Consider the following 144,179-nt stretch of genomic DNA (forward strand, 5'->3'; position numbering starts at 1 on the left):
AACATCTGGCATTAGCCCCATGTCTGCAATCGGTGCAAAACAGCATTTATTGTCTAAGGATTATTCCCAACTTGATGCACATAAAGCAAACAGTTATGTTGTTGTTGTTGCTCTTTTTTATCTTTCTTGAGTGTATACCATGAACATTTATGTTGGTCTGGTTTTACGAATGAATATACTGTATTGTTGATTATTTATAATAGCTTAAGTAACCATTGTTTTTTTATACTACTAATTGAACTGCAACAATGCCACGTTTAACTGATGTGCTCCTTGCTTGTTTGCTTTTAGATGCACAAGAGACAACATCACTCACAGTACTGCCAGACAGAAGGCCCGTGCATGACATGACATGTGACCACACAACACCGACACCTCATCAGCTTGTGAAACTAAGTGCAACTGCCAACTGACAGCTTCAAGATGGACCCAAAAAAGGTTGCTTCCAATTAAATAGCCAGTTGGGAGGACAAGAAGCTGATTTCCACCACTGGTGTGCCAACCAGGACCTTTTTCGGCAATCGTGTGCCTGCTGCACCGGCCTCCAAAGACAAAGCTGGGAGCAGCAGCCCCACATCAGTGGACCCACCCCAAACTAGGCCCAAACCCATGTCTGACATAGAGGCAGCCAGTCTAAGCACAGCAATGCCGACAAGGAGTGACATTGAAATGGACTAGTAGTAATGGAATGTAGTACCCAATCGTTGCAGGAAACTCAGATAAGTAGACAACAACAGCCTCAGCCAGCATTAGTAGTTCCTCCAGAAGTAGGAGCAGTTCAGGAGATTGAGTTTCATGCTGAGGAAATAACAGAAGCTGCTCTTGCAGAAGATCCATTATCTTCCAGATCTCCAGCAAGAAAAGGAGGGTAAGTTCACCATCTTCTTCTCCAAACCCCTCTTCTGATCATCAGGACTCCACTTGGATCATACTTCAGTCTGAGAGTGAGACATGCCAGGAAATGCTAGATAAAGGAAGGTTCCTGAGGGCCTTATAGTTATGAATGTAGAAGAGTAGGAGATGATGAGCCAGTCATCATGGATGTTTGCCCAGTCTCAGTGGAGCTTGACGTTACCCCATCTCAACCTGTGCTCAGGGATGTGGCACAGATACCACCACCACTACCGCCAGCTGCCATATTTGCATGGCCCTGGCAGCGACCTCCAACCACAACCACCTCAGTAGAGGTAGGCACTGCAGAAAGGCAATTGTCAAATTGTCCACCTACCACCAGTTCATCCGGAATTGTCAGTTACACCAGCATAAGAAAGTGGACCTACACAGTTTGGTACTTCTTTACGGTTAACAAAAAGGTGACAAACATTGCCATATGCTCCATTTATGAAGCAAGTGTTAGGCGGGTGAAGCCTGGTACAAACTATGGTACTGGAGGCCAAATAGCCCATTTGAGAAAACACCACACAATCGAATGGCAGGAGCACCTTAGTGGCCCAAAAACTGCAAGTGTTTTGGTGAAGCTGGTGAAAGGCTGAGCGGGGATTCCAATCTGATCACAGTGGAAACTGAAGAAGAGGAAGACATTTTTGTTACACAAAGCAGCCCTGTCACAAGCAGTGCAGTAGTATTGCCCACACCAGAAATGGCACAAGACTCAAGTTGAGACACCACGGCAAGAGCATAAAGTGACTGCCCCGCTGAGATACACATTGAACCTACCACCGTCAGCTCTCAAGAAGTCACCTGCATCAGTGACACCTGAAAAAAGAAAAAAATCCAGGCTAATTTTCCTGGAATGTTTAGGCAAGAGGGGCAGTACGAATGCAATCACCCAACAAACACATTTATACAATGTGAAGCTGGCTAATGTGTTAGCGGTGGACCCCCTCACTTTTTCTTTTATGGAAGGGGTGGGTTTTATGGAGTTTGTGGCAGCCATCTGCCAGAAATGGAAGGTTCCCAGCCAGTTCTATTTTGAGAGAAACTGCTGTTCCAGTGCTACATCACGATGTGCTGGAATTGCCTGGACAAGCTTTGCAGTAGGGTGCTGTTCACACTATCCATCTGACGACAGAGATCTGGACCAGTTGCCAAGCGACTGATAACATGTGCACACTAGTTCTCTTTTGTGGGGTTTAGAAAAATTATATCGCAGGTATTGTTAGAAAAATGCTATCTGCTGGTATTGACACTGCTGAGTGATATCTGCAGGTATTGACACTGCTGAGATGGCACTCGGAAGTATGCAACAGTAGCCATGTTCACCATGGAGAAATCCAATTCTGCTGCAAACATCTTGAAAGACTTTAACACCAAGGTCTTTGAATGGCTGAGACCAAGAAGGGTTAACATTGTATTTTTTGCCACTGACAAAGGCAGTAATATGGTTGAGGCCATGGCAGATGGTGGCTATTTAAGGGTCTTGTGTTTGGTGTACTACATCAACATCATTGTGCAAGACTTTCTCGAAAAAGAAGACAGAGTGAGCAACTTACTGTCCACCAGCTAAAAATCTGCAATCATTTCAGACATTCTTTTAAAGCCCAGAAGCAGTGGAGGGTCATTCAGCTTGAAAATAGAATGCCTTTTAAAGCACTCATACAGGAGGTACCAACACATTGGAATTCGACTTATTACATGTTACAACGTATGTTTGAGCAGTACAGACCAATAAATGAATATGTCATGCAAAAAGGGGATGCAACTATGAAAGGCATGATCATTGAGATGGACCAATGAGACCTAATTAAATGCCTGACAGAGATGCTGCTTCCTTTTGAGGTTTTCAGACGGGAAGTCAGCAAGGAGGGCAGTACCATGGGCCAAGCTATCCTGTTGTTGCATATGCTAGAGGAACAGCTAAAGGAGGTGTCTGCAATGTCCACAACTGTGGATGGAAAAATAGATGTGCATGAGTTGATGTAGAGCTTAATCCTTTGCTTATCTGTTAATACAAAGGTGCAAAGACACATTGTGTCATCCAATCATTACATCTGTTCCACATTTCTTGATCCACAGTACAAACCATTACTGGCCACATTTTGTCCATTTCAGACCAGATGTTTAAAATTACAAGATACGGATTGCCGAGCAAGCCAGTGACCTAGAAAAAGAATAGCTGGGAATTAGAGGCCTACTGCTCAAGGGCAAACGTTCTGCAGTGCATCCTTCAACTTGAGAGCCTGAGGAGAGTGATGTTGGCTCACAGCAGCCAAAGCCAACAACAAAAACACCAGCAACAACAGGAACAGGAGCATCAACCCCAAAATCTGCATATGATTGGTTTCTAAAGGCAGGGCTTAAGTCTAGTGCAGAGGCAAAGGCACAAAAGGTAAGCAAGGTGGAGAACCAATGATAATTGAGAGGATGGTCCAGACATATCTGAATTACCCAACCTAGGTCTATATTGATCAAAACCCATTGGTGTATTTGTATGGGAAGAGGCACCAATTGCCAGTGCTCAGCATGCTGGCAATAAACAATTGGTCTTGCCCAGTAACCAGTGTGTCACCTGAGCATGTGTTCAGTGCAGCTGGTGCAGTTGTCATAGTGAGAAGGGTCTGTCTCTTGCCACAAAACATGGAGAGATTAACCATGATGAAAATTAATCAGCACTTTATACCACTGCAATGCACGATACCTGAAATATGACAGGATGAGGGTGATTGGTTAGGCTCAGGTCATGGTTGCAATATGTTGTCTGACCTACTTCTGGTTGAACCACTTGAGTTTGATGATCGACTCTACTTCCTTGAATACTAGGCCTGGGCCACCAACCATAGAACTTTCTATTTCTATCACCGAACTGCTTTGATGACAAAAATATATAGCATGGGGAACATTATTTTGTTTTGTTTGTTTGTGTCTGATTGTCTAATGCATTTTAGATACATTTTATTGCTGGATTGGAGTTGGACCAGTGCGCAGTGAAGAAGCCTCCTCCCCAATTCCACTCAAGAGCATTGTAGAGACAAATGTAGGCCTTCCTCTATCCCATGCCTATCTATTCTTTATTAATTCCTTTTGCAGACTGCACCACATTATTTGATTTAAAAGATTGATCAATGTGTGTTTTGTGAAACAATGGATCTGCAATATACTACCGTCACTGTGCCTGAATTAGAACATGTAAATGGCATACATGCACCAATGGTTGATATTTATTAAGAGTGATTGCTTTGTGTGAGTGTGTCAAGATGGTTCATGTGGTGGCTGGCAGTGAGACTGGGTGTTTATTGTTTAACTACAACTATTAAGCTTGATTGTGCTTGTGATTATATTTTACAATGTTGGTGGCCTAATGACAGGTGATAATTTTTTCCTGAAGTTGATTTTTCTCCTTCCCCTTTGACACTTAGCAAGATTTGTTTGCTGGGTCCACACTGCTTGTTTTCTGCTTCACATTCCTCAAAGACCCGACCAAAACCTGTCACTTTCACTAACAAACACAAAGATATTCTACTCCAAAATTGAGTCAATGTTTCACTTGTTCATCAACAGCAGTGCACTACATGCATATCTATCACATTTGAGTCAGGACTCAGTCGGTACCGAGTTGAACATGTTAGTTATTCTGAGTCAGGAGGATGATGGAAGGACTTACAGCGTGACCACTTAAACAACTGCCACCAGAAGAAGGAAATTATCAACTTCACAGAAAACAACATTTGTTGATCACTCTAAGAGGCCTACCCAACTCTGTGGAATGGTGGTGAGAGTTGCATTGATTTTACTTGATTTGGGAATTGCAATGTTTTTGAGTGTGTGTGCTGGCTTGCTCTAATTTGAAACTATGGGGTGGCTGGATAGGGGGCCTGTTGTAGGTAACTGGAGACACACACATGTGGTGATCATCGCATTATCCATGGGCTAGGCTACATATTAATATCATTGTGATGATGATCATGACAGTTGCTAATTTGATCAACATGATACATGCAGCTACTTGTCTGTGATTGTTTGTTGTTGTAATTGCTCTCACCTAATTGATTGCACATCAGTCATAAAATAAATGATTGCAAAAAGGACTATTCTTCTCTCTTGCTTTGCTTCCGAGGCTTCTTGGAGCACTCCTTATGAAGTTTAACTTCTTTCCTTTTCCTTGATTCTAAAATATAATTTTTGTTTTAACATTCGCATGCCTTCTATTCTCCTGCACAAAAAGGCAAAAGCACCATAACACTTACTCTTACCTTACCGGACCGCATCAGCCAGGCAGGCACCCAAAATTGACGGACAATCCAAGAATAATGCAGATGCACCTCCCATGCTCATCCCATTTTGGCAATACAGTATCATTTTTCATTTAATAATGCTTTTTTAGAACTGTGTGTTGTTCGTCTCACTCCTACATCATTTGTATTTACTATTTTTCAAACCTAGGTGACAGAACATTTTGATATATAATCATATAATTTGAGTCTCACTGGGGGGATGGACTGTTTGCATTGCACTGCATTTAAGTTAACTGTCTCATTATCATTCCTTTGTTTCCTTTTCCTCTCACAACAGATTGATGATGGTTGGCTGCTCATTGCCCAGAAGAATATTGTCCTATTGTAGCGTTTGCTTGTGTAAAACCTCTTCCCAAAATCCCCTTTCCCATCCATTCATCAAACCCCTAACCCTCTTTCCCCGGGCTGTGTGTTTTATTGAGGTGTGACTATATAATTTACACCATTAATTGGTCACACACTTGGTGGGTAGATGTGGTGAAAACAACACATGGTCAGTGCAGGATCTTCAGTTCTACTTTGAATTGTCCACACTGGCCCCATTTACTCAACCAAGCATAAAAGGGAACATCATTCATCAGTATCATCATTCAGGCATTGTGTTGCAGAAACGCTTAACCTTGTTCCTTTCACAATTAGAGTATTTGCTACGTTAGTTTTAATTTAAATACGGGCTCACCATTGCTCTGAATAATTTAGTGCTGCATGTTATATTTTCACTATCATATATTCCTTGTTGCATACTGCATAGTACTCTGGTCTCAATTGTTTGTAAAGCTATGATATAATAATATATATAATCCATTAACTTGTATTTAAATTTAGTTGCTTATAATTAATAATCCTTCCGATTAATCCTAAAGTTGGAGTTCACCTAGGTGGGAGTGGGACCTCGCTTCTCCTTCACTGCACTAGCCACTACCACCACCATGGCACCTTGGGAAACCATGCAGCCTTTGCTTCACCTATTTAGGTAAGACAACTATGGAGTGTTATTTTTGTAGGCAATATAGGCAATGGAAAGTGGGAAGTTGGAAACCGCCCTTCCACCTCCACTTATTGGTCAATATAGTTGCAGACTGAAGAGACTTGGAGAGTAGTAGTAGGACAAGAGTATTACATAATTAATTGCCATATGCTATATGCTATCAGCTGATTTTAAAAACAGACTGCTGATGAAGCTAAAAGGCAGCAGTGCAAAGAAAAAACCTGAAAAGAGATTTGATGTATAAATAATGATAATTATTACCCTAGCAATAATATTATATAAACCCACCCCTTCAACCCTAAACTGGCCGATGCCTCTCCCCAAACGATTGCCCCAGTCCCCAACCAATGTCCAAAATGTCCATAAAAAGTCAAACCAAAATCCAAGCTGTCCTGGTCCCAACTCCCATCTCACCCACAACAAGTCCCGCACACCAAAACAAAGGTTAAAAAAGGGGCAGAAGAGGGCCCTAACAGAGGGCTAGTAGCTTTTTAAGGTGCCTCTCCATCTTAATTTGCCTGGCTCCCATACGGTCCAGCATGAGCATAATGTAGTGGAAGTTGCGGTCAGAAATTGGGGGAGGAACAGCAGTGATGGAACGCCTGTGGGTGGGCATCAGCATACTGCGGTGCTGGTGTTGAGAGACTGGTGGCGCTTGTGGCTGGCTGGGGTCCAGGGCAGGGGACTCCTCCTGCTCATGGGCCGCAATTGGTACACGTTATGTATCACCTCTAGCTTCTGCTGCTGCAGCCGGGCTGCTATATCCTGCTGAATTGGATGGCACCTGACTGCAGAAGTAGCTAGGAAAAAAAGATAAACTATAAACAATCCTATGTGCAAAACACTTGTTTAAAATTATGTAGTGGGTGGCACAGTAGTAATACATGTATAGGGTCATTCGATGTGATGTGATTAGAGTCACAGCCATTACCCACACAAGCCTGATATAAAACTAAATCCAAATGTCAAATGCACTAACCCAGTCACATTTCAAGGACTTCCTAGTTAAAGAAAACTAAACTGGCACTTTCTGTGGAAAAATAAAAATCAATTACCTCTCATTAATAATGAGTAAGGCATTATCAACTATGGAGTACAAGTATTCCCTATCTTGTTCTGCTAAATTAATAGAGACATGCTACCTCAGTTGGCACCCTAATTGTATTCATTACTAGTTATACTTTGCTACTCTCTGCAGTCTACATCTGGGGCAACTGTAATAGACACTCATCATATTCCAATGGCCCTTCTCTTCTCCAAAATGCCTTTTAATCTTAAGCTCACTGCAAGACAAATGAGTATTGAAACATATCACATATCAATCATGCAAACATCCTGCTGCCATAAGTAGACAGTGGGAAAAGTGATGCACTACAGTACAGGGAAAGGATTAAGGAAAGGTATATAGATTGAATTTGACACATTAGTCACAGACTATCCCATCCGCAAAAGTCAAGGCAGTTACTTAGTCCCACTTTACTCCCTGACCTCACCCTCCGCCACACTTTATAATTAATTTTTCCAACAAATACATCTGTTTGGCACTAAGGAAAGGAAATTTACATTACCCTACTTCAGGGTAAGTTAGACAGATTAGGCCGGGTAAGTAGATGTTCTACTGATCATCATCATGTGCCTCCGCTTTGGCTACTGAGTCACTTTGATTGAAAATAATGTTGAAAGGGAAGAATTTTACCAGGTGTTAATCTGTTTTAGCCCAAGTGAGCGCCAACAAGTAGGATTAGGTAGCACAGCCGAGCACCTGTCTACACTGTGATCACATAATGTTTGGGACCTCCTTGACTAAATGGTGGGAAGGGAGGAAGACCCTTTTCTTATTATAGCTCTCATTGACTCTAATAGTGACATGCTTCATCATCGGGCTCCCCCCCCCCCCGACTCCTCAAGGTCAGGGTGGGCTCAACCGTGTTTCAGGGAGCACTTATGAAGATATTGTGTATGGGGGCGTAACATTAAGATAAAATTCCTCTTGCGCATCTAAAGAATCCTTTATTAGTGGAGAGGGAGGGAAGGTTAAAATTTGACTATAGTAGGGTGGGAGGAGATGATGGTCCTATGACCCTAAACTAAAAACCAACATGATTCAGCCCTCGCTATTGCCCTATTTACCCGTCCTGGACGTTAGTCAGAGTGGGATGCGATGAGGTTACTTCCCCCAAAGACATGAGTGGGGAGTGGTCATACAATTAAAATGTATCACACTAGAAAGCTTCTTATGGGACAAGTCTAATACCTGCAACTGTTTTCTTAGAAGAATTACCTGAAAAAGAAAAGAGACAAAACTAACACATAAGTATAAATGTTTTGTATCATATGTGCAGTAAAGCCAGAGAGAGCCAAATTGTTGCAATGAAGCTTCACTGTTGTTGTCCCCTAGACAACATGCTGTGAGAGTGCCTGGTACAATGTGGGGGGCGCCAGAAAGTGATTGGATCTGGTGTTCACAGAACAGGTTTTATACCAGTGAATCACAGCCATGGGTGGTCAATCAATCATATATTATATGGGTAGAACATGCAAGCAAATCTGATTTAATTCGTGCCTTTGCAATTAATGTTACTATTCAGTGTCACACATACATGCAGAGTGGTACCCGTCTTGTCAATGTCTATATTTCAATGGCGGTGTAATTGGGCACTCACCCCCTCAACGTCAAGTTGGCGACCACGAGCAAGCAAAATGACATCCCAGTGAGACTTTTTCCTCATTCGCGATCAGCAACATCAAGTTGCCGATCGCAAACTTGGAAAATAAACCTCCCGGCGAGCTTCTCAACGCGGGGAGGTCAGGTTTCTCATTGCAGACTGATCACGTATGCTCGCGACCACTCGCGATGAGAAACTACCAGTCCGTGTTGAGAAAGCTGCCGCTCGAGTAGAAATCTACTCGAGCGGCAGAAAACGACCGCTTGCACTGTCCAAGATGCAGTTTGCACTGATTATACAGTGTGGACAAGCATCCGGCACTGTGCAATCAGTGCGAACAGCATCTTGTACAGTGAACTACGCAGTTCGCGAAGCTATGCGTAGCTCGCGTAGTGCGAAGTGGACTTCTCGTAGCTACGCGTAGCGCCACTTTGCAAACTACGCCCAGGGTTAGAATTAAATAAAAATAAGGGGTAGATAATTTTCTGGGGTTAGGATTAAGTAAATCAAGAGGGATTCAAAAAGCAGGCCCCAGCACCATAAACAGAGTAGAAAACTAGATGGCTGCGCCCATGCGAACCACGTGGTGGTGTTTGCGTGTGATTTCCGGCACAAGAATGCATTTCACATTGCGTATATCACAAGAATGGGCACCGCGAGCAACTCCGTCTGCTGGCGGAACTCGACGTGGCCCTGTGGAGTGCTTTTGACACTTCGCAGAGTTCTGCGTAGAGAGATTACGCAAACTCCACCTGTGCCTACTGAAAATAAAGTATTTACTCAAGGACCTAACGCAGGCAGAGGGTTCTGCGCCAGAAAAAAACATCATGTTACAGCCCCAGGTGTTCAATACATCACACTAATTTTTTATTTTATTGATTGAAAATAAAAAAATTATATATATATCTATATATATTTGGCACACTAATATAGACATGGTAGTATCCATTAAGGATGGTCTTCTCTTTTGAATGCCTACTGACTATCAACATCATGTGGACTCTACCCACTTGGGTATTATTTGCACAAATTGCTCAATTTGCACAATTTTGTCCAATGTTGCACATACAGGTGTTCATTATTATAACATGAATGACTCTTGACCTGTTTTCGCCTTTTGGTTTTACCTTAAAATTAGATTGCACTTATTATATGTGTTTTCTTTGCTTTTAAGGATTTTTTAACCAATTGTAAATACGTGCTTGTTGTACTGATGTTGATTCTTCACCCATTTATGAATTTCATCGTCTGTAGACTCAAAATGTAAATATGTATATATTTTTTCCATGTCTATTGTGCTATCTATGCGCTAGCCAATCGTGTCACATTTCTTATTTGCACTAGCACTTTAAAATCAAACCTGCTTAGCCTCGGCGTCATGTGATCAAGGCCTCCCGTAGGCTGAAACGCGTCATGCAGGCATTGCTGTGAGCTAAATAAAAAACTACTCACTCGCTTCCTGGGTCAGTGTTCGTCTGTTCCTGCTCTCCTCGTGATTGCTGGTTGGCAGGAGTGTTTCTGGCGAAGTCCTTCGTTATATATATATTCATATATATATTTTTATGTAGCATGTAATTAAAATAGTCAATAACTGACGCTGTTCTGGGTATGGAATTGATTGAAGTGCACATAGTACGAGAAATAAGGCAGTTGCGAAATTATAGAAACTGAAATAGAAAATGCGAAGGAGGTGTCAAGGCCTGTTTTTGATTGCTTGCGTTGGAAGCACCCACCGTAGCTTTTGTTTAATTAGCCCTAAAGTCTCTTATCTGGCAGAACCAGAAGTCATTTCAAAACAATAGTGACATAGCTGAAGCTCCTTATCAGTCAGGAAAGGACATTCAAGTACAGTTACGAATAGAGGCCTGGGTTTCCGTCTCTTGCACGCTCTTTGTGTTGCTCTGATTCCGATAGTTTGGTATAAGGCACATCCTATGGATGTTTGAATACAAAACAGCTGTGAAACAACAGGACTCAGGTAAGACCTCTAACAATAGCAATGCTCCAAGGACAGAGAAAGGGTAAGACGAGAATGCCCTTTCCCTCTTCTGCAACTGAAGAAGGTCTAGTAGCGATGAATGCAAAAATGCAAACAATGAGATTTCAAACAACTCTTTCGGTGTGTAGTGCATATATTGTGCATATATTGTGGCATATGTGTAAATGACTGACTAAACAATTTCAGGTGAAGAAGGTACATGCATGGATATTGTGAATACATCTGCTGCAGAGCTACAACTGTCTCAACAGAAATCTATTTATATCAAGTAGAAGAGGACTTAAAATGGCCGTGATTCATCTCTGTACCAGGAGTTTAGGATTGTGGGCATTTCTGATAAAGTACTCTGTGAGACAAACAGAAAGGGGCTGCAAGGTGTTTACTTGAACCTCTCATTAAAATGATGCTGGGATGCCATCTGCTATGTAGACTGTGCCAGCTAGACCCCGGTGCCTGAAGGAAAGTTGTGGAACACCCATGCTCCTCTTTGGAGGTTCCATTTATTAACAATGGAATGGAGAAAACACATCTGCTGGTTAATCTGTCACGTATCCAGAGGTTTCATTGGCAAACACCCCGATTTCAACAACATAAAAAAATCATTCAGGAAGCTTAGAAACTGAAGAAAAAGTGTAAATTTACAAATCCAAGTCAGATTTATTCACCCTGCTGGTGCTGCTTCAGAGTAGCCTTCTAGATCTCAGAAAAACACGTACAATGCACGTTCTCTGATGCAACCTCTCTGCATGAAGCCTTTATCAACGAGAAACAGAAAGCCGGCCAACGTGCTGTCAGACAGAGAGGCCTTGCCAAAACACATACTTAAGATAGCATGGCATGCTGTGATAGCATATTACCATTTCATGAGTGGTTTATTTTTGTTCTCGATCTTTTTGTATTTTCCCTTGCTTGTGTTGCAGATTTTGAGTACCAGACAAAGATGTTTACATAATTAATTAACACATATGTATATTACACTTACGTGTGTGTGTGTGTATATATATATATATATATATATATATATATATATATATACAGTAACACCCATTGCTCGGCCCCTTTCACACAAAGTGATGTGTGTAAAGTGGCTTCTTTACAAGGCGATGTTAAGACATTAAGCCACAAAAAGTGGCTTAACACCCCTTTGTAAATATGGAGTAGGGAATATATATATATATATATATATATATATATATATATATTCACTGAAAAAACCATAGGTTTCAGGGACGTTATAGTTAGAAATTAGCATTTAAAAACCATTGAAATTCACGGAGAAAACCACAGGTTTCAGAGACGTTATAGTTTGTTGGACATTTCACTCGTACAAAACCAGAGAAATTCGATCATTATAGTTAGTTCAGCTAACTAGAACTCACGCCCCACAATGCACTTCTGACGACGTCACATATCACATCATTCATGACATGCTCAGTGACATCACTGATGACATCACTGATGACATCTCAAATGACATCACTGATGACATCAGTGATGACATCATCCACGTGAATATCTAATGCACCTCCTCACACCCTAATTTAACCTTTGATGCAGCCACTCTAAAATACAGACTACCATTTTCGAAACCATAGACACGTCAATACCCGTTACTACATACCCACTCACTGATTCCTAGGTCTACACACACATCCACTCATTCACCCATACAGTCACTCATACATGCAGTCACTCATCAATACAATACCATCATATGCACTCGTACACCTATACACTCACACATCACCACTCATCCAGAGTTACTCACACACCTAGTCAGTTATGCAAAGAATCAATCACACTTCCATTTACTCATCTATACAGTTGTCGTGTGTCTCTCGAATGCTTAAGGCACTTTGTTTGATTTATATTACTACACGGCGGCCTGGCAGTGGAGAGAGCACAATCGCTTGCTGAGAAAAGGATGGCTTTCAGCAATACGAAGCTTGCTTCCAAACAATTTGGGATGATTTCAAGCACAGGACTCTTTGTGAAAACAACATGCCTAACTGCAAACACAGCCTACTGAAGGTAATTGAAGACCATGCAATATAGAAGTGAAAACTTTCAACCTTACTATAAGGGGATATTTAAACGTGCACCAAATGAAAGGACCACAAGTCCCAGCAAACCTGTGATTGACGTCGCACTGAGCACACGCCTTCTGGGGGGCTTGATTAAATGAAAGGCCAGTTAAACAATTGGTGCAATTACGAGAGTTTTTCCTGCATCCCATGAGGAAGGGGGTGGTTCCCTGAAACGCGTCAGGTTTTCTGAAAGATTGTAGAGTGGAAAGGCATGCTGAGTGAGAAGCCCGGAGGGCAGAGAACTGTCGTGTGCCTCTCGAATGCTTAAGGCACTTTGTTTGATTCATCTATACAGTTATACACACACCATCTCACTTACTTAATCTCTAATATAATCACTGATACAAGTACACACTAATCCATACAGCCTCTCTCACAATCACTCACTCTCACGTATAGTCATTTATATACTCCAACTCTCACATACACTGCCTTTTACATATGTAGTTACTCGGACATGTACCACTGAGACATCCATTTACTCACCAACACACCCATACACACACTCACTCACCCATACAGCTGTTTCCCCCTGCACTCTTCCACCCATACACCCAGTGAATCAACCAGTCACATATCTAAGCACAGAGTCACGCACCTCCCACCCACCCACACAGACACTCGGGCACCCATACATATATTCAGATAACCAATCAATAACCCATATACATACTCATGTAGCTACTCACCAACCAATGCAGCCACTTACACTCCAACTGACAGACTGATACCGACATTTACACAGTTTAGTCACTAACCCATGCACTCAGTAAGACACATTTAATCACTCACTTATACAGTCAGTCACGTACCTACTAAATCATATATTCAGGCACTTATACACCCACTCATTCTTCAATACACCTTGGTGTGTGTGTGTATATATATATATTCACTGAAAAAACCATAGGTTTCAGGGGTGTTATAGTTAGCTGGACTTTTCACTTGTACAAAACCATTGAAATTCCCCCGTTATAGTTAGTTCAGCTAACTATAACTCGCGCGCCCGCAATGCACTGCTGATGACGTCACATATTACATCACTCATGACATGGTCAGTGACATCACTCATGACATCACTGATGACATCATCCAGTGAATGTGTGTTATTCTGAAAATTAAATATGTTTTATATATGTATATCTCAAGGTCGATGGAAGAATAAATGGGTATATAAGTGTCTAAATGGATGATTTGTTTTTGAAAAATTGATTGTGTAACTGACTGATTAAGTGTATCATAGTGAATACATGGCTTAGTGAGTAATGTTTAAATATGTAAATATCTGTATCAGTCTCTCACTTTGTGTATAAGTGGCTGCATGGGTTGGTGAGTAGCTACATGGGTGTCTATATAGGTTATTAGTTGGTTTTTTGAGTATCAGTCTGAGTGTCTGCATGGTTCGGTGGGGGGTATTACGTAGTGCATAGGTGCATGAATGAGTGACTCACTGTTTGTATGTGTTGAACACAGTATGTGTGCAGGACTGTATGGGTGGATGAGTGTGTGTATGGGTGTGTTAGTGAGTGAATGACTGTCTCAATAGTGTCTTTATGAGTAACTACATATGTTTTAAACTAGTATATGTGACTATTGGTGTATATATGTGAGTATATGTGAGAGTGAGAGATTGAAAGAGTTCCTGTATGAATAAGTATGTGTTTCTATAAGTGATTGTTTAAAAGACTAAGTATGTGTAAGTTTCCGTAGAAGTAAGTGTGGTGGTGTGTGTATAACTGTATATGCAAGTAAATGTATGTTTGATTCTTTATTAGCATGAGTGACTATGTGTGTGAGTAACTCTATGGATGAGTGGCATTGTGTAACAGGATGTATAGGTGTATGAGTACATATGATGAGTGAGTACATGTATGAGTGACTGTATTGGACTGTTGGTGAATGAGTGGATGTGTATGTGGATCTTAGAATTACTGAAGAGGTTGTTGTAACTGGTATTGGTATGTCCATTGTTTTGGAAATTTTAGTCTCTATTTTTGAATGTGTGTATCAAAGGTTATATTAGGGTGAGAGGAGGTCTGCCACTCTATCACAAGGATGATGTCATCAGTGATGTCATCAGTGATGTCATTTGAGATGTCATCAGTGATGTCATGAGTGATGTCACTGACCATGTCATGAGTGATGTAATATGTGACGTCATCAGCAGTGCATTGCGGGCGCGCGAGTTATAGTTAGCTGAACTAACTATAACGGGGGAATTTCAATGGTTTTGTACAAGTGAAAAGTCCAGCTAACTATAACACCCCTGAAACCTATGGTTTTTTCAGTGAATTTCTGAGGTTTTTTAAATGCTAATTCCTAACTATAACGTGCCTGAAACCTATGGTTTTTTCTGTTATTTTCAAAGGTTTTTTAAATGCTAATTTCTAACTATGCCTACAGAGATAGGACATGTGAAGAAAGAAGAAAAAATGCACAGAAAGAAACAAAAGAAGTGCAGAAAGAAGCAACAGAAGTCCTCAAATACGAAGATAAGTGCAGGAAGAAGGATAACGTGCAGAAAGAACAAAAAGAAGAGCAGAAAGAAGCCTTGTTGCAAAATCATCCTGTACCCTCAACTTTTTCAGACGGATACTGGTGGTAACTGAGTCTGACTAACCAGTCCTAGAGCCAGTGCTATGTTAAAAGACACTTAGAATACAGCGAAAACACCTACATACACTAGGGAACATTATGCGTTGTGGTCCCCCTGTGATTAGCCTTACCTCCTCTATAAGCCCCTAGTATATAATAGGGCATGGGGATTAAAACTACCTCTTAAAACAGGCCACGGGGCGTTTTTGCACACGTTAACTCAGGCCCCGTCCCCTCCTTTCACCATTGTGTAAACACGCCCTGTGTCCGTTTTTAGTTGGGAGATTAAGTTCATTTGAATCCTGAGGGTCCCTAGGGTCCAACTAGCCCACTAGGTACCTCCAGTAAGTGCCACAGAGCTGCGTTGCAGAGAGGTGTAAAGAGTGGCACAGCCTGGACCACCTCTCTGCAATGCAGCTCAGTGGCGCTTACTGGAAGCACTTGGTGGGCTAGTTAGCCCCCAGGGGCCCTCAGTATTGAAGGGAAATTATATCCCCAATTTAAAACGTGCCATGGTGCGTGTTTGCACACGTCACCTCAGGCCCCGTCCCCTCCCTTCACCACTGTGTAAACGCGCCCTGTGGCTGTTCTAAGTTGAGAGATTAAGTCCCCTTGAATCCTAAGGGTCCCTAGGGTCACACTAGACCACTAGGTACCTCCAGTAAGCGCCACAGAGCTGCGTTGCAGAGAGGTGTAAAAAGGGTCTTGGCCTCAGAACACCTGTCTGCAGTGCAGCTCCCTGGCGCATACTGGAGATGCCTGTTGGGGGCGCGTTTGCAGAGGAGGGGGCATGGCCTCCGGCACAATGCCAGTCTTTTATTTATTTTATTTTTTTAAGAAGGGGGGCTGTGTGGTTCCCCTTCTTATTCTAATTTATTGGCCCTGATGACCCCATCCCCCAGGGCCTGTCTCCTAATTATATTTTTTTGACCCCAATCCCCAGGGCCGGCCACTGTTTTTTATTATTTTTAAAAAATATATATTTATAGACACACCTAGGACATGCTGGACAAACCGTACGTACCTATCACCATGACGATTTGCGTGATATTCATTAAAAGGCGACTATGCATGCAATTAATCCACGTGGAATGTATTTACACCACTAGTGAAGCTCTGACATGTCTGATGCTCTACCGTGCCTAATCCCGGTAGACACCCTTGTCGTTTATTTATACAAACATGGGTAGCTATTGACGGGCACATTTAATACACATGCACACCAAGCCATTCAAAGGGGATTCGACAACAATTCGACCAAAACTATGCAAGAAACCCCCCTCACGGTTAATAAAACAGACATCCACTGCCGGATGTGTAATACTTTTTATTTTACTCTCTGGAAAGGGGACGAACATCACTTGCGAGTCACAGCGCGCTCCTGACAGAGCCCAATGCTGTGTTACACCCACCATTGCCTGCCGAGTGCCACACACCTCTGTGTTGTATTCCACTAGCTAGTGCATATGCTATGACACTCTCTAGCCCATGTGCACTGTAACACCACCCCGTGAATATGTCAGGCCACACTTGTCTTCGCACGGGTTATATTGCCCCATCAAACGTGCCTTCCTCGATGCCTATGTTATAACGCACAGTGCTATGCCATACATATTACAATTTGGGATCCATATCTTTGTCACAGTGCATGTGCAACGTTACACTCCCCAGCACATATTTTATATTACAACTTTAGAGACTAGTTAGGTTACACAACACTGCCCTGTGCATATTACACTCCAAGGCGCATATCGCATAGCACGCGCTAGTGCCTGTGCTATCTCGCGCTCTCCAATGAATCTGTCACTGCGCACAATGTATTGCATATTATATTTCACGCCTGGTTCATCTTATATCACACTTTTTGGTGCATAGTTTATACCATACACTATATCTAGTTTTCATTTTCAATCGTGCTCTCAGGACTATGTTCTATATAACACTGTGTTCACCTACCCTTTTCAAGGGCATTACATTTTGCGATAGGGGGTGGAGGGTCAGGGGGTGTTTTTGCCAAGTGAGCCCGGAGTCACAGTCACTAACGTCTTCTTCTTCCTGAATAAAAGTGAGATTATGCTGCATACTTGTTCATATTTTAAGTAGTTTGCACAGACAAAATGTTTTAAAAACAATAACGTTTCTAATACCCGCCTTCTCTGAACAGTTAGCTTGCTGCCCCATCCCCCTCCTCCCTATCCTCTGTTGTGTGAATCCATGGACTAGCCTCCTCCCTCCTGCCATGCATGGTCTGATGTGCTGCCACTGCCCTCAATTTAGTATGATGTACCAGTCCACTCCTCCTGCCCTCCATTGCCCAATTCTATGCCCCATCATTGACCTCCTGCTTAAACTCTGTGCTTAGCTTGCTGCCCCTATTCTCCTTCCCCCTGCCCTCCGATGTCTTTGTGCATGCCCCTGCTCCATCCTTTTTGCCCACCATGTCCCATGGACCTGCCACTCCTATCTACTCTGAGTGTTCTGTTGAGCTGCCACTCCCCTCCCACCTGCCTAGCATTGTCAGATGACTGTAACCTGTCCCTGCCACCTCCACCCTGCCTGTCCACATGCCATGCCTCTATCCTCTTCCTCCTGTCCTACATGGTCCATTGTACTGCCACACCCTTCTGCCCTCCCTGGTCTGTTGTGCTGCAACTGCTCCTCCTGCCTGCCCCGTGTGGTCTGTTGTGAGGCCCCTTCCCCTGAACTTTCTTGTCTGTGCACAGGTCCTAACCCTCCCTTCTATCCTCCATCGTCCTTTGTGCATGCCCCTGCACCCTCCTCCTTGCCCATCATAGCCATTGTGCTGCCACTAACCCTCCCACTTGCCATGCATGGTCTTCTGTGCTGCCATGGCCCCTCCCACCTTCCCTGTGTGGTCAGTTAGCTGCCCCTGACCCCCTCCCACCTTCCCTCCATGGTCTGTGTGTATGCCATCACAGTCTCACTGTTGCTCTTCATGTTGTGTCTTGCTTCTAGTGCCCATCCTGCCTGACCTCCATGGCTATCTTGCTGCTCCTGCCCTGCCCCCTTGCCCCCAGCCCTCTGTTTACATGTGCAGACCCCTACTCCCTCCCTCCTGGCTTGTCTGTTCCATTGTAATGCCCCTGATCCGTCCCTCCTGCCCTTTATGGTCTGTTATCCTGCAGCCTTCTCTCCTGTCTGTCCATTATGGTCAGCTAGCTACCATTGCCTCTTGCCCCTCTGTTCTCTGTTGTCCATGTGCATGGTCCTGTCCCCTCCCTCTTGCTTTCTATGGATTGTTGTGCTGCACTCCCGTCCTGCATGCCCTGTGTGGTGTATTGTGCTGCTGCAAACCCTGATGCCTGCCCTGCAGGGTCAGTTTGGTGCACCTCTCCATGTCTCTCCTGTCCTCTGTTATCCAAGTCCATGTCCCTATCCCATTTCCTTCCATGATCCAATGTACCATACTTGCGAACATTTTGAACTTGGTAAGAGGGAGATTTTGAAAAAAAACTGGGGTATTGATTTTCCCCTTTGAGTTACATTGAAAAAGAGGATATTGTAGACAGGAGACAGATCAAATAAAGCCCATTTGAGCTTAAAAACATTGGACATTTCCTGGCTGAATCGGGTCTGTTGGCATGTATGGTTGTACTACCATTGCCTCTTCCTTCTGCCCACAATGGTCTATTACATTGCCACAGCCTTGAAGGAGGGTAGATTTTGTATCACAGGGGGCCCCTGGCCCGTTCTGTCCACACCTGAAGTATGAGACCCTTGTCCTTGCCCTGCCAGCCGCATTTGTAGGCCGTATTAAATTGACCAGCGGGTCCTGTGTTGCTATATAATTATCCTGAGACATCCTTACCACTCAGCCAGCATAAAACCCCTGTGTAGGCCCTTCTGTTCAATATGTAGGCCTCTTTGTTAAATTGACCATAGCTCTGCAATTTTAGTGTATAGCAGTCTGAAGGCAGGTCTGCGAGGCCTTCTGCTCCAAACTAGTAGCCCCCACCCTACCCGAGTGCTCCGTGCTCGGTATCAAAGTTCAACATCCCCCTGAAGCTGTCGACATACAGTAGGCTGCATCCTGGACTGGTACTTGCTTCCTGGGCAGGTTTCCCGCTTTTAAGGAAGTGGCAACTGCAGAGCATCAAGTTAGGAGAACTGAGGAGATTTTATACATGAATATATTGAATTCCTGTACAATACCCAATATTTTCTGCTTGCTCTATGGAACTTACGATAAGCGATTTGCCTGAGAGACTGACCTTTTCACCCAGTCCATTGTCAGCATTAAGTGGGTAAATGACGAAATGTCTGGTAAAATCTGCAGACGAAGCTTTTGGGTAGCATACGTAGGTAGATGTAGCGTGCAAAGGAGCCCACAAAATGATATAAAAAGGGAGCACCCACAGATATCAACGGACAACCTCGCCGTCTGTATGTAGGTTAACAGGCTGTGCAGGTTTTCCCCAAGAACTGGGAGCTCTTGTCTTCCTTTGCTTAAAATGTCTTGCTCTGCTTTGCTTGAAGTATCTTATTCTATTTTACCTATATGAAATGTCATGTTATGTTTAACCATTGTTCTCTTTACTTTTGCATTTAAAAGATGTTGTATTGTAATTGCAGGAATGCTTGCTCTAAGAGTAAATGTGAGTGTTCCTAGGTAACATTTTCCTTGGTGTAACTTGTTTCTCATGATGCATTTATAGATGTGTTTTCTCTCTCTCTCTGTCAGTCCATTAATTGAGATACAGAGAACATCATGACAGCTGTATGATTATCTGGATTCTGTATTTTGTACTTTATGTCTCTATTCTGCGGTTTCTTTGAAGTTGCATCTTCTCATTAAACTGCCATTGTATTCTGCCTCCAATTCCATGTCTCATATGTCTGTTTTCTTCATTTTTGGAGCAAGCGTTCCTAGGCACCCCGGCTCAAATTAAGGTGCCCCTTTTGTCCCTGACTCACTCTCCTGCTCAGTTCTGTGGTGGCTCCCGGGGCTCTGGGGACCGCCCCTAGCTTCCTTGACCCGTAATAGATCTTCCCTCCAACAGCCTCTCTTGCAAGTCCTGTATTGTTGGTTTGTTGCCCCTGCCCCCCTTTCCACTGCCCTCCATAGTCTGTTGTGCTTCCACGGCCCTTCCTGCCTGCTCAGTGTGGTTAAATTGTTGCCTTTGCACCCTCCTACCTGGCTTCAATTTTCAGAGTCCGTGCCCCTGGCCTCTGCCTCTCAACAGTATCCTAATGAACAACTAGATTGCTAACATTCTATATTTATTACAAAAGTGTGGAACGCCTGACATCATCTTGATGTAATCAAAACTGTAATACCTAGAGCATTCCTTTAGAAATTACATATATGAGAGGGTCTTATTGGCATCAAAATTATGGTTAGTGCTCTAAAAGACTAAAATAAGGACATATTTTCTGAGTTTTCAAATAGCGACAAAGCACTTTTAAATTATTTGTTATCTTTATGTTTTTTTATCTAGTTGACAACTTGATTAAATGTTGCACTTAGGGGAGAGGATGTGGTGTTACTTCCAGAACTGCAGACTTTGCAACTGGGGAACCAGGTTGAAGTTTCTGCTTCAGCTCGACATTCTGTGATTCTGGTCAAATCACTTAGTCTCCCCATGTCTACAACCAAAATGAATTTGTTCTTGTGTGATGTAACCAATGCTCATGTAAAGCACTCCAATACCTGACAAGTCTGCACTATATAACACTGCAAAAACACAAAATAATAAGTGTTTTGCACACTTCTGTCATTGGGCTATATTTGGGCTATATCTGGGTGATTTTGGGCTACATTTGGGCTCTTTTGTCTCCGGTGGCCATCTTGGGAGATTTATTTGTTATGAAGTTTCCTAATTTCCTCATGTACTGCAGTCTCCTCAGTCGGAAATGCTTTCAGTTTTTTACTTTGATTCCATCATGAAGGTATTCAGATATGTCACACATTTGCCATAAATTCTGAATGTTAGCACTCTAGTTGCTCATTAGATCACTGTAGTAAAACTACTGTTCACCATGGAAGTCTGCTCCTGGTATTAAAAGTGCATGTTTCAGTCTGCATGTCAGAATTTTTTAATGAAATAGAAGAGGATTTGAGAAGTCACTCAAAATGTGCCCTCATTTTCTTTCTTCAGCATTAATCATAATTTCTATGGCAAAATGAACCCCCTCATTGTGTTCCTTTTTAAATTAAATGTTTTAAGTGTTACCAGTTTATTCCAATCAAGATGGTTTCAGGTGTGCCATACTTTTGTCATAATGAAGACAGTAAGTGCTCTAGTTGTTTTTAAGAACATTCTTGGACATTCTGTCATTGGGCTATACTTGGGCTACATCTGGGTGATATTTGGGCTACATTTGGGCTCTTTTGTCTCTGGTGGCCATCTTGGGAGACTTATTTGTTATGAAGTTTCCTAATTTCCTCATTTACTGCAGTCTCCTCAGTAGGAAATACTTTCAGTTTTTTACTTTGATTCCATCAAGAAGGCATTCAAATGTGTCACACATTTGCCATAAAATCAGAATGTTAGCACTCTTTTTGCTCATTAGATCACTGTAGTAAAGCTACTGCTCACCAGGGAAAACTGCTGCTGGTATTGAAAGTGCATGTTTCAGTCTGCATGTCAGAATTTTTTAATGAAATAGAAGAGGATTTGAGAAGTCACTCAAAATGTGCCCTAATTTTTCTTTCTGCAGCACTAATCATACTTTTTATGGAAAAATGAACCCCCTCATTTTGTTCCTTTTTAAATTAAATGTTTTAAGAGTTACCACTTTAATCCAAGCAAGATGGCTTCAGGTGTGCCATACATTTATCATAAGTAGGACGGTTAGCGCTCTAGTAGTTCTTTGGAACACTCTGGAAAGCTGCAGTAGAACACAAAGCAATCAACTGACAGTCTCTGCCCTTGTTGGATGTACATGTTTTACTGAGAATGTCAGACTTCATTCTCACATGACTGAGAAAGATAATGTGAATTTACAGAAAATAAGCTCTCAGTTTAGCTTATAGATCACCTTCCAAACCTCTGTGGTAAAAGCATGAGAAAATATTTTTCTCTCAATCATGATATCCCAGCAGAAGGCTTTTTCACATGGTGAAATCACCTTAGAACATACCACAATTCCTAAAATGAGTATGGTACCATCAACAAATGATTTATAATGTAACTAAAGTCTTAAAACCTTCTATTAACTGCAATGCTTTTTAATGAGGTGCTATCATGTATATTGGTCCCAAGATGGCTGCCAACACTTCTTGGATGAAGTGCTTACAGCCAATCAGATCTCAGGATGAGATGTGTGGTTAGGCTCCGCCCACATATATATATTGATTTAAATGCTATTTTCTCAGGAACTACTGAACAGATTTACACCAGACCTACAAAAGGCACTTTCTCTGCCAAATTTCAAGTAACTCTGTTCAGCCGTTCGGGCTGTAGCTGTGTCTAAAGGTCCTATGGAAAAATGCATGGGAAAAACGCGTTTTGGGACCCCCCTTTTTTCTCAGCCCCCGCTTGACGAATCCCCCCGAGACTTTCAGGGTAGGAGCGGAGCGTAGCGCCCCACCTATTTTGAAAATTTCGCGAGGATTCATCGACGGGCGCCAAAGTTATTCCAAATAGAATGTTGCGGATTTCCTATGGAAACAGGGTCCTAACTATAACTATCTACTGGCGACCGCCAGTAGATAATATATATATATATATATATATATATATATATATATATTCACTGAAAAAACCATAGGTTTCACACATGTTATAGTTAGCGGAAATTTTACTGATAAAAAACCAATGAAATTCCCCCGTTATAGTTAGTGCAGGCAACTATAACTCACGCGACCGCAATCCTCTGCTGATGCTAATACTGTATTTAGACACTTATTTGCCCATGTCTTCTTCCATACATTTTTAGCTATACATATTTTACAAATATTTTTTTTTCATAAAGACACATATGTCATCAGCAGAAGATTGCGGTCGCGTGAGTTATAGTTGCCTGCACTAACTATAACGGGGGAATTTCATTGGTTTTTTATCAGTAAAATTTCCGCTAACTATAACATGTGTGAAACCTATGGTTTTTTCAGTGAATTTGCAAGGTTTTTTAAATGCTAATTCCTAACTATAACGTGTGTGAAACCTATGGTTTTTTCAGTGAATTTGTACGTTTTTTTAAATGCTAAGTTACTTTACGCCATTCGTGGCGTGCGCGCCCACTTAACGCAGTTCATTCCGTGCGCGCACGGTGCGCTTCGCGCACCGTGCGCGCACAGTGAGCACGCGGTGCGCTTTGCGCACCGCGCGCCCACTTTACGCAGTTAGTGCCGTGCACGCACGGTGGGCACGCGGTACGATGACAAAGCAAGAAAGCACGTCAACAAATCTGTTTCTGCTTTCCTCCGTGACTATGGTATGGGTGCCATTTACCACAACAACTTGCGTTATGACATGCAAGACATTTATAGAGGAGATGGTGTGCACTTCAATGATGAAGGGAACAGAGTCTTCCTCTTGAACCTTAGACTCTGCATCAGTACTTACTTGTAGGTACCACTAAAAAATCATTTCATAAACACAACGGCTCTTTTTGGAGCCCCCTAATATCTAAACACTTAAATCTGATTTTCATTTTTTTTTTTTTTTTTTTTCTACCGTACGCTTACCGTAAGCTTACCGTACGCGTACCCCGTGATTTTTTTTAAAATCAATAAATGTTTTCTTTGTACTTTACAGTCCTTCTTTGACCCCCTCACAAATGTAAGGGGGTCTGTAACTCTCCTCATTGCCCCCTTTTCTTGTTTTCACTCTTTTTTTTCTGAGTGAAATACACAAAATGGCGGCCGCCGCTTCCTGGTTTCGGCCGATTCGAATGTTTACTAAGATCTAAGAGCCAATCAGAATCGCGCTCGCGCACGCCACCGTACGCTTACGGTAAGCGTACGGTAAGCGTACCGTAAGCGGGCTCAGATATATATATTGATTTAAAGGCTATTTTCTCAGAATCTACTGAACAGATTTACACCAAACCTACAAAAGGCACTTCCTTGACCTAGGGACTACCTCTCTGCCAAATTTCGAGTAATTCTGTTCAGCCGTTCGGGCTGTAGCTCGTTCTAAAGGTCCTATGGAAAAATGCATGGGGAAAACGCGTTTTGGGACCCCCCTTTTATCTCAGCCCCCGCTTGATGGATCCCCCCGAGACTTTCAGGGTAGGAGCGGAGCGTAGCGCCCCACCTATTTTGAGAAATTCGCGAGGATTCATCGACCGGCGCCAAAGTTATTCAAAATAGAATGTTGAGGTTTTCCTATGGAAAAGGGGTCCTAACTATAACTACCTACTGGCGACCGCCAGTAGGTAATATATATATATATATATATATTATATATATATATATATTATCTACTGGTGGTTGCCAGTAGATAGTTATAGTTACAACCTAGTTTCCATAGGAAATCTCCAAATTCTATTTTGAATAACTTTGGCGTCGGTTGACAAATCCTCGCGAAATTTTCAAAACAAATGGGGCGCTCCGTTCAGGTCCTACTCTGAAAGTCTCGGGGTGATTCGTCAAGCGGGGGCCGAGAAAAAGGGGGGGTCCCAAAACACGTTTTCCCCATGCATTTTTCCATAGGACCTTTAGTCGAAGGTACAGCCCGAACGGCTGAACAGAATTACGTGAAATTTGGCAAAGAGGTAGCCATAAGGTCAAGGAAGTGCCTTTTGAAGGTCTCGTGTAAATCTGTTCAGTATTTCCTGAGAAAATAGCATTTTAAACCATATCCATATCTATATGCGCGCAACGTGCATGCACGGTGCGCGCACCCTGCCGTGCGCGAGCGCAATTCTGATTGGTTGTTAGATGTCGGTAAACATTCGAATCGTTCGAAACCAGGAAGTGTCGGCCGCCATTTTGTCTCTCACAGTCTGAGGGGGTGAAAAACAAAGGTGGAGAACGTGAAAAGGGGGATTTTTTTTAAATCGTGGGGTGCGCGCACCGTGCGCGCACGGCACGCTCTGTGTACCGTGGGTGCTCGGTGCGTGAAGCGCACAAATTCGTACAAATTCACTGAAAAAAACATAGGTTTCACACATGTTATAGTTAACTGGACATTTCACTCGTAAAAAACCAATGAAATTCCCCCGTTAAAGTTAGTGCAGGCAACTATAACTCACGCGACCACAATCCTCTGCTGATGACATCAGATATTACATCACTGATGACATATGTGTCTTTCTGAAAAATAAATATTTGTAATATATGTATAGCTAAAGATTAATGGAAGAAGACATGGGTAAATAAGTGTCTAAATACAGTGATGTAATATCTGACGTCATCAGCAGAGGATTGCAGTCGCGTGAGTTATAGTTGCCTGCACTAACTATAACGGGGGAATTTCATTAGTTTTTTACGAGTGAAATGTCCAGCTAACTATAACATGTGTGAAACCTATGGTTTTTTAAGTGAATTTGCAAGGTTTTTTAAATGCTAATTCGTAACTATAACGTGTGTGAAACCTATGTTTTTTTCAGTGAATATATATATATATATATATATATATATTCACTGAAAGTTAGTTAGGAATTAGCATTTAAAAAACCTTAGACATTCACTGAAAAAACAATAGGTTTTAGGGGTGTTATAGTTAGCTGGACATTTCACTCAAACAAAACCATTGAAATTCCTCCGATATAGTTAGTTGTACTAACTACATCTCGCACGCCCGCAATCCACTGCTGATGATGTCACATATTCTTCAATGCAAATTGCTATATATATATATATAATACATATTTAAATAATGAACCAAACCACATTCACTGGATGATGTCATCAGTGATGTCATTTGAGATGTCATCAGTGATGTCACTGACAATGTCATGAATGATGTAATATGTGACATCATCAGCAGTGGATTGCGGGGCGCGAGATGTAGTTAGTACAACTAACTATATCTGAGGAATTTCAATGGTTTTGTTCGAGTGAAATGTCCAGCTAACTATAACACCCCTAAAACCTATTGTTTTTTCATTGAATTTCTAAGGTTTTTTAAATGCAAATTCCTAACTATATCAGGCCTGAAACCTATGTTTTTTTCAGTGAATTTCAAAGGTTTTTTAAACGCTAATTCCTAACTATGTCAGGCTTGAAACCTATTGTTTTTTCAGTGAATTTTAAAGGTTTTGTAAATGACAATTTCTTATCTATTCATTGAGATACTGATTTTTTTGATACCGATTTACTACATTTTTTAAACTATTTATTTTTAGATTTATTTATTTATTACATTATAGTTACATTATGCATTACAATACAAAATATACTTTCTCAGAATGATTTACTTTAGTTTAAATACTTTGCAAATAGGACATAGATTTTTAAGTACAGTAGTTACAGTTGTTGCAATGGGCAGCACAATTTCAAACACAATGCAACATTGAGCTCAATGTGAATTTCGAGTCAAATGCAATTAGTTACTTTATAGATTACTTTTCTAACCACAGGACTGGATCCTAGATTCAGGTCCTTGGACATCTCCTGTAAACACTTGAGTAAAAGCGTTTTGGTTACAGTATTGATTTTTAAGGAATATAATTGTATTTTAAAACATGACAGAATTTTTTTTCACATAGAATAACCAATGTTATCCTATGGCAGAATATTCACTTAGCAGGTAAGTATTGTTATCGTTACTTTTTCTTACTCAGTGGTCGATCCTGGATCCAGCACTGGTGAATCTCCTGTAAACAGTTAAAAGAATGTGCTTAAGTCATACAGATGATTTTTTAGGAATATTTTTAGTTTGTGAAAATAGACACTTAGAAACTTTTATGCTGAAAACCACACAATGGATTCGTATGGAAGGAAATACAAGTTACTGGTAAGTACACTTAGAATTACTTTTCAGGGTCAGTGCTGGGCTAAAAGATGCAGCCCCGGGTTCTCTCCTGATAACAGGTGAGTAAATCGGAATTCGTAATTCGGCTGATTTTAGAGGAATATTTGTACGTTTCAAAAATGGACACTTAGAAACTTTTCTGCTGAAAACCACACAATGGATTCCTATGAAAAGAAATACAAGTTACTGGTAAGTATGCTTAGAAATACTTTTCAGGGTCAGTGCTGGTCTAAAAGATGCAGCAATGGGTTCTCTCCTGAGAACAGTTGAGTAAATCGGAATTCGTAGTTCGGCTGACTTTAGAGGAATAGTTGTACGTTTCAAAAATGGACACTTAGAAACTTTTCTGCTGAAAACCACACAATGGATTCCTATGGAAGGAAATACAAGTTACTGGTAAGTACGCTTAGAATTACTCTCCAGGGTCAGTGCTGGGCTAAAAGATGCAGCCCTGGGTTCTCTTCTGATAACAGGTGAGTAAATCGGAATTCGTGGTTCGGCTGATTTTAGAAGAATATTTGTACGTTTCAAAAATGGACACAGAAATTTTTCTGGTGAAAACCACACAATGGATTCCTATGGAAGGAAATACAAGTTACTGGTAAGTGCGCTTAGAATTACTTTCCAGGGTCAGTGCTAGGCTAAAAGATGCAGCCCTGAGTTCTCTCCTGATAACAGGTGAGTAAATCGGAATTCGTGGTTCGGCTGATTTTAGAGGAATATTTGTACGTTTCAAAAATGGACACAGAAATTTTTCTGGTGAAAACCACACAATGGATTCCTAGGGAAGGAAATACAAGTTACTGGTAAGTACGCTTAGAATTACTTTCCAGGGTCAGTGCTGGGCTAAAAGATGCAGCCCTGGGTTCTCTCCTGATAACAGGTGAGTAAATCGGAATTCGTGGTTCGGCTGATTTTAGAGGAATATTTGAGATGTCATCAGTGATGTCACTGACAATGTCATGAATGATGTAATATGTGACATCATCAGCAGTGGATTGCGGGCGCGCGAGATGTAGTTAGTACAACTAACTATATCTGAGGAATTTCAATGGTTTTGTTCGAGTGAAATGTCCAGCTAACTATAACACCCCTAAAACCTATTGTTTTTTCATTGAATTTCTAAGGCTTTTTAAATGCAAATTCCTAACTATATCAGGCCTGAAACCTATGGTTTTTTCAGTGAATTTCAAAGGTTTTTTAAATGCTAATTCCTAACTATGTCAGGCTTGAAACCTATTGATTTTTCAGTGAATTTTAAAGGTTTTGTAAATGACAATTTCTTATGTATTCATTGAGATACTGATTTTTTTGATACCGATTTACTACATTTTTTAAACTATTTATTTTTAGATTTATTTTTTTATTACATTATAGTTACATTATGCATTACAATACAAAATATACTTTCTCAGAATGATTTACTTTAGTTTAAATACTTTGCAAATAGGAAATAGATTTTTAAGTACAGTAGTTACAGTTGTTGCAATGGGCAGCACAATTTCAAACACAATGCAACATTGAGCTCAATGTGAATTTCTAGTCAAATGCAATTAGTTACTTTATAGATTACTTTTCTAACCACAGGACTGGATCCTAGATTCAGGTCCTTGGACATCTCCTGTAAACACTTGAGTAAAAGCGTTTTGGTTACAGTATTGATTTTTAAGGAATATTATTGTATTTTAAAACATGACAGAATTTTTTTTTCACATAGAATAACCAATGTTATCCTATGGCAGAATATTCACTTAGCAGGTAAGTATTGTTATCGTTACTTTTTCTTACTCAGTGGTCGATCCTGGATCCAGCACTGGTGAATCTCCTGTAAACAGTTAAAAGAATGTGCTTAAGTCATACATATGATTTTTTAGGAATATTTTTAGTTTGTGAAAATAGACACTTAGAAACTTTTATGCTGAAAACCACACAATGGATTCCTATGGAAGGAAATACAAGTTACTGGTAAGTACACTTAGAATTACTTTTCAGGGTCAGTGCTGGGCTAAAAGATGCAGCCCCGGGTTCTCTCCTGATAACAGGTGAGTAAATCGGAATTCGTAATTCGGCTGATTTTAGAGGAATATTTGTACGTTTCAAAAATGGACACTTAGAAACTTTTCTGCTGAAAACCACACAATGGATTCCTATGGAAAGAAATACAAGTTACTGGTAAGTATGCTTAGAAATACTTTTCAGGGTCAGTGCTGGTCTAAAAGATGCAGCACTGGGTTCTCTCCTGAGAACAGTTGAGTAAATCGGAATTCGTAGTTCGGCTGACTTTAGAGGAATAGTTGTACGTTTCAAAAATGGACACTTAGAAACTTTTCTGCTGAAAACCACACAATGGATTCCTATGGAAGGAAATACAAGTTACTGGTAAGTACGCTTAGAATTACTCTCCAGGGTCAGTGCTGGGCTAAAAGATGCAGCCCTGGGTTCTCTCCTGATAACAGGTGAGTAAATCGGAATTCGTGGTTCGGCTGATTTTAGAAGAATATTTGTACGTTTCAAAAATGGACACAGAAATTTTTCAGGTGAAAACCACACAATGGATTTCTATGAAAGGAAATACAAGTTACTGGTAAGTGCGCTTAGAATTACTTTCCAGGGTCAGTGCTGGGCTAAAAGATGCAGCCCTGAGTTCTCTCCTGATAACAGGTGAGTAAATCGGAATTCGTGGTTCGGCTGATTTTAGAGGAATATTTGTACGTTTCAAAAATGGACACAGAAATTTTTCTGGTGAAAACCACACAATGGATTCCTAAGGAAGGAAATACAAGTTACTGGTAAAAACGCTTAGAATTACTTTCCAGGGTCAGTGCTGGGCTAAAAGATGCAGCCCTGGGTTCTCTCCTGATAACAGGTGAGTAAATCGGAATTCGTGGTTCGGCTGATTTTAGAGGAATATTTGTACGTTTCAAAAATGGACACTTTAGAAACTTTTCTGGTGAAAACCACACAATGGATTCCTATTAAAGGAAAAACAAGTTACCGGTAAGTACCCTAAGAATTACTTTCCAGGTTCAGTGCTGGGCTAAAAGATGCAGCACTAGGTTCTCTCCTGATAACAAGTGAGTAAATCGTAATTCGTAGTTCGACTGATTTTAGAGGAATATTTGTACGTTTCAAAAATGGACACTTAGAAACTTTTCTGGTGTAAACCACACAATGGATTCCTATGGAAGGAAATACAAGTTACTGGTAAGTACGCTAAGAATTACTTTCCAAGGTCAGTGCTGGGCTGAAAGATGCAGCCCTGGGTTCTCTCCTGATAACAGGTGAGTAAATCGGAATTCGTGGTTCGGCTGATTTTAGAGGAATATTTGTACGTTTCAAAATGGACACTTAGAAACTTTTCTGGTGAAAACCACACAATGGATTCCTATGGAAGGAAATACAAGTTACTGGTAAGTACCCTTAGAATTACTTTCCAGGGTCAACCCTGGGCTAAAAGATGCAGCACTGGGTTCTCTCCTGGTAACAGGTGAGTAAATCGGAATTCGTAGTTCGACTGATTCTAGGGGAATATTTGTACGTTTCAAAAATGGGCACTTAGAAACTTTTCTGGTGAAAACAACACAATGGATTCCTATGGAAGAAAATACAAGTTACTGGTAAGTACCCTTAGAATTACTTTCCAGGGTCAGTGCTGGGCTAAAAGATGCAGCACTGGGTCCTCTCATGATAACAGGTGAGTAAATCGGAATTCGTAGTTCAGCTGATTTTAGAGGAATAATTGTACAATGGTGAAGGAAGGGGCGGGGCCTAAGGTGACATGTGCAAACATGCCCTGTGGCGCGTTTTAAGTTGGGGAATTAATTCCTGTTCAAACCTGCGTTCCCCTCGGGGCCAACTAGCCCACCAGGTACCTCCAGTATGCGCCAGGGAGCTGCGTTGCAGAGAAGTGTAATGAGGCCACACCCCTTTTTACAACACTCTGCAACGCAGCTCCATGGCGCCTACTGGCTGGAGGTACTTGGTGGGCTAGTTGGCCCCTAGGGGACCTCTGGCTTGAAGAGGAATTAATTCCCCAACCTAAAACGCGCCACAGGGCGTGTTTGTACACATATCACCTCAGGCCCCACCCCCTACCTTCACCACGGTAAAAACACGCCCCGTGGCTTGTTTTAAGTTGGGGGATTAAGTCCCTTGAATCCTGAGGTCCCCTGGCAGCCAACTATCCCATGGGGACCTCCAGTATGCGCCAGGGAGCTGCGTTGCAGAGAGGTGTTCAGAGGCCACACCCCTTTTTTACAACACTCTGCAATGCAGCTCCGTGGTGCTTAGTGGCGGTACCTGGTGGGCTAGTTGGACCCTAGTGGACCTCTGGATTGAAGAGGAATGAATTCCCCAACTTAAAACGTGCCACAGGGCGTGTTTGCACACATATCACCTCAGGCCCCACCCCCTACCTTCACCACTGTGCAAACGTGCCCGTGGCGCATTTTAAGTTGGGGGATTAAGTCCCCTTAAATCCTGAGGTCCCCTGGCGGCCAACTTGCCCACCAGGTACCTCCAGTAAGCGCCACGGAGCTGCATTGCAGAGAGGTGTAAAAAGGGGCATGGCCTCTGAACACCTCTCTGCAACTCAGCCCCCCTGGTGCATCCTGGAGGTTCCTGGTGGGCTAGTTGGCCCCCAGGGACCCCCAGTATTCAAGGGGAATTAGTTCCCTCTCTGCAAACACGCCAGGGGGCGCGTTTGCAAAGTGGTGCAAGGAGGGGGCGTGGCCTCCGGCCCAATCCCATCTTTTTTTTTTTTTTTTTTAGAAGTGGGACTGTGTAGCCACCAATTCTTTTTCTAATTTATTGGCTGTTAGAAGGCGACCTCAGAGGGGCCCGGAGGGGGCCCTGACTGTCCTGAGACCACCCCTTGAGGTATCGTAGCCGGGCACTGGCGGGAGACTCCTCAGGGGAGGAATCTAGGATCGTACACTCGGCACCACACGACAAAGAGACACCACACCGAGAGTTCTTAAGAGCAAATCTTTATCAGATCGGAGTGGTAAGATCTTTATACTCAGCAAGGCAATATATATACAAGTAGAGCGCGGGCTCACAAAGTCTTGGAGGGGGGTTAGGAGGTAGCGGGACAGTCTTTGGGGGAACGGACCAAATGCAGGAGCGTATCCGGCGCACAGCTCACAATCCTCGAGCTGGGGGTTACGCTTGTCGTCGTGGGGTCCGGCGGGACCAAGGGAGTCTGGGGGCGCTGCGAGATACTCAGCAGGCTCGAGCACAAGTTCGGAGGTCTTACGATCTTCAGGGAGCCGCGAGTCACTCAGCAGGGCTCAAGCACAAGTTCGGAGGTCTTACGATCTTCAGGGAGCCGCGAGTCACTCAGCAGGGCTCAGGTGTTTCCAAGGCGAATCTGCCGGACAGTCCCAGGGCACCCCTTGTTATAGGGCGACTCCTCTTTGATGTCCGGAGTCTGTGCAGGCAGGGGTCTTGTCACCTGGGGGTCGCTTGTTGGGGGTTTCCTGCCATTGTCCTTTGATCCTTTCAGGGCCGGGTTGGGAGGAGCCCCAGACACCCAGCAGGCGTGGAGCCAGCCCTCGGGGAGGCCGGCGGGTCGATCGAAACCCACCTTCCCAGGGAAGCGCAGAGGTGTGATGAAAACTGCTCCTCCCTCTCTCATCCCAAGGGGAGCGCGATGTCCTCCAGCCGGAGTGGCGCCTGTAGTCTAGGGTCGCGCTGGGGCCGGGCGGCCATCTTGGTGCATGAAGTGGGCACGCGGGCCCGGGGTGGCCGAAGGAGGAAGGCCTATGGACGGGGGAAGTCCGGGTCGGGTGTGTGTGTTCTGGTGGGAAGGATCGGTCAGGCCAGGGGCTCGGGGCTGGTGTGAGGTGCAGGGGTCAGGTCTGACTATGTTACGAGGGCTGGGTCTAACACGTGTCCCCCCCAGCTGAAAGCCGGAGAGAACTACCCATCTTCTTGGGGGTTCTCTTAGCTGAGGCGGAAGAATCGGGAGAGGCCATCGGCGTTGGCGTGGTCCGTACCAGGGCGATGTTCCACAGTGAAATCCATCCCCTGGAGGGAGATTGACCACCGCAGAAGCTTGGGGTTTTCTCCTCGCATCTGCATGAGCCATCGCAAGGGGCGATGGTCAGTCTGGACCCTGAAATGGGTGCCGAACAGGTAAGGGCGTAGTTTCTTGAGGGCCCAGACTACTGCAAACGCCTCGCGCTCGATGGTACTCCATCTCTGTTCCCGGGGCAACAGCCTTCGGCTGAGGAAGGCCACGGGCTGGTCCAGACCCTGGTCATTTACTTGGGAGAGGACGGCCCCGATGCCATGCTCGGAGGCATCAGTTTGTACCACAAACTCTTTGGAGTAGTCGGGGGCCTGGAGGACGGGGGCCGTACACATGGCCGTTTTCAGGGCATTGAACGCCTCTTGGCAGGCAGGGGACCATTGTACCTTCTTGGGCTGCTTCTTGGACGTGAGCCCCGTGAGGGGACCGACCAGGCTGCCGTAATTCCGGATGAATCTCCGATAGTAGCCCGTGAGGCCCAGAAAGGCTCGGACCTCTGTTTGGGTAGTGGGAGGTTCCCAGGCGAGGATGGTGTCGATTTTGGGCTGTAGAGGGGCGACCTGCCCGCTTCCGACCTGGTGCCCTAGGTAGGTTACCGAACCTTGCCCAATCTGGCATTTGCTGGCTTTCACGGTGAGGCCCGCCTGGCGTAGGGCGGTTAGCACCCTCCGGATGTGTTGGAGGTGCTCGCTCCATTCGGAACTAAAAACTGCGATATCGTCGAGATATGCAGCGCTGAATTTTTCCAGCCCGGCCAGGACTTTATTTACCAGTCGCTGGAAGGTGGCCGGGGCATTTTTCATCCCGAAGGGCATTACGCGAAAGCGATAGTGCCCATCCGGGGTGGAGAAGGCGGACCGCTCCTTGGCTCACTCTGTGAGCGCAATTTGCCAGTAGCCGCATGTGAGATCGAAGGTGCTGTGGAACCGTGCAGCTCCGAGCCGGTCAATGAGCTCGTCGGCTCGTGGAATGGGGTGGGCATCGGCTCGGGTGACCTCATTGAGTCCACGCAAAAGCGGAGTTCCGGGGCGACCCCGGGGGCGGCTGCTTTTGGGACCAGGACCACGGGGCTGGCCCAGGGGCTGTCTGAGGGTTCGATCACGCCTAGGGTCAACATTTTCGAGACTTCGGCTTGGATACAGGACCGGACCCGATGGGGGACTCGGTAGGCTCGGTGTCTCACTGGTGGGCTGTCCCCGGTATCCACATCATGGACACACCAGTCGTTGACCTTGGGGACCAGGGAGAAAAGGTCCGGAAACTGCCCTAGGAGCTGGCGGCAATCCTCACGTTGCTGGGGAGTGAGAGACGGGGAGAGGTTCACTCCTTCTACGGAGCCGTCCTTCTCCTTGGTGCATAGAAGATCGGGGAGAGGATCTGACTCTTCTTCGGACCCGTCGTCAGTGGCCAGTAGGAGGCTCAGCTCTGTCCGCACAAAGTGGGGCTTGAGGCGGTTCACGTGGAGGACCCGGAGGGGGTCCCGGGGTGACTGGACGTCTACCAAGTACGTGACCGGGCTCTTTCGCTCAACTACTTTGAAGGGCCCGGTCCATTTATCCTGGAGAGCGCAGGGTTTCACGGGGCCATGACCCACACCAGCTGGCCCGGCTGAAACTCGACTAGCGCGGCATTCTGGTCGTACCAGCGCTTCAACTCCTCCTGACTCGCCTCCAGATTGGCCTCTGCCATTTCCCGGAACCTCCTAGTCTGATTGCGGAGGGTCAGGACGTAACGGAACACGTCTCGGGGGGTGCCTCGGGGCGCCGCCTCCCACTCTTCTTTGACTAGGCTGAGGGGCCCCCTGACGGGGTGCCCGTAGAGTAGCTCGAAGGGGCTGAAACCCAAGGATTTCTGGGGAACTTCTCGGTATGCGAATAGGAGGCAGGGGAGCAGGAGGTCCCACTTACGCCGGAGGGGCTCTTCCAGGCCCGCGATCATCCCCTTCAGAGTCCGGTTAAACCGCTCTACCAGGCCGTTTCCTTGGGGGTGGTATGGGGTGGTGAACTTGTAGGACACCCCGCACTGTTGCCATAAGGACCTCATGTATCGGGAGATAAAGTTGGTACCGCGATTGCTCACGACCTCGCGGGGAAAACCCATGAGGGAGAAGATCCCCATCAGCGCCCGGCCCACCACGGGGGCCGTGACGGTGCGCAGGGGGATGGCCTCAGGGTAACGAGTGGCATGGTCCACCAGGACGAGGATGAACCGGTGCCCCTGGGAAGTTGGGGGGTCCAGAGGTCCTACAATGTCGATCCCGACCCGCTCAAAAGGGGTACTGATTACAGGGAAGGGCTGGAGGGGAGCCTTGCGCTTCCCTCCACTCTTCCCACTGGCCTGGCACGTGGGACAGGACTTGCTGTGGGCTTCTACATCCACTTTCATTCTGGGCCAGTAGAAGTGAGTCACAAGGCGACTGTATGTTTTGTCCTGACCCAAGTGGCCTGCGAGGGGGACGTCATGGGCCAAGCCCAGGAGGAGGTCTCGGAAGCGTGGGGGTACCACCAGCACTCGGCCGGACCCTAGCTCCACCGACTTCTGTTCGCTGTACAGAAGGTCATTCTCCCAATAGACCCGGTGCGTCCCCGTCTGGTCGCCTGCGACCTGGGCCTCTGCCTGTTGCCGGGGCCCGACCAGGGAGGGACAGGTAGCCTGCTCTCGGCAGAACTCCTCTCGGGAGGGGCCCCCTTCGTGGCGCCACTGTGCTAATTCGGGCAGATCGCCTAACTCGGTGTCTGGGGTGGAGTCGGAAGGCGGTGGTTCGTCACTGGCGAGCGACTCTTCTGGTGGGGGGATGTGGGCCATCCCATCTTCAGGGGTCGGGGCGTCGTCGACGTCCCTCAGGGGGGTCATTCGAGCCGCCATGGATCGAGTGGTGGCGCACACCCACTCAGGGAGGCCCATCATCCCTAGGTGGGTCTTGCGCTCAACTTGCCCCCAGGGGGAACTTTCCAGGTCGTTCCCCAGGAGACAGTCGACGGGCTGGGATGTTCTCACTGCGACCTTCAGTTTACCGACCACCCCTCCCCACTCGAAAGGCACCAGGGCTACCTTACATAGGCTTTCTGTGTTGTCGGCTGAAATGACAGGGCAAAATATGTTGGGGAGGACCTTGTCCTCGTGGACTAAATGGCTGAGGACACCGGTGATACTGGCCCCGGTGTCACGGAGGGCTTCTACTTGGTGGCCATTGATCGTGACGAGCTGCCCATATTTCTTTGTGTTAGAGGGCAGGAGGCTCCCAGGGACCATCTCTCTATCTCCTAAGGACACTAGGGCCATAGCGGCGGGTTCCCACTCCTCGGCCTCCTCAACCTCCTCCCCCAGGGCTACATTGGCAATCTGTCTAGCGGGGGGTGCTGCCTGGTTGGTGCGTGGGGCCATGGGGCATTCAGGGTCGTTGGCGTAATGCCCGGGCTTCTGGCAACGGAAACAAGTGATGGTTACCCGGTGCCCCCGTCTCAGGGGGGGGCCGGATACAGCTGGTGGGGGTGCCGGGAAAGGCGGAGGTTGGGACTTCGGGGGGCTAGTCTGGGGCTCTCTCTGCCCTCCCTGGTTTCCCCCCCCCTCTCTGGCGGGGTGGTCCCTGACTGGCTCGGGGGTACTCTCCTACAGGGCCCCGGGAGACCCGGGTGTTGGTCCAGCGATCCGCCTCGACAGCCAGCTTTCTCGGGTCCGTGAGCTTGCTGTCGAGCAGATGCTGGCGTAGTTCCACAAAGCAGTTGGCAGCCAGGTGTTCCCACAACATAAGGTCAGTTAGTTCTTCCAGGGTGGTTACCTTGCTGCCCTTGATCCACCCATCGAAGGCACGGCTGAAGAAATTCACATATTCTACCCAGGTGGTACCCGGGATCTTCCGGCAGTCCCGGAACCGCTGGCGGTACATCTCCGGGGTGAGGCCGTACCTTGTGAGGAGGGCCGCTTTCATGTGTTCATATGAGGTCTGCATGGAGGTGGGTAGGTCGAGCAGGGTGTCTCTTCCTTCGCTCAGGAACCGTCCCCATAACCCAGCCCCCCAATCCTTTTGCGGGACCCGGTGGGAGGTCATGGCGACCTCGTAGGCCCGAAACCATTGCTGAATGTCATCACTCTTGTAATATTCCTTGACCACATCCTTGGGGATGTGGACCTTCTGTTCCGTCGGGGCGGCCGCCTCCCGGTTCCCCGGGGGCCGCGCTTCTACACTTCTTGCTTTCAGTTCTATTTCCTTCAAACTGCGTTCATGTTCTAGTTGAAGTCTCCTTCCCTCGTGTTCTCGTTGGAGTTTCTTCTCTTCCAGTTCTCCTTGCACTCGCAACTGTTCTACTGCTAGCTTTTTCTCGGCTAATTTCAACTCGCCCTCAATTTTGAGTTTGGCTAATTCGAGCTCGTGATGGCGACTTTTTTCTCTGTCTGCGAGTTCCTCCGGGGATAGGCCCCCGTCTGGTACGAAGCCTCGCACCTGGTTGCTGCTGCGTTCTCCTTGGGAGGGTCCTGCTTTGTCGTGGGGCTCCACCGCTCCTTCTGGGCGGGGGGCTCCCGAATCCACCCAAGCTTTCAGTGCCTTTTGCATATCTTCTTTGGTGTTGAGAGCAGTGGTAGCGATTCTGAGTTCCTTACAGAATTGCTTTAGTTCCCTGTGAGTGTACTCTTCCAGCTGTTCCACCTGGAACACGGTACTGGCGTCGTCTTCTACGAGAACCACGGTGTTTCCTTCTGCCATCTTTGTCGGTAGTGCGTCAGCCGTTCACGGTACGATCTCTAGATTATGGGCCCGAATCCCGTCGCTTGCCACCAATGTTAGAAGGCGACCTCAGAGGGGCCCGGAGGGGACCCTGACTGTCCTGAGACCACCCCTCGAGGTATCGTAGCCGGGCACTGGCGGGAGACTCCTCAGGGGAGGAATCTCGTATCTAGGATCGTACACTCGGCACCACACGACAAAGAGACCCAACACCGAGAGGTCTTAAGAGCAAATCTTTATCAGATCGGAGTGGTAAGATCTTTATACTCAGCAAGGCAATATATATACAAGTAGAGCGCGGGCTCACAAAGTCTTGGAGGGGGGTTAGGAGGTAGCGGGACAGTCTTTGGGGGAACGGACCAAATGCAGGAGCGTATCCGGCGCACAGCTCACAATCCTCGAGCTGGGGGTTACGCTTGTCGTCGTGGGGTCCGGCGGGACCAAGGAAGTCTGGGGGCGCTGCGAGATACTCAGCAGGCTCGAGTACAAGTTCGGAGGTCTTACGATCTTCAGGGAGCCGCGAGTCACTCAGCAGGGCTCAAGCACAAGTTCGGAGGTCTTACGATCTTCAGGGAGCCGCGAGTCACTCAGCAGGGCTCAAGCACAAGTTCGGAGGTCTTACGATCTTCAGGGAGCCGCGAGTCACTCAGCAGGGCTCAAGCACAAGTTCGGAGGTCTTACGATCTTCAGGGAGCCGCGAGTCACTCAGCAGGGCTCAGGTGTTTCCAAGGCGAATCTGCCGGACAGTCCCAGGGCACCCCTTGTTATAGGGCGACTCCTCTTTGATGTCCGGAGTCTGTGCAGGCAGGGGTCTTGTCACCTGGGGGTCGCTTGTTGGGGGTTTCCTGCCATTTTCCTTTGATCCTTTCAGGGCCGGGTCGGGAGGAGCCCCAGACACCCAGCAGGCGTGGAGCCAGCCCTCGGGGAGGCCGGCGGGTCGATCGAAACCCACCTTCCCAGGGAAGCGCAGAGGTGTGATGAAAACTGCTCCTCCCTCTCTCATCCCAAGGGGAGCGCGATGTCCTCCAGCCGGAGTGGCGCCTGTAGGCTAGGGTCGCGCTGGGGCCGGGCGGCCATCTTGGTGCATGAAGTGGGCACGCGGGCCCGGGGTGGCCGAAGGAGGAAGGCCTACGGACGGGGGAAGTCCGGGTCAGGTGTGTGTGTTCTGGTGGGAAGGATCGGTCAGGCCAGGGGCTCGGGGCTGGTGTGAGGTGCAGGGGTCAGGTCTGACTATGTTACGAGGGCCGGGTCTAACATTGGCCTTGGGGACCTCATCCCCCAGGGCCTGCCCCCAATTAGTTAGAAAAAAAAAATGGGAAGGGGGCCGCGTGGCCCCCCTCCTGTGGCCAATTCCGTGCCCCGGGGACCCCATCTGCCAGGGCATGGCCAATTATTTTTAATATTTTTCTATTTTGTAGGGGGGCTGCGTAGCCCCCCTCCTCAGGCCACTTCAAGGCCCCGGGGACCCTATCCCCTGGGGCCGGACATTTAAAAAAAAAAAAAAATTCTGTTAATTGTGGAGGGGGGCTGCGTGGCACCCTTTCTGGGCCACTGGTAGCCCCGGGGACCCCATCCCCCGGGGCTGGCCCTCACCGTTGGGGACTGTGGGGGTTCCCCAATCCCCCCACGGTCCCGCTGGCTCCCCGCCTCCTGCTAACATGTTGCTCCCCATATGGAAAAGCAATCTGCTTTGCTTCATTGAAGCGAGAGCAGGTTTCCTTCAGCTAAACTGAGAGCATATTTTCTGTAAATTCACATTATCTTTCTCAGTCATGTGAGAATGAAGTCTGACATTCAGTATGGCAAATGTGTGACACATCTGAATGCCTTCTTGATGGAACCAAAGAAAAAAACTGAAAGTATTTCCTACTGAGGAGACTGCAGTAAATGAGGAAATTAGGAAACTTCATAACAAATAAGTCTCCCAAGATGGCCACCAGAGACAAAAGAGCCCAAATATAGCCCAAATATCACCCAGATGTAGCCCAAGTATAGCCCAATGACAGAATGTCCCAGAGTGTTCTTAAGAACAACTAGAGCGCTTACTGTCTTACTTATGACAAAAGTATGGCACACCTGAAGCCATCTTGATTGAAATAAACTGGTAACACTTAAAACATTTAAGAACTTTTTATTTTCTTCTTTTTTCTTTTGTATTTTTTTTTGGAACAATTTTGTATTTTTTGGGATGTTTTTTCAAAAAATGAACAAAAAAAGAACGAATGAAACAGGAAACATTTGAAATTACTTATCATTCCAAAAAAAAAAAAAAAAAATATTAACAACGATGGTTGCGTTGCGCAGGACAAACTGCATCCACCGACTGCTCACCGAAACATATAAGTTTCTTACACTTCACTCAGTGTTGCTCAAGAAAGGCGAATTCTGGCCTAATGTCCATTGCAGGTGTTCCTGAGGATGCTCCAGATGTACTTGCCACAGCAGGTGAGGGGTTCAAAGCAGCTCGCCTCATTTCCTTCCGAGCAAGATTGAGAGGATGTGTGGTCTGGAGATGCTTGTACATAGAAGCAGTGCCACAAGAGTATTTTTTTTCACTGCTTCTTGACAGGACTCGGTCACAAATTTTGCACGTCACCTTTCTCACATTTACTTTTTTCTCTCCAGGTGGAAATGTGAAGAATTTCCACACGACAGATTCCGGCCTCTGTGGACGTGGTGCCTCCTGCAAGAATTCGTCTTCAGAAGATACTTCCTCCTGCTGCTGTCCAGATGCCATTTTTTCTTTGATATTTTTTGACAAACACCAAAAAAAACAAGCAAAAAGGGTTCTTGTAGGAAAAGAGATGTCTCTCTAAAGATGCTCCAACAATAATGATTAAAATGGGTGGGGTCCTTCAATAGTTACAATGGGAAATGTTATGAAGCAATGAAACCTTTATTTTCGAGGTCACATGGGATCCACGCACTCTGCTTTCACGAAGCACGCACCCGACGCGACTTCACGAAAATATATTTAAAAATAATAAATTATAAGTACAAATATATTATTTTTATGAATATCTTAGATAGTCTCTTGCCCTAATATTTATATTAACACACATACATATCATTTTAGAACATAAAAAAATTTCACGGGAGTCGCGCACCCAGTGCGCCCTAGCATGTATATGACGTCACGCAGGACCCGCCACCGCGCAAGTGTCGCGTACCATAATGTGCATCTGTCTCGAATGCACGGGAGCAGGAGTCGCGGACTGGTCGCATACCAATCGTGCACATCACGTAATATTAAATGCATAAGATGTAACTGAAAAACACGCAGCCATCGCACACCGTATGTGGATCCTCCATGACGTTTCTAAAATAGCGGCTGGAATCCACGCACCCACCGTGATGTGTACGCTTTGGGTGCGCGACTCCGAAAAAAAATCTATTTTTTTTAAAGAAAATAATATAAATTTATTAAAATTAAAAAAGAAAACAAAAAAAGAAACAATATTTCAGTTTTCATTTTTAAAAATGTTTTTGTTGAAATTTTCAGAAAAATATATAATGTTATTTAATGAATAAAATATTTATAAATAAACTGTTAAAAATAGGTATAACTACTATTATACTTAAAAATTTGCATTTAAAAAACCTTAGCAATTCACAGAAAAAACCATAGCTTTCAGGGGTGTTATAGTTAGCTGGACATTTCACTCGTGCAAAACCATAGAAATTTCTCCGTTATAGTTAGTTCTGCTAACTATAACTCGCGCTGCCGCAATGTACTGCTGATGATGTCACATATTACATCATTAATGACATGGTCAGTGACAGCACTGATGACTTCACTGATGACATCTCAAATGACATCACTGATGACATCACTGATGACATCATCCACGTGACAATCTGATACACCTCATCATACACTAGTGTAACCTTTCATCACTCACTGTAAAATACAGAGTACCATATTTGAAACCATTGACACACCAATACCAGTTACTACGTACCCACTCACTGATTTCTCCACACACAACTACCCATTCAACCACAGAATCACTTATACATGCAGTCACTAATTAATAGAACACTATCAAATGCACTTACACACATATATAGACATTGACACATCAGCAGTCGTCTTAGTCGGTTATGCAGTCATCCTACTCACTCATGAAAAAAATTAATCACACTTACATTTACTCACTTACACAATTATACACACAACAACTCATTTATTCAAACACATAGTAACTCATAGTTAATATGTTAAAAAATCACTATTACAATTATACACTCATTCATATAGTTACTCTCACAATCACTGACTCTTATATATACTTATTTATAAACACCAAGTCTCACATACAATGCCTTTTACTTTTTTTACTTCGTTGAAGATGTACAACTAAAACATCTATTCGCTCACCAACACACAAATAAATACACTCAGTCATCCAAACAACTGTTTCCACATGCACTCTTAAACCTATACACCTAGTCAATCAACCATTCACACATCTGTGCAGAGTTACACACACCCCATCCAACCACACACAAACTCAGTGTCCCATACAAATACTCACCCAACTAATCAATAACTAATATACACACTCATTTAGGCAGTGACCAACTGATGCAGCATGTTATACAACAACAGAGACAGTGATGCACACATTCCCATAGCTTAGTTACTAATCCATGTATTAAGTGAGACACTTTTAATTACTCACTTAAACAGACAGTCAGACAGCTACTAAATCCTCCATCCAGACAGTTATATATCCACTCAATCTTCAATACAGATTGGTATATATATTATATATATATATATATATATATATTCACTGAAAAAACCATAGGTTTCACACACGTTATAGTTAGGAATTAGCATTTAAAAAACCTTGCACATTCATTGAAAAAACCATAGGTTTCACACATGTTATAGTTAGCTGGACATTTCACTTGGAAAAAACCAATGAAATTCCACTGTTATAGTTAGTTCAGCTAACTATAACTCGCGCGCCCGCAATCCACTGCTGATGACGTCACATATTACATCACTCAAGACATGGTCAGTGACATCACTCATGACATCACTCATGACATCTCAAATGACATCACTGATGACATCACTGATGACATCATCCATCGAGTATGTGTTTCTGAACAATTTTAATATGTTCAATATATATAGGGAATGGCCTGTTGAAGAATGAGTGGGTGTACAAGTGTGTAAATGGATGATTTTCTGTGGTGCGTAACTGACTCTATAAGTGAGTCATTAAATGTATCTTACTGCAGACTAGTGACTAAACTGTGTAAATGTCTGTATGTGTCTGTATATTGGTGTTTAAGTGGCGGCATGGTTTTGTGAATACCTATATAAGTGTCTATATGAGTTATTGATTGCTAGTCTCAGTATCTGTATGGGTTCCTGAGTGTTTGTGTGGGTAGGGTGTGTGTGACTCTATGCATAGATGTGTGAGTGGGTGATTCTATGGGTGCATGGTTTTAAGAGTGCATCTGTGATGGACTGTATGGTTGAGTGAGTGTATGTATGGGTGTGTTAGGGATTGAATGTATATCTCAGGGGTACATTTGTGACTAACTACATATGTGAAAGGCAGTATATATGTGTGTAAGAGTATATAAGTGGGTAGATGTGAGAGTGTGTGATTGTGAGAGTGACTGTATGGATGAGTGTGTGCTTGTATCAATGATTCTATAAGAGCATAAGAATGTGATACTATTTTTATGAGTAAGTGAACTTGAGTGTGTATAACCGCATAGGTGAGTAAATGGGAGTGTGATTATTTGCATGACTGAGTAGGTGTGAGAGTACCTCTATGGATGATTGGTAGTGTGTGAGTGTCTATATAGGTGCATAAATGCATATGATAGTTTTGTATGGAGTGACTGTAAGTATGAGTGACTGTACAGGTGAATGAGTGCAGGTGTATGTAGACCTAAGAGTTAATAAGTGGGTATGTAGTTATTGGTATTGCAGTATGTATGGGTTTGTCAATGAATCACCCACTCACACATCTATTCACAAACACTCAGGCACCCATACAGATACTCAGTCAATGAGTGGGTATGTAGTGATTGGTATTGGAGAATCTATGGTTTTCAAAATGGCCGTCTGAAATTTTGAGTCGGTGTATCAAAGGTTTATATTAGGGTGTGAGAAGATGTGGTAATTTATCACATGGATGAAGTCATCAGTGATGTCATCAGTGATGTCATTTGAGAAAACCCTAGAAATTCCCCTGTTATAGTTAGTTCAGCTAACTATAACTCGCGCCCCCGCAATGCACTGCTGATGACGTCACATATTACATCACTCATGACATGGTCAGTGACATCACTGATGACATCACTGATGACATCTCAAATGACACCACTGATGACATCACTGATAACGTCATCCATGTGATAAATTAGTGCATCTTCTCACACCCTAATATAACCTTTGATACACCGACTCAAAATTTCAGACGGCCATTTTGAAAACCATAGATTCTCCAATACCAATCACTACATACCCACTCATTGACTCTTAGGTCTACATACACCTCCACTCACTCACCTGTACAGTCACTCATACTTACAGTCACTCCGTACAAGACTATCATATGCATTTATACACCTATATAGGCACTCACACACCGCCAATCATCCATTGAGGTACTGACACACCTAGTCAATTGGGCAAATAATTAAACACAGTCCAATTTACTCACCTATACAGTTAAACACACTCAAGTTCACTTACTCATAAAAATACTAATACATTTTGACACAACTTTCTACAATTACTAATACAAGCACACACTCATCCATACAGGCACTCCCTCAATCACACACTCTCACATATAGATAGTTATATACTCTTACACATATACACTGCGTTTCACATATGTAGTTACTGACACATGTACAACTGAGATATACATTCAATCACTAACACACTCATACATACACTCACCCAACCATACAGTCCATCACAGTTGCACTCTTAAAACCATGCGCCATAGAATCACCCACTCACACATCTATTCACAAACACTCAGGCACCCATACAGATACTCAGACAACCAATCAATAACCCATATAGACACTCATATAGCTATTCACAAAACCATGCAGCCACTTATACACCAACACACAGACACATACAGACATTCACACTGTTTAGTCACTAGTCTGCAGTAAGATACATTTATTGACTCACTTATTGAGTCAGTTACGCACCTAGAAAATCACCCATTCACACACTTATACACCCACTCATTCTTCCATAGGCCTTTCACTATAAATATATAAAACATATTTAAACTTTTAAGAAAAACACACATTCACTGGATGGTGTCATCAGTGATGTCATCGGTGATGTCATTTGAGATGTCATCAGTGATGTCATCAGTGATGTCACTGACCATGTCATGAGTGATGTAATATGTGACGTCATCAGCAGTGCATTGCGGGGGCGCGAGTTATAGTTGGCTGAACTAACTATAACAGGGGAATTTCTAGGGTTTTGTACGAGGGAAATGTTCATCTAACTATAACGCCCCTGAAACCTATGTTTTTTTTTGTGAATTTCTAATGTTTGTTAAATGCCAATTCCTAACTATAACGCCCCTGAAACCTTTGTTTTTTTCAGTGACTTTCAAAGGTTTTTTAAATTTCAATTCCTAACTATAACGTGCATGAAACCTATGCTCTTTTCAGTGAATTTCAAAGGTTTTTTAAATGCTAATTCCTATCTATAACTTATCTCTGAAGATATCATGTTTAATGATTTTGATTGGATTTCTTTATTTTTCAAATTCAGTGTTTAAATTTCATTAATTATCTTTTATAATACTTTTTTATCACCATTTTTTAAACTTATTTTTTCATTTAATTCTTCTAAAAATTAAAAAATATTATTTGAACTTAATGGGTTTTTCAAACATATTTGTTTATATTTTTCATTTTTTTTTAACTATATGTTCAAAACTGTTTTTTATATATTTTTTTCAATGTTTTTGGATCCATGCACCCTATGCGCACCGTTCTCGATCCCTACGTGATAGCATCCGCGCATGGTATGCGTCGGGTACGTGTTTAGTGCGTGATCGCAATGTGACCGGTATGCGACTCCCAGCCTATACGCGACACGTTCGATGTACGTAACGCGACGCTTACGTGCTTACGCGATGCGTCATCTGCATCTATGACGCTGCAGGTGCGCGGATCCTGCGAAGTATTTAACATTTAAAAAAACATATGTATGTATTTCATGTGAATATTAATTGAAGACAAACTCTAAACTAGTCTTAAAACTAAAATATTTTTACATCTAATCCTATAATTATTTTTTATTCAATTTCGCGGATGCGATATGGGTGCGTGCTGCGTAAGCGCAGGGTGCGCGGATCCCATGTGACCTGCAAAAAAAGAGATTTGATTGGTTCATTACACTTCCTCTTCTATCTATTGAAAGACCCCACCCATTTCAATCATTCTTCTTTGACCTTCTTTAGAGCACCATCTCTTTGGAGAGAAGAAGATTTTTTAGACTAAGTTTACACTTAGCTCTAACTTTTTTCTAACAAAAATGGCTTCAGGGCAGCAGGCATCACCTGCATCACCTCATACTTCTGAGGATGAATTTTTGCCAGAGGCACCACCAAAAAAACGTTTCTTCAGTGGTGTGGAAATTTTTTAGTTTTCCCGAGGGGCAGAATAAGACCAATGCCACCTTGGTCACGTGCAAGATTTACAAAAGAGTCCTGTCGCGAGGGGAGCCTAACAAGAAATACTCTTGCGGCACGGCAAGTATGATGAAGCACATGAGGACCCTTCATTCGAACAATCTTGCACAAGAAGAGTGCCGACGGATGAGAAACACTCCTGCTCCTGCGCCATCCACCTCATCGCAGCCGAGCACATCAAGAGTGCATCCATCAGCCCAAACCTTGGACATCCGTCCTCAATTTCAATTTTTAAAAGTGCTCTGCTCTAAGTGCAATAAGACTTTGTGCTATAGTGAGCAGTCGATCGATCTGATCTGCCGCCGGCAAGAAAGTCACATTTGTTAGGTTATTTTTCTTTTTTTATTGTTCCCTGAAGTTCATTGTTTGGTTTCTCCTGTTTTTTTTTGTTTTTTTGTTTTGTTTTTTTTTTGCAGAAAAACCCCCAAAAATTAAAAGTTGGTCAGAAAACCCCCCAAAAAATTATAAAAGAAGAAAGAAGAAAAAAAAAAGTTCTTGTAAGAACTAACTTTCCTGCTTTAACCCCTTCAGTGCCCATGACGAGATGCTCTCGTCATGGGCCGCGGTTGCGCTGTGCCCATGACGAGACCATCTCGTCATGAACTCCGCCCGCTAATAGAAAGCCCGGCACAGGGCGGGGAAAGGGCGTGGCACACAAGGGGTTAAACAAAGAGCTACAGTTCTTTGTTAGTGTTAGTTTAGATGAATGTATGTGTAGTATGTAATTGACTGAATGTATGCATTAGTAGCGTATGGTGAATGTATAAGTGCAGAAGTATGAGGAAGTACTGCAGCATCACACAGTAACCTCTTTAATTGCAGTGTGCTGTAGTACTTCCGAAGCACAGGGATGCAACATATGCTCATAAATATGTTGCAAATCTATGCTTTTCTCTGCACGGCTGCTTAAACTGCAGCCATGTGGGGACACATGCACCCTTGCACCATAGTGCAAGGATATCTGTGTCATGTGCTGTTTGTTTTTCTACAGGAAGACACACCTTCCTGCACAAAAACCATGAGAAAATGCATTTTTCTCCTTCAATGTATGCTGAACATTTCAGCATGCATTGAAGATATAAAAATGTGGAGAAATTAAAACAATTCTCCTTGTTGTGCTTTCCTACACCAATTTTAGAATGGTGCAGAATTCACACACATATCGAGATTTATGATTTCTGATAAATCTAGACATGTGTCTTGTTCTATGAGTATTAAGTGCAATCATACAGAACACCCTTTCAACACAAAGTGGTGTGCATGATGAGGTTATATTTACATGGAGTATAAAAAGTGCACAGAGTGCCTTTTCCTCGCTTTATAAATATGAAAGAGTATCTTGCACAATAACTATGTTACAAAAAGTGACATATTTCCGTTTTTAAATTTCCTTGCGAATGATAGAAGGTAAGCACAGAGTTTTGTCTGCAAAGATGCTCAAAGAAGAATGATTGAAATGATTGTGGTCCTTCAATAGCTAAAATGGGAAATATTATGAACCACTCAAATCTCTTTTTTTGCAGGTCACATGATATCTGATTATGGTCAGATTTTAAAACTACATAAACAGAGTGTTTTTAGAAATGTGTTTCAACTTTGTAGCTTCTTGCAGACCTCTTCATTCTGCATATTGAGACTTAGTTAAACTTACCTTCATAGTAATAGGAATAAAAAATGGTATACATTTTTTTCTGTTTTTCATTCAAATATAAATTCATAAAAATTGCTTATTTTAAAATTTGGATCTGTGAAAGAAAAGGAAAAAAAAATTATAACATGTAATAATACATTTTTTGCAACACAGCATAATTTCCACAAAGTAATTTTTTTGCCTTTTTTGCTGTTCTCAGAATATATTAAATTTCACTAAAAATAGTGCTTTCAATCGTACTCATCACTTAACAGCGGGCAAAGAAAACACATTCTCAAAGATTATTAAAAAAAAAACAACATACCATTCTCAAAAAAAAAACAAGATACAAATCAGAGATATAGAAAATGCATACAGCTAACAAAATTTTTTAACTTTAACTTACAAAAACTGTAAATGATGTCGCTTTAAAATATTCACCAAATCTAAAGATGAATTTTTGGAGGATGCACCACGCCCACAACGTTTTCCTTCAGTGATGTGGAAATTTTCTACTTTTCTCGAGGGGCACACAAAGACCAATGCCACCTTTCTCAGGCACAAGATTTTCAAAAGAGTTCCGTTACGAGAGGATCCTAACAAAAAATACTCATGCGGCACAGCAAGTATGATGAAACACCTAAGGACCCTTCATCCAAACAATCTTGCACGAGAAGAGTGCAAACAGATGAGAAACAATCCTGTTCTGTATCTGTAAAAAAAGAATCACAAATAAATGTATATTAATAACTTTCAAAATTATACTATTCCATTACTGTACAAACACATTTTATATAAATACTGACTAAGAAACTATAGCCCTGAACCACAAGTGTGACGATGGTTAAAACAGTACATGCATAGTGCATACTACTTTGAAGCAGTTCATGCCCTAAAGCCTACCTCACTAAAACACTACATGCTAACTGACTAAATGATTACAGTACTATAAGGAGACACACTGGGTGAGTGACAGGGTGTTTGCTAGAAGTGTATGAATACTAACTAGGGAATTGAAGGTGTGAAACACAACTGTGTAGGTGATTAGAGGACTGCATCCATACTGCATAGGCATTTAAAGCAGTCCATGTGCTAAGGCCTGGCTCACTGCATGACTACTTGAGTACTGACTGAATGATTAGAGTACAGCAAGGAGAGTGCCTAGGTGAATTTATAAGTATTAGGCTTTTCGCACAGGGAATGGATCAGTAATTGGTACTGAATGGGTCACTAGAGGAGTGCAAAGGCAGTAACAAGATGTTTGCTGGACTGTATGGATACTGACTAGGAAATTGAAAGTGTGAAAGACAAGTGTCTAAGTGGTTAGAAGACTGCATACATAGTGGATATGGGTTTGAAGCAGTCCATGTGCTAAGGCCTGGCTCAGTGCATGAATACTTAGGCACTGACTGAATGATTAGAGAACTGCAAAGATAGTATCTTGGTGAATTTAGAAGTGTTTGAGTTTTTGCACAGTGAATGGATTAGTACATGATGCTGAATGGGTCATTAGAGGACTGCAAAGGGAGTGACAGGGTGTTTCCTGAAAGTGTATGGATACTGACTAGGGAATTGAAAGTGTGAAAGACAATTGTGTAGGTGGTTAGAGGACTGCATGCATAGTGGATAGGGGTTTGAAGCAGTCCATATGCTAAGGCCTGGGTCACTGGATGAGTACTTGGGTACTGACTGAATGATTAGAGTACTGCAAGGAGAGTGCCTGGGTGAATTTATTAGGGTTTGTTTTTTGGCGCAGTGAATAGATTAGTACATGATGCTTAATAGGTCACTAGAGGAGTGCAAGTGGAGTGATGGGGTGTTTGCTGGAAGTGTATGGATACTGACTGCGGAATTGAAGGTGTGAAAGACAAGTGTGTAGGTGGTTAGAGGACTGCATGCATAGTGGATAGGGGTTTGAAGAAGTCCATGTGCTAAGGCCTGGCTCAGTGCATGAATACTTAGGCAGTGACTGAATCATTAGAGTACTGGAAAGAGAGTGTCTTGGTAAATTTTTAAGTGTTTGGGTTTTGGCACAGTGAATGGATTAGTACATGGTGTTGAATGGGTCACTAGAGGACTGCAAAGGGAGTGACAGGGTGTTTCCTGGAAGTTTATGGATACTAGGGAATTGAAGGTGTAAAAGACATGTGTATAGTATGTTAGAACACTACATGCATACTGCATATACATTTGAAGCAATCTATTTGGTACTTAGAAACTGACTAAATCATCAGACTTCTTCTAGGACAGTGCTTGGGTAAAACTTTAAAATTTTCAGTTCTGCCACAGTGAAGAGAATAGTACATGGTACTGCACCTTAGTGTCAAACCCTGACTCATTTTATCAATGCATAAGCAAAGACTAGCTTCTAATGATACTAAAACTTGACAACATGGTTTTAAAAGAGTTATCTGCTAAAAAATACACGATGTTACCAAATGCTTCTCTCACAGTGGTTCCCAAATGGACACAGACTCACAGTGTGATTCTAGACAACAACCACTATACCTAGGAGTTTACCAAAAATCATTCACTACTGTGGAAGTGGTAAGGTAACTGCACACAATCTTCATATTTCAGGACTGCACTTTTGTGTCAAAGCCTGACTCGTTTAATCAAAGCATAAGCAAAGACTGACTTCTAATGCTACTAAAACTTGACAGCATGACCGGTTTTAAAACAGTTATCTGTCAGCAAATACACAATGTTACCAAATGCTTCTCTCACAATCCTTACCCAAATGCACATAGACCCACAGTGTGATTTTAGACAAGCAACACTATCCTAGGAGTTTACCAAAACTCATTCACTAGTCTAGAAGAGTTAATGGTACTGCACACAATGTACATATTTAGTACAGTACATCAGTGTCAAAGCATGACTCATTTAATCAACGCATAAGCAAAGACTGGATTCAAATGCTACTAAAACTTCACAACATGACAGGTTTTAAAACAGTTATCTGTCAGCAAATACATGATGTTACCAAATGCTTCTCTCACAGTGATCCCAAATACACACTAACTCACAGTGTGATTCTAGACAAGCACCACTATCCCTAGGAGTTTACCAAAACTCATTCACTACAGTGCAAGTGGTAAGGGAACTGCACACAATCTACATATTTCAGGACTGCACTTTTCTGTCAAAGCCTGACTTGTTTAATCAAAGCATAATCCATAACTATCTTCTAATGCTACTAAAACTTCACAACATGACAGGTTAAAACAGTTATCTGTCAGCAAATAGACGATGTTACCAAATGCTTCTCTCACAGTGGTTCCCAAATGCACACATACTCACTGTGTGTTTCTAGACAAGCAACACTATCCCTTGCACTATACCAAAACACATTTCTTCATCTAGAATAAGTACTACATTTTAGTATAGAATCATAACATAACTCATTTCACAAATTCATAAACAATGACTGGTTTCTAATTCTACCAAAATATAAAAACAGCACAGTTATCTGTCTGTAAACACATGAAAAACACAAATGCTTATCACAGAATGGTTTCTACATGCACACACACTGTCAATAAGATTGTAGAGAAAAAAAGTACTCCTTACACTTTAGCAGGAGAAATACATTAGTCTGATTAAAAATCAAAATAGTCGACATACATCCCCTCACAATTAAATAACTCATCTTTTAAGTTGTTTTGTAGATTAAGAAGTATATCAGTCACTCACCATATTTTCTTTTACAGAATCTCTGCACTGTGCACCTCTCAGCAAAAACAAAGAATGGAAAAGTTTCCCTTTCATTTTCCACACATACATGTAAACATCAAATCACAATCCTTCACACTTAAACTCAAAAGCAAACACACATTTCTATTGGTTAAACAGTTCAACCCTTTCCAACTGAAATACATTTCAAACCTTCCCCCAATCTGCCTTCTGCCTGTTACCATAGAAACAGGTCATGGAACACTGCACTGAGCACACAGGTCAGAAGTTCAGCACACAATGTTGCTACATAAGAGAGGAAGTGTGCTTCACTTTTCAACATATCAGCTAATCATATATAATGTCCATTACAATCTGTTTTTGTTAACCAATAAGAATCATACCTTTCAAAAACAAATATATACACCCTACCTTTCAGTGTACAAAGTAGTCATACAACCAATGATTTCCTATCATTTCTTTAAAAAAACATTCCGTGGTTCCACGCACCCAACACGATAGGATGCGTGCACCGTGCGCGCATTTCGCCGTTTTTTTTATTTTTTTTAAAGGGGGCCCCAGGGAGTCCTTCTGGGACCCTCTAAGCACCTCTAGAGGGTTAGAGTATTTCCACTCTGCCCCCTTTATATGTTTTACACACTTATTCCCCTTGCTTCTTCAGCCTCGCTTCTACCGAGGCAGAAAATGGCCGCCAACAGTTCCTGGTTTCGAATGTAGAGAGACACTCGACAGCCAATTAGCATTCAGCGCGCGATCGGGAGGGTGCGTGCTCGGTTCGGGGTTCACGGTGCGGATAGGGTCCACGGATCCTCCCCGGCCATAGATATTTATGTACATTTAACTCTAATTTTCTCAGGAACTACTGAATGGATTCACACCATTTATGCAAAAGGCACGAGTCTGAACTGAGGACTACCTCTTTGCCAAATTTGGTGTCATTCCGTTCAGCGGTTCGGGCTGTAGCTGCAACAAAAGATCCTACGGGAAATTGCATGGGGAAAACGCATTTTGGGACCCCACTTTTTTCTCTGCCCCCGCTTGATGAATCACCACGAAACTTTCAGGGTAGGAGCGGAGTGGAGCTGGCCAAAAGTTTCGAAAATTTCGCGAGGATTCGTCAACCGGCTTCAGACTTATTGGGAATAGAATAGAATGTTGCAGATTTCCTATGGAAAATAGGTCCTAACTATAACTATCTACTGGCGACTGCCAGTAGATAATATATATATATATATATATATATATATATATATATATATTCCAACTCAACGTGCCCAAGCATATCTGGAGGCACACACCGCTGCTGTTAACCGCTGAATCACACCAACGATTAAATTAAAATAAAGCAACCAGCAGGATCCGGGATTACAGTCTTTTTGCCGACGCGTTTCGAGGATGTCACCTCTTCTTCATGGGCGACTGCATTTCTAAGTCAGTTTCGGAATGACCAGCACACCATTTTAATCAGTTCCCGCCCTGAGTGGGTGTTGCTTAGTGCACAGGAGGATGCTGGTAGAAGTAGTTCATTCCCTGAGTGGGATTCCGATGACTTCTTTTTGCGGTGATAGTTACCCTGGGTAGGGTTCCGAATGAAAGCGCTGGTTATATTCTGCTACAGCAGTGGCGCCGATTAGGCAAGGATCAGTTCCCACCACGGCCTCTCCTCGTTAGGGACGGTGCTCTCCAGCGCGGCAGGGCTGCCGCGGTTTAAATTCCAACTCAAAGTGCCCAAGCATATCTGGAGGCACACACCGCTGCTGTTAACCGCTGAATCACACCAACGATTAAATTAAAATAAAGCAACCAGCAGGATCCGGGATTACAGTCTTTTTGCCGACGCGTTTCGAGGATGTCACCTCTTCTTCATGGGCGACAGCATTTCTAAGTCAGTTTCGGAACGACCAGCACACCATTTTAATCAGTTCCCGCCCTGAGTGGGTGTTGCTTAGTGCACAGGAGGATGCTGGTAGAAGTAGTTCATTCCCTGAGTGGGATTCCGATGACTTCTTTTTGCGGTGATAGTTACCCTGGGTAGGGTTCCGAATGAAAGCGCTGGTTATATTCTGCTACAGCAGTGGCGCCGATTAGGCAAGGATCAGTTCCCACCACGGCCTCTCCTCGTTAGGGACGGTGCTCTCCAGCGCGGCAGGGCTGCCGCGGTTTAAATTCCAACTCAAAGTGCCCAAGCATATCTGGAGGCACACACCGCTGCTGTTAACCGCTGAATCACACCAACGATTAAATTAAAATAAAGCAACCAGCAGGATCCGGGATTACAGTCTTTTTGCCGACGCGTTTCGAGGATGTCACCTCTTCTTCATGGGGGACTGCATTTCTAAGTCAGTTTCGGAACGACCAGCACACCATTTTAATCAGTTCCCGCCCTGAGTGGGTGTTGCTTAGTGCACAGGAGGATGCTGGTAGAAGTAGTTCATTCCCTGAGTGGGATTCCGATGTCTTCTTTTTGCGGTGATAGTTACCCTGGGTAGGGTTCCAAATGAAAGCGCTGGTTATATTCTGCTACAGCAGTGGCGCCGATTAGGCAAGGATCAGTTCCCACCACGGCCTCTCCTCGTTAGGGACGGTGCTCTCCAGCGCGGCAGGGCTGCCGCGGTTTAAATTCCAACTCAAAGTGCCCAAGCATATCTGGAGGCACACACCGCTGCTGTTAACCGCTGAATCACACCAACGATTAAATTAAAATAAAGCAACCAGCAGGATCCGGGATTACAGTCTTTTTGCCGACGCGTTTCGAGGATGTCACCTCTTCTTCATGGGCGACTGCATTTCTAAGTCAGTTTCGGAACGACCAGCACACCATTTTAATCAGTTCCCGCCCTGAGTGGGTGTTGCTTAGTGCACAGGAGGATGCTGGTAGAAGTAGTTCATTCCCTGAGTGGGATTCCGATGACTTCTTTTTGCGGTGATAGTTACCCTGGGTAGGGTTCCGAATGAAAGCGCTGGTTATATTCTGCTACAGCAGTGGCGCCGATTAGGCAAGGATCAGTTCCCACCACGGCCTCTCCTCGTTAGGGACGGTGCTCTCCAGCGCGGCAGGGCTGCCGCGGTTTAAATTCCAACTTAAAGTGCCCAAGCATATCTGGAGGCACACACCGCTGCTGTTAACCGCTGAATCACACCAACGATTAAATTAAAATAAAGCAACCAGCAGGATCCGGGATTACAGTCTTTTTGCCGACGCGTTTCGAGGATGTCACCTCTTCTTCATGGGCGACTGCATTTCTAAGTCAGTTTCGGAACGACCAGCACACCATTTTAATCAGTTCCCGCCCTGAGTGGGTGTTGCTTAGTGCACAGGAGGATGCTGGTAGAAGTAGTTCATTCCCTGAGTGGGATTCCGATGACTTCTTTTTGCGGTGATAGTTACCCTGGGTAGGGTTCCGAATGAAAGCGCTGGTTATATTCTGCTACAGCAGTGGCGCCGATTAGGCAAGGATCAGTTCCCACCACGGCCTCTCCTCGTTAGGGACGGTGCTCTCCAGCGCGGCAGGGCTGCCGCGGTTTAAATTCCAACTCAAAGTGCCCAAGCATATCTGGAGGCACACACCGCTGCTGTTAACCGCTGAATCACACCAACGATTAAATTAAAATAAAGCAACCAGCAGGATCCGGGATTACAGTCTTTTTGCCGACGCGTTTCGAGGATGTCACCTCTTCTTCATGGGCCGTGGTGGGAACTGATCCTTGCCTAATCGGCGCCACTGCTGTAGCAGAATATAACCAGCGCTTTCATTCGGAACCCTACCCAGGGTAACTATCACCGCAAAAAGAAGTCATCGGAATCCCACTCAGGGAATGAACTACTTCTACCAGCATCCTCCTGTGCACTAAGCAACACCCACTCAGGGCGGGAACTGATTAAAATGGTGTGCTGGTCGTTCCGAAACTGACTTAGAAATGCAGTCGCCCATGAAGAAGAGGTGACATCCTCGAAACGCGTCGGCAAAAAGACTGTAATCCCGGATCCTGCTGGTTGCTTTATTTTAATTTAATCGTTGGTGTGATTCAGCGGTTAACAGCAGCGGTGTGTGCCTCCAGATATGCTTGGGCACTTTGAGTTGGAATTTAAACCGCGGCAGCCCTGCCGCGCTGGAGAGCACCGTCCCTAACGAGGAGAGGCCGTGGTGGGAACTGATCCTTGCCTAATCGGCGCCACTGCTGTAGCAGAATATAACCAGCGCTTTCATTCGGAACCCTACCCAGGGTAACTATCACCGCAAAAAGAAGTCATCGGAATCCCACTCAGGGAATGAACTACTTCTACCAGCATCCTCCTGTGCACTAAGCAACACCCACTCAGGGCGGGAACTGATTAAAATGGTGTGCTGGTCGTTCCGAAACTGACTTAGAAATGCAGTCGCCCATGAAGAAGAGGTGACATCCTCGAAACGCGTCGGCAAAAAGACTGTAATCCCGGATCCTGCTGGTTGCTTTATTTTAATTTAATCGTTGGTGTGATTCAGCGGTTAACAGCAGCGGTGTGTGCCTCCAGATATGCTTGGGCACTTTGAGTTGGAATTTAAACCGCGGCAGCCCTGCCGCGCTGGAGAGCACCGTCCCTAACGAGGAGAGGCCGTGGTGGGAACTGATCCTTGCCTAATCGGCGCCACTGCTGTAGCAGAATATAACCAGCGCTTTCATTCGGAACCCTACCCAGGGTAACTATCACCGCAAAAAGAAGTCATCGGAATCCCACTCAGGGAATGAACTACTTCTACCAGCATCCTCCTGTGCACTAAGCAACACCCACTCAGGGCGGGAACTGATTAAAATGGTGTGCTGGTCGTTCCGAAACTGACTTAGAAATGCAGTCGCCCATGAAGAAGAGGTGACATCCTCGAAACGCGTCGGCAAAAAGACTGTAATCCCGGATCCTGCTGGTTGCTTTATTTTAATTTAATCGTTGGTGTGATTCAGCGGTTAACAGCAGCGGTGTGTGCCTCCAGATATGCTTGGGCACTTTGAGTTGGAATTTAAACCGCGGCAGCCCTGCCGCGCTGGAGAGCACCGTCCCTAACGAGGAGAGGCCGTGGTGGGAACTGATCCTTGCCTAATCGGCGCCACTGCTGTAGCAGAATATAACCAGCGCTTTCATTCGGAACCCTACCCAGGGTAACTATCACCGCAAAAAGAAGTCATCGGAATCCCACTCAGGGAATGAACTACTTCTACCAGCATCCTCCTGTGCACTAAGCAACACCCACTCAGGGCGGGAACTGATTAAAATGGTGTGCTGGTCGTTCCGAAACTGACTTAGAAATGCAGTCGCCCATGAAGAAGAGGTGACATCCTCGAAACGCGTCGGCAAAAAGACTGTAATCCCGGATCCTGCTGGTTGCTTTATTTTAATTTAATCGTTGGTGTGATTCAGCGGTTAACAGCAGCGGTGTGTGCCTCCAGATATGCTTGGGCACTTTGAGTTGGAATATATATATATATATATATATATATATATATATATATATATATATATATATATATATATATATATATATATATATATATATATATATATATATATATATATATATATCGTTATTAAAAAGATGTTGCGAAATCCCCGCACTCCTTCCTATCGACGCCGGTGCCAGCCACAGTCGCAACTCCGCTTTTTACGTCTTTGTAAGGATAAAGTCTGAGAGTTCCCAGAAAATAATCCAGCGGCACACCCAGGACAAAACAATAAATTTTTTTATTGCTTTAAACGAACAGAACTACGCGTTTCGGCGAAGCCTTTGTCAAGTTAGTGACCCGTGCCCCAATTCCCTTAGAAATACAGGTCATAGTTGATAAACAGTGAGGAAATACTATCGCCGTTAAACATTTCATTTGTTTAAGTTTTTGTGACATCAACAATAAAATTGCTTATAGAACAGTGAATAATATTAATGATCAAAACTTACAAATAATAATAATGATGATACGATTATTTACACGGCCCGATTGAAATTTAAGGAAAAGAAATGACAATCGCATTACTGCCTATGAGTGCAATATCTCATTAATAATAAGACAAATTCATATTAGATATCAGAAAAGGTACCCAGAGTGCAGAGGGTAATGTACTCACATTGCAACACGTAAATGCTCCACTCCATGGACATTCCCATTATATAAATCACAATTGTTCAAATTCGGTCGCATCGTAAATATTGCTTATGGTCAACCAATGATATTAATGATCACCAGAATATGCATTCATTTACATACCCCAATAGAAAAGGACAGGAAAAGTAATACAAGTCACAATTCAATTTATCGATAAGTTAAAGCTCATGAAGATCTATAAAACAAACACCAAATCTAAAACACTGAGAATGGGCTGTACTCTAGGTGAAGAGGATTTCAATCTTAATATTGAAGATGCTAATCTCATTTTGAATCTACACCAAATGGAGGAAGATGTAACGGACTTATCAGTGAAAGAAAAAAGCAAGATACTTATCAATGCTGGGTGTAGACCAGATGCCACATACTGCACAGGCCTAAGACCAAAGTCTAAATTTAATCCTAATGTCCCACACGATAATATCGAAACTTTTAACCAAACTATGATTTGGGAAATTAACAAACTTAAGGAACAGAGGATTAAAAGAAAAGAAGATAATCTAACAATAACTCAAAGGAAGGCCTTAAGAGCTCTCTCGAATGACACCAGCATAATAATTAAACCCTCAGATAAGGGTGGCAACGTGGTCGTAATGGACATCGCCCAGTACAATCAGGAAGCGTTCAGACAATTAAACGATACCTCATGCTATGAGGAGATAAACTGGGGGACCTACAAAGCCTCGATTTTTGATTCCACCTATTGCTAGAGGGTTGGCGGAGGGGTGGGCTATTGTCTACAGATGAATTTGCCTTTTTGAAAACTGAAAACCCATGTATTCCATGCTTTTATCTATTACCCAAAGTCCACAAGCACTCCACTAGACCACCGGGAAGACCAATCGTATCATCCAATGGAGGATTATTGGAAAACACCGCAATCTTCCTAGATCTCTTCCTTACACCGCATGTCATCAAATTACGATCATACTGCAGGGACAGTACCGATTTTCTACGCAGAATACATGACATTACATGGGAAAGTAACTATCATATGATAGCGTTAGATATATGTTCCCTCTATACATCTATAGACCAACAGAAGGGTGTGGAGGCCTGCATGTACTTTCTGAAACAAAGACATAAATCATTATGGGAACACACCCAAATGTTGGAAAAGATGATGCTCTTCTGTTTGGAGAAAAATATGTTCATTTTTGGTAAAACACTGTTTCGCCAAAAGTCAGGTACAGCGATGGGAATATCTTTCGCGCCCAGCCTAGCGAATCTCTTCCTAGGGTGGTGGGAGGAATGTATTGTATGGGTAGACGAGAATGAGCAGTATGTACAACACATCCCAATCTGGATCAGGTATATTGATGACCTGTTCCTGATTTGGGATGGACCCCTAGATTTGGCAAAGGAATTCATAAATAAATTGGGGGACAATGACCTTAATTTGTCATTTACTCACTCCATCAGCACCTCACATTGTGAATTTCTGGATGTAGCCATCAACATAGAAAACAACCGGATAGTAACCACCCTTTTCCGTAAAGAAACCTCAGGGAACACCCTACTTCATGCGAATAGTAACCACCCTACACCACTCCGAAACAGCATTCCCTTTGGAGAGTTCTTTCGGGCTCGAAGGAACTGCAACACCGAAAGTGGTTTCTCCAAAGAAAAACATACCATGGAAATGAGATTCGAACAAAGAGGCTATCTGCCTAAAGTGATCTCAACAGCAATCAAAAAAGTTGAGAATATTTCACGCAACGAGGCACTGTTCTCTTTGCAAAAGAAAAGGGAGAAAGAGAGAGGGACAGTTATACCTAGGCTAATTACTAGGCCTGGGCAAAAATTTCGTTCCGTTCGCGGAAATTGCGATAATTTGACATTTTTGCGTTCCGCGGAGAGCGCGAAAATGTCAAAAATTCCGGTTTCCGCAGCTTGGCGATAATTTGTTTCTTGCTCGCGCTGTAAAATAATACATTCTTGCGCGCGCGCGATCGCCTTACCTGAATCCCTGCGTTCGCCGACAAGTTTTCTTGATCCGGTCGCGTTCTCCATGAGATGTTGTATTGTTTTTAGCCATTTGCGCTGTCTCGCGACAGTTCGCGCCCGCAGTGACGTCATGCGTCGCGCGATCACGTCTTTCTTCTCGCGATCATGCACCGCGAGAACAACTCAAAACAAGATGGCCGCGCCCGCAAGCAACCACATGGGTAAGTTGGCGACCCGCAACCATGCAGAAAATCTCGCGAACATGCCGGAAAAAAACTTCCGCATCTTCGCGATATTTCTGCTTGTTTGCGATAATTTTAAACATTCTCGCGATAATTTGCGAAGGTTAATTCCGCAAATTCCGCCCACCCCTACTAATTACCACCTATAACAGCAGATCCAATACTCTTAGGTACCTTATGAAGAAACACTGGGGATTACTTGAATCTGACCCCGTTATTGGTACTGAGATAGGTCCTGCTCCACTAATAACATACAAAAAATCCAAGTCCCTTAAAGATCAACTTGTGCACAGCTATCAGAACATTCCGGATAACATCACATGGCTGGGCACTGCTAAGGGTTTCAAAAAATGCGGCTCGTGCAAGGCATGTGAGCACAGCAAAAATTGTGACAGCTATATCGTAGGAAAAAACAGAAAAATGATTAATAAATTCATAACCTGCACCAGTGACTATACCATTTATGTCCTGGAATGCCCCTGCGGTATGAACTATGTGGGCAGCACGAAATTACAGCTTAAGACCCGCATCTTACAACACATGAGAGCCGTAACAAATATCGACCTCAACTATCCTGTAGCGAGGCATTACCAAGAGAAACATCAGAGCAATGCCAAATTGATTAAATTCTATGGCATTGATAGGATCTTACCTCTCCCAAGAGGGGGAGATCGCGAGAAACTTCTAAGAATTACTGAGTCCAAGTACATTATGGAACTCAACACTAAAATCCCTAACGGGATGAACTATGGTGAAGAACTGGCCACCCATATAGGGGTCTAGATTTTTTCCTCTTCCTCTGACATGTTCTCCTCATGTTCATATTGCATTTTAACACCTTTTTTCTTTTTTTTTCTTTCTTTTAAATACCGGAGTCAAGGGCAAAATTATAATAATGACCAGTGATGGTATTATGTCAATATAATTTCGCAGATCTATTGTCTATCACTAGCTAGGCTTAGCAGAGTGATATGCTGCCCTAACCCTCCGGTGACATTTATTTTCATTAATTCTTATTTTTCACTGGGTGTATTCATTAGCATAGATACATTTTTCACGGTTTTCACCACGAACAGCTGATGACCCCCGCCCCGTAATATCCCTCTCTTCTTGAAAATGATACATATAATACAGTGGTAGAAGAAATTTATCGCTGTATAAATTGTTTATCTAATTTGCAATTAGAATATAATTTTTATTATGAAACAATGACTAGATGATGTTTAGGCTATGGCCGGTTATGAGATATATGAAACGAGTGCTCTGTGCTGCAACATGAATAGAGTTTGGGTACATTACCCGGTGATGATTTGATTTAGTATAATGGTACTATCAAAAGAGTGAAAACATGTTACAATGGGTACATTACCCAAGCACTTTTAGGACTCCCCCTTACTGTCATTTCTGAAGGATTTAAATAAGCAATCGACGTTATATTCAGGAGATATTGCACTTTAGTATCGATAAATTGAATTGTGACTTGTATTACTTTTCCTGTCCTTTTCTATTGGGGTATGTAAATCAATGCATATTCTGGTGATCATTAATATCATTGGTTGACCATAAGCAATATTTACGATGTGATCGAATTTGAACAATTGTGATTTATCTAATGGGAATGTCCATGGAGGGGAGCATTTACGTGTTGCAATGTGAGTACATTACCCTCTGCACTCTGGGTACCTTTTCTGATATCTAATATGAATTTGTCTTATTATTAATGAGATATTGCACTCATAGGCAGTAATGCGATTGTCATTTCTTTTCCTTAAATTTCAATCGGGCCGTGTAAATAATCGTATCATCATTATTATTATTTGTAAGTTTTGATCATTAATATTATTGACTGTTCTATAAGCAATTTTATTGTTGATGTCACAAAAACTTAAACAAATGAAATGTTTAACGGCGATAGTATTTCCTCACTGTTTATCAACTATGACCTGTATTTCTAAGGGAATTGGGGCACGGGTCACTAACTTGACAAAGGCTTCGCCGAAACGCGTAGCTCTGTTCGTTTAAAGCAATAAAAAAATGTATTGTTTTGTCCTGGGTGTGCCGCTGGATTATTTTCTGGGAACTCTCAGACTTTATCCTTACAAAGACATATATATATATATATATTACCTACTGGCGGTCGCCAGTAGGAAGTTATAGTTAGGACCCCTTTTCCATAGGAAATCCGCAACATTCTATTTTGAATAACTTTGGCGCCGGTCGATGAATCCTCGCGAATTTCTCAAAATAGGTGGGGCGCTACGCTCCGCTCCTACCCTGAAAGTCTCGGGGGGATTCGTCAAGCGGGGGCTGAGATAAAAGGGGGGTCCCAAAACGCGTTTTTCCCATGCATTTTTCCATAGGACCTTTAGAACGAGCTACAGCCCGAACGGCTGAACAGAATTACTAGAAATTTGGCAGAGAGGTAGCCATAAGGTCAAGGAAGTGCCTTTTGCAGGTCTGGTGTAAATCTGTTCAGTATTTCCTGAGTAAATAGCATTTAAAAGCATATATATATGTGGGCGGAGCCTAACCACACATCTCATCCTGAGATCTGATTGGCTGTCAGCACTTCATCCAAGAAGTGTTGGCAGCCATCTTGGGACAAATATACATGATAGCACCTCATTAAAAAGCATTGCAGTTAATAGAAGGTTTTAAGACTTTAGTTACATTATAAATCATTTGTTGATGGTACCATACTCATTTTAGGAATTGTGGTATGTTCTAAGGTGATTTCACCATGTGAAAAAGCCTTCTGCTGGGATATCATGATTGAGAGAAAAATATTTTCTCATGCTTTTACCACAGAGGTTTGGAAGGTGATCTATAGGCTAAACTGAGAGCTTATTTTCTGTAAATTCACATTATCTTTCTCAGTCATGTGAGAATGAAGTCTGATATTCTCAGTAAAACATGTACATCCAACAAGGGCAGAGACTGTCAGTTGATTCCTTTGTGTTCTACTGCAGCTTCCCAGAGTGTTCAAAAGAACTACTAGAGCGCTAACAGTCCTACTTATGATAAACGTATGGCACACCTGAAGCCATCTTGCTTGGATTAAAGTGGTAACTCTTAAAACATTTAATTTAAAAAGGAACAAAATGAGGGGGTTCATTTTTCCATAAAAAGTATGATTAGTGCTGCAGAAAGAAAAATTAGGGCACATTTTGAGTGACTTCTCAAATCCTCTTCTATTTCATTAAAAAATTCTGACATGCAGACTGAAACATGCCCTTTCAATACCAGCAGCAGTTTTCCCTGGTGAGCAGTAGCTTTACTACAGTGATCTAATGAGCAAAAAGAGTGCTAACATTCTGAATTTATGGCAAATGTGTGACACATCTGAATGCCTTCTTGATGGAATCAAAGTAAAAAACTGAAAGTATTTCCTACTGAGGAGACTGCAGTAAATGAGGAAATTAGGAAACTTCATAACAAATAAGTCTCCCAAGATGGCCACCAGAGACAAAAGAGCCCAAATGTAGCCCAAATATCACCCAGATGTAGCCCAAGTATAGCCCAATGACAGAATGTCCCAGAATGTTCTTAAAAACAACTAGAGCGCTTACTGTCTTCATTATGACAAAAGTATGGCACACCTGAAGCCATCTTGATTGGAATAAACTGGTAACACTTAAAACATTTAATTTAAAAAGGAACACAATGAGGAGGTTCATTTTGCCATAGAAATTATGATTAATACTGAAGAAAGAAAATGAGGGCACATTTTGAGTGACTTCTCAAATCCTCTTCTATTTCATTAAAAAATTCTGACATGCAGACTGAAACATGCACTTTTAATACCAGGAGCAGACTTCCATGGTGGAGTAGTTTTACTACAGTGATCTAATGAGCAACTAGAGTGCTAACATTCGGAATTTATGGCAAATGTGTGACATATCTGAATACCTTCATGATGGAATCAAAGTAAAAAACTGAAAGCATTTCCTACTGAGGAGACTGCAGTACATGAGGAAATTAGGAAACTTCATAACAAATAAATCTCCCAAGATGGCCACCGGAGACAAAAGAGCCCAAATGTAGCCCAAAATCAACCAGATGTAGCCCAAATATAGCCCAATGACAGAAGTGTGCAAAACACTTATTATTTTGTGTTTTTGCAGTGTTATATAGTGCAGACTTGTCAGGTATTGGAGTGCTTTACATGAGCATTGGTTACATCACACAAGAACAAATTCATTTTGGTTGTAGACATGGGGAGACTAAGTGATTTGACCAGAATCACAGTATGTCGAGCTGAAGCAGAAACTTCAACCTGGTTCCCCAGTTGCAAAGTCTGCAGTTCTGGAAGTAACACCACATCCTCTCCCCTAAGTGCAACATTTAATCAAGTGGTCAACTGGATAAAAAAACATAAAGATAACAAATAATTTAAAAGTGCTTTGTCGCTATTTGAAAACTCAGAAAATATGTCCTTATTTTAGTCTTTTAGAGCACTAACCATAATTTTGATGCCAATAAGACCCTCTCATATATGTAATTTCTAAAGGAAATGCTCTAGGTATTACAGTTTTGATTACATCAAGATGATGTCAGGCGTTCCACACTTTTGTAATAAATATAGAATGTTAGCAATCTAGTTGTTCATTAGGATACTGTTGAGAGGCAGAGGCCAGGGGCACGGACTCTGAAAATTGAAGGCAGGTAGGAGGGTGCAAAGGCAACAATTTAACCACACTGAGCAGGCAGGAAGGGCCGTGGAAGCACAACAGACTATGGAGGGCAGTGGAAAGGGGGGCAGGGGCAACAAACCAACAATACAGGACTTGCAAGAGAGGCTGTTGGAGGGAAGATCTATTACGGGTCAAGGAAGCTAGGGGCGGTCCCCAGATCCCCGGGAGCCACCACAGAACTGAGCAGGAGAGTGAGTCAGGGACAAAAGGGGCACCTTAATTTGAGCCGGGGTGCCTAGGAACGCTTGCTCCAAAAATGAAGAAAACAGACATATGAGACATGGAATTGGAGGCAGAATACAATGGCAGTTTAATGAGAAGATGCAACTTCAAAGAAACCGCAGAATAGAGACATAAAGTACAAAAAACAGAATCCAGATAATCATACAGCTGTCATAATATTCTCTGTATCTCAATTAATGTACTGACAGAGAGAGAGAGAAAACACATCTATAAATGCATCATGAGAAACAAGTTACACCAAGGAAAATGTTACCTAGGAACACTCACGTTTACTCTTAGAGCAAGCATTCCTGCAATTACAATACAAAATCTTTTAAATGCAAAAGTAAAGAGAACAATGGTTAAACATAACATGACATTTCATATAGGTAAAATAGAATAAGATACTTCAAGCAAAGCAGAGCAAGACATTTTAAGCAAAGGAAGACAAGAGCTCCCAGCTCTTGGGGAAAACCTGCACTGCCTGTTAACCTACATACAGACGGCGAGGTAGTCCGTCGATATCTGTGGGTGCTCCCTTTTTATATCATTTTGTGGGCTCCTTTGCACGCTACATCTACCTACGTATGCTACCCAAAAGCTTCGACTGCAGATTTTACCAGACATTTCGTCATTTACCCACTTAATGCTGACAATGGACTGGGTGAAAAGGTCAGTCTCTCAGGCCAATCGCTTATCGTAAGTTCCATAGAGCAAGCAGAAAATAATGGGTATTGTACGGGAATTCAATATATTCATGTATAAAATCTCCTCAGTTCTCCTAACTTGACGCTCTGCGGTTGCCACTTCCTTAAAAGCGGGAAACCTGCCCAGGAAGCAAGTACCAGTCCAGGATGCAGCCTACTGTATGTCGACAGCTTCAGGGGGATGTTGAACTTTGATACCGAGCACGGAGCACTCGGGTAGGGTGGGGGCTACTAGTTTGGATCAGAAGGCCTCGCAGACCTGCCTTCAGACTGCTATACACTAAAATTGCAGAGCTATGGTCAATTTAACAAAGAGGCCTACATATTGAACAGAAGGGCCTACACAGGGGTTTTATGCTGGCTGAGTGGTAAGGATGTCTCAGGATAATTATATAGCAATACAGGACCCGCTGGTCAATTTAATACGGCCTACAAATGCAGCTGGCAGGGCAAGGACAAGGGTCTCATACTTCAGGTGTGGACAGAACGGGCCAGGGGCCCCCTGTGATACAAAATATACCCTCCTTCAAGGCTGTGGCAATGTAATAGACCATTGTGGGCAGAAGGAAGAGGCAATGGTAGTACAACCATACATGCCAACAGACCCGATTCAGCCAGGAAACGTCCAATGTTTTTAAGCTCAAATGGGCTTTATTTGATCTGTCTCCTGTCTACAATATCCTCTTTTTCAATGTAACTCAAAGGGGAAAATCAATACCCCAGTTTTTTTTCAAAATCTCCCTCTTACCAAGTTCAAAATGTTCGCAAGTATGGTACATTGGATCATGGAAGGAAATGGGATAGGGACATGGACTTGGATAACAGAGGACAGGAGGGACATGGAGAGGTGCACCAAACTGACCCTGCAGGGCAGGCATCAGGGTTTGCAGCAGCACAATACACCACACAGGGCATGCAGGACGGGAGTGCAGCACAACAATCCATAGAAAGCAAGAGGGAGGGGACAGGACCATGCACATGGACAACAGAGAACAGAGGGGCAAGAGGCAATGGTAGCTAGCTGACCATAATGGACAGACAGGAGAGAAAGCTGCAGCATAACAGACCATAAAGGGCAGGAGGGACGGATCAGGGGCATTACAATGGAACAGACAAGCCAGGAGGGAGGGAGTAGGGCTGGGGGCAAGGGGGCAGGGCAGGAGCAGCAAGATAGCCATGGAGGTCAGGCAGGATGGGCACTAGAAGCAAGACACACCATGAAGAGCAACAGTGAGACTGTGATGGCATACACACAGACCATGGAGGGAAGGTGGGAGGGGGTCAGGGGCAGCTAACTGACCACACAGGGAAGGTGGGAGGGGCCATGGCAGCACAGAAGACCATGCATGGCAAGTGGGAGGGTTAGTGGCAGCACAATGGCTATGATGGGCAAGAAGGAGGGTGGAGGGGCATGCACAAAGGACAATGGAGGATAGAAGGGAGGGTCAGGACCTGTGCACAGACAAGAAAGTTCAGGGGAAGGGACCTCACAACAGACCACACGGGGCAGGCAGGAGGAGCAGTTGCAGCACAACAGACCAGGGAGGGCAGAAGGGTGTGGCAGTACAATGGACCATGTAGGACAGGAGGAAGAGGATAGGGGCATGGCATGTGGACAGGCAGGGTGGAGGTGGCAGGGACAGGTTACAGTCATCTGACAATGCTAGGCAGGTGGGAGGGGAGTGGCAGCTCAACAGAACACTCAGAGTAGATAGGAGTGACAGGTCCATGGGACATGGTGGGCAAAAAGGATGGAGCAGGGGCATGCACAAAGACATCGGAGGGCAGGGGGAAGGAGAATAGGGGCAGCAAGCTAAGCACAGAGTTTAAGCAGGAGGTCAATGATGGGGCATAGAATTGGGCAATGGAGGGCAGGAGGACTGGACTGGTACATCATACTAAATTGAGGGCAGTGGCAGCACATCAGACCATGCATGGCAGGAGGGAGGAGGCTAGTCCATGGATTCACACAACAGAGGATAGGGAGGAAGGGGATGGGGCAGCAAGCTAACTGTTCAGAGAAGGCGGGTATTAGGAACTTTATTGTTTTTAAAACATTGTGTCTGTGCGAACTACTTAAAATATGAACAAGTATGCAGCATAATCTCACTTTTATTCAGGAAGAAGAGGACATTTGTGACTGTGACTCCGGGCTCACTTGGCAGAAACACCCCCTGACCCTCCACCCCCTATCGCAAAATGTAATGCCCGTGAAAAGGGTAGGTGAACACAGTGTTATATAGAACATAGTCCTGAGAGCACGATTGAAAATGAAAACTAGATATAGTGTATGGTATAAACTATGCACCAAAAAGTGTGATATAAGATGAACCGGGCGTGAAATATAATTTGCAATACATTGTGCGCAATGACAGATTCATTGGAGAGCGCGAGATAGCACAGGCACTAGCGCGTGCTATGCGATATGCGCCTTGGAGTGTAATATGCACAGGGCAGTGTTGTGTAACCTAACTAGTCTCTAAAGTTGTAATATAAAATATGTGCTGGGGAGTGTAACGTTGCATATGCACTGTGACAAATATATGGATCCCAGATTGTAATATGTATGGCATAGCACTGTGCGTTATAACATAGGCATCGAGAAAGGCACGTTAGATGGGGCAATATAACCCGTGCGAAGACAAGTGTGGCATGACATATTCACGGGGTGGTGTTACAATGCACATGGGCTAGAGAGTGTCATAGCATATGCACTAGCTAGTGGAATACAACACAGAGGTGTGTGGCACTCGGCAGGCAATGGTGGGTGTAACATAGCATTGGGCTCTGTCAGGAGCACGCTGTGACTCTCAAGTGATGTTCGTCCCCTTTCCAGAGAGTAAAATAAAAAGTATTACACATCCGGCAGTGGATGTGTGTTTTATTAACCGTGAGGGGGGTTTCTTGCATAGTTTTGGTCGAATTTTTATCGAATCCCCTTTGAATGGCTTGGTGTGCATATGTATTAAATGTGCCCGTCAATAGCTACCCATGTTTGTATAAATAAACGACAAGGGTGTCTACCAGGATTAGGCACGGTAGGGCATCAGACATGTCAGAGCTTCACTAGTGGTGTAAATACATTCCACGTGGATTCATTGCATGCATAGTCGCCTTTTAATGAATATCACGCAAATCGTCATGGTGATAGGTACGTACGGTTTGTCCAGCATGTCCTAGGTGTGTCTATAAATATATATTTTTTAAAAATAATAAAAAACAGTGGCCGGCCCTGGGGATTGGGGTCAAAAAAATATAATTAGGAGACTGGCCCTGGGGGATGGGGTCATCAGGGCCAATAAATTAGAATAAGAAGGGGAACCAAACAGCCCCCCTTCTTAAAAAACTAAAATAAATAAAAGACTGGCATCGTGCCGGAGGCCATGCCCCCTCCGTGCAGCACTCTGCAAACGCGCCCCCAACAGGCATCTCCAGTATGCGCCAGGGAGCTGCGCTGCAGCCAGGTGTTATGAGGCCAAGCCCCTTTTTACACCTCTCTGCAACGCAGCTCTGTGGCGCTTACTGGAGGTACCTAGTGGTCTAGTTTGACCCTAGGGACCCTTAGGATTCAGGGGGACTCTCAACTTAGAACAGCCACAGGGCGCGTTTACACAGTGGTGAAGGGAGGGGACGGGGCCTGAGGTGACGTGTGCAAACACGCACTATGGCATGTTTTAAATTGGGGATATAATTTCCCTTCAATACTGAGGGCCCCTGGGGGCTAACTAGCCCACCAAGTGCTTCCAGTAAGCGCCACTGAGCTGCATTGCAGAGAGGTGGTCCAGGCCGTGCCACTTTTTACACCTCTCTGCAACGCAGCTCTGTGGCACTTACTGGAGGTACCTAGTGGGCTAGTTGGACCCTAGGGACCCTCAGGATTCAAATGAACTTAATCTCCCAACTAAAAATGGACACAGGGCGTGTTTACACAGTGGTGAAGGGAGGGGACGGGGCCTGAGTTAATGTGTGCAAAAACGCCCTGTGGCCTGTTTTAAGAGGTAGTTTTAATCCCCATGCCCTATTATACACTAGGGGCTTACAGAGGAGGTCATGCTAATCACAGGGGGACCCCAACGCATAATGTTCCCTAGTGTATGTAGGTGTTTTCACTGTATTCTAAGTGTCTTTTAACATAGCACTGGCTCTAGGACTGGTTAGTCAGACTCAGTTACCACCAGTATCCGTCTGAAAAAGTTGAGGGTACAGGATGATTTTGCAACAAGGCTTCTTTCTGCTCTTCTTTTTGTTCTTTCTGCACGTTATCCTTCTTCCTGCACTTATCTTCGTATTTGAGGACTTCTGTTGCTTCTTTCTGCACTTCTTTTGTTTCTTTCTGTGCATTTTTTCTTCTTTCTTCACATGTCCTATCTCTGTAGGCATAGTTAGAAATTAGCATTTAAAAAACCTTTGAAATTCACTGAAAAAACCATGGGTTTCACACACATTATAGTTAGGAATTAGCATTTAAAAAACCTTAGAAATTCAATGAAAAAACCAAAGGTTTCACACATGTTATAGTTAGCTGGACATTTCACTCGTAAAAAACCATTGAAATTCCCCCGTTATAGTTAGTTCAGCTAACTATAACTCGCGCGCCCGCAATGCACTACTGATGACGTCACATATTACATCACTCATGACATGGTCACTGACATCACTCATGACATCACTGATGACATCTCAAATGACATCACTGATGACATCACTGATGACATCATCCAGTGATTGTGTGTTTTTATGAAAATTATATATTTTTTATATTTATGTATATCTCAAGGTCAAAGGAAGAATAAATGGGTATATAAGTGTCTAAATGGATACTTTTTTTTGGAATTTTTTTTGTGTAACTGACTGTTTAAGTGTATCATAGTGAATACATGGCTTACTGAGTAATCTTTAAATATTTAAATATCTGTATCAGTTTCTTACTTTGTGTATAAGTGGCTGCATGGGTTGGTGAGTAGCTACATGAGTGTCTATATAGGTTATTAGTTGGTTTTTTATCACTATGAGTGTCTGAGTTTCTGTATGGTTCGGTGGGGGGTATTACTTAGTGCATAGGTGCATGAATGAGTGACTCACTGTTTGTATGTGTTGAATACAGCATGTGTGCAGGACTGTATGGGTGGATGAGTGTGTGCATGGGTGTGTTAGTGAGTGAATGACTGTCTCAATAGTGTCTTTATGAGTAACTACATATGTTTTAAACTAGTATATGTGACTATTGGTGTATATAAGTGAGTATATGTGAGAGTGAGAGATTGGAAGAGTTCCTGTATGAATAAGTGTGTGTTTCTATAAGTGATTGTTTAAAAGAGTAAGTATATGTAAGTTTCTGTAGAAGTAAGTGTGGTGGTGTGTGTATAACTGTATATGCAAGTAAATGGATGATTGATTCTTTATTAGCATGAGTGACTATGTGTGTGAGTTACTCTATGGATGAGTGGCATTGTGTAACGGGATGTACAGGTGTATGAGTACATATGATGAGTGAGTACATGTATGAGTGACTGTAGAGGACTGTTGGTGAATTACTGTATGTGTATGTGGTTCTTAGAATTACTGAATAGGTTGTTGTAACTGATATTGATATGTTCATTATTTTGAACATTTTAGTTTCTATTTTTGAATGTGTGTTTCAATGGTTATATTAGGGGGAGAGGAGGTCTGCCACTCTATCACAAGGATGATGTCATCAGTGATGTCATCAGTGATGTCATTTGAGATGTCATCAGTGATGTCATGAGTGATGTCAGTGACCATGTCATGAGTGATGTAATATGTGACGTCATCAGTAGTGCATTGCGGGCGCGCGAGTTATAGTTAGCTGAACTAACTATAACGGGGGAATTTCAATGGTTTTTTACGAGTGAAATGTCCAGCTAACTATAACATGTGTGAAACCTTTGGTTTTTTCATTGAATTTCTAAGGTTTTTTAAATGCTAATTCCTAACTATAATGTGTGTGAAACCCATGGTTTTTTCAGTGAATATATATATATATATATATATATATATATATATATATATATCCTTCTCCAGCCAGCTCACTTTTTCCATTGACGGCGCTCTTTGATGGTGCGATGTTGAACACGGCTGAGCCAAGCCGTCATTAAATTTGCAGCGTTTTTCCTGGACGGAAAAATTTCACACGCACTCACGGGTGTCCCAATAACGTTTTGATTTTATTTATTTTAACAGCAAATATAGCCGACAAATAACCCTACGCATTTCAGTCTCTCCTAAACCTTTGTCACGGGTAACCAGAAGTGATATCGGAGCCATTATTTAACAGACAAACTCATTTACGTCATTTCCTGTAAGGTTGGCCCTTGGCATTCTGGTCATTGTAGTAGACTTGTTTATGTGTATTTACAAGACAGTGAAACACAGACTAATTCTTGTAGTGAGAATGTTTCAATAATAAAGGAATGAATAGTTACAACACAAAACATCAATTCCCATATTGTCCACCTTTTTCTCTTAATCCCTCATTCATTTAGCGCAGTACGGTGCCTGTTTTGATATCTAAGTTGTGACCACCCTCTAGTGGTTCATTACTTACAATTCAATAGTTCTTTGCATTGTATCTGATATCCCACCCTTCAATGGGCCTTAATATATTACATGAGACATTTTAATCTTAATTATTCGAGAAATACACATTGTCGTCATACTGCCCTCCAGTGGGCCTATACCCCTTACAACCAAAATTTCTGTCTTAGTTAATCAGGAATCATTTTACCTCATCCCCATCGGATGGTGTGTCTCCAAATGCAATACTAGAACATTTCATAAGGTACCTGATAGTCCTGCTGACTTTCTTAGATGAACCCACTTATTGTTTCAGGGAAGGAGAAGAGGCGATTGGCAAAAGGTGCACATACAATTAACAAAATTTAACACATTTCACAAAAGGATACAAGGGAACAGGAGCTTTAAAAAGAAAAAGAATAGATGATGGAAGAGGGAGAGAGAGGAAGTAGAGAAGGGAGAAAAAAGAAGAAAAAAGAAACAAGGAGAAACAAAGGAAGGAAGAAAAGGGAAAAAACAAGGGTGAAAGAAAAAGAAAAAGCAAAAGAAAAAGGGAGAGAGAGGAAGTAGAGAAAGAGGAAGAAAAATTTTTTAGCAAATGAATTTGTTTTTGAGTTGAGAACAACTCAATTCTGAAGACAATGATTTCCTATTTCCAACAAATGTCAAAAGTCATTTATATTTACAAGTGCGAATACAGTTCTTCATCTTTATTCAGGCCATAGGGGGCTAGAGTTCTAAAAGCTAAAATATGTCTTGATTCCTTTTGCCTCAGTGTCTTTTCCCGGTCACCACCTCTCACATGGCGTGGGACCATTTCTACCGCGTAGAATTTCAGTTTTTTCCAATTGCTTTCATGGTGTCTTTCCATGTGCTCAGCTACTGCATAGCTGCGATCATTGTTTGTTGTTGCACGTGTGTGCTCGAGAATTCGTTTTTTGAGTTCGCACAAGGTACTGCCCATGTATTTGAGTTTACATGGGCACTCAATGATGTATATTACAAACTGACTCTTGCAGTTTATCAATTGGTTGATTTTCCATTTTTTTCTGTTTGCCATTTTGACTTCTTTCATCTCTTGGGCTATTGTACATACCTTGCAGGTGCTACACCTGAAGAATCCTTTGGCACTTAACCATGTTCTTGGGATTTTATTTGGTGTTTGTAAGTGACTGTGTACCAAAACATCCTTTAGATTCCTTGCCCTCCTGTATGTGATCAGAGGGTGTTTTCCCACAATCTCCGCTACTGATTTATCCAAGCATAAGATTTTCCAGTTTTTTCGAATGATCTCACCAATCTCCTTGGATTCTGTGGAGAATGTTGTTATTAGTCTTATCTGTGTTTCATCATTCTTTTGTGTTGTGGGAACATTAGGAGGCTTGATTAAATCCAATCTCGTCTGTTTTTCTGTTTTCTCCAAACATTTTTGAAGAATCCTACTGTTGTATTTTCTTTTTTTAAATCTTGATAAGGATTTTTGGCTGTGTTTTGTCCACTCCTTTTCCTCCGAACAGATGTGTCGGATGCGTAGAAGTTCTCCATATGGGATGTTCTGGTTACCCGTGACAAAGGTCTAGGAGAGACCGAAACGCGTAGGTTATTTGTCGGCTATATTTGCTGTTAAAATAAATAAAATCAAAATGTTATTGGGACACCCGTGAGTGCGTGTGAAATTTTTCCGTCCAGGAAAAATGCTGCAAATATATATATATATATATATATATTATCTACTGGCGGCCACCAGTAGTTATAGTTAGGACCGTGTTTCCATAGGAAATCTCAAAATTCTATTTTGAATAACTTTGGCGCCGGTTGACAAATCTTCGCGAAATTTTCAAAACTAATGGGGCGCTCCGCTCAGCTCCTACCCTGAAAGTCTCGGGGGGATTCGTCAAGCGGGGGCTGAGAAAAAAGGGGGGTCCCAAAATGCGTTTTACCCATGCATTTTCCCATAGGACCTTTAGTCGAAGGTACAGCCCGAACGGCTGAACAGAATTACTTGAAATTTGGCAGAGAGGTAGTCCTCAGCTCAGGGATGTGCCTTTTGCATATATGGAGTCAATCTGTCCAGTAGTTCCTGAGAAAATTCCAGTTAAAAGCACATACATATCTATAGCCACGCACCGTGTGCGCACCCTAACGTGCGCGAGCGTAATTCTGATTGGTTGTTACATGTCAGTCAACATTCGAATCGGTCGAAATCAGGAAGTGTCGGCCGCCATTTTGTTTGTTTTCAGTGTGAGAGTGGAAAAGGAAGGTGGCGAACGTGAAAAGGGGGCAGGGTAGAGAGTTCCTGACCCCCTAGCCTTTGTCAGGGGGTCCCTGAAGGACCCCGAAGGCAGAAAAAAACACGCGCGCACGGTGAAAAACCATAAAAAATAAACAAACATTTTAATACGTAGTTTATTGTAAAATAAATATATAAAAAACAAATAATAATACATACATACATAACTTAGCATTTAAAAAATCGTACAAATTCACAGAAAAAACCATAGGTTTCACACACGTTATAGTTACGAATTAGCATTTAAAAAACCTTGCAAATTCACTTAAAAAACCATAGGTTTCACACATGTTATAGTTAGGTGGATATTTCACTCGTAAAAAACCAATGAAATTCCCCCGTTATAGTTATTTCAGATAACTGTAACTCGCGCGACCGCCACTCTATCACAAGGATGATGTCATCAGTGATGTCAAGAGTGATGCCACTGACCATGTCATGAGTGATGTAATATGTGACGTCATGAGCAGAGGATTGCGGGCGCGCGAGTTATAGTTATCTGAAATAACTATAACGGGGGAATTTCATTGGTTTTTAACGAGTGAAATATCCACCTAACTATAACATGTGTGAAACCTATGGTTTTTTAAGTGAATATATATATACATATATATATATATATATATATATATATATATATATATATATATATATATATATTCACTGAAAAAACCTTAGGTTTCAGGGGCGTTATAGTTAGCTGGACTTTTCACTCGTACAAAACCATTTTAATTCCCCCGTTATAGTTAGTTCAGCTAACTATAGCTCGAGCGCCCGCAAGCACTGCTGATGACGTCACATATCACATCACTCATGACATGGTCAGTGACATCACTGATGACATCACTGATGACATCATCCAGTGAATGTGTGTTTTTCTGAAAATTACATATGTTTTATATATGTATATCTCAAGGTCGATGGAAGAATAAATGGGTATATAAGTGTCTAAATGGATGATTTGTTTTTGAAAAATTGATTGTATAACTGACTGATTAAGTGTATATTAGTGAATGCATGGCTTAGTGAGTAATATTTTAATATGTAAATATCTGTATCAGTCTCTCACTTTGTGTATAAGTGGCTGCATGGGTTGATGAGTAGCTACATGAGTGCCTATATAGGTTATTAGTTGGTTTTTTGAGTGTCAGTATGAGTGTCTGAGTGTCTGTATGGTTTGGTGGGGGGTATTGTGTAGTGCATAGGTGCATGAATGAGTGACTCACTGTTTGTAGTGTCTTTATGAGTAACTACATATGTTTTAAACTAGTATATGTGACTATTGGTGTATATAAGTGAGTATATGTGAGAGTGAGAGATTGAAAGAGTTCCTGTATGAATAAGTATGTGTTTCTATAAGTGATTGTTTAAAAGACTAAGTATGTGTAAGTTTCTGTAGAAGTAAGTGTGGTGGTGTGTGTATAACTGTATTTGCAAGTAAATGGATGTTTGATTCTTTATTAGCATGAGTGACTATGTGTGTGAGTAACTCTATGGATGAGTGGCGTTGTGTAACAGAATGTATAGGTGTATGAGTACATATGATGAGTGAGTACATGTATGAGTGACTGTATAGGACTGTTGGTGAATGAGTGGATGTGTATGTGGTTCTTAGAATTACTGAATAGGTTGTTGTAACTGGTATTGGTATGTCCATTGTTTTGAAAATGTTAGTTTCTATTTTTGAATGTGTGTATCAAAGGTTATATTAGGGGGAGAGGAGGTCTGCCACTCTATCACAAGGATGATGTCATCAGTGATGTCATCAGTGATGTCACTGACCATGTCATGAGTGATGTAATATGTGATGTCATCAGCAGTGCATTGCGGGCGCACGCATTATAGTTAGCTGAACTAACTATAAAGGGGGAATTAAAATGGTTTTGTACGAATGAAAAGTCCAGCTAACTATAACGCCCCTGAAACCTATGTTTTTTTCAGTGAATTTCTAAGGTTTTTAAATGCTAATTCCTAACTATAACGTGCCTGAAACCTATGGTTTTTTCAGTGAATCTCAAAGGTTTTTTAAATGCTAATTTCTAACTATGCCTACAGAGATAGGATATGTGAAGAAAGAAGAAGAAACGCACAGAAAGAAAAAAAAGAAATGCAGAAAAAGCAACAGAAGTCCTCAAAGATGAAGAAAAGTGCAGGAAGAAGGATAACGTGCAGAAAGAACAAACAGAAAAAGCAGAAAGAAGCCTTGTTGCAAAATCATCCTGTACACTCAACTTTTTCAGATGGATACTGGTGGTAACTGAGTCTGACTAACCAGTCCTAGAGCCAGTGCTATGTTAAAAGACACTCAGAATACAGTGAAAACACCTACATACACCAGGGAACACTAGGCGTTGGGGTCCCTCTGTGATTAGCATGACCTCCTCTGTAAGCCCCTAGTATATAATAGGGCAGGGGATTAAAACTACCTCTTAAAACGCGCCACAGGGCGTGTTTGCACACGTCACCTCAGGCCCCGTCCCCTCCTTCCCCACTGTGTAAACACGACCTGTGGCCGTTTTAAGTTGGGAGATTAAGTCCCCTTGAATCCTGAGGGTCCCTAGGGTCCAACTAGACCACTAGGTACCTCCAGTAAGCGCCACAGAGCTGCGTTGCAGAGAGATGTAAAAAGGAGTACAGCCTAGACCACCTCTCTGCAACGCAGCGCAGTGGCGCTTACTGATAGCACCTGGTGGGCTAGTTGGCCCCCAGGGTCCCTCAGGATTGAAGGGGAATTATTTCCCCAACTTAAAACGCACCACAGGGCTTGTTTGCACACGTTAACTCAGGCCCCGTCCCCTCCCTTCACCACTGTGTAAACACGCCCTGTGGCCATTTTTAGTTGGGAGATTAAGTTCATTTTAATCCTGAGGGTCCCTAGGGTCCAACTAGCCCACTAGGTACCTCCAGTAAGCGCCACAGAGCTGCGTTGCAGAGAGGTGTGAAAAGTGGCACGGCCTGGACCACCTCTCTGCAACGCAGCTCAGTGGCGCTTACTGGAAGCACCTGGTGGGCTAGTTAGCCCCCAGGGGCCCTCAGGATTGAAGGGGAATTATTTCCCCAACTTAAAACGCGCCATAGGGTGTGTTTGCACACGTCACCTCAGGCCCCGTCCCCTCCCTTCCCCACTGTGTAAACATGCCCTGTGGCCGTTTTTGAAGTTGGGAGATTAAGTCCCCTTGAATCCTGAGGGTTCCTAGGAGCAAAATAGCCCACTAGGTACGTCCAGTAAGCGCCATTGCAGAAAGGTGTAAAAAGGGGTACGGCCTGCACCACCTCTAAGCAACGCAGAGCAGTGGCACTTACTGGAAGCACCTGGTGGGCTAGAAGGCCGCCAGGATCCCTCAGGTTTGAAAGGGAATTATTTCCCCAACTTAAAACGCGCCACAGGGCGTGTTTGCACACGTCACCTCAGGCCCCGTCCCCTCCCTTCACCACTGTGTAAACGCACCCTGTGGCTGTTCTAAGTTGAGAGATTAAGCCCCCTTGAATCCTAAGGGTCCCTAGGGTCAAACTAGCCCACTAGGTACCTCCAGTAAGTGCCACAGAGCTGCGTTGCATAGAGGTGTAAAAAGGGGCGTGGCCTCAGATCACCTGCCCTTAACACAGCTCCCTGGCACATACTGGAGATACCTGTTGGGCTAGTTGGCCCTCAGGGACCCTCAGTATTGAAGGGGAACTAATTCCTCAACTAACAACTGGCCAGGGGGCGTGTTTGCAGAGTGCTGCAAGGAGGGGGCCTGGCCTCTGGCGCGATGCCGGTCTTGTATTTATTTTATTTTTTTAAGAAGTAGGGCTGTGTGGCCCCCCTTCTATTTCTAATTTATTGGCCCTGGGGACCCCATCCCCCAGGGCCTGTACCCTATTTTTTTGTTGTTGAAAAAAAATAATTTGGCCCTCCCAAGGCCTTAATCGGCCCCGGGGACCCCAACCCCCGGGTCATGGCCTTTTTTTAAAAAATTCTTTAGGAGGGGGTGCTTTGCCCCCCTCCACAGGCCACTTATGGCGCCGGAGGCCCCATCCTCCGGGGCCGTCCTTTGTTTTTTAATATTTAAAAAAAATATATATTTATAGAAACACTTAGGACATGCTGGACAAACCATATGTACCTATCACCATGAAGATTTGCGCGACTATGCATACAATGAATCCACGTGGAATGTATTCACACCGCTAGTGAAGCTCTGACGTGTCTGACTCCCTACCATGCCTAATCCCGGCACCCCCGCCGGTGGGTACTCTCCAAGTAGACACCCTTGTTGTTTATTTATACAAACATGGGTAGCTATTGACGGGCACATTTAATACACACGCACACCAAGCCATTCAAAGGGGATTCGACAAAAATTCGACCAAACTTTGCAAGAAACCCCCCTCACGGTTAATAAAACACACATCCTCCGCCGGATGTGTAATACTTTTTATTTTACTCTCTGGAAAGGAGACGAACCTCACTTGAGAGTCACAGCGTGCTTCTGGATGAGCTCAATGCTGCATTACACCCACCAGTGCCCGCCGAGTGCCACTCACCTCTGTGTTGTATTCCACCAGCTAGTGCGTATGCTATGACACTCTCCATCCCATGTGCACTGTAACACCACCCCGTGAATATGTCATGCCACACTTGCCTTCGCACGGGTTATATTGCCCCATCTAACCTGCCTTCCTTGATGCCTATGTTATAACGCACAGCGCAATGCCAAACATATTACAATCTGGGATCCATATCTTTGTCACAGGGCATATGCAACGTTACACTCCCCAGCACATATTTTATATTACAACTTTAGAGACTAGTTAGGTTACACAACACTGCCCTGTGCATATTACACTCCAAGGCACATATATCGCATAGCACACGCTAGTGCCTGTGCTATCTCGCGCTCTCCAATGAATCTGTCATTGCACACAATGTATTGCATATTATATTTCACGCCCCGGTTCATCTTGTATCACACTTTTTGGTGCATAGTTTATACTATATACTATATCTAGTTTTCATTTTCAATCGTGCTCTCAGGACTATGTTCTATATAACACTGCGTCCACCTACCCTTTTCACGGGCATTACATTTTGCGATGGGGTGGAGGGTCAGGGGGTGTTTCTGCCAAGTGAGCCCGGAGTCACAGTCACAAACGTCCTCTTCTTCCTGAATAAAAGTGAGATTATGCTGCATACTTGTTCATATTTTAATTTTTTTGCACACACACACATTTTAAAAACAATAAAGTTCCTAATACCTACCCTCTCTGAACAGTTAGCTTGCTGCCCCATCCACCTCCTCCCTATCCTCTGTTGTCTGGATCCATGGACTAGCCTCCTCCCTCCTGCTATGCATGGTCTGATGTGCTGCCACTGCCCTCCATTTAGCATGATGTACCAGTCCATTCCTCCTGCCCTCCATTGCCCAATTCTATGGCCCATCATTGACCTCCTGCTTAGCCTCTGTGCTTAGCTTGCTGCCCCTATTCTCCTTCCTCCTGCCCTCCGATGTCTTTGTACATGCCCCTGCTCCATCCTTTTTGCCCACCATGTTCCATGGACCTGCCACTCCTATCTACTCTGAGTGTTCTGTTGAGCTGCCACTCCCCTCCTACCTGCCTAGCATTGTCAGATGACTGTAACCTGTCCCTGCCACCTCCACCCTGCCTGTCCACATGTCATGCCCCTATCCCCTTCCTCCTGTCCTCCATGGTCCATTTTACTGCCACACCCTTCTGCCCTCCCTGGTCTGTTGTGCAGCAACTGCTCCTCATGCCTGCCCCGCGTGGTCTGTTGTGAGGCCCCTTCCCCTGAACTCTCTTGTCTGTGCCCAGGTCCTGACCCTGCCTTCTATCCTCCATGGTCCTTTGTGCATGCCCCTGCACCCTCCTTCTTGCCCATCATAGCTATTGTGCTGCCACTAACCCTCCCGCTTGCGATGCATGGTCTTCTGTGCTGCCATGGCCCCTCTCACCTTCCCTGTGTGGTCAGCTAGCTGCCCCTGACCCCCTCCCACCTTCCCTCCATGGTCTGTGTGTATGCCATCATAGTCTCATTGTTGCTCTCCATGGTGTGTCTTGTTTCTAGTGACCTCCATGGTCATCTTGCTGCTCCTGCCCTGCCCCCTTGCCCCCAGCCCTCTGTTTACATGTGCAGACCCCTACTCCCTCCCTCCTGGCTTGTCTGTTCCATTGTAATGCCCCTGATCCATCCCTCCTGCCCTTTATGGTCTGTTATGCTGCAGCTTTCTCTCCTGTCTGTCCATTATGGTCAGCTAGCTACCATTGCCTCTTTCCCCTCTGTTCTCTGTTGTCCAAGTGCATGGTCCTGTCCCCTCCCTATTGCTTTCTATGGATTGTTGTACTACACTCCCGTTCCGATGCCCTGTGTGGTGTATTGTGCTGCTGCAAACCCTGATGCCTGCCCTGTAGGGTCAGTTTGGTGCACCTCTCCATGTCCCTCCTGTCCTCTGTTATCCGAGGCCATGTCCCTACCCCAATTCCTCCTGCCTACCATGATCCAATGTACCATACTTGCGAAGATTTTGAACTTGGTAAGAGGGAGATTTTGTAAAAAAAACTGGGGTATTGATTTTCCCCTTTGAGTTACATTGAAAAAGAGGAGATTGTAGACAGGAGACAGATCAAATAAAGCCCATTTGAGCTTAAAAACATTGGACGTTTCCTGGCTGAAACTGGTCTGTTGGCATGTATTGTTGCACTACCACTGCCTCTTCCTTCTGCCCACAATGGTCTATTATATTGCCACAGCCTCTCTTGCCAGTCCTGTATTGTTGGTTTGTTGCCCCTGCCCCCCTTTCCACTGCCCTCCATAGTCTGTTGTGCTGCCACTGCCCTTCCTGCCTGCCCAGTGTGGTCAAATTGTTGCCTCTGCACTCTCCTACCTGCCTTCAGTTTTCAGAGTCCGTGCCCCTGTCCTCTGCCTCTCAACAGTATCCCAATGAACAACTAGATTGCAAACATTCTATATTTATTACAAAAGGGTGGAACGCCTGACGTCATCTTGATGTAATCAAAACTGTAATACCTAGAGCATTTCCTTTAGAAATTACATATATGAGAGGGTCTTATTAGCATCAAAATTATGGTTAGTGCTCTAAAAAACTGAAATGAGGACATATTTTCTGAGTTTTCAAATAGCGACAAAGAACTTTTAACCCCTTCGCTGCAAGGCCTTTTCCCCCTCCTGTGCCACACCCTTTTTTGGCTATTTGGGGTAGTGCGCGCTGAGGCCCCTGTAACTTTTTGACCACATAAGGTATCCACGCCAAATTTGCGTCCTTTTCCTCCAACATCATGCGGATTCTGAAAGAACTCAGGGTTTGTGGATTCCACTGGAGGGGTCACAGAAATGAGCCAAAATACAGCAACATTTAGTATTTTTTTGGGAAAATGGGAAAAATGGGCTGCAAATGAAAGCATCTGGGTTTTTCCCTGCAAATTTGATCAAAAAAGGGTTTATGGGGCTGAAATCACCATTTTCCCAGCTTTTAGGGGATACCAGACTTTTGTCAGAAACCCAAAATTTTTACACAGTTTTGGCATTTTTCTGGGACATAGCCTATTTTTGCTATTTTTTGTGCTTTCATACTCCTTCCAGTTAATGGTAGAAATGGGTACAAAAGCAATAATGGATCCTGGAAAGCTATACATTTTAGAGAAGTAGATAAAATTCTGAATTCAGAAAGGGGTCATTTGTGTAGATCCATCAAGGTTTCTTTATAGAAACTAACAGTTAAATATAGGATATATTGAAAATTTGTTGAAAAAAGCGCCTTTTGTGTCAATGTTTTCACCTGTAACTTCTTCTAATTTTGACAGCTCTTTGAAAGCAATATACTGTTACATCCGCTGGACATTACTGGTTGTGGGGATATATAGGACTTGTAGGTTCACCAAGAACCCGACGAACCCAGAGCCAAAAACTGAGCAACAACTTGCAATGGTTTTTTATTATATACCGGGTATATAGTAATTATTCTGTAAAAATGTGTACATGGAAAAATCGGTATGAAAGACACCTATGTATTTCTGAAATGGGAACAAAATATAGAGTTTAGAAACAGTAGATATTTGCACATTTCCGAAATTGGGATACTCATACTAGCATGAGAATTATCAGTCATTTTTTAGAATGACTTCTTTTTTACACAATGTCTTTCACTTGGAAGGCAGAAATGCATCGAAAGTCAATAGGTAATAACAGTTCCTTTACAAATCTGAATTACCCTAAGTCTCCCGATAAAAATGGTACCTCACTTGTAGGGGTAGGCATAGTGCCCACGACAGGAAATGGCTCAAAACCCAACGTGAACACACCACATTTTCACAATGCACAATTACCCTTTTTTAGAAAAGTGCCTAGCTGTAGTTTTTTAACCCTAGCTCTGCCAGCACCTAGGGAAACCTAGCAAACCTAAACATTTTTCAAAACTAGATACCCAGAGGAATCCAGGATGGGGTGACTTGACTGCCTCCCACCAGGTTCTGTTACCCAGAATCCCTTGCAAACCTAAAAAATTGCCAAAAAAACACATTTTCTCCACATTTCTCTGGTGGAAAGTTCTGGAATCTGCGTGGATCCACAAATTTCCACCCACCCCGCATTCCCCAAAGTCTTCCGAAAAAAATGGTACCTCACTTGTGTGGGTCAGCCTAGTGCCCGCGACAGGAAACGGCGCAAAACGTAAGGTGGACACACCTCAATTTCGCTGTGAAAAATTAACCTTTTTTGACAAAGTACCTAGCTGTAGTTTTTGAACCATAACTCTGCCGGCACCTGGGGAAACCTAGCAAACCTATACATTTTTGAAAACTAGACACCCAGGGGAATCCAGGATGGGGTGACTTTACTGCCTCCCACCAGGTTCTGTTACCCAGAATCCCTTGCAAACCTAAAAAATTGCCAAAAAAACCACATTTTCCCCATATTTCTCTGGTGGAAAGTTCTGCAATCTGCGTGGATCCACAAATTTCCACCCACCCCATGTTCCCCAAAGTCTTCCGGGAAAAATGGTACCTCACTTGTGTGGGTCGGCCTAGTGCCCACGACAGGAAACTGCTCAAAACGCAACGTGGACACACCTCAATTTCGCTGTTAAAAATGACCCTTTTTTGGCAAAGTGTCTAGCTGTAGTTTTTGTAACATAGCTCTGCCGGCACCTAGGAAAACCTAGAAAACCTATACATTTTGAAAACTAGACACCCAGGGGAATCTAGGATGGGGTGACTTGACTGCCTTCCACCAGGTTCTGTTACCCAGAATCCCTTGTAAACCTAAAAAATTGCCCAAAAAAACACATTTTCTCCACATTTCTCTGGTGGAAAGTTCTGGAATCTACGTGGATCCACAAAATTCCACTCACCCCACATTCCCCAAAGTCTTCCCAGAAAAATGGTACCTCACTTGTGTGGGTCGGCCTAGTGCCCGCGACAGGAAACGGCGCAAAACACAACGTGGACACACCTCAATTTCGCTGTCAAAAATGACCCTTTTTTGGCAAAGTGCCTAGCTGGAGTTTTTGAACCATAGCTCTGCCGGCACCTAGGGAAACCTAGCAAACCTATACATTTTTGAAAACTAGGCACCCAGGGGAATCCAGGATGGGGTGACTTGACTGCCTCACACCAGGTTCTGCTACCCAGAATCCTTTGCAAACCTAAAAAATTGCCAAAGAAAAAATTTTCCCCACATTTCTGTGTTGGAAAGTTCTGGAATCGGCGTGGATCCACAAATTTCCACCCACCCCATGTTCCCCAAAGTCTTCCGATAAAAATGGTACCTCACTTGTGTGGGTCGGCCTAGTGCCCGCGACAGGAAACGGCGCAAAACGCATCGTGGACGCACCTCAATTTCGCAGTGAAAAATGAACCTTTTTTGGCAAAGTGCCTAGCTGTAGTTTTTGACACCCTAGCTCTGCCGGCACCTAGGGAAGCCTACCAAACCCACACATTTCTGAAAACTAGACACCGGGGGATTTTAGGGAGGTATGGCTTGCGTGGATCCCCCAATGTTTCCTTACCCAGAATGCCCTGCAAACCTCAAATTTAGCTGAAAAAATCACCTTTTTCACACATTTTTGTGTGGGAAAGTTGTCGCATCACCGGGCTGACACATATTTCCTACCACCCAGCGTTCCCCCGGGTCTCCCGATAAAAACGGGGCCTCACTCGTGTGGGAGGCCCAAGTACCCGTGACAGGCAAGGGCCCAAAACGTATTGAGGCGACATGAAAATTGCCTACCTCGAAACGACCTGGTTTTGCAAGGGGGTCACCTGGGTTTTTGGCCCGGTGCTCAGCGGCCACCTAGGGGAACCTACCAAACCCACACATTTCTGAAAACTAGAGACGCGGGGGATTCCAGGGAGGTATGGCTTGCGTGGATCCCCCAACGTTTCCTTACCCAGAATGCCCTGCAAACCTCAAATTTAGCTGAAAAAATCACCTTTTTCACACATTTTTGTGTGGGAAAGTTGTGGCATCACCGGGCTGACACAAATTTCCTACCACCCAGCGTTCCCCTGGGTCTCCCGATAAAAACGGTGCCTCACTCGTGTGGGAGGCCCAAGTACCCACGACACGCAAGGGCCCAAGACGTATTGAGGCGACATGAAAATTGCCTACCTCAAAACGACCTGGTTTTGCAATGGGGGGTCACCTGGGTTTTTGGCCCGGTGCTCGGATGCCACCTAGGGGAACCTACCAAACCCACACATTTCTGAAAACTAGACACCCGGGGGATTCCAGGGATGTATGGCTTGCATGGATCCCCCAACGTTTCCTTACCCAGAATGCCCTGCAAACCTCTAATTTAGCTGAAACATTCACCTTTTTCACACATTTTTGTGTGGGAAAGTTGTGGCATCACCGGGCTGACACAAATTTCCTACCACCCAGCGTTTCCCCAGGTCTCCCGATAAAAATGGTGTCTCACTCGTGTGGGAGGCCCAAGTACGCGCGACACGCAAGGGCCCAAAACTTATTGAGGCAACATGAAAATTGCCTACCTCAAAACGACCTGGTTTTGCAAGAAGGGTCACCTGGGTTTTTGGCCCGGTGCTCGGCGGCCACCTAGGGGAACCTACCAAACCCACACATTTCTGAAAACTAGACACCCAGGGGAAAGGGGAGATTCTCACCCTTCCAACGATACGTCTCCCGTCTTTCTACGTGCTCAGGGGGCTCATTTCAGTTTCACTTTCAGTGTAATGACGTCGGCGCGTCGTGCGCGCTGATCGTCATTACACTGAAAGCAGGGGGGGGCCTCAGGAGCTGGGGAAGCTCTTCCCCAGCTCCCAAGGCTATTTTCACTAAAAGAGAATCCCTCTGGTGCCCACGCCAGAGGGATTCCCCAGGGAATGCCTCAGAGGAGCTGGACTCATCATGGGCACAGCGCGACTGTGCTCCATGACGAGTCCAGCTCGTCATGGGCACACATAGGGTTAAATTATTTGTAATCTTTATGTTTTTGTATCCAGTTGACCGCTTGATTAAATGTTGCATCTAGGGGAGAGGATGTGGTGTTACTTCCAGAGTTGCAGACTATGCAACTGGGGAACCAGGTTGGAGTTTCTGCTTCAGCTCAACATTCTGTGATTCTTTTCAAATCACTTAATCTCCCCATGTCTACAACCAAAATGAATTTGATTTTGTGTGATGTAACCAATGCTCATGTAAAGCACTCCAATACCTGACAAGTCTGCACTATATAAAAGTGCAAATACACAAAAAATAGGTGTTTTGCACACTTCTGTCATCGGGCTACATGTGGGCTACATCTGGGGGATATGTGTGCTGCATTTGAGCTCTTCTTTTGTCTCTGGTGGCCATCTTGGGAGATGTATTTGTTATGAAGTTTCCTAATTTCCTCATTTACTGCAGTCTCCTCAGTAGGAAATGCTTTCAGTTTTTTACTTTGATTCCATCGAGAAGGTATACCGATATGTCACACATTTGCCATAAATTCTGAATGTTAGCACTCTAGTTGCTCATTAGATCACTGCAGTAAAGCTACTGCTCACCAGGGAAGTCTGCTGCTGGTGTTCAAAGTGCATGTTTCAGTCTGCATGTCAGAATTGTTTTATGAAATAGAAGAGGACTTGAGAAGTCAAAATGTGCCCTAATTTTTCTTTCTTCAGCACTAATCATAATTTCTATGACAAAATGAACCCCCTCATTTTTTTCCTTTGTAAATTAAATGTTTTAAGTGTTACCACTTTATTCCAATCAAGATGGCTTCAGGTGTGCCATACTTTTGTCATAAGTAAGACTGTTAGCACTCTAGTTGTTCGTTAGAACACTCTGGGACATTCTGTCATTGGGCTATACTTGTGCTACATCTGGGTGATATTTGGGCTACATCTGGGCTCTTTTGTCTCTGGTGGCCATTTTGGGAGACTTATTTGTTATGAAGTTTCCTAATTTCCTCATTTACTACAGTCTCCTCAGTAGGAAATACTTTCAGTTTTTTACTTTGATTCCATTCAAGATGTGTCACACATTTGCCATAAATTCAGAATGTTAGCACTCTAGTTGCTTATTAGATCACTGTAGTAAAGCTACTGCTCACCAGGGAAGTCTGCTGCTGGTATTGAAAGTGCATGTTTCAGTCTGCATGTCAGAATTTTTAAATGAAATAGAAGAGGATTTGAGAAGTCACTCAAAATGTGCCCTAATTTATTTTTCTGCAGCACTAATCATACTTTCTATGGCAAAATGAACCCCCTCATTTTGTTCCTTTTTAAATTAAATGTTTTAAAGATGGCTTCAGGTGTGCAATACGTTTGTCATAAGTAGGACTGTTAGCGCTCTAGTTGTTCTTTAGAACACTCTTGGAAGCTGCAGTAGAACACAAAGGAATCAACTGACATTCTCTGCCCTTGTTGAGTGTACATGTTTTACTGAGAATGTCAGACTTCATTCTCACATGACTGAGAAAGGTAATGTGAAGTTACAGAAAAAATGCTCTCAGTTTAGCTTATAGATTACCTTCCAAACCTCTGTGGGAAAAGCATGAGAAAATAGTTTTCTCTCAAACATGATTCATGATATCACAGCAGAAGGCTTTTTCACAAGGTAAAATCACCTTAGAACACACCACAATTCCTAAAATGAGTATGGTACCATCAACAAATGCTTTATCATGTAACTAAAGTCTTAAAACCTTCTATTAACGGCAATACTTTTTAATGAGGTGCTATCATGTATATTGGTCCCAAGATGGCTGCCACCACTTCTTGGATGAAGTACTGACAGCCAATCAGATCTCACGATGAGATGTGTGGTTAGGCTCCGCCCAGATATATCTATCTTTTTAACTCTAATTTTCTCAGGAACTACTGAACGGATTTACACCATTTAAGCAAAAGGCACGAGTTTGAACTGAGGACTGCCTCTTTGCCAAATTTGGTGTAATTCCGTTCAGCAGTTCGGGCTGTAGCTGCGTCAACAGGTCCTATGGGAAAATGCATGGGGAAAATGCATTTTGGGACCCCCCTTTTTTCTCGGCCCCCGCATGATGAATCACCGTGAAATTTTCAGGATAGGAGCGGACCGGAGCTGGCCAAAAGTTTGGAAAATTTTGCGAAGATTCATCAATTGGCGCCAACGTTATTCCAAATAGAATGTTGCGGATTTCCTATGGAAAATAGGTCCTAACTATAACTACCTACTGGCGTGGTGTGGAAATTTTTTACTTTTCCCGAGGGGCAGAATAAGACCAATGCCACCTTGGTCACGTGCAAGATTTGCAAAAGAGCCCTGTTGCGAGGGGATCCTAACAAGAAATACTCTTGTGGCATGGCAAGTATGATGAAGCACATGAGGACCCTTCATCCAAACAATCTTGCACGAGAAGAGTGCCGACAGATGTCTAGGCTTCCTGTGAAGTTTTCCAACCTGCTAACACATAGTCTATCCTCTAGACAACAAGCATAAGAATTGCATATGATTGTATTTTTTCCATGTTTATACATCATGATGGTCCTACTTTTATGTTTAGTAAATGCTCTTTAAAATTGTCATCACCATTGATGAAACTTTGGCTTTGTGAATTAGATCGTTTGATCGAAACGCGTTACCAGTAAACTTACTTGGATACATTGACCCTAGAGTGCGAGTCTTTATTCCTGTCCTATTGTGGAGAACGGAATTTTTCATGCAAATTTAGCCGGGATCCGACACCCGGAACTCGCACCGACCATGTTAGGAGAGGAGTCGGTTCCATGTCGGAGCTTTCCCTCATATATATATATTATCTACTGGCGGTCGCCAGTAGATCGTTATAGTTAGGACCTATTTTCCATAGCAAATCCGCAGCATTCTATTCCCAATAAGTCTGGCGCCGGTTGACGAATCCTCGCAACATTTTCCAAACTTTTGGCCAGCTCCGCTCCGCTCCTACCCTGAAAGTTTCGTGGTGATTCGTCAATCAGGGGCCGAGAAAAAAGGGGGGTCCCAAAACGCATTTTCCCCATGCAATTTCCCATAGGATCTGTTGTCGCAGCTACAGCCCGAACCGCTGAACGGAATGACACCAAATTTAGCAAAGAGGTAGTCCTCAGTTCTGCCTCGTGCCTTTTGCATAAATGGTGTGAATCAGTTCAGTAGTTCCTGAGAAAATTAGAGTTAAAAGTACATAAATATCTATGGCCGGGGAGGATCCGTGGACCCTACACGCACCGTAAGCGCACCCTCCCCGAACCGAGCGCGCACCCTCCCGATCGCGCGCTGAATGCTAATTGGCTGTCGAGTGTCTGTCTACATTCGAAACCAGGAACTGTTGGCGGCCATTTTCTGCCTCAGTAGAAGCGAGGCGGAAGAAGCAAGGGGAATAAGTGTGTAAAACATATAAAGGGGGCAGAGTGGAAATACTCTGACCCTCTAGAGGTGCTTAGGGGGTCCCAGAAAGACCCCCTGGGGCCCCCTTTTTTAAAAATAAAAACGGCGCGGTTCCACGGAATTTTTTTTTTAAAAAGACAAGAAATCATTTTTTGTAAGACTACTTTGTACACTGAAAGGTAGGGTGTATATTTCTGTTTTTTAAAGGAGGTATGATTCTTATTGGTTAACAAAAACAGATTGTAAGGAGCATTATATATGATAAGCTGATATGTTGAAAAGTGAAGCACACTTCCTCTCTTGTTTAGCAACATTGTGTGCTGAACTTCTGACCTGTGTGCTCAGTGCAGTGTTCCATCACCTGTTTCTATGGTAACAGGCAGAAGGCAGATTGGGGGAAGGGTTGAAATGTATTTCAGTTAAAAAGTGTTGAAATGTTTAACCAATAGAAATGTGTGTTTGCTTTTGAGTTTATGTGTGAAGGATTGTGATTTGATGTTTACATGTATATGGGTGGAAAATTAAAGGGAAACTTTTCCATTCTTTGTTTTTGCTGAGAGGTGCACAGTGCAGAGATTCTGTAAAAGAAAATATGGTGAGTGACTGATATACTTCTTAATCTACAAAACAACTTGAAAGATGAGTTATTTAATTGTGAGGGGATGTATGTAGACTATTTTGATTTTAATCAGACTAATGTATTTCTCCTGCTAAAGTGTAGGGAGTACTTTTTTTTCTCTACAATCTTATGGACAGTGTGTGTGCATGTAGAAACCATTCTTTGATAAGCATTTGTGTTCTTCATGTGTTTGCAGACAGATAACTGTGCTGTTTTTATATTTTGGTAGAATTAGAAACCAGTCATTATTTATGAATTTGTGAAATGAGTTTTTTTATGTTTCTATACTAAAATGTAGTACTTCTTCTAGATGAAGAAATGTGTTTTGGTATAGTGCAAGGGATAGTGTTGTTTGTCTAGAATCACACAGTGAGTATGTGTGCATTTGGGAACCACTGTGAGAGAAGCATTTGTTAACATTGTGTATTTGCTGACAGATAAATGTTTTAAAACCTGTCTTGTTGTCAAGTTTTAGTAGCATTAGAAGGCAGTTTTTGCTTATGCTTTGATTAAATGAGTCAGGCTTTGACACAAAAGTGCAGTCCTGAAATATGTAGATTGTGTGCAGTTCCCTTACAACTTGCACTGTAGTGAATGAGTTTTGGTAAACTCCTAGGGATAGTGGTGCTTGTCTAGAATCACACCGTGAGGTAGTGTGTATTTGGGATCACTGTGAGAGAGGCATTTGGTAACATTGTGTATTTTCTGACAGATAACTTTTTTTAAACCTGTCATGTTGTCAAGTTGTAGTAGAATTAGAAGCCAGTTTTTGCTTATGCTTTTATTAAATGAGTCAGGCTTTGGCAGAAAAGTGCCATCCTGAAATATGTAGATTGTGTGCAGTTCCCTTATCAGTTCCACAGTAGTGAATGATTTTTGGTAAAGTCCTAGGTATAGTGGTTGTTGTCTAGAATCACACTGTGAGTCTGTGTGCATTTGGGAACCACTGTGAGAGAAGCATTTGGTAACATTGTGTATTTTTTAGCAGATAACTCTTTTAAAACCTGTCATGTTGTCAAGTTTTAGTAGCATTAGAAGCCAGACTTTGGTTATGCATTGATAAAATGATTCTTGCGTTGACACTAAAGTGCAGTACTGAAATATGTAGATTGTGTGCAGTTCCCTTACCACTTGCACTGTAGTGAATGCGTTTTGGTAAACTCCTAGGGATAGTGGTGCTTGTCTAGAATCACACTGTGAGTTAGTGTGTATTTGGGAACCACTGTGAGAGAAGCATTTGGCAACACCGTGTATTTGCTGACAGATAACTGTTTTAACCTGTCATGTTGTGAAGTTTTAGTAGCATGAGAACACAGTTGTGGCTTATGCTTTGATTAAATTAATCAGGCTTTGACAGAAAAGTGCAGTCCTGAAATATGTAGATTGTGTGCAGTTCCCTTACCACTTGCACTGTAGTGAATGAGTTTTGGTTAACTCCTAGGGATAGTGGTGCTTGTCTAGAATCACACTGTGGGTTAGTGTGTATTTGGGATCACTGTGAGAGAAGCATTTGGTAACATCATGTATTTGCCGACAGATAACTGTTTTAAAACCTGTCATGTTGTCAAGTTTTAGTAGGATTAGAAGTCAGTCTTTGCTTATGCGTTGATTAAATGAGTCATGCTTTGACACTAATGTGCTGTACTTACATATGTAGATTGTGTGCAGTACCATTAACTCTTCTAGACTAGTGAATGAGTTTTGGTAAACTGCTAGGGATAGTGTTGCTTGTCTAAAATTTGGGTAAGGATTGTGAGAAAAGCATTTGGTAACATAGTGTATTTGATGACAGATAACTGTTTTAAAATCAGTCATGTTGTCAAGTTTTAGTAGCTTTAGAAGCTATTCTTTGCTTATGCATTGATAAAATGAGTCAGGGTTTGACACTAAAGTGCAGTACCATGTACTATTCTCTTCACTGTGCCAGAACTGAAAATTTAAAAGTTTTACCCAGGCACTAACCTAGTAGTAGTCTGATGATTTAGTCAGTTTCCAAGTCCTCATGTTGTGAACCACACATTATCACATAGATTGTTTCAAATGTCTATGCAGTAGGCATGCAGTCTTCTAACATACTATACACTTGTCTTTCACATTTTCAATTCGCTAGTCAGAATCCATACACTTCCAGGAAACACCCTGTAACTCCCTTTGCAGTCCTCTAGTGACCCATTCAGCATCCTATACTAATCCATTCACTGTGCGAAAACTAGGCCTGGGCAAAGCACTACGCTACGCTCGCGTAGTTTGCGAAGTTCGCGCTACTTCGCACTACGCGAACTGCACGTAGCACAGTGCGAACACGCGTAGCATAGTGTTGCGTAGTGCTGCGGTCATTTTTTGCTTGCTCGCGGTCCTCAACGTCAAGTTGGCGACCGCGAGCAAGCAAAATGACATCCTGGCGAGACTTTTTCCTTGTTCGCGATCGCGAGCATGGAAAATAAACCTCCCGGCGAGATTCACAACGCGAGAAGGTCAGGTTTCTCATTGCGAGGGGTCGCGTATGCTCGCGACCGCTCGCGATGAGAAACTACCAGTTCGCGTTGAGAAAGCTGCAGCTCGAGGAAAAATTTACTCGAGCAGCAGAAAACTACAGCTCGCACTGTGCAAGATGCCATTTTCAATGATTGCACAGTGTCGGTTGCTTGTCCGCACTGTGCAATCATTGAAAACAACATCTTGCACAGTGCGAACATGTTACTTCGCAGTTCGCGAAGTGCTACGCGTAGCTCGCGTAGTGCGAACTTCACTTTGCGTAGCTTCGCGAAGTGCTACTTCGCGAACTACGCCCACCCTTAGCGAAAACTCGAACACTTATAAATTCACCAAGATACTATCTTTGCAGTACTCTAATCATTCAGTCAGTGCCTAAGTATTCATGCACTAAGCCAGGCCTTAGCACATGGACTGCTTCAAACCCCTATCCACTATGTATGCAGTCTTCTAACCACCTAGACACTTGTCTTTCACACTTTCAATTCCCTAGTCAGTATCCATACAGTCCAGCAAACATCCTGTCACTGCCTTTGCACTCCTCTAGTGACCCATTCAGTACTAAGTACTAATCCATTCCCTGTGCGAAAAGCCTACCACTTATACATTCACCTAGGCAATCTCCTTGCTGTACTCTAATCATTCAGTCAGTACCCAAGTAGTCATGCAGTGAGCCAGGCCTTAGCACATGGACTGCTTTAAATGCCTATGCAGTATGGATGCAGTCCTCTAATCACCTACACAGTTGTGTTTCACACCTTCAATTCCCTAGTTAGTATTCATACACTTCTAGCAAATACCCTGTCACTCACCCAGTGTGTCTCCTTATAGTACTGCAATCATTTAGTCAGTTAGCATGTAGTGTTTTAGTGAGGTAGGCTTTAGGGCATGAACTGCTTCAAAGTAGTATGCACTATGCATGTACTGTTTTAACCATCGTCACATTTGTGGTTCAGGGCTATAGTTTCTTAGTCAGTATTTATATAAAATGTGTTTGTACAGTAATGGAATAGTATACATTTGAAAGTTATTAATATACATTTATTTGTGATTCTTTTTTACAGATACAGAACAGGAGTGTTTCTCATCTGTTTGCACTCTTCTTGTGCAAGATTGTTTGGATGAAGGGTCCTTAGGTGTTTCATCATACTTGCTGTGCCGCACGAGTATTTTTTGTTAGGATCCCCTCGTAACAGAACTCTTTTGAAAATCTTGCGCGTGACAAAGGTGGCATTGGTCTTTGTTTGCCCCTCGAGAAAAGTAGAAAATTTGCACATCACTGAAGGAAAACGTTGTGGGCGTGGTGCATCCTCCAAAAATTCATCTTTAGCTTCGGTGAATATTTTAAAGCGACATCATTTACAGTTTTTGTAAGTTAAAGTTAAAAAATGTTGTTAGCTGTGTGCATTTTATATATCTGTGATTTGTATCTTGTTTTTTTTTTTGAGAATAGCATGTTGTTTTTTTTTTAACAATCTTTGAGATTGTGTTTTTTTTGCCCGCTGTTAAGTGATGAGTACGATTGAAATCACTATTTTTAGTGAAATTTAATATATTCTGAGAACAGCAAAAAAGGCAAAAAAATTACTTTGTGGAAGTTATGCTCTGTTGTAAAAAATGTATTATTACATGTTATCATTTTTTTTCCTTTTCTTTCACCGATCCACATTTTAAAATAAGCAATGTTTAAGAATTTAGATTGGAATGAAAATGTGAAAAAAATGTGTACCATTTTTTATTCCTATTACTGTGAAGGTAAGTTTAACTAAGTCTCAATATGCTGAATGAGGAGGTCTGCAAGAAGCTACAAATTGGAAACATGTTTCTAAAAACACTCTGTTTATACCTATGTAGTTTTGAAATCTGACCATAATCAGATATCATGTGACCTGCAAAAAAAGAGATTTGAGGGGTTCATAATATTTCCCATTTTAGCTATTGAAGGACCGCAATTATTTCAATCATTCTTCTTTGAACATCTTTGCAGACAAAACGCTGTGCTTACCTTTTATCATTCGCAAGGAATTTTAAAAACGGTAATATGTCACTTTTTGTAACATAGTTATTGTGTAAGATACTCTTTCATATTTACAAAGAGAGGAAAAGGCACTTTGTGCACTTTTTATACTCCATGTAAACACAACCTCATCATGCACTTTGTTTTGAAAGGGTGTTCTATAAGTGTTGTTGTGCATGATTGCACTGAATACTCATAGAACAAGACACATGTCTAGATTTATCAGAAATCATAAATCTCGAAATGTATGTGAATGATGCACCATTCTAAAATTGGTGTAGGAAAGCACAACAAGGAGAATTGTTTTCATTTCTCCACATGTTTATATCTTCAATGCATGCTGAAATGTTCAGCATACATTGAAGGAGAAAAATGCATTTTCTCATTGTTTTTGTGCAGGAAGGTGTGTCTTACTGCACATGACACAGATATCCTTGGACTATGGTGCAAGGGTGCCTGTGTCACTACATGGCTGCAGTTTAAGCAGCCGTGCAGACAGAAGCATAGATTTGCATCATATTTATGTACATATGTTGCATCCCTGTGCTTCGGAAGTACTACAGCACACTGCAGTTAAAAAGGTTACTGTGTGATGCTGCAGCACTTCCTCATACTTCTGCACTTATACATTCACCATATGCTACTAATGCATTCATTCAGTCAAATACGTACTACACATACATTCATCTAAACTAACACTAACAAAGAAATGTAGCTCTTTTTTTAAACCAGGAAAGTTCGTTTTTTTTTTCTTCTTTCCTCTTTTATAATATTTTGGGGGTTTTCTGAACAATTTTTAAATGATGGGGGTTTTTCTGCAAAAAAAAAACAGGAGAAACCAAACAATGAACTTCAGGGAACAATAAAAAAAAAAAAAAACCTAGCAAATGTGACTTTCTTGGCGGCGGCAGATCAGATCGATCGACTGCTCACCATAGCACAAAGTCGCATTGCACTTAGCGCAGAGCACTATTAAAAATTGAAATTGGGGACGGATGTCCAAGGTTTGGGCTGATGGATGCACTCTTGATGTGCTCGGCTGCAATGAGGTGGATGGCGCAGGAGCAGGAGTGTTTCTCATCAGTCGGCACTCTTCTCGTGCAAGATTGTTTGGATGAAGGGTCCTCATGTGCTTCATCATACTTGCCATGCCGCAAGAGTATTTCTTGTTAGGATCCCCTCGCAACAGGGCTCTTTTGCAAATCTTGCACGTGACCAAGGTGGCATTGGTCTTATTCTGCCCCTCGAGAAAAGTACAAAATTTCCACACCACGCCAGTAGGTAGTTATAGTTAGGACCTATTTTCCATAGGAAACCCGCAACATTCTATTTGGAATAACGTTGGCGCCGATTGATGAATCTTCGCGAAATTTTCCAAGCTTTTGGCCAGCTCTGGTCCGCTCCTATCCTAAAAATTTCACGGTGATTCATCAAGCGGGGGCCGAGAAAAAAGGGGGTCCCAAAACGCGTTTTCCCCATGCATTTTCCCATAGGACCTGTTGACGCAGCTACAGCCCGAACTGCTGAACGGAATTACACCAAATTTGGCAAAGAGGTAGTCCTCAGTTCAAACTCGTGCCTTTTGCTTAAATGGTGTAAATCCGTTCAGTAGTTCCTGAGAAAATTAGAGTTAAAAAGATAGATATATCTGGGCGGAGCCTAACCACACATCTCATCGTGAGATCTGATTGGCTGTCAGTACTACATCCAAGAAGTGTTGGCAGCCATCTTGGGACCAATATACATGATAGCACCTCATTAAAAAGTATTGCAGTTAATAGATGCGACGCATAATGAAATTAATTATATCGTCAGGTTTTGTGTTAATTATGAATTACCAATGTGCAAAGATATGTGTGTTTTTATAAATATAACACATAGTCTGTCCTCTAGACAACAAGCATAAGAATAGCAATGATTGTATTTTTTCCATGTTTATACATCATGATGGTCCTACTTTTATGTTTAGTAAATGCACTTTAAAATGGTGATTACCAGTGGGGGAACTTTGGCTTTGTGAAGAAGATCGTTTGATCAAAACGCGTTGCCAATAAACTTACTTGGATACATTGACCCTAGATTCCGAGTCTTTATTCCTGTCCTATCGTGGAGAGTGGAGAACGGAATTTTTCATGTATATATATATATATATAATATATATATATATATATATATATATATATATATATATATATATATATATATATATATTCACTGAAAAAACCATAGGTTTCAGGGGTGTTATAGTTAGCTGGACTTTTCACTTGTACAAAACCATTAAAATTCCCCCGTTATAGTTAGTTCAGCTAACTATAACTCGCGCGCCCGCAATGCACTGCTGATGACGTCACATGTTACATCACTCATGACATGGTCAGTGACATCACTCATGACATCACTGATGACATCTCAAATGACATCACTGATGACATCACTGATTACATCATCCAGTGAATGTGTGTTTTTCTGAAAATTAAATATGTTTTATATATGTATATCTCAAGGTCGATGGAAGAATAAATGGGTATATAAGTGTCTAAATGGATTATTTGTTTTTGAAAAATTGATTGTGTAACTGACTGATTAAGTGTATCATAGTGAATACATGGCTTAGTGAGTAATGTTTAAATATGTAAATATCTGTATCAGTCTTTCACTTTGTGTATACGTGGCTGCATGGGTTGGTGAGTAGGTACATGGGTGTCTATATAGGTTATTAGTTGGTTTTTTGAGTATCAGTCTGAGTGTCTGCATGGTTCGGTGGGGGGTATTACGTAGTGCATAGGTGTATGAATGAGTGACTCACTGTTTGTATGTGTTGAAGACAGCATGTGTGCAGGACTGTATGGGTGGATGAGTGTGTGTATGGGTGTGTTAGTGAGTGAATGACTGTCGCAATAGTGTCTTTATGAATAACTACATATGTTTTAAACTAGTATATGTGACTATTGGTGTATATAAGTGAGTATATGTGAGAGTGATAGATTGAAAGAGTTCCTGTATGAATAAGTATGTGTTTCTATAAGTGATTGTTTAAAAGACTAAGTATGTGTAAGTTTCCGTAGAAGTAAGTGTGGTGGTGTGTGTATAACTGTAAATGTATGTTTGATTCTTTATTAGCATGAGTGACTATGTGTGTGAGTAACTCTATGGATGAGTGGCATTGTGTAACAGGATGTATAGGTGTATGAGTACATCTGATGAGTGAGTACATGTATGAGTGACTGTATAAGACTGTTGGTGAATGAGTGGATGTGTATGTGGATCTTAGAATTACTGAAGAGGTTGTTGTAACTGGTATTGGTATGTCCATTGTTTTGAAAATTGTAGTCTCTATTTTTGAATGTGTGTATCAAAGGTTATATTAGGGTGAGAGGAGGTCTCCCACTCTATCACAAGGATGATGTCATCAGTGATGTCATCAGTGATGTCATTTGAGATGTCATCAGTGATGTCATGAGTGATGTCACTGACCATGTCATGAGTGATGTAATATGTGACGTCATCAGCAGTGCATTGCGGGCGCGCGAGTTATAGTTAGCTGAACTAACTATAACGGGGGAATTTTAATGGTTTTGTACAAGTGAAAAGTCCAGCTAACTATAACACCCCTGAAACCTATGGTTTTTTCAGTGAATTTCTGAGGTTTTTTTAAATGCTAATTCCTAACTATAACGTGCCTGAAACCTATGTTTTTTTCTGTGAATTTCAAAGGTTTTTTAAATGTTAATTTCTAACTATGCCTACAGAGATAGGACATGTGAAGAAAGAAGAAAAAATGCACAGAAAGAAAAAAAAGAAGTGCAGAAAGAAGCAACAGAAGTCCTCAAAGACGAAGAAAAGTGCAGGTAGAAGGATAACGCGCAGAAAGAACAAAAAGAAGAGCAGAAAGAATCCTTGTTGCAAAATCATCCTGTACCCTCAACTGTTTCAGACGGATACTGGTGGTAACTGAGCCTGACTAACCAGTCCTAGAGCCAGTGCTATGTTGAAAGACACTTAGAACACAGTGAAAACACCTACATACACTAGGGAACATTATGCGTTGGGGTCCCCCTGTGATTAGCATGACCTCCTCTGTAAGCCCCTAGTATATAATAGGGCAGGGGGATTAAAACTACCTCTTAAAACAGGCCACAGGGCGTTTTTGCACACGTTAACTCAGGCCCCATCCCCTCCCTTCACCACTGTGTAAACACGCCCTGTGTCCGTTTTTAGTTGGGAGTTTAAGTTCATTTGAATCCTGAGGGTCCCTAGGGTCCAACTAGCCCACTAGGTACCTCCAGTAAGTGCCACAGAGCTGTGTTGCAGAGAGGTGTAAAAAGTGGCACAGCCTGGACCACCTCTCTGCAATGCAGCTCAGTGGCGCTTACTGGAAGCACTTGGTGAGCTAGTTAGCCCCCAGGGGCCCTCAGTATTGAAGGGAAATTATATCCCCAATTTAAAACGTGCCATAGTGCGTGTTTGCACACTTCACCTCAGGCCCCGTCCCCTCCCTTCACCACTGTGTAAACGCGCCCTATGGCTGTTCAAAGTTGAGAGATTAAGTCCCCTTGAATCCTAAGGGTCCCTAGGGTCAAACTAGACCACTAGATACCTCCAGTATGCGCCACAGAGCTGCGTTGCAGAGAGGTGTAAAAAGGGGCTTGGCCTCAGAACACCTGTCTGCAGCGAAGCTCCCTGGGGCATACTGGAGATGCCTGTTGGGCTAGTTGGCCCTCAGGGACCCTCAGTATTGAAGAGGAATTAATTCCCCAACTTACAACTCGCCAGGGGGCGCGTTTGCAGAGTGCTGCAAGGAGGGGGCGTGGCCTCCACAACGATGCCAGTCTTTTATTTATTTTAATTTTTTAAGAAGGGGGGCTGTGTGGTTCCCCTTCTTATTCTAATTTATTGGCCCTGATGACCCCATCCCACAGGGCCTGTCTCCTAATTATATTTTTTTACCCCAATCCCCAGGGCCGGCCACTGTTTTTTATTATTTTTAAAAAATGTATATTTATAGACACACCTAGGACATGCTGGACAAACCGTACGTACCTATCACCATGACGATTTGAGTGATATTCATTAAAAGGCGACTATGCATACAATGAATCCACGTGGAATGTATTTACACCACTAGTGAAGCTCTGACATGTCTGATGCCCTACCGTGCCTAATCCCGGTAGACACCCTTGTCGTTTATTTATACAAACATGGGTAGCTATTGACGGGCACATTTAATACACATGCACACCAAGCCATTCAAAGGGGATTCGATAAAAATTAGACCAAAACTATGTAAGAAACCCCCCTCACGGTTAATAAAACACACATCCACTGCCTGATGTGTAATACTTTTTATTTTACTCTCTGGAAAGGGGACGAACATCACTTGAGAGTCACAGCGCGCTCCTGGCAGAGCCCAATGCTGTGTTACACCCACCATTGCCTGCCGAGTGCCACACACCTCTGTGTTGTATTCCACCAGCTAGTGCATATGCTATTACACTCTCTAGCCCATGTTCACTGTAACACCACCCCGTGAATATGTCATGCCACACTTGTCTTCGCACGGGTTATATTGCCCCATCTAACGTGCCTCCCTCGATGCCTATGTTATAACGCACAGTGCTATGCCATACATATTACAATCTGGGATCCATATCTTTGTCACAGTGCATATGCAACGTTACACTCCCCAGCACATATTTTATATTACAACTTTAGAGACTAGTTAGGTTACACAACACTGCCCTGTGCATATTACACTCCAAGGCGCACATCGCATAGCACGCACTAGTGCCTGTGCTATCTCGCGCTCTCCAATAAATCTGTCATTGTGCACAATGTATTGCATATTATATTTCACGCCCGGTTCATCTTATATCACACTTTTTGGTGCATAGTTTATACCATACACTATATCTAGTTTTCATTTTCAATCGTGCTCTCAGGACTATGTTCTATATAACACTGTGTTCACCTACCCTTTTCACGGGCATTACATTTTGCGATAAGGGGTGGAGGGTCAGGGGGTGTTTCTGCCAAGTGAGCCCGGAGTCACAGTCACAAACGTCCTCTTCTTCCTGAATAAAAGTGAGATTATGCTGCATACTTGTTCATATTTTAAGTAGTTCGCACAGACACACGTTTTAAAAACAATAAAGTTCCTAATACCCGCCTTCTCTGAACAGTTAGCTTGCTGCCCCATCCCCCTCCTCCCTATCCTCTGTTGTGTGAATCCATGGACTAGCCTCCTCCCTCCTGCCATGCATGGTCTGATGTGCTGCCACTGCCCTCAATTTAGTATGATGTACCAGTCCCCTCCTCCTGCCCTCCATTGCCCAATTCTATGCCTCATCATTGACCTCCTGCTTAAACTCTGTGCTTAGCTTGCTGCCACTATTCTCCTTCCCCCTGTCCTCCGATGTCTTTGTGCATGCCCCTGCTCCATCCTTTTTGCCCACCATGTTCCATGAACCTGCCACTCCTATCTACTCTGAGTGTTCTGTTGAGCTGCCACTCCCCTCCCACCTGCCTAGCATTGTCAGATGACTGTAACCTGTCCCTGCCACCTCCACCCTGTCTGTCCACATGCCATGCCCCTATCCTCTTCCTCCTGTCCTACATGGTCCATTGTACTGCCACACCCTTCTGCCCTCCCTGGTCTGTTGTGCTGCAACTGCTCCTACTGCCTACCCCGTGCGGTCTGTTGTGAGCCCCATTCCCCTGAACTTTCTTGTCTGTGCACAGGTCCTGACCCTCCCTTCTCCTCCATCGTCCTTTGTGCATGCTCCTGCACCCTCCTTCTTGCCCATCATAGCCATTGTGCTGCCACTAACCCTCCCACTTGCCATGCATGGTCTTCTGTGCTGCCATGGCCCCTCCCACCTTCCCTGTGTGGTCAGTTAGCTGCCCATGACCCCCTGCTGCTCCTGCCCTGCCCCCTTGCCCCCAGCCCTCTGTTTACATGTGCAGACCCCTACTCTCTCCCTCCTGGCTTGTCTGTTCCATTGTAATGCCCCTGATCCGTCCCTCCTGCCCTTTATGGTCTGTTATGCTGCAGCTTTCTCTCCTGTCTGTCCATTATGGTCAGCTAGCTACCATTGCCTCTTGCCCCTCTGTTCTCTGTTGTCCATGTGCATGGTCCTGTCCCCTCCCTCTTGCTTTCTATGGATTGTTGTGCTGCACTCCCGTCCCGCATGCCCTGTGTGGTGTATTGTGCTGCTGCAAACCCTGATGCCTGCCCTGCAGGGTCAGTTTGGTGCACCTCTCCATGTCCCTCCTGTCCTCTGTTATCCAAGTCCATGTCCCTACCCCATTTCCTTCCATGATCCAATGTACCATACTTGCGAACATTTTGAACTTGGTAAGAGGGAGATTTTGAAAAAAAACTGGTGTATTGATTTTCCCCTTTGAGTTACATTGAAAAAGAGGAGATTGTAGACAGGAGACAGATCAAATAAAGCCCATTTGAGCTTAAAAACATTGGACGTTTCCTGGCTGAATCGGGTCTGTTGGCATGTATGGTTGTACTACCACTGCCTCTTCCTTCTGCCCACAATGGTCTATTACATTGCCACAGCCTCTCTTGCAAGTCTTGTATTGTTGGTTTGTTGCCCCTGCCCCCCTTTCCACTGCCCTCCATAGTCTGTTGTGCTGCCACGGCCCTTCCTGCCTGCTCAGTGTGGTTAAATTGTTGCCTTTGCACCCTCCTGCCTGCCTTCAATTTTCAGAGTCCGTGCCCCTGGCCTCTGCCTCTCAACAGTATCCTAATGAACAACTAGATTGCTAACATTCTATATTTATTACAAAAGTGTGGAACGCCTGACGTCATCTTGATGTAATCAAAACTGTAATACCTAGAGCATTTCCTTTAAAAATTACATATATGAGAGGGTCTTATTGGCATCAAAATTATGGTTAGTGCTCTAAAAGACTAAAATAAGGACATATTTTCTGAGTTTTCAAATAGCGACAAAGAACTTTTAAATTATTTGTTATCTTTATGTTTTTTTATCCAGTTGACCACTTGATTAAATGTTGCACTTAGGGGAGAGGATGTGGTGTTACTTCTAGAACTGCAGACTTTGCAACTGGGGAACCAGGTTGGAGTTTCTGCTTCAGCTCGACATTCTGTGATTCTGGTCAAATCACTTAGTCTCCCCATGTCTACAACCAAAATGAATTTGATCTTGTGTGATGTAACCAATGCTCATGTAAAGCACTCCAATACCTGACAAGTCTGCACTATATAACACTGCAAAAACACAAAATAATAAGTGTTTTGCACACTTCTGTCATTGGGCTATATTTGGGCTACATCTGGGTGATTTTGGGCTACATTTGGGCTCCTTTGTCTCCGGTGGCCCTCTTGGGAGATTTATTTGTTATGAAGTTTCCTAATTTCCTCATGTATTGCAGTCTCCTCAGTAGGAAATGCTTTCAGTTTTTTACTTTGATTCCATCATGAAGGTATTCAGATATGTCACACATTTGCCATAAATTCTGAAAGTTAGCACTCTAGTTGCTCATTAGATCACTGTAGTAAAACTACTGTTCGCCATGGAAGTCTGTTCCTGGTATTAAAAGTGCATGTTTCAGTCTGCATGTCAGAATTTTTTAATGAAATAGAAGAGGATTTGAGAAGTCACTCAAAATGTGCCCTCATTTTCTTTCTTCAGCATTAATCATAATTTCTATGGCAAAATGAACCCCCTCATTGTGTTCCTTTTTAAATTAAATGTTTTAAGTGTTACCAGTTTATTCCGATCAAGATGGCTTCAGGTGTGCCCTACTTTTGTCATAATGAAGACAGTAAGCGCTCTAGTTGTTTTTAAGAACACTCTGGGACATTCTGTCATTTAGCTATACTTGGGCTACATCTGGGTGATATTTGGGCTACATTTGGGCTCTTTTGTCTCTGGTGGCCATCTTGGGAGACTTATTTGTTATGAAGTTTCCTAATTTCCTCATTTACTGCAGTCTCCTCAGTAGGAAATACTTTCAGCTTTTTACTTTGATTCCATCAAGAAGGCATTCAGATGTGTCACACATTTGCCATAAATTCACAATGTTAGCACTCTTTTTGCTCATTAGATCACTGTAGTAAAGCTACTGCTCACCAGGGAAAACTGCTGCTGGTATTGAAAGTGCATGTTTCAGTCTTCATGTCAGAATTTTTTAATGAAATAAAAGAGGATTTCAGAAGTCAAAATGTGCCCTAGTTTTTCTTTCTGCAGCACTAATCATACTTGTTATGGAAAAATGAACCCCCTCATTTTGTTCCTTTTTAAATTAAATGTTTTAAGAGTTACCATTTTAATCCAAGCAAGATGGCTGCAGCTGTGCCATACGTTTATCTTAAGTAGGACTGTTAGCGCTCTAGTTGTTCTTTGGAACACTCTGGGAAGCTGCAGTAGAACACAAAGGAATCAACTGACAGTCTCTGCCCTTGTTGGATGTACATGTTTTACTGAGAATGTCAGACTTCATTCTCACATGACTGAGAAAGATAATGTGAATTTATAGAAAATAAGCTCTCAGTTTAGCTTATAGATCACCTTCCAAACCTCTGTGGGAAAAGCATGAGAAAATATTTTTCTCTCAATCATGATATCCCAGCAGAAGGCTGTTTCACATGGTGAAATCACCTTAGAACATACCACAATTCCTAAAATAAGTATGGTACCATCAACAAATGATTTATAATGTAACTAAAGTCTTAAAACGTTCTATTAACTGCAATGATTTTTAATGAGGTGCTATCATGTATATTGGTCCCAAGATGGCTGCCAACACTTCTTGGATGAAGTGCTGACAGCCAATCAGATCTCAGGATGAGATGTGTGGTTAGGCTCCGCCCACATATATATATGATTTTACTTTTGATTTTCTCAGGAACTACTGAACAGATTGACACCAGACCTGCAAAAGGCACTTCCCTGAGCTGTGGACTACCTCTCTGCAAAATTTCAAGTAATTCTGTTCAGCCGTTCGGGCTGTACCTTGGACTAAAGGTCCCTATGGAAAATTGCATGGGAAAACGCGTTTTGGGACCCCCCTTTTTTCTCAGCCCCCGCTTGACGAATCCCCCCGAGACTTTCAGGGTAGGAGCGGAGCGGAGCGCCCCACCTATTTTGGAAATTTTGCGAGGATTTGTCAACCGCCGCCAAAGTTATTCCAAATAGAATGTTGCGGATTTCCTATGGAAACACGGTCCTAACTATAACTATCTACTGGCGACCGCCAGTAGATAATATATATATATATATATATATATATATATATATATATATATATATATATATATATATATATATGCGCCAATCCCCCTGAATTAACAAGGAGAGGAACACCAACGAGACTCCAGGGAAAACTGTTAAAAATCCATTTATTTCCGCGTTTCGTTTTATCCAAACTTTATCAATGCTACCAGGATTTACCTCAAGTGGGTCTCCCGCCCTCGTTTTGAGTCAGTAGTCCCACTCTGATAGGTCAGGACACTCCAGGTGATCAAAGCACTGTGAAAACGAAAACCCACAATGGATTCTCATAGAGCAGACACCTAAGAGCCAGTGCAGTCCCAAATGGGCGGTGTCAGCCCTAATCACAACAGTGCTCACCGAGTTCTTGCAGGGGGGCGGTGTAGCAGTTTAACGTGTCCCTCACTCCGCCGTCACCGATCCCAACTCGCACCCAAGTGTGCTCCCTAGGTAAGTGGCACTCTTCCCACGTAGTATCGAAGGGACTCTTCGTGTCGGGTCAAGTTGCGGGCGGGCGGCGTGTCCTGTTTATACCACAGAGTTCTGTAGTAAAGTCCAAATTGTTGCCACCAAAAAAAACCAGGACGCCTTTTGGAGTGGGGGTTCCAAGGGGTATTCATGGCAGTACCCCTAATATCTGCGCCAATCCCCCTGAATTAACAAGGAGAGGAACACCAACGAGACTCCAGGAAAAACTGTTAAAAATCCATTTATTTCTGGCATTTATGCAGACGCGTTTCGTTTTATCCAAACTTTATCAATGCTGCCTGGATTTACCTCAAGTGGGTCTCCCGCCCTCGTTTTGAGTCAGTAGTCCCACTCTGATAGGTCAGGACACTCCAGGTGATCAAAGCACAGTGAAAACGAAAACCCACGATGGATTCTCATAGAGCAGACACCTAAGAGCATATATATATATACACAAACACACATATGCAAGCAAAATGTTCAGTTCTTCCGTTCTTCTAAACTTCTGGTGATGATAGCACTGGAGTTGGTTTAGGCATATAAATTGGACCCAAACTAAAACTATCAAAATCTGAAGTGCTTTAGAAGAGATGCTGATGGGATTTAGAGGTATATTTACACTGGGGTAGTGCCACCAGAACACCACTTTTAGCTAGCGGCCTTTTGGCGGCGCTATGCCCTTCTCCATATTTACAAAGGGGTGTTTAGCCACTTTTTGTGGCTTAAAGCCAACTTGTAAATAAGCCACTTCACACACATCACTTTGCATGTAAAGGCCGTGCAATGGGTGTTACTGTGGGCATTCCACTGAAATACCCAAGGATTTTTTATGCTGCCCCAGATTTACAAAGATGTGTAAATCTAAGGCTGCAACAAAAACTGATGCCATGCAAGAGTAGGCGTTAGAATGGCACAACATGGAAAAATACTTTTCTTTTTCCTTGTTTTTGCTTTTCTATGTGTGCTGCATTCTGCAGCACACATGCAAAGAGCAAAACACCATTAATGATTGTTTATGTGCAGGAAGGTGTCCCTTCCCTGCATTTTGGAAATGTTGGAGCATGGCCCTGCCAAATTAGGCACAGCTCCGATCTCCAACATTACATTGTAAATATGCCCCTTAGTATGGAAGGGCTGCAGTGGCTCAGTGGGCATTCCCACCGTCTTTCTGCAACTCCAGGGTTACTCTCATATTTCAAAATGGGTGGCATTTACTTGTACCCCTTCTGTGACCCCACCATTTGGACAAAGGTTTTGTGCCCTAGAAATGTAAGGGTGAAAAAATTTGTTTGCACAAGTGTCTGTCTTCCTGGAAATAAGAAAATGACATTGCCTGTGCCAGTTCAAAATTACTAACACGGGCGCATTTGAAAAGAGGCTCACGTGTGGTGAACTAGACAGTGTACTACCTAGGAAGTTTCTCCCAGCTAATACAATGGTTATGATTGTTTCTTGAAGGAGACACGGAGGGTTCCAGGAACATTACAGACTGCCCACAGTAGGAGAGTACAATCAAAGATTTCCTCCTCTCAGGTATCCATTCTCGCTTCCAAGGACTGTCTGAGTCCACCTGAGGTCATAGAGGGAGCAGTGGTTCAGACTGTCTCTCCATCTTTCAAAGCTGTACTCTCGCTAGTGCATTGACTAACCCAGAGAGATCGCACATGCTCTAGAGAAAGTACCTTTTACTGCGATACCATGTGACAACTGACCCCATTTTTGTTATGGTCCCCCAATTTTAGAATGTTTGATTTTGATGACTTTTTGACTCTCTGGACTTTATTGGTGCAACAAATTAAAGGAGTCCCTGCCCATCTACATAACCCCTTCGCTGCTCAGCCTCTCCCCATGCTAAGCCTTTTTTAAGTTTTTTGGGTAGTTCGCGCTTAGGCCCCTGTATCATTTTGTCCACATAAGGTATCCATGCCAAATGTTCATCCTGTTCCTCAAACATTTTGAAAATTCTACAGGTACCCAGGGTTTGCGGATTCCCCAGGAGGAACCCGAGAAATTGGCCAAAAGACACCTAAATTATGGTGCTTTTCAGGAACAGGCAGACTTCTGTCAGAAGACCAAAATGTTCAACACAGTTTTGGCATTTTGTTGGGAAATAGCCTATTTTGTGCTTTCATCCTCCTTCCAGTTAATGCTACAAATGGGTGTGAAAGCAATAATGGATCCTAGAAAAATATATATTTCTAAAAAGTAGGCAGAATTCAGAATTCAGCAAGGGGCCATTTGTGTAGATCCTTCTAGGTTTTTCTATAGAAACTAACAATTGAAATAAAAAAAAATGTGAAATTGAGTTAAAAAAAACAGCCATTTGTGCCAAAGATTTCACCTGTTACTTTTTCTAAGTATGGAAATTTTTTGAAAGGCATATATACCATTATGTCCACTGGACCCTTCTGGTTGCAGGATATATAGGACTTGTAGGTTCACCGAGAATCAAAGATACCCAGAGCCAAGAACTGAGATGCATCCTGCAATGGTTTTTAATTGTGTACCGGGTATATAGCAATTAATTTGGTAAAATATTAAGAGTGAAAAATAGGTACCAAGGAAACCTATATATTTATGAAATGGGAAAGAAATATAGAATTAATAAGCAGATGTTATTTGCGCAGCTCAAAAGTTGCGGGTACCCATTCAAACGTGAATTAGAGGACATTTTTGCAAATGGCTTCTTTTTTACACATTGTTTTACATATGGAAGGCAGTGTCGTGTAGTTCCTATATACCCTATACAGGATCTGGCATTTGGATAACATAAACTGTGGGATTGGTGGCTGACTGATTCTGTGCACCCCCACTGGATACGTTAGTCTGTCTGTATGAGCTAGCTCACAGTATCACTAGAGTCTCCTCTTATAGGGGAAAGAATACTTCTTGGCAACCTCAGAACATGACAGCCCTGATCCCTCAGAATCGTGGAACCAATATACTACCTTTCGCTCAATCACTCGTGCTCACTCAGTTTGTCTCGGAGATACACAGAATAAACATAAGGGCGTTTGTCAATAAGGATTTATTGAACAGTTGTTATTATAGTGTAGAATAGATGAGCTGCAGCAACCATTAGACAGTAGCAGAAATATATGATTAGCAATACTACAAAAGTAAAGGGATGGTATAGTTCTACCATCTTGCAGAAATCATGAATATATACATATATATAAAACACATGATAAAAAGTGTGTAGTCCTACTATGCCTCCGTAACTACATGTATCTAACTGTACCTAGCATCTATGTAGGTGTTATGCTAATAATCCCTCTAGGTTCTAGTCAACCCCATTACCTGAGAATGAGAGGGACCCTGTCCTGGTCTCGAGTTCGACACCCCACAAGGGATGTTAGACCACTGCTAGCTGGAGAGTCTGCATGCAGGAACCTCAGCGTCTCTGGTCAGAGTGTCAGCCGGGAAGTCACGGTCTCCTCTGTCTTTCTAAGCAAGACATGATGTATATATATATACCCATAAGTCTCCCCGGGGGTCCTACCTTGCTGTGTTACTGAGTCAGCCTAAAGGATGACGTTGGACCTGAACTTTATACAGAGATATTATACAGGAGATGTCAGTCCTGCTGTTAGTCCTGCTGTGCTTCCAAGAAGCCTCATGCAGAATGTATGAGATTCGAACTAGGGAAAAATCTGCATTCTGAATGAAGTGTCATATCTAGGTAGAAGCTCAGTCCCTATGACCATTATGTATGTAATGTAGGGAAGGATATAGGTGGAAGGTTGCAATTGTCCCTGCGCCGATACAGGTTACCTATATGGAATATAAAATGAGAAATCCAAAGAAAGTCAATTGGTAATAACACTTCTGTGTTACCCTAAGTCTCCCAATAAAAATGGTACCTCACTTGTGTTGGGAGGCCTAAAGCCTGAAACAGGAAACAGCCCAACACACAACATGGACACATCACATTTTTCCAGTGTAAACTGACCCTTTTTTGCAATGTGCCTAGCTGTGGATTTTGGACCCTAGCTAAGCTAATACCTAGAGAAACCTATCAAACCTATACATTTGTGAAAACTAGATACCCTGGGAAAACAGGATTGGGTGACTTGTGTGGCTCTCACTAGGTTCTGTTACCCAGAATCCCTTGCAAACCTCAAACGTTATCCCAAAAAATACATTTTCCTCACATTTCAGTGATGAAAAGTTCCAGAATCCGCGAGGAACTGCAAACTTTTACCCACCTAGCATTCCCAAAGTCACTGGATAACAATGTTACCTCACTTGTGTGGGTAGGCCTAGTATTGGCAACAAGAAACAGGCCAAAACTCTACATGGACACATCACATTTTTCCAATGAAAACTGACCCTTTTTTCGCAGTGTGTCTAGCTGTAGATTTTGGACCCTAGCTCTGCTAGCACCTAAGGAAATCTAGCAAACCTATACATTTTTTAAAACTAGACATCTAGGGAAATCCAGGAAGGGGTGACTTGTGTGGCTCCCACCAGGTTCTGTTACCCAGAATTGCTTGCAAACCTCAAACTTTGTCCACAAAACAAATTTTCTCATATTTCTGTAATGGAAAATACTGGAACCTGCAGGGAGCCACAAACTTCCACCCATCCAGCATTTTCCCGAATCACCTGATAAAAATGGTACCTCACTTACGTGGGTAGGCCTAGTGTCCATGACAGGAAATGGCCCAAAATGCAAAGTGGACACATCAAAATTTTCCACAGAAAACTAACCCTTTTATCGCAATGTGCCTAGCTTTATATTTTAGGCTCTAGCTCAGCCGGTACCTATATAAACCTAGAAAACCTGTACATTATTGAGAGCTAGACACCCAGAGTAATCCAGGATGTGGTGACTTTTGTGGCTTTCTCCAGGTTCTGTTACCCAGAATCCCTTGCAAACCTCAAACTTTGTCAGAAAAAACACATTTTACTCATATTTCTGTGGTGCAAAGTTCTGGAATCTGAGTGGAGCCACAAATTTCCACCCTCTCAGCATTCCTCCGGGTATCCCTATAAAAATGGTACCTCACGTGTGTGGGTAGGACAGTAAATTGGCCCAAAATGCAACATGAACACATCTCATTTTTTCCAGTGAAAACCAACCCTTTTCATAATGTAAATAGCTGTGGATTTTGGACCATAGTTCTGTCGGCACCTTAGGAAGCCTGGAAAACCTGTACATTTTTTAAAACTAGACATCCAGAGGAATCAAGGATGGGGTGACTTATGTGGCTCTAATCAGGTTCTGTTCCCCAGAATCTTTTGAAAACCTCAAACTTTGATTTTAAAAAAACACATTTTTCTCACATTTCACTGATGGAAAACTCAGAAATCTGTGGAGAGTCACAATCCTCCACCAATTCAGCATTCCCCAAAGTCTCCTGATAACAATGGTACCTCACTTGTGTGGGTAGGCCTAGGTCCTGTGACAAGAAACGGCCCAAAACGCAATGTGGAACCATTTCATTTTTCCAGTGAAAACTGACCCTTTTCTCGCAGTGTGCCTAACTGTGGATTTTGGACCTTAGCTCTACAGGCACATAAGGAAACTTAGAAATCCTATACATATTATAAAACTAGACATCCAGAGGTCTCCATCATGGGGTATACCCAGAATCCCTTGCAAAGTCCAAACTCTGTTAAAAAATAAAACACATTTTACTCACTTTCTGTGATGGAAAGTTCTGGAATCTGCAAGGAGCCACACACTTCTACCCAGCCCAAATTTCCCCAAGTCTCACAATAGAAATGGTATCTCACTTTAATGGATAGGTCAATTACCCACGACATGAAACGACCCAAAACACAGCATTGACACATCACATTTTTCCAGTGAAAACTGACCCTTTTTTCACAATGCGCCTAGCTGTGGATTTTGGACCGTAGCATGATCTGCACCTTAGGAACCCTAGCAAACCTGTACATTTTCTAAAACTAGACATCTAGGGGAATCAAGGATAGGGAGACCTGTGTGGGTCTCACCAGGTTCTGTTTCTCAGAATCTCTTGCAAACTTCGTACTTTGTAAAAGACAAAAAAAAAATCTTTGGACATATCACTGATGGAAAGTTCTGAAATCTATAGGGAGCCACATATTTCTACCCGCCCAGCTTTCCCCAAAGTTTCCCAATAAAAATGGTACCTCAGTTGTGTGGTAGGCCTAGTTCCCATGACAGGAAATGGCTCAAAACACAACATGGACGTATCACAATTTTCCACAGAAAACCGACCCTTTATTTGTAATGTGCCTAGCTGTGGATTATGGACTTTAGGTCAGCCGGCACCTGAGCAAACCTAGCAAACCTGTACATTTTTGAAGGCTAGACACCCAGGGTAATCCCGGATGGGGTGGTGTGTGGGGCTCTCACCAGGTTCTGTTACCCAGAACCCCTAGCAAACCTCAAACTTTGTAAAAAAAAAAAAGAAATTCCTCACACTTCTGTGGTGGAAAGTTTTGGAATCCACGGAGAGTGACACACGTCCACCCACCCAGCCTTTCCCCAAGTTTCCCTATAAAAATGGTACCTCACTTTTGTGGGTAGGCCTAATACCCCATCAGGAAGTGGCCCAAAATGAAAGATGGCCACATCACATTTTTCCTGTGAAAACTGACCCTTTTTTTCACAATGTGTCTCGCTGTGGATTTTGAACAATAGCTCTCCGGCACCTTAGGAACCTTAGCAAACCTATTCATTTTTTAAACCTAGCCATCCAGAAGCATACAGGATGGGGTTACTTGTGTGGCTCTCACCAGGTTCTGTTACCCAGAATCCTTGCACAGATCAAACTTTGTAAAAAAAATAAAAACATTTTCCTCACTTTCTGTGATGGAAAGTTCTGTAATCTGCAGGGAGCCACAAACTTCCACCCCGCCAGCATTTCTCCAAGTCTCCCAATAAAAAATGGTACCTCACTTGTGTTGGTAGGTCTAGTACTCATGATAGGAAACAGCCCAAAACTCAGCGTGGACACATCACATTTTTCCAGTGCAAACTGCCCTTTTTTCACAATGTGCCTAGCTGTGGATTTTGGACCCTAGTGTTGTCGGCACCTTAGGAAACCTAGCAAACCTATACATTTTTGTAAATGAGACATCCAAGGGAATGAAGGATGGTGTGACTTGTATGGCTCTCACCAGATTCTGTTACCCAGAATCACTTGCAAGCCTCAAACTTTGTAAAACAAAACATTTTCCTCAAATTTCTATGATGGAAAGTTCTGAAAATGAGCCACAAACTTCCACCAACCCAGCATTCCCCCAAGTCTCCCAATAAAAATGGTGCCTCATTTGTGTGAGTAGGCCTAGAGGCTGCAACAGGAAATGGCCTAAAACGTACTGTGGAGACTTCAAAATGATTCATTACCAAAATACCTTGTTTTGTGAGGGAGTCACCTACATATTTGATCCTGGGCTAGGCCGTCATCTAAGGAAACCTACCAATCCCAGGGATTTCTGAAAACTAGACATCCGGTGAGTCCAAGGAGGTGTGACTTGTAGTGATCGCTCATTGTTTTCCTTCCCAGAATCTCCTGCAAACCTCAAATTTGGCTAAAAAAATCACATTTTCCTTACATTTCTGTGTGAGATCACCGCGCCGGCACAAATGTCCTACCACCCAGCAGTCCCCTTGGTCTCCCGATAAAAATGATACCTTTCCAATGATACCTCTCCCATGTGTTTCGGTGCTGGAGGGGGCTGAGATACCCCCACGAGCACTGACACATTACATTGGAAAAAAATGCCTCGGGAGGTTGGGCAAGCTCTTCTCCAACTCCTGAGACCAAAAAAAGAAATCCCTCTGCTGTTTACAGCAAAGGGATTCAGTACGCTTTTGGACATGACGGAATGGTTCCGTCATGAGCCCATGAGCACTGGTGCTCATGACAGAACCATTCCATCATAAGCACCAGAAGGGTTAATACCTATGCTGTCCATTGGGACTCCCTGTTTGGCCTATTTAACTTCCATTTAAGTCCATTGCCAATGATGCCTCAAATGCACCTATGGCTTGATGTGTTAAAAAATGTAAAAATTAGTTTGCTGTTCCTAGTGAAGTGTGTTTGTCTACTTAGGTCTGTTTTTTTGGTTTCACAGAGCACGCTGAGAGTGTGACTCTGCAGGAGCAAATGGTTTCTCACACCTAAGTAGGTGTCGTGCTTCAACATCGGGCTTTTGCTCCACATCTGGCTTGCGCTGCAATGCCCGACGGGCACCCTCAAAGGGGGCTCTTTAACAGAGATCTTTTTGTCCGCCGTTTGGTGAAGTGTGGGTGTGAGTGTCTAAAAATGCAGATTGGTGTTTAAATCTAGGAAGCATGAGCTTAAAAATTGGGTAAGAGGTACTTCTCAGGAAAAACTTTAATGAACAAGTTCTCCAGCCTTTATTAAAATACGTGATGCTATCTTCTAAAAGTTATTATATAAAACAGATGTAGATCAACATGTTTCACGCTTAAATTTAGTCAGATCAATGATTTAGTAGCTATTCTTCAGGACCAGTGTTACCTAATCTACTTTGTGACTGGAGTTTCAATATATAGGTTCATGGATCTACTCCTAATCACATATACCTTGGTGATGACCCTAATTGGGTAATGTTCAAGACTCCTCGAGTGGTGCACAATGGCACACTATTCATGTGAGTTTTTTAGGAGCGACACTCTGGACGACCTACCCTCACCAGCCAACTCGGATGTCATTGTACATGACTCAAAGCACCTTGAATATTACCCGATTAGGGTCATCACCAAAATAATTTTCTAAACTAATACCCAAAGGCATTTTTTCCTGCAGCACCACACTCCCAGCCTACTCTGGAACCAAAAAACTGACCTGAGTAGACAAACACACTTCACTAGGAACTGCATACCCCTTTTTACGTTGTTTAATTTCCTGGAGCACATATGCTAGACCTTGATGCTCGCCAAGTCCCTCCCTTTTGATAAATTTGAAATGGTAAACGCAATATGTGGGCTGCATTGTGTACTTACAACAGCACAATATGTGACGAAAATATATTTCTGCTAATGGAAGAAAAAGCTAAAAGTTGTATATCTACAGTTATGAGTATCTCTTTTAGAACATTATCTGTTTTATTTTGAACTGTTGCTGTTGGGTCAGATTTATGTAGTATCTTCAATAAGAAGTGAACTTTACAGCTGCTAGGATGCCTTTGTTGCAGCCATCTTGGACATCTCCCTGTATAAAAAGGAGCTGTACAGTGACTCACAGCGTAATATTATGTTGCTGAGTGCGAGGAAGGTGATCAAGCCAATGGCTTTTCAGGGAGACCGTTCATGTAGAGCAGGATCTGTCAGCTGCTGCTCCTCATGTCCTTAGGGAAAGACAAAGAGGTCTTGAGATTGAAAGACAACACAGATATCCATAGGTAATGTTACTTTAGAATGAATGTGGGTACTTTTTCTGATGTCTTTTATGAGGGGTCAATACATTTGTGGAAAATTAGAGGTAAGCGGGCAGAAGCGCAACTATAGGGCCATTTTAGTGTTACTACATATGGTGTTAAACGAAACTCATAGGTAATGAAGGATTTGATTTTTGAACTAACAACATTTGTAAACAGTTGAATAGTGAATGTGAGATTAACATAATGATTATATCCTGATAGTCTGCTTGTTGTTTGTTCCTTGTATGATGAAGAAAGACTTAGTTGAGTTACAAACTTTCTCTAAGGCTGCTTTAGAGAGAGAAAAATTATTTTTTGAAAAGGTACATTGAGTAGTCATTTGAAGGTGATGTGGGGAGTGTCACTTAAGTTGGATATTCATCACTAAGACCATTTCCTTTTCCAGTTTCCTTCTCAGGCATTACCTTCCTGGTAACCCTGTTACTCGAATGGTAAAACTCAGGAAGTTGGTGCTTGTAGGAGGTGGCCACAAGAGCCCTGTGTCACTTTTGAAGATCATCGCTGGCTGGCTGGCTTAACAGCCAAGGACACTGCTATGCTTGGCTGCAGGTTAAATGCAATGTAGTCACACATGATTTGTCCTGATCAGAGCTTTTTGCCGCACTAAAAACTAGTTAAACTGGACCTCTGGTCAAAGACATCCATCATTCTGTATCCCTGCCGAGGTGCAGCTTGCAATGTTACCCTGCTGGAGGATTTAGATTTTCAAAAAAGTGACTATGTCAAAAGTTAAACCTTGAGCCAGAGCAAGGCAGCAAATCTATCTGACCTGTGAAGTGAACTTGGCAGCTACGAAATCCAGGATTGTCCTGCTATGAGCTTTTGGTGCAAACTAACAACTTCAGATGAAGCTGGATGAAGAGATATCTGATGTTGCAAGTCCCTTACTAGCCACATTATTGGTCCTTGCCCCAATGGACGTCCATTTCAGAAAATAAGCCCAAAGTTAAAAGCTTTGACTGGTACAATCCTTTTTTCATATGCATCCTACGCTCCATGGTTGTCAACGTGAAATCATACTCAGTTCCTGATCAAGCATCAACAGTGACTTTAGAAAGGTGTTTTACGTTTTCAAGGCTCTTTCTGATTAAAACTTTCAACATTTATATTTCTGGTTCTCCTTAATCCAATTTAATAATGTTGCTATCTTTCTGTGCATTGTATTTTATCAATTTTGCAAAAGTTGTTTAGTAATGTATTGTGTTGTCATCTTCTCTATACAATTATTGGTATATCTTAAATTTAACACTTAATCTCTGAGGATTGTCTAAGCTCTGTTTTGACCAAACTAGAGGGGGTTTATTAAGTTGTTATTGGTGCTCTCTCCTAAAATTATAATTCCTTCCTGACATAGGAACATTGTTCCAGTTTATGCCGGACACACCAAATATTGGTGTGTGCTTAATATGTAATTGCTCACCAGTTCAGGCTGTATTCACCCTTTTTGGGGTGTGGGCAAGACTAATTAACATTTGGTTGGCAAATATCTGCAGCCGAAAATAGGTGAAGGAAAGCAGTAATCACAAATGAAATATGGACAATGTTAACTCCTGTTGATAAATTTCATGACTGATATTCTTAATAAATCATATAGTTCTTTGAAATCCTTATACTTCCACATCAAGGGGCCAATTAATGAAAGCATTTGTGAGTATTTGTGAGTACTTGAAGCAGTACATGCCTTTGTGAGCCAGCCCAAAATGTCCAACACCCCCCTAGTGGTAAAAGTGCAAAGAGGAGACCAATCGTTTTCAATTGTACTAATTGTATAGGCACTATCTCTCTATTATTCTCATTTTAGATGTTTTGAGGCCAATTCGTAATGACAAGTAAGAGTATGTAAAAGAGTTATACAAGAAAACTACTTTACATCTTTCAAAATGTCCTTGTGAATAGGCCCCCACTTGCATATAGTTTGCCTGAAACATGCCTTTCCCAGTCTCTCTAAGATGCATAGCAGTTACACATCTTTTTATTCAGTGCCCTTATAACTGACTCTGGGCGTAGTTCTACGTGTAGCTACGCGAAGTGCACTTCGCACTACGCAAGCTACGCGTAGCTACGCGAACTATGTAGTGCACTGTGCAAAATGCTGTTCGCACTGTGCAATCATTGCATCATGCGAGCATACGCAACCACTTGCAATGAGAAACCTGAACTCCTCGCGTTGAGAATCTCGCTGGGGGGTTTATTTTCCACGCTCGCGATCGCCAACTTGATGTTGCTGATCGGGAACGAGGAAAAAGTCTCGCCGGGATGTTATTTTGCTCGCTCGTGGTCGCCAACTTGCAATTTTGTAGCACGTAGTTGTGCAAACTACGCAAACAACAGTTTTTAGCATGGGAAAAAAAAAATAATAATATGCACACGATAGGCATTGCTTTAAAAGTATTTAACAGTTTTAGTTCAATAATCGGTCATTTTAATGCCTCTGATAAACAAGCACTAAACACATCTCCAAGAGTAGGAAAATGTCAAAGAAATCATACCTTTCCCTGTCCTGTATGCTTGCGGTAAACACCACTCAGAGTCAAAGGTAAGAGCTCTGATATTTCCCACTATTTAAGACTGGGGGTACTTGGTCTGCAATTGACAGATAGCCTCATAAGCCCCCAGAACATCCTTATTAGATGTGGAGGAGCAAGCAATGATGAAGGCATCGGGTGAGTTCTGGCTCACCACAATGCAATTCCTATAGTGTTGCTGAAACAATTTTTAAAGTGGGGGTGCTGTCATCAATGATAAATCACAGAAATCATAGGGGTTTTCAAAAATCTAAGCCCCAACCTAATAAAACAAATGTTCTAAATACGCCACGTCCATTCAGCAGTACAGTGGTAAGGGTGTAGTATGTGTCCGGTGGTGCATTTTGGAGCACAGTGTCGAAACTATATTACTAAAGAATGGTGTGGTACCGCATTGTCATTTACAGACAGTACATTTGAGATTGAAATGCCTACTAAGTGTTCACAGACATACAGTTTTACTGATAAAACTATGTAGTGCACAAATTATACTGTGTGGAAAATAGGTTTCAGTGTATATTTGTCATCCGTACATTACCAAGTAAAGTGTTTTGATTTCACCCCATTTTAGACTTGAAAATATGCCTTATTTGTGCTTTCCTTTCTGCTGATTTATTTTTTAATGTTTGTACAGTTCATAAACAGGTATTTAAATGTTGTTTTGTGATAGAAAAAAGGACATTCTACCTCCTTTCCATTCACACTTTCTGTACCTTAGCAAGGTTGTCACATAGTTCACTTTACAAAAACCTCTCAATCTACAGACAAAGAAAAAAAAGTAAACACCATTATCCATTTAAAGAATAAGCAGCAATTAGTCACAATTTGCAAGTTTTTATTGATTGATTTAGACCTTGAACGACATCAACAATTAGAACAAATACAAAGAATACATTGTTGTGAAACTTGATAACAGTAAGTACAGATTCTTTCTAAAACGTTGATAAAAAAGATTTTAAAATGGATGCAAGTTATGACAAACAAATTTATTTGGGGTAAGTTCCCAATCAAACCAAACAAAGCATTAACAGTAAATAGATTATATCTAAAACATATGGGTATTAAGAATTTGAAGTTGAGCTTCTACTAAATCTTTATTTGGGCAAATATTTAACAAACAGGCTGAATCTTGTTCTCCACCTCTACAAAGCTTGCACAATCCTGTTTTGTTGCTTGTTTTATCCCAATATTTACTGTAGGCATCTAAAGGCAGGATCCCTAAATGAAGCATAATGATACAGCATCATACACTGTGTTCTAGTATGAATTTCAAATATTGTTGATAGGTTTTATGCTCAAGAGAAGCAGTGTAAGACCTGTGCTGAGTTAACTGAGGACAGTGTGCGGATTCTAGGTGAAAGCTAAGGTGCAGTGTGATTTTTTTTTAAATAACTTGAGATGTGCTTGTGACCAAGAAAAAAAAGTTCTATAATGCAATTGAAGTGTCAATCACAGCTACTCATCTGCGAGGGTCTGACGGTGCTAGGGAGTTGGGGGGGGGGGGGGGGTGGCTACATTGAGTGCTGGGGTCATCCGAAGAGCCAAGTCTTGAGGTCCTTCCTTAACTGGAGCAGTGTAGGAACTTGCCGGAGGTGGAGGAAGAGGTCATTCGAGTCCTTGGCTGTGAGGCAGGAGAAGGACTTTCCTCCCATTCAGGTATTGTAGATGCGTGGGATAGCGGCTAGAGAGAGGTCAGGTGATCGCAGGTGTCTCTTGGGTGTGTGGAAGGAGAGGCGATTGTTTAGGTATGAAGGTCCGATGTTGTGGAGGGCCTTGTATGCATGAGTGAGGAGCTTGCAGGTTATTCTTCTTTTGATGGGAAGCCAGTTGAGGTCACAGAGGTGTTGGGTGATGTGGTTGGTATGGGAGATGTCTCAGATCAGTCTAGCTGTGGTGTTCTGAACGGTCTAGAGTTTGCAAAGTAGATTCTTGTTGATTCCCGCGTACAGGGTGTTGCTATAGTCCAGTCTGCTATTGATGAGGGTGACCGTTTTTCTGGATTTGGAATGGATCCATCTGAATGTATTTCGGAGTATGTGGAGGATGTTGAGACAGGCCAAGGATACGGCATTGATCAGGTGGTTCATCGTGAGTGATGAGTCAAGTATGATGCCGAGGTTTTGAGCATTGTCTGTTGGGGGGGTTCCGTGGGTGGGGGGGCCATGCGGAGGGGGTGGAGCCAAGGATGAAGACTTCTGTTTTATCGGAGTTGAGTGTCAGGCAGATATTTTTCATCCAGGTAGCAACGGCTTTCATCCCTTTTTGGAAGATGTGCCTGGTGATGTTGGGTTCTTTGGTGAGGGAGAGGATGAGCTGGGTGTCGTCGGCGTAGGAGACCATTTTGAGCCTGTGGTTTTTGACAATGATTGCGAGGGAGGCCATGATGATGTTGAAGAGGGTGGGGCTGAGAGAGGATCCCTGGGGCACTCCACATCTAGTCTCTGTTGATTCCAAGAGGTAGTGTGGAAGTCTGACTCTTTCAGTTCTGCCTGTTAGAAATTAGCATATCCACTCAAGGGCATTCCCGCGGATGCCGGCGTTGTGGAGTCTTGTGGCTAGTGTGCAGTGGGAGACGTTGTTGAAGGCAGCTGACAGGTCCAGGAGGATGAGGACTGCAATTTGGTCCTGGTCGAGGAGGGCACAGATGCCATCAGTGGTGGCAAGTAGGGCAGTCTCGTTGCTGTGGTTGCTGCGGAATCCAGGTTGGAATATGTCCAGGATGTTGTTGGCTTTGGTGAAGTTTGCTATCTGGGTGTTTTCGGCCTTTTCAATGACCTTGGCAGCGAATGGAAGCAGGGAGATGGGCCTGGAATTCTTGAGGTCTATCGGATCTTGTGGATGGTTTCTTCAGGAGAGAGTTGACTTTGGCGTGTTTCCAGTCATCAGGGAATGTGGCAATTTAAAGGAAACAGTTGATCGTCTGGCGTAGTTGGGGTGCAATGGCCGTGGGCACTCTGTGGAAGATGTGGGGTGGTTAGGGGTCTGACGGTGCTCCGGAATGTATGCTCTTCATGGTCTTTAGGGTGTCTTCTGTCATGAGTGGAGTCCAAGTGAGTAGGGTCTGTTGAATGGCGTTGCTGGGGGTGGAAGCTGGAAAGGTTTCTTCATTGTCAACGTTGTTGTAGATCATCTAAATCTGGAGGTGGGAAAAGGTGCTGGGTCTGTTGCAGAGGTATTGGGAGGGTGGAATGTCTGTTGTTTCGCTGTTGAGTTTGGCAAATTCCTTGATGATGGAGAAGAGTTCTTTGGTGTTGTATACGTTGGTGATGATTCTTTATTGGAGGAATTTCTTCTTTGTGGATTTGATAAGTTAGTGGTGTGCTGTGGTGGCTGCTCTGTAGGCGGTTTTTGTTTCAGAGATTCTGTTGTTACTCCATGTCTTTTCAAATCATCGGCGGGAGCGCTTGGATTATTGGAGTGCAGGAGTGGGCAAGTGTGATGGTGCAGTTTGTGATCCAGCTGTGGAGGTTGCGAGCTGATGTGTTGGTGTCTGATGTCATTGGTGGTGGGGTGCTGCTTAGGGCAGAGATTAATTCGTCTTTGGTGACTTTGTTCCAGCTTCTGTGAAGGAGGCAATGGGAGTAGATGCAGTGGTGGTCTGTCTAGAGGAGTCCCATGGGATGGCTGTAGAGAGGTGCCCCTGGAGAAGGCCCAGTCTTTCAGATCATCTAAAATTTTTGCCATGAATATTTTCTGCAGTGCAATTTGATTATAGTTACTAGGAGAGAGGTAAGACCTTTTCTTTAAGAGTGGGATGACAATGCTTCTTGCCAGAAACTTGCACCATCCTTCAAGGTTGCTTGTAAGAATTTTAAGAGGGATCTTATCAGGGCCCATCGCTGCAGAGGTCCTAGTCCTCTTAATGTATAATTCAATTTTGTTCCTCAGAAGGAGCAGTTATTTAATGAACAGTTTCATACAAGAGCTTCAGATTAACAGGTTATCTTTGACATGATTCGGACGTATTCGCTTTGTAAAGCTCGAGAAGATACTTTTCCATTTCGTTTTGGGAAACTCGAGAAGCGATAATGGATTTTCTACATCCAGTTACTTTGGAGATTAGGCGCCAGAATAGCAGATTTTTTTTCCACGAGACTGCCACCTCTAGATCTTCCTAATTTCTGTCCATTGTTGCTCTTTTTCTGATCAGCTTAATTCTCGTTTATGTTTTTTATGTTTATGTTTTTTTCTGTAAAGTGGAGATATATTTCTCCCTGGAGGCTGAGAACCTTATATGTTGCTGTCTAATTAGCTTATTTAAACATCTAGAGATGCCATCTTTAGAATTATTCAATTTTCTTGGTGGTTTATTATCAAGGGTGACTGGCTTCTGGATTACTTGGACTACTGCAGAGAAGATTTGTTCGAAGTTTGAGACTGGAATGATTACTTTATTACATTGAAACAGTTGCTGAGAGATGATCATGGTATTCAGTCCATTCATACTGTGGGTATTCCACATGTTTCTACCCAGTTTCTGGGCTATAAGAGTACCTCCATTAATACATGATAAGGACCAGGAAGAAGGAGATATGAGATGTAATTCTATTTTTAGGTTCAGTACAGCATGATCAATGCTTTGAGTAAACTGAGTACTTAAGTGCTGAGATTTCTGGAATAAAAAAATACAAATAAAAAATAAATAAGAGACATCACAGAACCTTGACTTGTCTAACAAACACATATACTAATGTATTACTGAGTGTACACACTCATATATGACCCCAACTTATCTGTATTACAATACCTGCTAAATGTCAGCAGTCACTTTAGAAACCTTCACTATTCCACATGTGCATGTCACATAATTGTATAAGCGCTAAGCCTGGGCATTGAACTATGCTCCGTTCGCGGAGCTTGCGAAGTTTAGGAAACTTCGCGATTCGTGTAGAGCGCGAAGTTGCAGATTGCTACGCAATCTACCGCATAGCTTAGTGGTTTTGCTTCCTCGCGTGCTCAATATTCGTTCTCGCGCGTGCGGTAACGTCTTACCGTGATTCTGCGTTCGCCAACTCGCTTTTCTGTCCGTTCGTGTGCGCCACGAGATTTGTAATATGGCCGCCCGAGCCCGCGAGAGTGTGCGAACGCGAACACGTCATTTGGGCGCGTGAGCTGACTTCCGGCGGCTCTCTTGGTAAGATCGCGGTCCCGAACATGGAAAAACTACAATCTGGCAAAGAATATCTCTCGAGCTTCATAAAACCTTCTCTAAAATGATCATTTTGCTCAGAAAAACTCCTCAGATTGTGATTTTGCTGTAGTCTTTTGTGTAAGGAGTCCTTTAATTTTTTTAACTCTTTTTTTCAAGAGGAAGGAAGTGCCCCATAGTCTCCAACTTCCTGTTCCTGTCCAGCAGGTTCCTCCCAGTGCTTTGTCCATGTGCTGTTCACTTTCATTTGGATTTGGAGCTGGAAGGATCACTTTTTGTGTCTGTCTGCTGCATCATACCATTGGATTGGATTTATTTGAGGACTTTTTGATTTGAGATTTCATTTACTACAAGTAAGTTGGAGAATTGGTGTGTTTGTTTCATTGGGGCTTGTTTGTACCTACATTTTTCTGGCATTTTCATTGTTTTTAAAAGTTATTGTTGTGGGTGGCCTGTACTTTCAATAGGGGCCTAGCTGTTTTTCTCTGCAATTTCAGCCAGTAGGGTACCTATGGGTCCATGTTTCGTGGTGTCTGTTGAATTTCAACATCATGTAGGGCATGGATGGCATAGGATTGAAAGGCTAAATGTGGCTGTGGTGTATTTCACTGTTTGTGTGTGTGTGTGTGAAATACCTTTGTTGGATGTGTGTGTGTGATGTGTAACTTCTTTCCAATCCTTTCGTAGCCCTGTTGGTTTTCATTTTTGTATTAAAGCTGTGTTGTTTAGCAGGCCTCCTTTGTCCGGTCAATATATAGGCATGCTTCAGTTCATTGTTTTCCATGGCCTGTTGTGACTGTGAGTGGCCATGTGGCTTGTGGTAATTTTGTGGTGGTAGTTTAGTAGTGTGTGCTTCTTTTTCCATAAAGGCCTGCATTTCTTTTCTTTGTTCCCCTTGGCTTATGCTTCTTGTTGTTGTGTCCTGGCCATGTGTGTGGCGGCCATTTTGTGAAGGCAGGAATTGTGCTTTAGCCATAGGCTTCCATTTTCTGTCTTCCATTTCTTGTTGTTGTGGGTGTGTAGCGGCCATTTTGTGGAGCCATCCAAGCACTGTGCTTGCTTTTGCCATTCTGTTCCAAGCTTGTGGCCTAGTCTGCCAGTAGGCCCAGAGGTAGTCATCCTCAATTTTTTTTTTACACCATGGATGGCTTTGGATTGAATTGCTAAAGGTTTTTTTTGGGGTGGAATAGCAGTTTTTGGGTGTATGTTAAATAAATAGAGCTTTTCAGCCAGTAGGTAACCCTAGGGATTCAGCTCACGTACTTTCGGTAACTCTGCACAGCGCGACAGCACGGACTTACAGTTTTTGTCATTTTCGCGCTCTCAATATGCGTGTTCGCGCACGCGATAAAGTCTTTTTGTACAGTTCGCGATCCCGAACACGCAGCATTTGCATTCTGGCAAACAATATCTCGCGAGCAACATAAAGCCTTCTCTAAAACGCTGATTTTGTGCATTTTGCTAAAAAAACTCCTCAGATTGTCATTCTGCTGTAGTTTTGGAGCACGGAGTCACTTTTATTTAAAAAAATATATTTTTAGGAGGGTAAGTAAGTTCCACAGAGACTACAACTTCTTGTTCCTGTCATTTGTAATCACTTTTTTGTTATTATTGTGGTGGGTTGCCTGAGCATGTGTGTGGCGGCCATTTTGTGAAGGCAGGCATTGTGCTTTTGCCATAGGCTTACATTGTCTGTCTTCCATTTCTTGTTGTTGTGGGTGTGTAGCGGCCATTTTGTGGAGCCATCCAAGCAGTGTGCTTGCTTTTGCCATTCTGTTCCAAGCTTGTGGCCTAGTCTGCCAGTAGGCCCAGAGGTAGTCATCCTCAAATCTTTGGTGCATTAAAAACAGTTTGTGTTGTCTGTTGAATTTTTTTTACACCATGGATGGCTTTGGCTTGAATTGCAAAAGGTGTTTTTTGGGGTGGAATAGCAGTTTTTGGGTGTGAGTTAAATAAATAGGGCTTTTCAGCCAGTAGGTACCCCTAGGGATTCAGCTCGTGTACTTTCGGTAACTCTGCACAGCGCGACAACGCGGACTTACAGTTTTTGTCATTTTCGCGCTCTCAATATGCGTGTTCGCGCACGCGATAAAGACTTTTTGTACAGTTCGCGATCCCGAACACGCAGCATTTGCAATCTGGCAAACAATATCTCGCGAGCAACATAAAGCCTTCTCGGAAACGCTGATTTTGTGCATTTTGCTAAAAAAACTCCTCAGGTTGTCATTCTGCTGTAGTTTTCGAGCACGGAATCACTTTTATTATTTTAAAGATATTTTTAGGAGAGGAAGTAAGTTCCACAGAGACTACAACTTCCTGTTCCTGTCCTTTGTAATCACTTTTTTGTTATTATTGTGGTGGGTTGCCTGAGCATGTGTGTGGCGGCCATTTTGTGAAGGCAGGTATTGTCCTTTTGCCATAGGCTTACATTGTCTGTCTTCCATTTCTTGTTGTTGTGGGTGTGTAGCGGCCATTTTGTGGAGCCATCCAAGCAGTGTGCTTGCTTTTGCCATTCTGTTCCAAGCTTGTGGCCTAGTCTGCCAGTAGGCCCAGAGGTAGTCATCCTCAAATCTTTGGTGCATTAAAAACAGTTTGTGTTGTCTGTTGAATTTTTTTTACACTATGGATGGCTTTGGATTGAATTGCAAAAGGTGTTTTTTGGGGTGGAATACCAGTTTTTGGGTGTGTGTTAAATAAATAGGGCTTTTCAGCCAGTTGGTAACCCTAGGGAGTCAGCTCGCGTACTTTCGGTAACTCTTCACAGTGCGACAATGCGGACTTACAGTTTTTGTCATTTTTGCGCTCTAAATATGCGTGTTCGCGCACACGATAAAGACTTTTTGTACAGTTTGCGATCCCGAACACGCAGCATTTGCAATCTGGCAAACAATATCTCACGAGCAACATAAAGACTTCTCGAAAACGCTGATTTTGTGCATTTTGCTAAAAAAACTCCTCAGGTTGTCATTCTGCTGTAGTTTTCGAGCACGGAGTCACTTTTATTTAAAAAAAAATATTTTTAGGAGAGGAATTAAGTTCCAAAGAGACTACTACTTCCTGTTACGGTCCTTTGTAATCACTTTTTTGTTATTATTGTGGTGGGTGGCCTGATCATGTGTGTGGCGGCCATTTTGTGAAGGCACGCATTGTGCTTTTGCAATAGGCCTGCATTGTCTGTCTTGTATTCCTGACCTTTTCTTGTTTTTGTGAGTGGCCTGGCCATGTGGTGGCGGTCATTTTGTGGGACCAGCCACTGTGCTTTTTCCATAGGCCTCCAAGCTTGTGGCCTAGTCGGACAGTAGGCCCAGGGGTACTACTCATCAATCATCACGGGTGCATGGAAGTTAAACAACTGTTTTTGTGTTGTGCGTTAAATTTCAACATCATGTATGGCTTTGGATTGAATTGTAAAATGTGGGCTTTACTTTTTTTCGGGGGTATATTTCACTTTTTGGGTGTTGTAAATAAATGCCTTTAGTTTTTATGTATATATGTTCGTTGTTGTTGCTCCCTGATGCTGCATCCATCCCATAAGATGCACACATTTTTATTTAGGGCAAACAGGATACACTACATTTATGTGTTTGTTCATTGCTATTCTTCTTCCTGAGTGTACACAGTACAAGTACACCAGGAGCCCTGGCCTTGTCAGTCTCATAAATGGCTATACTGTTGTTGTTCACTGACTTCATAAAATTTAATAATTGTGAACACCCACCAGCCACTAAGAAGTTATATATTATAGTATTGATCTTCTTCTGGCTTTTTTGCTTTTAGGTGCACAAAAGACGGAGGAGGTGTCTCATCATCATCCACCGTTGTGGTGCCAGACCGACGTCCTGCTGCTGTACACGACGTGATGTGTGAGTGACCTGACCAGGCATCTCTGCAATTTGTGCAACTGAGTGCTGTGTTGTCATCTGAAGAAAATGCCCCCAAAGAAAGGAGATAGCAGGTCCTCCGGTACCAAGAAAGTTGCCATGGAGAAGAAGGAACAGAAGAAGAAGGAAGTGTCACTTAAGTCTGGTGTGCCTCCCAAAACCTTTTTTGGGACACCAAAAATGACGCCTGCAGCAGCGGTGTCCGGGGGCCAAGCTGGAGGCAGCACCTCCGCATCAGTGGGCCTAACCCACCAACACAGATCAGTGTGGAAGAGGTAGCCAGCCTTATGGCGGAAAGCAGTGATGCTGAACCTGAACTAAACTTATCGCTATCTCAAAGTAGTACACAATCAACGCAGGAGGGAACACAGCGGATAAGTGGTCAACAACAGCCGCAACCACCGCCCGCAATAGTAGCTGTAGTTCCTCCCAAAGTAGGGGCAGTTCAGGAAATTGAGCCTCATGCAGAGGAAGAAGAGGAAGCCACTTCTTCAGAAGTTCCATTGTCTTCCAAATCCCCAGCAAGGAAAAGGAGGGTTGGTACATCAAGTTCTTTACCAAGCCCCCCATCTGATGATCTAGATGACACTTGGAAGCCACAAACTGAGTCTGAGAGGAAGACACGTCACAAAAGCAGGCATGGGAAAAGGAAGGTTCTAGAACGCCTTACACTTATGGAGGTTGATGTAGAAGAGCAGGATGATGATGATGATGATGATGATGAGCCTGTCATCACGGACATCACTCTCGGGCCTGAGGAGATGGAGACCAACATTTTTACACTATCCATAATGGCTGCGAGGGATATAGCATGCATACCTCCAACACAGGTAACACCAACACGACCTCCAGCTTCCATATTTACATTAGCAAAGGGCCGGCAGCGTCCTACATCCAGCACAAGCACCACCTCAGCAGAAGTAGGTAGTGGTACTGCACAGAGTCAAATTCAACACACACCCTCCAGTTCATCTGGCATTGGAAGTGGCACCTCCAGCAGGAGACAAAAGTTAAGCTCCCCCTTGTGGGACCTCTTTACGGTTAGCGGAAAGGAGGAGAACATTGCTATATGCTCCGTTTGTCATACCTCTGTTAGTCATGGTAAGCTTGGTACAAACTATGGTACCGGAGGCCAAATGACCCATCTGAAAAAACACCACGCAATCCAGTGGGAGGAGCACCTTAGTCGCAGAAAAGCTGGAACCATTGCTGTTGGGGATAAACAAGTAAAAAGTCCGCTCACGGTGGAACAGGAAGAAGAAGAAGAGGGAGACATTCTCTGCGGTAGTGGTACACAAAGTAGCCCTGTCCCCAGCAGTGCAGTGGTAACACCCACATCCTCAGCCACATCTCAGTGGCACAAGAGTAAGAGTCAGCCTGAGACACCAAGGAGTACTGCTTTCAAAAAAAGTGCGACGTTGAGCACAGGAAGGAATACCATGCAGCCTACCATTCTTAGCATGTTTACTAGGCCGGAGGGGCAGTACGAACGCAACCACCCAATAGCACATTTGTACAATGCGAAGCTGGCTAAAATGTTAGCACTGGACCTTCTCCCTTTTTCTTTTGTTGAAGGGGTGGGTTTTCTTGAATTTGTGACCACCATCTGCCCAAAATGGAAGGTTCCCAGCCGCTACTATTTCGCAAGAGTTGCTGTTCCAGCACTACATCACGACGTGCTGGAATTGCTTGGAAAAGCCTTAAAACAGAGTGCTGTTCAGAGTATCCACCTGACAACAGACATGTGGACCAGTTGCCAAGCCACTGATTACATGTGCATCACTGCACACTGGGTCTCTTTTTCGGGTGTTATTGATAAGATATCTGACGGTGTTGTTGACACCGCTGAGATCTTTAAAGACACTCGCAAACATGCAACTGTAGCCATGTTTGCTATGGAGAAATCTCATACTGCTGCAAACATTTTGGATGAGTTTAACAGCAAGGTATTTGAGTGGCTGCGACCAAGAGGGCTTATCATTGGTTTCGTTGCCACGGACAATGGCAGTAATGTAGTTAGGGCCATGAAAGATGGTGGCTATTTCAGGGTCCCGTGTTTGGCACACTGCATTAACATTGTTGTTCAAGACTTTCTGAAAAATGAAAGCAAAGTCAGCAGCTTACTGACCACCTGCAGAAGAATAGGCACACATTTCAACCATTCTTTTAAAGCCCGGAAGCAGCTGAGGGTCATTCAATGTGAGCATAAAATGCCAGTCAAAGCACTTATCCAGGAGGTGCCAACACGTTGGAACTCAACTTATTACATGCTTGAGTGTCTGTTTGAGCAGTACATACCACTCAATGCTTATGTCATGAAAAGGTCAGGCGATCCTACTGTGAAAGGCATGACCGTTGAGATGGCCCAATGGGACCTTGTTAAATGCCTGACAGAGATGCTACTTCCTTTTGAGGTCTTCACATGTGAAGTCAGCATGGAGGACTGTACTATGGGCCAAGCTATCCCATTGTTGTACATGCTAGAGCAAGAGCTGAAGGAGGTTTCAGAAATGTACGCAGGTGTGGATGACAAAGTAGACGCATATTATTTGGTGGACACCTTAGCCGCTCGCTTATCTGACAATACAAGGATTCAAAATACCATTGTGTCACATCGACATTACATTACTGCCTCAATTTTGGATCCACGTTACAAATTATTGCTGAGCAGTAATGAAGTAATTCCTTTTTCAGAAGTGGATGTTGCCAAGTACAAAACTTTGATAGCTGAGGAAGCCACTGACTTTGAAAACAAACGTATCTTAATTAGAGGCCCGCCACCCCAGGGCAGAAAAAGTACTTCAGGGCACCCAGAGTCAAGTTCTACTTCAGAGGCCGAGAGCAGTGCGTTTGCCTCCCAACAGTCAATAACACTGCCAGCAATAACATCAACAGCACCAGCAGGATCATCAGCCACATTTAAAAAAAACTGCAGGTGATTGGTTTCTACAGAAAGGGTTTTGTACGTCCATGACTGATGCAAAGGCAAAAGAGGCCAAGCAAATCGGAGCACCCCTGAACATTGAGCGGATGGTTCAGGCCTATCTAGATGACACAACAGAGGTCTTCATGTAGCAAAGCCCATTGGTGTATTGGTATGGGAAAAGAAGCCAATGGCCAGTGCTCAGCAGGCTGGCGATAAAGTATGTGGCTTGCCCTGTTGCAAGTGTCTCTTCAGAGCGTGTTTTCAGTGCTGCTGGTGCCATTGTTACTGTGAAAAGGACCAGTCTCTCGCCCAAAAGCGTGGAGAGGTTAACCATGATCAAAATGAATCAGCACTTTATACCAACGGAGTACAAAATACGTGAATCACAGTAGGAAGAGGAGAGCGACTTTGACGACATAAGTAGTGGGTTCTTACATGACGTACTTCTGTCCGAACCACCAGAGTTTGAGGACGAGCTCCTCTTCCCTGACAACTAGGCTTTCAAATTGTTCTCCCTTCCTTTATTTGTGTGTGACTGTGTATCTGTTTTTCTGGATCAAAATCTAATCACAACAATTCCATCAACAGTCTCCTCTTTTTATTTCCCTATTGGAGTTGCACGTCTGTGCATAACTGTCCACTCCACTCCTCAGAGTCCTGCTCCATCTTCCTTACTCTCCCTAAATACATTTCAAGCAAGCCAGACATTGGATGGAGATGGAGAATTGTACAATACATGTTGCCTCTAACAGTCCCTCCATAAGAAGTGAAACGTGACTCCAGCTATATTCTGTTTTGTTTCCAAGCCGAAAGAAGCTCATCACTGACTGTCAGAAGGCTAGGCAGGCATCAGATCTGACAGCCAAAGAGAACAGCAAGACAGGTAATGAGTTATTATTGTGAATGATGGCATGCATTGCATTCGATGCTTGCTGACTACGAGTGAATGTGTATGAAGTCGAACTATACTAGTTTATCTACAAAGTAAAAGTGACTCAGGTCAGGTGACAGTCAATGTTTCCTTGTTGTTTAATAACCACATTGTACTCCTACCACTGCAGTTGCCGCCCAATATCCATTGCAATTTTGTAATATGGAATACATAATAAACTTAATCAGTCACTACAGACTGAGTTGGTGTTGGAGAACACGTACCACACGGTCATGATTCTGCTGAGCATACTATCTTTGCACACAGTCAGTCAGTTGGATCGGAGATAATTGATGGAATAACTGCATTTCATGGACTGCCTTAAAAGGTAAACAGTTTCAACAAGAACCACAGCAGACCTAGGCTACATGTCTGTGTAGTGGTGTGGACTGGAGTAGAGTGTAGTGGTATGAGGGACAGTGGCGCATTGATTTAGTCACTTAATTTGGAAAATGCTAGGTTGCTGCAGTGCATATGCCTTTTGTCTGGCTCGGTCAAAATTTAAGGTAAATGGGGGTAGGGTGCCTGGCCTGTGCCGCGGTTGGCCTGTTCTGTGGCTGTGCTGGCTCCTGTCCCATTGTTGTTGTAGCTTAATGCTGTAGAGTAGACACTATGTATCCTATCCAAGCTGCCTCAGTCTGAAAGTGTTCTCTCAAGAGTCTTGTCTTCTCTTCTTGCACTCCACTGTAATTTAGTTTTTTTTTTATTCAGTTATTTTTCAATACCCCTTTTGTTTTTCCATCTACACTTATAGGCCGGCCTTTAACCTGTGCTATAGAGGGAGAAACAACTCACACTTACCTTACCAATCCGCATCAGGCAGGCGGTGGTACCCAAGATTGATGTGCGGAGTGTCCATGGAAGGGAGGACCAAGAGGAATGACAAAAATGATGCAACTCCACATTTGGACCAGGATTATACAGTAACTTTACTATCATTCATCATTCGTCTTTAAATGTATTTGATTCCTTTTTTCTCTTCAATCATTACACATTTTTGTTGTGGTTTGCTGGTAATTGATCCCTACAACTATTGTTTCATTTCCTTTGCTAGCTTGAAAAATAAAAGTAAGCCCGGTACAGCATGTAATTTGTTTCGGTCTGAGGGCGGCAGAAAGGCAAGGCAAATTTCATATTAATAATTTCTGCCCTGTACTGTCTAATTGTGTAGTAGTAGTTAGTAAGAACAACTCATTATCATTAACCATCAAGTTCTCTTCCTCAGCATGCATGCATTTCCTTTTTCTCACTTTGTACTTTGATTTCTTTGTTAATGGATCATGGTCTTCTTACAAGATTGTGTTTTACTTTTGTTGTGTCCATGCAAACTGTCTGTTATTCTTTCTCAAACCTTTCCCAAACCCCCCTTCCCATCCATTCATCAATCCCTAACCCTCTTTCCCCGGGCTGTTTGATTTATATTGAGGTGTGATGTGACTACATTAAATGTACACCAACAATTGATCACACGTTTGCTGGGGCAGATTTGGTGAAAGCAACACTAATTGAATTTCAACTAAGGCATGGCAAGGATCTTCTTCTGCTTGCCCACCCATGCTGTAGTTTACTTTGTTCTACTACTCCTCCCACAGTCTCTCAGTCAAGTGACTTTCTCTTTCTTTTTTCAAATGCTATTGCCAGTGTCTACTACTACCACCACAATAATGGCATCTTCTCCATTCATTTGGGAAACCAACCATGCAGCCATCAGTGTGCCGAACTTCATCATCATCAATCACAGGTAAGATACGTTTGGTGGGAGGTATAATGGACTAGGAGGAGAGACTGACAGTACTAGTATGACAATTAAAAATAACTCAGTGAGGGGTACCGCATCTATCTGTTTGTGTGTTACAAAATCGGGAGATCTTTTAAATCAAACACTGGCTGCGGGCATGCAGCAGCAAGGAAACAAAGTAACAAATCATGTAACTTACATTGAATTCAGAAAACAGTAACCCACCACAAAACATTAACATCGTATGTTTAAGTAAATAATACAAAATTTAATATACCCTATCAAAAATAAACTATCCCACTCTGACCTAACCCACCCCCCTCCCTAACCCGAACCAATGTCCAAAACGAAAGTCCAAGACCCAATGTCTGAAAGTGAAACCCCAAACACCCAAAAACCCACTCACCAACAAAAGGAATTAAAAAAGGGGCAAATGACAAGGTCCTCTATAGTCGGCGGGCCTTCAGGTTTTTATCCACCAGGATTTTTACCCGCTCCTCTAGGTTCTCCTCCAAGCGGGCCATCCGTCGGAGCACCTGGCGGCGAAATGCCCTGCAATTACATGCAGGGTGGGGGGCAGCAGTGGTAGAGATTGAGGTGTGGCTGCGGGCGGCTGCCAGACCACGGCGCCGTAAAACTGGAGGCAACTGTGAACAGGAAAAAAAGCATCGCGAACAAGCAATTCCGCGTGTTCGCGGAATTTCTGCAAGTTCGCTGAGATTTTTTACCGTTTCGCGGAGATTTGCGTAACGCGATTACGCAAATTTCGCCCACCTCTAATCTATACTCCTACTTCCTTGGACTCTAACATTTGTGGGAGTTTCCGACATTATACTCGTACTATGTACTCCGGTACACCAGTCGTGTTGTTCTTATCTCTAGTTTAGCGCAATTACATAACCTTGTTGTAGCCGGCATGCCAGCTCAGTCAGCTAAGCTTGCACCCAAGAGAAACAGATATGAGTCACATGATGCAGACTCACGTTAGTTTTATTTACTACTACTGTCTGCAAGTGGGGAAGCTCATATTTTTGTATTACGGCCGGTGGCACTGGCCATACTCTGTCTGTTACATGAGGGCAAATGATCAATTTCACTTACACCCTGCCCTGGGTACTACAAAAAGGCTGATTATTTATCTGATCCAATGATCGTGGCTTATATTTATATTATAGATGGTAATACGACATCAGGTCAGTAGCGGTCGGTGGTAGGAGTGCTGCCGGGAGGTGCCGTGGGAAGGTGCAGGGTGGGGGCAGTAAACTATGGATTACGGACACATGTAATTAAACAATACATATAAAAAATAAAAAAAAAATGTTGCACGCACTGCATCGCATTCGGCGGTGCAGTGCGCACAATGAAAATCATTTTTTATAATGTTGATTACCTGTATTTGGCCGTAATACATAGTGTTCTTGCCACCCCCCCTGCCCTTTCCCATGTCACCGCCCGCCAGCACTCCCACCACCAACCGCTACTGCATAGGGTACTTTGCTTTCATTGATTGTGTAACCAAAACCAACAGATAGCCACCCTTTGCAGGCTGGCTGACCCAATCGAAAATACATTAACATAGATAGGGAGTGGTCCCCGGAGTCGGAGGATGGATGGTGCTTCGGCTTGATAATATATAATTCTCTCTCTCTCTCTCTCTCTATATATATATATATATATATATATATATATATATATATGACGTGCTTGCAAACTAATGCAAGTCAACTGTATTCTGAAAATACTACCTACATTCCCCTCCGCTTTGCTACTGTGACGCAGTTTCTTTTACATTTTCTTCAAAGTAAGACTCTCCAGTGACACTTCCACGAATACATTCATTAAAGTAAACGTTTATCCTTCTTTTTTATATATCTCTTAACAAACCTTAGTTGGTTTCACCAACAACCACCCATGCTCCCGCTCCTTCCTTGCTTGCCTTGGCTTTGAGTTTGAACCAAACACCGCTGATTCTTGCTATCTAGTACTATCCACCCATACTGTGTTGCCCACCCAGGCAGGCATTCTCTTTCACCTTCCACCCATCCTTCAACAACCCATGCATCTGATCTGATTACAATCAGCCACCTATGCATGCTTCCAACATATCCTTCTCTGCCAGTCAGTCATATTATTTATCTCGCCCGTCCTTCCACCCTTCTTTCCCTCTTTGTTCAACACATCCATCAAGGTCATCTGATCTGAGTTTGTCTTCTCCATAAAACCTTCATAGCTGATTTTGGAGTCAAATAGAAGAGGCCATTGGTTACTCAACTCACGCTGCTAATGCTAAGTAAAGGGTGTCTTCTTCAACCGTTGTATAATGTTCACTACAACTTAATAAGTCGCACAGTACAGTGAAGTAGTGAACACACTTCCATCTAGAAGTATTGTCAAGAAGTTATGAATATAACTTACCACCGCCGGCCACTGCTGCTGGCTCCCCCCCTGTCGCTCCTGCAGGTGCTGCCAGTTCTCCTGCCCCCTCCGGAATGGCCGCATCGCTGCTGGCCCTGCCGGCACTGGTGGTTGGTAGTATGCCTAGAAAAAACATCACAAATTTTTAGATGCCTGGAAACCTCCCCCTATATTATTAGTGTTCACTTGGAACATTGAAAAAAAGTTAATACAACATACATCAGCACTAGAGTAGTACAGTCAGTAGACAGACTCTAGTAGTGATATGGTTCCTAGGGTCATCTAGTCCTACTCTACTCTTTTGAAAGTTAGCCTGAGCCATGTGTAACCTTTTAGACTCATCATGTCGACTACTACTCTTTTGGAGCATATTTCATTATACCTGGCGGATTATTGATATGTGCAGTAGACGCCTTTGAGGCCACATGACTGTTGCGTACAAGTGAAGAGGTTGAAAAACAAGCCACTTTGGTATTGAGTTTAGTTAGTCTGTATTGATTAGCCATCACATACATGTTACACTTTTTGCCATGACTGGAAAATGCTTGCATTCACCAGCATACTATTTAACGGCTAACGCACAGCATTATTCTCATTTAATAGGCGGAAGATTCCATTCTACAAACCAGAGATTTACAGAGCTTATGATGGACAATGTAACCAGTATTTCTATGTTCTACGGTGAGGGGTCTTCCAGAATTCAAAAGATCTTGTCTCTTGTTCTTGTTGTCGTGCACTTGTAAATGTTTACTGTTTTAATCTTATGCTTTTTTCTGGCTTATTGACGATGGCTGTAGTAAATTAAATTTCATATAACGATGTACAGAGCTTGTTACTAGTTTCAAATAAACCTTTTGAACTTACACATATACTCTGTGGTATTTGGTGTGGTGGGGTGGACTTACACAAGTGAGTGAGCAAAATGGTGGTATGTTCTGGGTTGTCTGTATCAATCATCATCAAGATTGTGTATATTCTTCGTGGGGGGGTCGGGAGTGGGACCCTAATGTGAGACACTATAGCTAGTCGGTCAGGGGATTGTGGGTTCTTCGGACTGAGGTGTGATCAGTAAGGTCCAACCTCTCATCACCAACATCCTATTTTGTTGTGCATAGTTCTGTATGTGGCTCTGCAGAATCACTACAACAATAGTAGTATCATGTACTATTCGATCCAAAATACTAGTCAAATATCTGGTTGGGCATTTTGTTTGTGGTAATTGTCAAAGCCTCAACATTGAGAAGACTAGAAGAGGACAACCCAAAGGACAGGACACAGTGGCTAGAGCTATTGGTCAATCAGAGTTTTATTATTCCAAAGAAAACCTTCAATAAAGAGTGGGCAACTGTGCAAGCTTCACTACAGACAGAATAATATTAGTAGTAGTAGTACAGAGAGTCATAGCAGAGGCAGTTAGAAGGAACTTATTTAGAGGCAGGGATAAACAGAATTTGGAAACAGATAGTCAAGGTCAAAGAAGCCTTTGTAAAAAATAGGATTAGAAAGTGGAACGATAATTTATAGTTCGTAAAAAAAAGATGCAGTAAAAGTTAGGGAAATATAACTGTTAATATAACCACTGGCCGACTTACTGGGGCCAGCAGCAAGAGCCTCGGTAGAGGAGCGGTCCTGTGGTTCTCCCGCCGACTCCGACATGGCTTGGCAGTTCGGGCTGGACTGTTCCCATGAGGCACAGGGTCAAGACTGATTTGCATATGGCCATGTCTGAACTGGGGTGGCGTAGTGGGCAAAAGAACGATGGATTTAACCCAGATCTCTTGACTGGGGGAGATTGTCTGCATTGTCAGCATTCCGTCCATCATTTGTTTGTTGTAATGCTTTTCGCCCTAAGTGGGATGGGTATGCCCAGACGTCGGTCCTGTGCTCACTACGCCACTGGAGTCAAGCTATCCTGGCTGATGACGGCTGATAGCCAGAAACCGGTCCTAGGATGCTTGATTCCGGTCCAGGGAAGACATGGCTTGGCAGTTCGGGCTGGACTGTTCCCATGAGGCACAGGGTCAAGACTGATTTGCATATGGCCATGGCTGAACTGGGGTGGCGTAGTGGGCAAAAGAACGATGGATTTAACCCAGATCTCTTGACTGGGGGAGATTGTCTGCATTGTCAGCATTCCGTCCATCATTTGTTTGTTGTAATGCTTTTCGCCCTAAGTGGGATGGGTATGCCCAGACGTGGGTCCTGTGCTCACTACGCCACTGGAGTCAAGCTATCCTGGCTGATGATGGCTGATAGCCAGAAACCGGTCCTAGGATGCTTGATTCCGGTCCAGGGAAGACATGGCTTGGCAGTTCGGGCTGGACTGTTCCCATGAGGCACAGGGTCAAGACTGATTTGCATATGGCCATGTCTGAACTGGGGTGGCGTAGTGGGCAAAAGAACGATGGATTTAACCCAGATCTCTTGACTGGGGGAGATTGTCTGCATTGTCAGCATTCCGTCCATCATTTGTTTGTTGTAATGCTTTTCGCCCTAAGTGGGATGGGTATGCCCAGACGTGGGTCCTGTGCTCACTACGCCACTGGAGTCAAGCTATCCTGGCTGATGACGGCTGATAGCCAGAAACCGGTCCTAGGATGCTTGATTCCGGTCCAGGGAAGAGATGGCTTGGCAGTTCAGGCTGGACTGTTCCCATGAGGCACAGGGTCAAGACTGATTTGCATATGGCCATGTCTGAACTGGGGTGGCGTAGTGGGCAAAAAAACGATGGATTTAACCCAGATCTCTTGACTGGGGGAGATTGTCTGCATTGTCAGCATTCCGTCCATCATTTGTTTGTTGTAATGTTTTTCGCCCTAAGTGGGATGGGTATGCCCAGACGTCGGTCCTGTGCTCACTACGCCACTGGAGTCAAGCTATCCTGGCTGATGACGGCTGATAGCCAGAAACCGGTCCTAGGATGCTTGATTCCGGTCCAGGGAAGACATGGCTTGGCAGTTCGGGCTGGACTGTTCCCATGAGGCACAGGGTCAAGACTGATTTGCATATGGCCATGTCTGAACTGGGGTGGCGTAGTGGGCAAAAGAACGATGGATTTAACCCAGATCTCTTGACTGGGGGAGATTGTCTGCATTGTCAGCATTCCGTCCATCATTTGTTTGTTGTAATGCTTTTCGCCCTAAGTGGGATGGGTATGCCCAGACGTGGGTCCTGTGCTCACTACGCCACTGGAGTCAAGCTATCCTGGCTGATGACGGCTGATAGCCAGAAACCGGTCCTAGGATGCTTGATTCCGGTCCAGGGAAGACATGGCTTGGCAGTTCGGGCTGGACTGTTCCCATGAGGCACAGGGTCAAGACTGATTTGCATATGGCCATGTCTGAACTGGGGTGGCGTAGTGGGCAAAAGAACGATGGATTTAACCCAGATCTCTTGACTGGGGGAGATTGTCTGCATTGTCAGCATTCCGTCCATCATTTGTTTGTTGTAATGCTTTTCGCCCTAAGTGGGATGGGTATGCCCAGATGTGGGTCCTGTGCTCACTACGCCACTGGAGTCAAGCTATCCTGGCTGATGACGGCTGATAGCCAGAAACCGGTCCTAGGATGCTTGATTCCGGTCCAGGGAAGACATGGCTTGGCAGTTCGGGCTGGACTGTTCCCATGAGGCACAGGGTCAAGACTGATTTGCATATGGCCATGTCTGAACTGGGGTGGCGTAGTGGGCAAAAGAACGATGGATTTAACCCAGATCTCTTGAATGGGGGAGATTGTCTGCATTGTCAGCATTCCGTCCATCATTTGTTTGTTGTAATGCTTTTCGCCCTAAGTGGGATGGGTATGCCCAGACGTGGGTCCTGTGCTCACTACGCCACTGGAGTCAAGCTATCCTGGCTGATGACGGCTGATAGCCAGAAACCGGTCCTAGGATGCTTGATTCCGGTCCAGGGAAGACATGGCTTGGCAGTTCGGGCTGGACTGTTCCCATGAGGCACAGGGTCAAGACTGATTTGCATATGGCCATGTCTGAACTGGGGTGGCGTAGTGGGCAAAAGAACGATGGATTTAACCCAGATCTCTTGACTGGGGGAGATTGTCTGCATTGTCAGCATTCCGTCCATCATTTGTTTGTTGTAATGCTTTTCGCCCTAAGTGGGATGGGTATGCCCAGATGTGGGTCCTGTGCTCACTACGCCACTAGAGTCAAGCTATCCTGGCTGATGACGGCTGATAGCCAGAAACCGGTCCTAGGATGCTTGATTCCGGTCCAGGGAAGACATGGCTTGGCAGTTCGGGCTGGACTGTTCCCATGAGGCACAGGGTCAAGACTGATTTGCATATGGCCATGTCTGAACTGGGGTGGCGTAGTGGGCAAAAGAACGATGGATTTAACCCAGATCTCTTGACTGGGGGAGATTGTCTGCATTGTCAGCATTCCGTCCATCATTTGTTTGTTGTAATGCTTTTCGCCCTAAGTGGGATGGGTATGCCCAGACGTGGGTCCTGTGCTCACTACGCTACTGGAGTCAAGCTATCCTGGCTGATGACGGCTGATAGCCAGAAACCGGTCCTAGGATGCTTGATTCCGGTCCAGGGAAGACATGGCTTGGCAGTTCGGGCTGGACTGTTCCCATGAGGCACAGGGTCAAGACTGATTTGCATAAGGCCATGTCTGAACTGGGGTGGCGTAGTGGGCAAAAGAACGATGGATTTAACCCAGATCTCTTGACTGGGGGAGATTGTCTGCATTGTCAGCATTCCGTCCATCATTTGTTTGTTGTAATGCTTTTCGCCCTAAGTGGGATGGGTATGCCGAGACGTGGGTCCTGTGCTCACTACGCCACTGGAGTCAAGCTATCCTGGCTGATGACGGCTGATAGCCAGAAACCGGTTCTAGGATGCTTGATTCCGGTCCAGGGAAGACATGGCTTGGAAGTTCGGGCTGGACTGTTCCCATGAGGCACAGGGTCAAGACTGATTTGCATATGGCCATGTCTGAACTGGGGTGGCGTAGTGGGCAAAAGAACGATGGATTTAACCCAGATCTCTTGACTGGGGGAGATTGTCTGCATTGTCAGCATTCCGTCCATCATTTGTTTGTTGTAATGCTTTTCGCCCTAAGTGGGATGGGTATGCCCAGACGTGGGTCCTGTGCTCACTACGCCACTGGAGTCAAGCTATCCTGGCTGATGAAGGCTGATAGCCAGAAACCGGTCCTAGGATGCTTGATTCCGGTCCAGGGAAGACATGGCTTGGCAGTTCGGGCTGGACTGTTCCCATGAGGCACAGGGTCAAGACTGATTTGCTTATGGCCATGTCTGAACTGGGGTGGCGTAGTGGGCAAAAGAACGATGGATTTAACCCAGATCTCTTGACTGGGGGAGATTGTCTGCATTGTCAGCATTCCGTCCATCATTTGTTTGTTGTAATGACTTTAAGATTATGTTCTGTTGCTTCCTCACACTGAATTAGTTCATCCTGCTTTAACAATGAATGTATTATGAATGTAGACTGTTGAAATAAAAGAACATATTAGATATATCATGTGCATGCGTAACCAGGACATTGTCAATGAATTTGTTCCGTTGACTAGCCATTTGTCTTCACAACGGGTCATTAAAAGCATCTAATAGTTTAGGTATGAAAGTTCTCATGAGAATTTTACCCCATGTATTCAAACATTGAAACAGTAGTCAACTAGGTCCGACATGAATGGTTACCATGGGAATCAAGAGGAGAAACAGCGGATGTCAACCCCACCATTGAATGAGTGGTTTCCATTGTCTGAGGATGACTTACAACTACTAATTGTTTGTTACATTATTGTGCATTTCATATTAAGAGTGTTCCTAGCTAGGTAGAAGAAGAAGACATTTTACCTTGCACGACGGTTGATGCTTCAGGTGCTCTGCCCTCATTACTGAAAGCAACTGCTGACATTGACTTTACCCTCTTTTACTCTGACTCTTTTTGATCAATGCTAATGCTACAGTCATTCTTCTATCACACATGTATTTTAACAGTTGCTACTGCAGCTGTGGGGAACTTGGCTGAGTTTCCAGAACGACCCTTTAAGGGAAGTTTGAGACTTATCTATGCCCTGAAAATCTTCTTCTTGTCATTAACCAACCTTTTTTCTCTCAATATTTCTGTAATTGGACTAATCTGAATAAAAATGATGAAACCACACTAACTCATTAAGGGGCATATCAACAAGGGCTTTATCTCTGCTTTTTTGGCTTTAAAAGCCAAAAAAGCAGAGATAAAACTACCGCCCTATCAACAACAGGGTGCTAACATGCAAATTTGCATGTTAGCACCCTTTTACTCTACACTTACCCTTGCATCTCTAATGAGATGCAAAGGGGGCGTTCCAGAGTAAAATAATAGGAGAAAAGTCGCTAATCGACATTTCTCCTATTATTAAGAATGTCGCTAACCCTGTTAGAGACAAAAAAAGCAGCGCTAACCGCGGTTAACGCTGCTTTTTTACGTCTGGTATTTTTCTGACTTAGCCATGATATCCCATGGAAGGAGGATATCATGGCTAAGTTTGCCTGTCCCTATCAACAAGGTAACGTGAGATTATCGCTGGCTTTCCAGCGATAATCTCACGTTAGCCTGTTAGCGTGAGGATTTTTATCGCTAATGAGATAAGCGTTGCTAATAGCACGCTATCTCAGCGATAAAAATTCACGCTAGCCGGCGATAATTATCCTAGCACTAAGTGCGCTTAGAGATAATTATCGCCGGTTGTTGTTGATATGCCCCTAAGATAAATAAAGGTTTTAGAAAGTCCTTCAACTTCTCTTCATTGAATAAAAATTAAGAACCTGACAGTGGATGATATACAGGACCTGTACTTCAGTTTTAGCTGTTGCTTCAGGTTTATCGGCCCATGCTCTAGACACAACAAGCCCACAGCTGCAAATATCTGAAACTCGGGTGCCTTTAATATTGCATTGCATGCATGATGCTGGAACTTGGAGAAAACTTTTCCATCTACAGAGAGCGTTGCTGATCCTGTGATGTGATTCACCAAAGCTGATCTTGGAGGTATGGGGTTCCCCATTCAAACCTACAGACCTTCTATTATTATAAAACTAGCTTCTAGCCAGGGGAGAGTGGTACGCAAGGCGCTATAAGACCTGTTTCCACTATCATGATAGTATGATTTCTCCCTTTGTGTTTTATGGAATTGTAACAATGCTGATTGTTTTATTTATAATCATTATGTTAGCCAAAATACTGCATCTTAGAGCACGTAGTTAAAAATAAACATTTTAAACTTTTCCGTGTCTCTGGTTACTCACTTTGTGGACTGATATGAGAATAAAAACGAAAGCGTGTTCTTGATTCCCACCATTCCTGAGAGTACCCTAAGTCGCTTGTTCTGGGTTGTCTAACCATTGGTAGCTTCGCTGTAGTACGGAGAACGAATGAGACACTGATGCTAGTCGGATATGGGTTCTGGGTACTGAGGTGAGTTTTTTGGTACACCACAATTCACTGAGGTCCTGGTTTCCTGTGCATAGTTCTGTACATGAGCAGAATCCTTGCAACAGTATATGCTGTCCACTAATTAAAGTGGACACCTTGCTCCAGTCCAAATGACCCTTATGATGTATGAGATCAAAGATAACCGTAAGAAAGCTATCCTAGTGGAAGCTGTGGAGAGCAGCCTTCAGTCTTAATCCTAAAGGAATGTAAAGCAGCTTGTTTTACCAGAATATCATCTTTAGTATAAATCAAATGAAAGGAGAACCACACAGTAGTTATAAAAATATGTATGTATTTATATAACACTCTCTAGTATCCTCTACATAAGGATACAAAACAAAGCACACAATACTTTAGCAAAAAAAACTGTTATAAGTAGCACAATACACAGTGGGCTCCAGGGGGAGACCGAACCATATACTAAAATAGTGGTATAAGATCCACAACTGGAGTCGAGACAGTCTCTAGAAAACATAGAACCACTGGGAATCCAAGGAACCATCCAATGTGAGTAGAATGGGACCCCACGGAGGACAGTGGCAGAGTGCTAACATGACCGCGGGCTCCGTACAAGTCGCCGTTAACATTTGGAAGTTTAAGGACCCTTCTTGGTTGACTTCAAGGAAACCCTTTGGAACTTAGGAGGTTGGAGAGCCACCCCACGGGTTGATACCTGAGTACTTGAGTTACCTATCCCAGAGGATCCGGGTGCATAGGTCTGGAGTAGTGTCGGAAACCACCGTGGTTTTCATGGATGGCTTCAAAGAAGAGCTGCTGCCAGGAAGGAGGAAAGTGTCCGTTGGAACCCAAGGGTGGCTTCATGACGGAAGGAACCTGAAAGCAGAGGGGACAGAATCTGGGTCACTTCAGGGTGACCAGGGGCTCGGTAGACAAATGCCCACAGATGTCAGGTGCTTCAGGTACGAAGAAGGGATGCTTGACTCTGCGGCCGACGAGGTCCAGGAAATGTCGAGGACAACCAAGAGCCGGATGTGAGCTGTCCCAAGAAGGATGTCGAGTGCTGAGGGGTCACTGTCTGGCTGGAACACCAACAAGCCTTGGCAACAGCAACCCACACAGGAAGGTCAAGCAGGTTACGGTGTGGACCAGCAAGATTCAGGAGACTCACCAAGCAATGGGGAGTCTGGGCATGTCTGGAGCAACCAGGGAATCCCAATGGAAATCAAGATGACCCTCAAGAGGCCCCATAGGTCGAATGACCAGGAGTCGCGACGGGACCTCAAGCAAGATCACAAAGTACCAGCCAACAAAGCACTCGGCACAAGGAGGCTGGAGTTCTTTGGTGGAAATACTGCTCAGGGTCAGGACTACAAGACAGCCAATGCACAAGTTCTGGAATCACCAACAAGCATATGCACTTGCAAAAGTATGCAGCGCACATGATTTCGGGTTATGCGGTCCCCACCAGAGATACTGGCCTCAAACTTGGTAAGAGGGCAGCGCAACCTCAAAGAACTTTGGAACCCACCTCCTGTGTTGTTGGAGCCTTCGGAGTTGGCAGGGGCTCAGGATCAGAAGACCAGTCAGTTGCGTTATGGTGCCTGCGAATGCAGGAGAGTGACTCCTTCACTCCAAGGGAGATTCTTCAGTTGTCCTTAGTGCTCCACAAGTCCTGCACGGAGCCTGTATGGTGCAAGGGCAGCAGGCAATGCTTTGGACGGAGAGGGAGACGAAGTCAGGCCCAGTTGAAGTACAGCGAAGTCCAGAGTGTTCAGACGGTCGAAGGTCAGTGGTTTCTTGTTCTAGAATCTTGTCCATGTAAATTCTAAAGTCCTACAGCCAGGTAAGCCCTTATGTACCCACAGGAGAGGGTTGGACAGATTAAGGTGACCCTCCTAGGGGAGGGTCAGGACAGAGGAGAGGTTACTCCCATGTCCTTTGTCCAGTTGTGCGCCAGAGCAGGAGCCAACGGCTCCCAGAACTGTCTTGAGCTGGACTATGCACAGGGACACCAAGTGTGCCAGAGATGCAGACTTTCAGGCACTTTGGAAGTGCACCCACCCAGCCCCAGTAGACTAAATCCTGTCTGGGAGATGGTCATGCATCCCTATGACAAGAT

This window comes from Triturus cristatus, chromosome 5_1 (genome assembly GCF_964204655.1).
Source record: "Triturus cristatus chromosome 5_1, aTriCri1.1, whole genome shotgun sequence".
Taxonomy (NCBI): Eukaryota; Metazoa; Chordata; class Amphibia; order Caudata; family Salamandridae; genus Triturus; species Triturus cristatus.